Raw genomic sequence first — 144,179 nt, 5'->3', positions numbered from 1 at the left:
CATGATCTGAGGTATCACCTTGCCCCTCTTCAGGAAATTTTATCATTTTAGATTAAGAAATCTATTTTGTAACCTGTTATTAAGCCCCACATTCCCCACATTATGATTACAAAGGATTGTATGTTCCTGTTCTTCTCTCCCCCACGTGGTTCTGCCTTTCATGCAATCTGAACAATAGAACTGCGTTTTTATTTTCTAGAGAATTTAGAACCAGACTTCTACCAGGCAAAATGGCATTCACCCCAGGCTAGAGAGAATCGGAGTGATGAGCAGAGTGCACAAAAGATGTCCTGTTATCATCACCCAAAGGAATGTTTTAATTGGTCGCTCATCCTTTTCAGAAAGCCGAGTCATTCTCCAGTTAGCTGTAAGGTAGGTTCTTGCAATCAGATAGAAATCAAATATCAGACATCCTATTTTCTGTGTCTTTGTATCCCCCACAATGTCTTAGCAGTGGTTTTGGGAGAGATATAAATAAATGAATGGTTGGATAAGCCAATGGAATTAAACTTTTCAAACTGAGGTATGGAGACAGAGGGAAAATAACATGAGAATGGAATGATCTGTAATAAAGGAGAGAGCAGGATTTATCAGCCTCAGCAGTAATGATAATTTGGGGAGGAAAGTTTTTGTTTCTTTTCAGAGGGAGGAGAGTGTGAGCTACACTGTTCTTTGGAGGATGTTTGGTAGCATCCTTGACCTGTCTGCACCAGATGCTGGTAGTGACCACCAGATATGTCTCCAGTCATTGCAAAATGTCCTTCGGTGCCAAAGAAGAGAAGCAAGAGCGGTGTGTGGAGTAAGGCAAAATCACCCCTGGTTGAGAATCACTGAACCAATTTCTTTTTAACCAGAAGATCTGGGAATAATCAGAGTTCTTTTAATAAACACGAGGCAGAATGTACATGTAGAGTCAAGCTGCAAATAGTAATATTACTATTAAATTTTCATTTCAAAAATTTTTTAATGAATTATAGAGTCCAGATTGTATGAAAGTATACCAAGTTCAATATGCTTTTTACAACTATTCTTCTAATTCCAGTCGGGTAAATTAAGATTTTTTTTTTTAAGTTGCTCTGTCACGACTGACTCTTTGTGACCCCAGCCCATGGAATTCTCCAGGCCAGAACACTGGAGTGGGTTGTTGTTCCCTTCTCCAGGGGATCATCCCAACACAAATTTGAAAAAGACCAGCAACAGAGCATTATGTAGGCATTTGTATGGGTATTTAGAATATTCTCACTCTTCCTAGTGGCAGTATGTTTAGAAGAGAATGTGAATTCCGTGAGAGAAGGGAACAGTCCTGTCTTATACATGAGTATAAACCCAACTGATAGAATAGTGCGAGGCATGAGAAAGGCAGTCACTTCAGTTGTGTTCCACTCTTTTGTGACCCCAATGGACTGTAGCCTGCCAGGATCGTCTGTCCATGGGATTCTCCAGGCAAGAATACTGGAGTGGGTTGCCATGCCCTCCTCCAGGGAATCTTCCCTACCCAGGGATCAAACCCATGTCTCCGATGTCTCTTGCATTGGCAGGAGAGTTCTTTACCACTAGCACCACCTGGGAAGCCCAAGAAAGGCAAATAACAAATGTCAACTAAATGAATAAAAGAAGGAAGGAAAGAAAGGAAGTGGCTTCTCTTTTCCAGATTTATTACCAAGGATTCTGTTATGTGTTGACTGAGTCCAGATATTAATATTGAATTGATCTGTTGTTTTGAAGATTATTATAAGCTACAATAAGAATTTTTGTTGGATTATAACTTTCCATCTATGTGTGAAATATATAAGGTTTCCAGTTCCTTCTGCAGGTGATTATTTATGTCATGATTACTCTAAGTAATTTTTTTTATAACTGAAGAAGCAAAACAACTTGGGTAACCCACCCTCCTCCCAGTGGTATTCTATGTCTGCCTGGTCAGTTAACTGGATCCTAAATAATATGAATAAACTTGTTTATTTACTAAAATTTGTAATGCAATTTACAAACAACTCTTCTACAAGAATTTAAATTGAAAGAAATGAAGCAAGTTTAGAAATATACATATACAATGTTATATATGTAACATGGTTCCTGATAAATTACTAGGTTATGATATATGAAATTACTGGTGTTTGTAGATCAAAATGGTTAAACCTAACAGATAAAGAGATCACATACACAGGGAGAGGAAGAAGAAAACAAAACTCCCTTCGAAGGATAGATCAGATAGCACAGCAAATGTCAGCAGAGGAAGGGAGTTAAGGCCAAGTGTTCCTAGAAGACTTTCTGAGCATAACTTAATGAACTTTTCTCCAGAGAAGATCATTACTGCCTCTAAGGATGCCTAGATTTAAAATATATATTGAGGTAAATCCACTCTCCTTTCTTATCCAGGCTTCCCTCCTCCACCCCCCACCAATTTATACACTATTCAGTGTCTATTCACATTGTTCAGGGACTAACAACTAGAAATATTGGAGAGAAAGTTCACTGTATAATTCAGTCATAACTGCTCGTTATTCCTTATACTACACCTAAAATGATGTTTCTGTGACACATTTTGGCTTGGTTTGTTTTTCATCTTTGGACTTTGGTAAAAACATAGGCATTCATCTGTCTTCAAAGAGAATGCCTTACAAACCATGTTTTTGTCTTTTATTTTTTTTTTTTTTTTTTTTATTATTATTATTTTTTTTTCCAGTGGGTTTTGTCATACGTTTTTGTCTTTTAAAAGACCTCCTGTCTTCTAAAAGAATGCTTTTCAGAAGTGCCAGGTACTAGTAAAATTAATTCTTTGGGTACATATTTAATACATAAAATCTGTACATTGAAATCAGTTATTTGCTTTTCTTTCTTTTTTTTTCATTTATTTTTATTATTTGGAGGCTAATCATTTTACAATATTGTAGTAGTTTTTGCCATACATTGACGTGAATCAGCCATGGATTTACATGTGGTCCCCATCCTCTTCCGTCCCACGTCCCTCCCCAGGTTATTTGCTTTCTATATGGGATTTTTTTTATTTTCTAAGTATCAGAGATTTACTCTCTACTTACAGTTTTTGTGCAGACCTAAAAAAAGTCAACTACTAGGTATTTCTCCAGCAAAGATGAGTTTATTTGGAATCAGGGTGCGTGCGTTCTAAGTCACTTCAGTCATGTCTGACTCCTTGTGACCCCATGGACTGTAGCCCAGCAGGCTCCCCTGTCCATGGGGTTCTCCAGGCAAGAATACTGGAGTGGGCTGCCATTTCCCTCTCCATTGGAATCAGCAGAGAAGTGCAATTTCAGGCCTGCAACCACAGCTTCCCATGTGCAAGTTTCCCCCTCAAGAAGGGAAGGAGAACACTTTTATAGCAAGGAAAAGGAAGTTGGGAAGGCTGAAAAGTCCATGGATTCTCATTGGCTGAGTCCTTGCTGGAAAAGAAGAGTCTTTATTCTTCTTGGTGGGCTCTGCTGTCTTCATAGGGCATGAGGGTCCCCCTTCTGCTCTCCTAACTCTATTTAACTGAAGTTTCTATTTATTAATTTTACATATGAGTGGCCTAAACAGTGTTTTATTTATAAGTCAACAAGCAAACAAATCAACAGAAAACAGAACAAAGTAACTACCAAGTAAGAAAGATGGGGATTTCCCTGGTTGCCCAGTGCCTAAGACTCCACGCTCCTAATGCAGGGGGCCTTGGTTCCATCCCTGGTCTGGGAACTAGATCCCACATGCCGCAACTAACAGTTTGCATGCCGCAACTAAGTCCCATGTGCCACAACTCTGGCCTTGTGCAGCCAGCTAAATAGTTTAGTTCAGTTGCTCAGTCATGTCCGACTCTTTGCAATCCCATGGACTGCAGCATGCCAGGATTCCTTGTCCATCACCAACTCCCAGAGTTTATTCAAATTCATATCTATTGAGTTGAATAAATATTTTAAATAGTTTTTTTAGAAAAAATAAAAAGATGATTAACATCACTTTTTTATTAACTTAAAAAAAAAAAAAAAAACCCAAACAATTTGATTTAAAAATTGTGCAGAGGATCTGAATAAATATTTTTCCAAACAAGACATACAGATGGCCAATAGACACATGAAAAGATGCATAACATGATTAATCATCAGGAAAATGCAAATCAAACCTACAATGAAACATCACCTCACAACTGTCAGAATGACTGTTATCAAAAAGACAACAAATAAGTGTTAACAAGAATGTGAAGAAAAGGGAACTCTTGCGTACTATTGGTGGGAATGTATATTGTTGCAGCCACTATGAAAAACAGTATGAGGTTCCTCAAAAAAAATAAAAATAGAACTACCATGAAGTGAAGTGAAGTGAAAGTCACTCAGTCGTGTCCAACTCTTTGCAACCCCATGGACTGTATAGCCCATGGAATTCTCCGGGCCAGAATATTGGAGTGGGTTGCCTTTCCCTTCTCCAGGGGATCTTCCAAACCCAGGGACTGAATCGAGGTCTCTTGCATTGCAGGCAGATTATTTACCAGCTGAGCCACAAGGGAAGTCCAAGAATACTGGAGTGGGTAGCCTGTCCCTTCTCCAGTGGATCTTCCCATCCCAGGAATCCAACTGGGGTCTCCTGCATTGCAGGTGAATTCTTTACCAACTGAGCCATCAGGGAAGCCAAGAACTATCATATGATCCAGCAATTCCACTTCTGGATATTTTTCTGAAGAAAACAAAAATACAAATTCCAAGGGTTAGTGTGCACCCCTATGTTTATTGCAGCATTATTTACAGTTGCTAAGATATGGAAACAATCTAAGTGCCCATCAATGGATGAGTGGATAAAGAAGATGTGCCATCTATCTGGGTTATATTGCAGTAGCTCATCCTGGAACATTTTAATTCTGAAAAATATCCCATTTGCATCTGTGAGTAAATTGCTTCTCGAGATTGATCCAGAAGAACATCTTCTGGAACCATGAAGCTAAACTGCAGCACCTGCCACATGGGTGAGCCATACTTGTTCTTGGAACACTAGCATAAGTCAGAGGGAGGGTAGGAAGAAATTCTGATATCAGCCCTCTAGAAATTGGTGGCATACATTGAGGCTAGATATTGCCAAAAGATAGCAATATATATGCATTGTAGGATTCCAGAGAAATTTCCACAAGAAACTTCAGGTAAAGGAGACCTTGAGTTAGCATGCCATCATCTCTGGACATAATATATCTTTTACAATTGGTGTCTTTCTTGGTAGGGGAAGAAAACCTATGGCAGAAGTGTTTGCACATGCTGTTACCTGCTTTATTTGCCAGAATATAATCCAGGATTGATCTTATATCAAATAGACAGTCAAGCCAACTATGGAAGCCACAAGCTACCAAAATTCCATATCTCCTGTAAGGACAAAGCCAAGGACTAGAGCATGATAAGATATTGGATGGTAGCTAGAACACACCACAGAGATATTAAAATGCTAAAAATGCTCTAGACAGGGGAGTACTGACTAAAGTTTTTGTGTCCTTTTTAAAGTCATCCACAGTCTGAGAACATTTAGTGTTCCAGTGTCTTTGACTGATAATCAAAATGATACTTCTCAAAGTTTGTACATTGAGACCTGCATGAAAATCTACCTATGGCTGCATAGTTCCAAAGTCTAGTGCTTAAAAAGCATTATTAATTTATTATTGTGTTCCATGGTTCTGGAGTTAATAGAGTTCAGCTGTGGTGGTGTTGGTGGGGGGTGTTCCTCATCTATGATCTCTTATGCAGTTAGTTTGATGGTGACTGGGGACGGAGTTATTTGAAGACTCCCCTCACATATGTGGCCTCTGCACTCAGATAGCTGGGACACCTAGAACTGGACAGGCATGTGTCCCATACAGATTCCAGGGTGGCTGATTTGGGCTTCCTTACAGTATGGTGGTCTCACGGTGACTGGATGTCTCAGTGGCAGCTAACTTCTTCGGAGTGAGAATTTCAAGAAAACTAGGTGGAATCCGCCAGCTCAAAACTCCCACATTGTGACTTCTGAAGTACTCTACTGATCAAAGCCACAGGCCAGCCTAATTCAAAGGGGTAGAAGAAAAAACTCCATCTCTTGCTGGAAGAAAGGTATCCTCAGACACGGAGGGAAGGAACTGATGTCAGCCATCTTGGAAGCAAGCTACCACGTATGCTTAAGGTTCATACCTGCATTAGTATTACCTGGGCAGGAACTCTACCTTTTAAACAAGTACCCCTAGAAATTCTTAAGTGCACTATATTTTGAGAATCAGTTTAGTTAATATTTGGTAGTGATTGGAACTCTCATTTAAAATATTTGACCATAAATTTAAAGAAAAGATGAGGAGATTCTATTTATAGGTTTGGATCCAAAAGGCTAGTTCATCAAGTCATGTAGATGAACATTACCAAGGAGAAAGTGTAACCACTATTAAAATGATTGACTTCTGGGGCTATTTACTGTAAATTCACATTGATTAGAGTTCTGAAAGAGGGCTCAAGTCCTCTTTATCAAGGTTTAGAAAGTGTAAGAAAGAAAAGAGCATATTTTCAGGGGATAGCAGCGCCTTACGGGGAGTTTGTTCTCAACTTTAGAGAGATGTTTTCCAGTAGTTATGTACGGATGTGAGAGTTGGAATATAAAGAAAGCTGAGTGCAGAAGAATTGATGCTTTTGAACTGTTGTGTTGGAGAAGACTCTTGAGAGTCCCTTGGACTGCAAGGGGATCCAACCAGTCCTGGGTGTTCATTGGAAGGAGATCAGTCCTGGGTGTTCATTGGAAGGACTGATGTTGAAGCTGAAACTCCAACACTTTGGCCACCTGATGCAAAGAGCTGACTCATTTGGAAAGACCCTGATGCTGGGAAAGATTGAAGGCGAGAGGAGAAGGGGATGACTGAGGATGAGATGGTTGGATGGTATCACCGACTCGATGGACATGAGTTTGGGTAAACTCCAGGAGTTGGTGATGGACAGGGATGCCTAGCATGCTGCGGTTCATGGGGTTGCAAAGAGTCAGACACAACTGAGCAACTGAACTGAACTTAGGAAGAGGATGTGATGTGAGTTGGGGAGTCCATTTATAGCTCCAAGTTTGGGACAGGCTGACCTTGCACCTCCAGTCAGATTGCTTCCAGAAGAGGCGACCACTCTTGCTCATCAACTACAGGTCGGGGTCAAGTCACACATCTCGTCTAGAACTTAACAAACAACAGTCTCTATGGGGCAATCGTAAAAGGGCACAGGAATCTAGAGGCAGCCTTTAAGCCAATAGGAAGCAAAGGAAGCACAGAAGCTCAAAGGAGTGACCAGGCATCTAAGTTCCACAAGTTCATTCCATGCCCATCATTGAATGAGGCTCTGCACTACTCTTCCATAACCCTACAAAGAGTGAGTATTACAGCCATCTCTGCATGATGACAGGGAGGATGGAACACCAGCTAGATTTACCATTGCTCAGTGTCCTGAGCCCCAGGTGCTTGAAGGAGAAATCTGACAATATTACAATTATATAAATTAGCCAATAAAATAAGTTAGCACATAAAAATTAATCTTAGTGTTTCAATACAATAAAGTGACTGTGTTCAACCAGGGCACACAATGGAGCATCAGAGAACAAACCACTCATGAAATGAAATAACAAAAGAACCTGGCTTAGCGCTTCCATTATCTGGCAGGATCTTGATGGCCTGATCTGCACACTCTTGAAGGTAAATAACTTAAAGCCATTTAAATTAGAATGTGAAATGAATTGTAATGACACATCCTCCTCTCCAAATGATTTAATGTCCACAAAATTCAAACATAGGAGATATCTCAGCTACTATAAACACAGAGTCTGTCTATGATGTTAGGAGCTATAATATTTTATGACTTAAGATTATGATAAATTCTGGAAGTTCCTTCTCTAAGAAATACTGCAGAAATAAGTAATGTGAGTATGCAATACATGAAAGCAGCAATATTTTTTTATCCTCCTATTACTGTTAATATGGGCTTCCCAAGTGATGCTAGTGATAAGGAATTCACCTACCAATGCAGGAAACATGAGACGCAGGTTCGTTCCCTGGATTGGAAAGATCCCCTGGAAGACGACATGCAACTCACTCCAGTATTCTTGCCTGGGAAATCCCATGGCCAGAGGAGTCTGGTGGTCTACAGTCCATAGGGTCTTAAAGAGTTGGACAACACTTGGACACAACTGAAGTGACCTAGAACACACACACTGTTAATACAGTGGCTGAAATGTGAATAACTTGAAATCAGGAAAAGATATATCAATCCTGCCTTGCAAGGTGACTTACTATTGCTCCAAATACAATGAACAGTCTGTTTTTTCTTTTTTGCAAGAAAATGCCCTTGAGTATGGACTATGGCTGGGGAGTCAGGTCAGTTCAGTTGCTCAGTCGTGTCCAACTCTTTGGAACCCAAGGACTGCAGCACACCAGGCTTCCCTGTCCATCACCAACTCCCAGAGCTTACTCAAACAAATGTCCATCGAGTCAGTGATGCCATCCAACCACCTCATCCTCTGTCATCCCCTTCTCTTCCCTCCTTCAATCTTTCCCAGCATCAGGGTCTTTTAAAGTGAGTTAGTTCTTCACATAAGGTGGCCAAAGTATTGGAGTTTCAGCTTCAGCATCAGTCCTTCCAACAGATATTCAGGATTGATTTCCCTCAGGATAGACTGGTTGGATTTCCTTGCAGTCCAAGGGACTCTCAAGAGTCTTCTCCAACACCACAGTTCAAAAGCATCAATTCTTTGGCGCTCAGCTTTCCTTATAGTCCAACATGGTGCTCAGCTTTCCTTATAGTCCACATCCACACATGACTACTGAAAAAACTGTAGCTTTGACAAGATGGACTTTGTTGACAGAGTAATGTCTCTGCTTTTTAATATGCTATTTAGGTTGGTCATAGCTTTCCTTCTAAGGAGCAAGCATCTTCCAATTTCATGGCTACAGTCACCATCATCAGTTACTTTGGAGCCCCAGAAAATAAAGTCTGCCACTGTTTACATTGTTTCTCTATCTATTTGCCATGAAGTGATGGGACCGGTTGCCATGATCTTAGTTTTCTGAATGTTGAGCTTTAAGCCAACTTTTTCACTCTCCTCTTTCACTTTCATCAAGAGGCTCTTTTGTTCTTCTTCATTTTCTGCCATAAGGGTAGTGTCATCTGTATATCTGATGTTCCTGCTATTTCTCCAGGCAATCTTGATTCCAGCTTGTGCTTCATCCAGCCAGGCATTTCACATGACGTACTCTGCATATAAAGTTAAATAAGCAGGGTAACAATATACAGCCTTGACATACTCCTTTCCCAATTTGGAACCAGTCTGTTGTTCCATGTTCCAGTCTGTTGTGAGATGAGTGCAATTGTGTGGTAGTTTAAGCATTCTTTGGCATTGCCTTTCTTTGGGATTGCAATGAAAACTGACCTTTTCCAGTCCTGTGGCCACTGCTGAGTTTTCCAAATTTGCTGGCATATTGAGTGAGGCACTATCACAGCATCATCTTTCAGGATTTGAAATAGCTCAACTGGAATTCCATCACCTCCACTAGCTTTGTTTGTAGTGATGCTTCCTAAGGCCCACTTGACTTCACATTCCAGGATGTCTGGCTCTAGGTGAGTGATCACACCATCATGATCATCTGGGTCGTGAGGATCTTTTTTGTACAGCTCTTCTGTGTATTCTTGCCACCTCTTCTTAATATCTTCTGCTTCTGTTAGGTTCATAATATTTCTGTCCTTTATCAAGCCCATCTTTGCATGAAATGTTCCCTTGGTATCTCTAATTTTCTTGAAGAGATCTCTAGTCTTTCCCATTCTATTGTTTTCCTCTATTTCTTTGCATTGATCACTGAGGAAGGCTTCCTTATCTCTCCTTGATATTCTTTGGAACTCTGCATTCAAATAGGCATATCTTTCCTTTTCTCCTTTACTTTTTGCTTCTCTTTTCTCAGCTATTTGTAAGGCCTCCTCAGACAGCCATTTTGCTTTTTTTGCATTTCTTTTTCTTGGGGATGGTCTTGATCCCTGTCTCCTGTACAATGTCACGAAACTCTGTCCATAGTTCATCAGGCACTCTGTCTATCAAATCTAGTTCCTTAAATCTATTTCTGACTTCTACTGTATAATCATAAGGGATTTGAGTTAGGTCATACCTGAATGGTCTAGAGGTTTTCCCTACTTTCTTCAATTTAAATCTGAATTTGGCAATAAGGAGTTCATGATCTAAGCCACAGTCAGCTCCCGGTCTTATTTTTGCTGACTGTATAGAGCTTCTTTATCTTTGGCTGGAAAGAATATAATCAATCTGATTTCAGTGTTGATCATCTGGTGATGTCCGTGTGTAGAGTCTGAGGAGCCCAGGGTTCCTCACCTGTAATTAGGATGGGAACTTGTGTAGGGACCCCAGGCACCTTCAGTCCCAATTGTCTTGAGTGTCTGCCTCTGGGGCCTACACCTTGGAGGGCAGTCTCTTCTCCAGTATGGTCCTTTGCAGACCATAGGATGGCTGGTTTAGATGCCTGAGGGCAATCCCGTTTGAGATGCCCCTTCTTTCCACAGTAATAACAAGTCCATCCATTTTCATCTGTGTCCCTCTGGGCATTTTTCCTCAGGCTGTTTCAGAACAGATCTAATAGTCATTGTTGGGACTTCAGTCTTTCCCTGGTCTTTTTTGTATCTTCTTTTCCTCCTCGTATTCTCTACCATAATATACCATCTGAGCCAGCTGCAACAGTTTTCTAAAGACTGATTTGGTCCAAACACCTGTTTTCACAACTTAATGGCAGATACCTGGAGCCAGCTGAGTGAGAAATCTGTCCGTTAAGGTCATTCTTCCTTCTGGACTTTCAGAATCAACATCAGTAAACTTGCGGAGAGCCTCCCATAATCGATCTAGGAATTTACCAGGAGTTTCCTCCTCTCTGTTCTATGTCAGCCAACTTAGCATAGTCTAAAGTCTTAGCATGCATTTGCTTGAGTCCTTCAAGAATATATCTGGCAAAGTGGTTCTGATCCCACCTTCTTTTAGCCGTGTTATAGTCCCAGTCTGACTCTGTTGTGTGAACTGCTTGGCTCCCTGTAGGGAGGAGGGCTATTTTGTGTTTCCTCTTTCCCTTGTCTCACACTCAAGCCATTCATCTCTGAAAGTAGTAGTTTCCCCCAAAACTCACGTTTTTGAGTCAGGAGTCAGTGTCTGTCCCAAGACATGCATCACATCTCTCCAAGTAAGGTCATAAAGTAAAGTTGGCCCCATAAAGGCTTCTATGTACTTTTTCAATCCTCTTGACCACAACTGAGTGTTAGAATTTCTACCAAGACTGAGGCAACAACCCCTCCTGGAAGGGTTCCCTATTCTCGGCCTGTTCAGTTGTGAGCCCTGAATACAGGGGGAAAGTAAGAGGACAGGAGGGAGCTGAAGATTTCACACCGAAATCTGCACCCATAAGACACAAGTCTGGCATGTCTCACAAAGAGATAAAGGGCAACATACATGGTACTTCTACCCATTTCTCTTGTTTTCTTCAGAATCAATCTCATTGTAAAACAGTATTATAATTGAGACCCTTCAATCAACCAGTGTTCCCCATCTTCCAAAGGATACTGTGGCCATTCAGTATCACAGAAGAAGATCAAGCATTTTTTTTAAACTCAGGGGATCAAACTTGTCCCAGTTTTTAAAATACATTTTAAAGGAGTAGTTCTGGAACTGCTAGCTTCCCTCTGTAAGAGAGAAAAATGCGGCATCCACAGCCATGGCTTCTTTCCATTGGAAGTGTCCTTCTCTGCTCTAGATGGGGGTATAGACAGACTTTCCACTGAAGCTTTCCTTCCCTGGTCAGACTTAGTCTGTCCCTTACCAATGCAGGTGTAATACTTTGTCCCTTCCGGTTCTACCACTGAGGTGGGGTGGAGATGTACTAGGGGTAGACCTGATGGCATCCTGGATTTATTTCTAATTCCATACCACCAAGACCTTTGTTTGATTTCCCCTTGTCCTCTGACACCTCTCAGAGTGGAACAGAGTAGCTTTCCTGGAATGTTTCCCAAGCTAGGACTACTAGGGGAAGCATCTGTCTTACATGTGCCTGTGCACCATGAACTGCAGCCTCCCAGGCTCCTCCGTCCATGGGGTTTTCCAGGCAAGAGTACTGGAGTGGGTTGCCATTTCCTTCTCCAGGGGATCTTCCCGACTCTGGGGTTGAACCCGGATCTCCCTCATTGCAGGCAGACGCCTTACCCTCTTAGCCACCAGGGAAGCCCATAGTAGAAATAGTGAGTCATAAAGGGATGAACAGCAACAAAGATGTCCCTCCTGAGTGTCACCATGCCAGTATATGTGATAGCAAAAGAGGTGGTGGACGGTCGGTCAGTGAGGATAAAGTGATTTTTGCCCTCAAGCTACTAGGACCAATCCTTCTAGTTCATTTCCACAGATTCCACAAAAGGAATATCTAGGGAGTTGAGACAAAGCCATCAGAGAGCTTTCTCTGGTCTGCTAAGAGCTAGCACTACCAAAAGAAGAAGCCCATTGCACTTCCAATCTGACCAGATCCTGCAGTTCCCAATCTGTGTCCTCAAAAACCTCATGGTCACCAGCAGTGCTTCTATCCACATAGATCAGAGGCACAGCCATGACAAAGACTCACTTTCAGGTCACTGGCCCCTGAGGCAGGCAGCCACGAAAGTGACCTCTAGCCTGAGAGACGTTCCTGGAGTTAGAGCTCCACCTCACTCCCAAACATGCTCTTGTAGCTTTCAGCCCCTAGCAAGGCTAGGTGCTTCCATACACAGAGTCTAAGTAAAAGCACACAGTAATGGCATGAATCACAAGTCCCTTGAAAGCCTATGACCCAAAAGATTAGGTTAGTAGTTTTAATTCCCCATGCAATTACGAAACAGTCAAAGAGACCAGGAAAAGGTGACTGAGAAAGGAAAGTTTGATCCACATGCTTTCCCCATCTCTGGCTGCTCCCCTCGCAGGGATGTTGGGTGTCTCTTGGCATTGGCAGGTCGATATAAACCCCCAACAAGGCTCCATTTTGGGGCCTGCCTTCAGTCATTACAAGGCACCCCAAAATCACACAGCAGGACTCATCACTTGCTTCTCGCAGGGCGTGTCATTCATTTAAACAAGCACACTATAGAGCTAGTAAATTAAAGCAGAAAATGTGTATATTGAGAAGGCAGAGAGGTTAGAGCTCTTGAATGTTCTCACCTTGTCCTAAAGATCCCAGATGAGCTCCCAAAATGATAGCTTATGGTGAACAGTGTTGGATTCATGATCTCCAAAAAAGAAGATTTAACTTAGGGACCAGGGACCAGGGACCAGGGTTGATCACTCAAGAGCTTTTGTGTAACAGAGTTTTATTGAAGTATGAAAAAGGGACAGAGAAAGCTTCTAACACTGACATCAGAAGGGGGGTGGAGAGTGCCCTAAAAGGGTCTTTTTTTTTTTTTTAACTTCTACATTTATCCTTCTTATTCTGAACTGTTTATTAATTCAACCTTGCTTAATTTTCAGGAAATCCCTATAAGTCAACATTATTAAACTGAGATACAGAAACATTAAAAGATTTGCCCCAAGTTCTTGCATAGAAAACCAATAATGCCAAGAGGCAGACTTAAAAGAGAGCAGGTTCATCTAATAAACCATTCTCTCTCTGGACTTTGAGTTTTATAAGCCTTTATGTTTTGTAATAGACTATCAAGAGTTTTGAAAGTTGATAATGACATTTTGAAGGTATCCTTGCCTTCTAAAAGAATAAAGTAATGAAAGATTGATGTGACTTCACGTGGAAGCAATTATTTCTTCACAGAAGGGAAGTGAGTACCGTGTTATGGCCTAGGACAAATGCAATGGAATCAGAGACAAGGGTGCACAGAGGCATCTTTCTCCTTCAGTGATGATCTGACATTTTCCAGGGAAGCTTAAACAGCAGAAGAGTGGACTGCAACATGGTCAGAAAGGTGTGCTGCTGTCATCTGAGACTCCGGACACTTGCAGAAGAGGGGAAAGGGAATGCAGGGGAAGTGGTTTCTTAAGGCTCTGTTAGTTTCCTGTGTGTGCATGCTCAGTCGCTGGGTCATGTCTGACTCTTTGCGACCCCATGGACTATAGCCTCCCAGGCTCCTCCATGGGATTTCCCAGGCAAGAATCCTGGAGTGGGTTGCCATTCCCTTCTCCAGGGGATCTTCCCAACCCAGGGATTGAACCTATGTCTCCTGCACTGTAGGCAGAGTCTTTACCACTGAGCCACCTGGGAAGCATGAAAAACATTAGTCTAGATCAGTAAATAGTTAATTTACCTCTAAAAAGTCTACCTTTTAAAAAAAACATGGCTTTTTGAGTCTTATGAAAATGATTATTAGTTGGAAAAAAAAAATCATTATCATTGGGTCTATTTTTGGTATAAAGGGAAGAAAGATGGTTGTGATTATTGGATACAGAAAGGATTTAGGAAGAACTGAATAGATTTGCAATGGTGGTTTTTTCCTTTAATCTTGATGTAGCGATATAACATGACTTATAATGGAAGTGAAAATTGTATTATTCTTCAAGTAAGTAGAGAATTGCTTACTTCATATATATACTCTGCTCCTTGCTTGGAAGTGTCAGGGTTATACTGAAAAGGACTCACATCATTAAAAGTTTTTTGTTGTTGTTGTTGTTTTTTAGGGCCGGAGTGGGGTTTGGTGATAGGAGTGAGAATAGGAACAGGACCCAGATGAAGAAATAATAACATTAATGTCAAGGAAAATCATTACTTGGAATTTCTTTGGCTGATCTCTCGCTGGGAACTTACTCGATTGCTGAAAAAGGATTAGACATGCTTAATTTGCTTCAGGTCAAAGTCTTCATTAAAAATGAGAATTTGCTATTTATTTGCCTTGAGAATTGTGAAATTTTCTATCCAATAAGAAATAGTGATGGTGATGATCTTAAGATACATTGTGATCCATCCTAGAAAGTATAAATACTATTTTCAAAAGAGTAAACAAGCAATTTGGGAAAAGAACAAGATGTAACACAACCAAGAATGGTACTAATGGTGCTGTTCTCACATTCTAACAGAATCTCTCATTCAAGCATCTAACAAATTAGATACAGGAGACAACTTGTTCTCAGGAATCAGCACTATGTCGTGGAGATATTACAAAGCCGCTCTCAGTGTCTAGCAGCTTTGGGCTTAACCTTCAGCCACCTCATTTGTCTTCCTCTTTATTATCATCATGTCATTACCATCTGCATCATCATCATTGTCATCACCTCTGTGTAGAGAAGTCTTCTCTAAACTAACTCTCCTCCTTTGTCACTAGAGTTTATCGTCCCATGATTTTTAACCCTTTAACCCTATCTTAAGTTTTCTCATTATGTATTTAAACATCAGAAATTACATTTTCTGTTTATTCTAGCTACACAGGAAGAGGATGGGTGAAGCTAGATGTCTAAAAAAATATGTTGTAATTCAAATATAGTGAAGACTAGAATCCCATAGTTAGTAGGACACAGGATCAACTAGGTATTATGGGGCCATCTATGCCAATGGATGGAGTCAGCCATCTTTTTTTATCTCTTCCTGGAAGTGGTCTGCTGGTTAGGTTAGGAGCATAGGAACTGGCTTTTCTCTGTGAGACTATATACCTTCTACTATTTGGAACGCTTAAGACAGAATATAGCTATTTCCTATTTCATTGTCTGATCTGTGAGTTTTTTGAGGACAGCAACTATACTACTTCTTGTTTAATATTATATCTATAAAACTTAGGTTCATACCTCACACCAAGTTGTGGAGCTCAGTTTTGTTTGCTTGTTGAATTAATGAATCCCTGGTGGTTCAGGCAGTAAAGAATCTGCAATGCAGGAGACCCGGGTTTGATCCCTCAGTTGGGAAGATCCTCTGGAGAATGGAATGGTAATCCACTCCAGTATTCTTGCTTGGAGAATTCCATGAACAGAGGAGCCTTGTGGGCTACAATCCATGGGTTCAAAAAGAATCAGACACAACTGAATGACTAACCCTTGATACTTGATTATATAGTCACTAAACATGTACATATCATAGTTAAGGTGTGTGCATATGTGTGTGATCTTGAGTTTGGTGTTGGCCTTTGTATCCATGTTACTTCTGATATAAACATGGAACATGGCTCTAATTCATCCAAGTAAATTAATTGTGAGAATTATATTACAGACAATGTTGCTTCCTGAGCAGAGTAGAATCATGCTGTCAAAAGTGATTAGAAGTTTTAAATGATCCCTCCAGCATTTAATTTTACATATATACCATTAAAGTAGTTTGAATGAGGCAATAAATGTGGCTTGCAATATTCTTGCTTATCAGTGATGGTTTAATTTAAAAAGAGCAGATAGTAAATTGAAATACACTTCACTCCCTCCCAAATTTCAGTTAAATTGAATTGCAAAGTTCAAGTTTTATATGAACAAAAAGGCCACTGGAAAGGCCAATATAATTAAAATTCAATTAATATCTTACATATTTTTTTGAGCCTACAATAAATCATCCATTGTATTTTGGCAATGAGTAAATTCCCATTTGTCATAGAATTAGCCATTTACTTTCTTCTCCAATTTCAAAATCGAGTAGCAGTCTGATTATATTCATTTCTTTCTTGGTTGAATTCATATGTGCATTTTTCATTCATAGTTCTTGTGAGAGTCTCTGATTAATATTTATTTACTAAGCTTTTTGAAATATGAACTTTTATAGGTCAACTCCATTAGAGAAATAATTGGGTTTTTTGCCAACATCAGAATGTAGTAAGTGATTGTAAATCAGCATTTTGAACAAGGAGAAAATTAAGATAAAGTGTCATTATGGAAAAGGGAGTTGAGTTTGTTTTGACTCCCCTCTCAGCAAGAAAAAAATTCCAAGACTTTGCTTTCAGTTCCTTTCGAGTCTTAAAAAGACCTTGGGGACTGATTTGGTTTTACATCGACATGTAAAACCATGGTTAGGTTAGCGTGACAACATTTGAATTAATAATTCTTTTTTTGAGTAAATTGAGCAATAAAATGCATTTATAATGAAAATGTATATATTGTTCACTCTATAGTGATTATGTATGCTGTCTCATTTAATACTTATATTTAATCTGTGAGAGGTATATTACTTTTCCAATTTTTCAGGACAAGAAACTAAAGCTCAGAGATGTTAATCTGTCTAAGGTCAGAACATAATTTTGCTGGCAAGCAATAAACATAAAAGTCATGAAGTTACATAGTTTGAGCAAACCCTGGGAGGTAGTGAAGGACAGGGAAGCCTGGCATGCTGCAGTCCATGGGGTTGCAAAGAGTTGAACACAACTTGGTGACTGAACAACAACAAATGAAGTTACATACTTTTTGTCTGCTTATTGAATGCTATTTTCATTCAACAGCCTTGTTCTATGCACAGTTGTTCAAACTGCTCACTCTCAGTTGTCCTGCTCACTCTCAGCATCCTATTTTGCAGAGAAGATAGGAATATTAGATGGTGTGGCAGACAGATCATGGTATAATGGGCCCCAGTGATCACCACCTCCTGCTGTTCACACACCACTGTGACTTGCATCTTGCGGGCAGGCTATGTTGCTTACTTGGCTACCACACTTTAATGAATCAAATTGCCTCTGGTGGCAGAATTTCTAAACTGGCCCCTAAAAGATGTTGAGTTCTAATCCCCAGAACCTATGAATATAATCAGATATCACTCTCATGATTATGTCATGTTACATGGCACACTTGACCATAAGCTATCTGGGTGGGTCTAATCTAATTGGTTTAGCTCAGTCACTCAGTCATGTCCAACTCTTTGTGACCCCATGGACTGCGGCACTCCAGGCTTCCCTATGCATCACCAACTCCTGGAGCTTGCTCAAACTCATGTCCATTGAGTCAGTGATGCCATCCAACCATCTCATCCTCTGTCTCATCCTCTCATCCTAATCTAATCACATCAGTCTAAAAAAAAAAAAAAAATGATCTTCCTCTGGCTGATGGCAAAAGGGGCAGTAAGAGAAACCTGAAGCATGAGAAGGGTTAACCACTTCATTGCTGACTTTGTAGATGGAGGGGACTATGTGACGAGTAATCCAGACAGCTTCTAGGAGCAAAGACCAGTCTCCAAGTGGATAGACCTCAGTCCTAGAGCCGCAAAGAACTGGATTCCTCAAACAACCTGAATAATCTTGGAAGTGAATTTTTCTCTGTCGAGTGGAAGTCAATGGTAGCCTCTGGTCAACAGCTACAAACTGAGCCCTTCCACCCAATAGTCACTGGGGAACTAAACTCTACCAATGACCACATGTACCTGGAAACAGTTTCTTCCAAATCAGATGTGTTTAAGGCACATATAATAGTAAATTTAAGATGAAGAACAAAGCCTGCTTTTAGATGGGGTCTTAGGGAAGGACTGATCTGGTACCAAAATTAGCATGGTACCAGGATGAAAACAGCCAGGATGAAAACAAAGAGATTACCAATGGAGTCAGAATTTGGAGGTGAGAGTTACTTTCTTGCATCTCAAGGAGTGACCTCAAGTCACAACAAAGTCCTTACCAAGTGAGACAGAGATACTAAAGCCTTAAGGCCAACACAGAGAAGTTGTTGAACGTGGAAAGGCCTGGAATCTTCTGCCCTCCTATATGAAAAACAAAGGCCACTGTTGATCTTGATTGGCAGGTCACTTAAGAGAAGGTAATAATCAAATCTGTCTGTACAGTCTTGGGAAGGGGCTCCCATCGCCTGACCTAGAATATAGTTGGAACACCAGGAAGACCCAAACACACACCAAGAACCAGAGGATATTCCAATATTTCACCATTAAGTCATTTACATTGCAGTGGTTTTATTTCAATATATTCAATGAGAGTAAAGAAGACATGGTGGCTCAGTGGTAAAGAATCTGCCTGCAATGCAGGAGCCACAGGAGACATGGGTTTGATCCCTGGGTTGGGAAGATTCCCTGCAGGAGGACATGGCAACCCACTCCACTATTCTTGCCTAGAGAATCCCAAGGACAGAAGAGCCAGGCAGGCTACAGTCCATAGGGTTGCAGAGTCAGACATGACTGAAGTGACTTAGCATGCACATTCAAAGAAGATATGATATATAGGCCAGATTTTGTCATCTAAATACTAATTCATTCTCATTGTTGCTCTTGCATTGTGAGTCTCACCTGCACCAAAACATAACTTCATGAACAAATAAACCACATTTAATTATTTGATGTGATGCTAGATGTACATGATCTTGTACATATGTTATTGTTCAGTCGCTAAGTCATGTCTGACTCTTTGTGACCCCATGAACTGCAGCACACCAGGCTTCTCTGTCCTTCACTATCTCCCTGAGTTTTCTCAGACTTATGTCCATTGGGTCAGTGATGCCATCCAACCATCTCATGCTCCTTCGCCTCCTTCTCCTCTTGCCCTCAATTTTTCACAGCATCAGAATCTTTTCCAATCAGTCAGCTCTTCGCATCAGGTGGCCAAAGTATTGGAGTTTCAGCTTTAGCATCAGTACTTCCAATGAATATTCAGGGTTGATTTCCTTTAGATTTTACTGGTTTGATCTCCTTGCTGTCTGAGGGACTCTCAACAGTCTTCTCCAGCACCACAGTTCAAAAGCGTCAATTCTTACACATTACAGAAAATTATCTCCTTACTCTAATTTTGTCTTTCAAAACCAGAGCTAGAGGAAAAGACTCTACTATTCCATATATGTGTCGAGAATAAACTAAATCTTACAAATCTGGAAGTATCCATTTAAAATCAGATCAACCATGGCTCATATCCCAGCATCAACACTTTTCTAGCTAAGTGATCTTTGAAATGTTATTTAATCCCTCAAATCTGTTTTCTCCACAGGGAAATGAGATAATAATGTCTCCATAAGAGGATGGTTTATACGGCCTGGAAGAGGGAATGTGTACAAATTGCTTCTCAGACAATCATAACCTAACAGAGACTAAACTAGGTCAGTTTTCCTTCCCACTTGTTCTAATAAGGACTTATATGGAGAGGAGAAAATCACTTAGGGGTTGAGAGAATATTATTGGCCAATGAAAATATGTTTTTCATTAAGGGGGATTCACATTTAAGGGGTTTCCCTGGTGGCTCAGATGGTAAAGAATCTGCCTCCAATGGAGGACACTCAGGTTTGATCCCTGGATCGGGATGATCCCCTGGAGAAGGAATGGTACCCATTCCAGTATTCTTGCCCGGAGAATCCCATAGACAGAGGAGCCTGGTGAGTTACAGTCCATAGGGTCAAAAAGAGTCAGACACAACGAAGCAACTAACACTTAACACACATTTAAAGTCAAGTCTTGATATATCTATGGACCAATCTCCCTAAGGGATATTTATCATAATGGGGCCCTAAGAAGTCCTAAAGGAAATCAGTCCTGAATATTCATTGGAAGGACTGATGCTGAAGCTGAAACTCCAATACTTTGGCCACCTGATGTGAAGAACCAACTCATTGGAAAAGACCCTGATGCTGGGAAAGATTGAAGGTGGGAGGAGAAGGGGACAACAGAGGATGAGATGGTTGGATGGCATCACTGATGCAATGGACGTGAGTTTGAGTAAACTCCAGGAGTTGGTGATGGACAGGGAAGCCTGGCATGCTGCAATCCATGGGGTTGCAAAGAGTCAGACATGACTGAGCTACTGAACTGAACTGAAGAAGTCAGAACAATTTTGCTTGGATGAGAATTCTAACTTATAGATATTAAAACATAGCATTATTTTTACTGAAGTGTGTTAAGTATGTGGAAAATAATTGCATGGACCCTATTTTTGAATTCTTGGAACAAAGGAAGAGGGATTCTGTTTGAATGTTAGTATTTGTGGAAATGCCTGTGAGTCCCCCTTATTTTTAGCTCCTAGTAGCTGACAGTTCTAGCTCTGGGGGATGACTGTGCAAGTGTTTTCAGTATTTACCAAATAGGACTAAATAAACAAAATAAGTGTCTTACAGGAAATCATATTCACAGAAGTCAAACCACTGAAGTTGGCTGTGTGAGGAAATGGAAATGAATTAGGGAAGAAGACCATTGAACTCTACCGATCATTCAGTTCCACGTAAACCATGTCCATAAACCGTAAGAGTCCCTTGGACTGCAAGGAGATCAAACCAGTCTAATCCTAAAGGAAATCAACCCTGAATACTCATTGGAAAGACTGTTGCTGAAGCTAAAGCTCCAATACTTTGGCAACCTGATGCAAAAAGCCGACACATTGGAAAAGACCTGATGCTGGAAAAGATTGAGGGCAAAAGGAGAAGGTGGTGACAGAGGATGAGATGGTTAGATAGCATCACCAACTCAATGGATATGTATTTGAGCAAACTCTGGGAGACAGTGAAGGACAGGGAAGCCTGGCATGCTGCAGTCCATGGGGTCACATAGAGTCAGATGTGACTTAGTGCTAAAGAAACAAAAGACCTATACATAGAAAGCTATAAAACACTGATGAAAGAAATCAAAGAGGACACAAACAGATGGAGAAATATACCATGTTCATGGATTGGAAGAATCAATATTGTCAAAATGGCTGTACTACCCAAAGCAATCTGTAGATTCAATGCAATTCCTATCAAGCTACCAACGGTATTTTTCACAGAACTAGACCAAAGAATTTCACAATTTGTATGAAAATACAAAAAACCTTGAATAGCCAAAGTAATCTTCAGAAGGAAGAATGGAACTGGAGGAATCAACCTGCCTGACTTCAGACTCTACTACAAAGCCACAGTCATCAAGACAGTATGGTACTGGCACAAAGACAGTAATATAGATCAATGGAACAGAATAGAAAGCCCAGAGATAAGTCTATGAACCTATGGACACCTTATCTTTGACAAAGGAGGCAAGGATATACAATGGAAAAAAGACAACCTCTTTAACAAGTGGTGCTGGGAAAACTGGTCAAGCACTTGTAAAAGAATGAAACTAGAACACTTTCTAACACCATACACAAAAATAAACTCAAAATGGATGAAAGATCTAAGGGTAAAACCAGAAACTATAAAACTCCTAGAGGAGAACATAGGCAAAACCCTCTCCGACATAAATCACAGCAGGATCCTCTATGATCCACCTCCCAGAATATTGGAAATAAAAGCAAAAATAAACAAATGGGACCTAATGGAACTTAAAAGCTTTTGCACAACAAAGGAAACTATAAGCAAGGTAAAAAGACAGCCCTCAGATTGGGAGAAAATAATAGCAAACGAAGCAACAGACAAAGGACTAATCTCAAAAATATATAAGCAACTCCTGCAGCTCAATTCCAGAAAAATAAATGACCCAATCAAAAAATGGGCCAAAGAACTAAATAGACATTTCTCCAAAGAAGACATACAGATGGCTAACAAACACATGAAAAGATGCTCAACATTACTCATTATCAGAGAAATGCAAATCAAAACCACAATGAGGTACCATTACACGCCAGTCAGGATGGCTGCTATCCAAAAGTCTACAAGCAATAAATGCTGGAGAGGGTGTGGAGAAAAGGGAACCCTCTTACACTGTTGGTGGGAATGCAAACTAGTACAGCCGCTATGGAGAACAGTGTGGAGATTTCTTAAAAAACTGGAAATAGAACTGCCATATGACCCAGCAATCCCACTTCTGGGCATACACACTGAGGAAACCAGATCTGAAAGAGACACGTGCACCCCAATGTTCATTGCAGCACTGTTTATAATAGCCAGGACATGGAAGCAACCTAGATGCCCATCAGCAGATGAATGGATAAGGAAGCTATGGTACATATACACCATGGAATATTACTCAGCCATTAAAAAGAATTCATTTGAATCAGTTCTAATGAGATGGATGAAACTGGAGCCCATTATACAGAGTGAAGTAAGCCAGAAAGATAAAGACCAATACAGTACACTAATGCATATATATGGAATTTAGAAGGATGGTAACGATAACCCTATATGCAAAACAGAAAAAGAGACACTGATGTACAGAACAGACTTTTGGACTCTGTGGGAGAAGGTGAGGTGGGATGTTTCGAGAGAACAGCATCGAAACATGTATATTATCTAGGGTGAAACAGATCACCAGCCCAGGCTGGATGCAAGAGACAAATGCTCAGGCCTGGTGCACTGGGAAGACCCAGAAGAATCAGGTGGAGAGGGAGGTGGGGGGGGGGGGATCGGGATGGGGAATACATGTAAATCCATGGCTGATTCATGTCAATGTATGACAAAAACCACTACAATATTGTAAAGTAATTAGCCTCCAACTAATAAAAATAAATGGAAAAAATTAAAAAAAGATGTAGTACGTGTATACCGTGGAATACTACTCAGCCATAAAACATAAAATAATGACATTTGCAGCAACATGGATGCAACTAAAGATTATCATACTAGGTGAAAGAAGCCTTGATGCCAGAGGGGAACCGAGGAAGGGTCAAAAACAGAGGGTCCCCAAGAAGGAGCACCTTCCACAAGTGCTTTTCCTAATGACCCTTTGGGGATGAAGGGCACCCTACTCATGCAGCTTTTGACCAAGAGTTAGAGGGACATAAGGAGGCAAAAACACATTCTGCATCTGGCCCAAACCTTCCTGTTATCTAAATAAGTTGTTAGATAATGTCTTTCATATACTTGAAAATCTCTGCTTTGCTTTTCTGTTTTTTTTTAACTGAAGTATAGTTGATTTACAATGTTGTGCTAATTTCTGTTGTACAGCAGGTGATTCAGTTATACACACACACACACACATATATATATATTCTTTTATAGTATTCTTTTCCATTATGGTTTATCATAAGATATTGAATATAGTTCCCTGTGCTATACAGTAGGACCTTGTTGTTCACCCATTCTATATACAAATTTGCATCTGCTAACCCTGAAGTTCCAACACATCTCTCCCCCAGGCCTTCTCCTTTGGCAACCACCAATCTGTTCTCTATGTCTGTGAGTCTGTTTCTGTCTCACAGATGGGTTCATTTGTGTCATATTTTAGGTTTCACATATAAGTAGTATCATATGGTATTTGTCTTTCTATTTCTGACTTTTAATACGATAATCTCTAGTTGCATCCATGTTGCTGCAAATGACATTATTTCATTCTTTTTTATGGCTGAATAGCATTTCATTGTGTGTGTGTGTGTGTGTGTATCTTCTTTATCCACAGAATCTCTGCTTTGAATCTCAGTTTTATTAGCCTCAATTTTAACAGGAGCTAGAAGAATTCTAATCCAGTATTTTCTCTGAGATAGTTGGAGGGTGCCATGGTTCTGATATTTTATGCTGACCCATGAGAGTTTTAGGTGAGGTAAATAGCTTGCAAAACATCTCAATGGTTCTTCTTTTTAAAGACCTAAAAGACCCATCTGTTATTAGAATATTTTGCTCCTTTCTTTCTTCTCCCACAGCAGTTTGTATATGTGTATAAGTATTTCTAGAGGCTTCTAAAATTATTTGTTTACAAGTCTCTACTCCATTAGAGTGTTAATTCTCTGAGGGCAAGAACCTGGTATTATTTGTTTACAAGTCTCTACTCCATTAGAGTGTTAATTCTCTGAGGGCAAGAACCTGGTATTATTCATGCTTAAACTCTCAGCACCTAATAAATGACTGATATATGGCAAGTCTTCAATACTTACTTGGAGTGAATAAATAAATTCTGGCATTCCTTTACAACACTTGCAAAGATGGAAAGCCAGGAATGATTGGAAGGGAATTCTACGTAATTTGCATATCCATATAAAATTGAATATACATTGAGTTTGTTTTTGTTCAATAAATTTTTACTGAATATCTACAGATACCAGCCAATGTTTTAGGTAAAGGGGACACACAGATGATTATGATATTACTCCTTCTTGAGAATAGTTCAAAACAAATTATTAATTTAACATTTTTTTCTGGATAAAAGAAGTGGCTTGACATGTCTTTGGAGCTGATTGTGTGTGTCTGATGGCAGTTAATTCATTTGTGCATGTGATGCCATTTGAAAGGGTTTTCTTATTCTAATATAAGAAACCATTATCAGTATTATCAATAAAATATTAGACAAAAGGCAATGCAATTTTTAAAAAGCCATTTATTTCTCTGCACTATATAGTTTGGTGAAATTATATACTTTGTGTCATGACTAATTTCAGTAGAGTATTGCAGTTTAGTAGTTATCTGTTCACATGTTTGACTTTTTGCTTATCCGTTGATTAAATGGAACTTTCAACAGTGCAAGTTGTTCGTCTCAAAAGTCCTCTGGTTATTGAACCATTGCTGCCATCTAGTGGGAGAATTTGGTGTTTTGGAAGGAAGACCATGCCTCCAAAAAATTAGTATTATGATCATAATCAAATTTTTGTTACCATGAACCACCAAAATTTAAATCATTTATAATACTGAATTACAATAAAATTAAGTCCTTTAAAACATTAACCATTCTAACAAATCTTTATTGATATATATATATATATACATATATATATATATATATTATAATTATTTGGCATGTTTTATCCTTGCATTGTTGTGCTTATGGTTATACAAAATATTTCTTTTCTATTCTTTGGCATTTACTACAGTTAGATGATTAAATTGTAATTCTATATGATTAGTTTCACTCTTCCTTGACATTAATCAGATATTTTACAGCAATAAAAGTTATCTTTCACACTTGATTATTCAACCTAACAAATCTTTCAAATTCCTTTATGATGTTTCCTCTCTGAACTGTAAAAGCAGAAGACATCCACCTGCTTGAGCTGATGGTTCCAATGAATCAACTCTTGGGGGGAGCAGTGGTCACCATTGATCCCCACACTCAGGTGTTGAAGCTTAGAGGGAGACCAGGGCACGTGACAGGGCTGCATGCAGATCTTGGAAGTTATATGTTATATAGAATACCGATTCAATGGCAATGGAAGTGTTTAAGACATTTTTTAAAGAGGAGATAAAGATAAGTTATTGAGGGCTCAGTGGTGAACAATCTGCCTGCAATGCAGAAGCTGCAGGAGACACGGGTTCAATCCCTGACTCAGAAAGATTCCCCGGCAACCCCCTCCAGTATTCTTGCCTGGAGAATCCCATGGACAGAGAAGCCTGGTGGGCTACCGTCCATAGGGTCGCAAAGAGTCAGACACTACTGAACTGATTTAGCATGCATGCAAAGATTAGTTTCTTTCAAAGATTTTTAGAAAACAGTCAATCCACTGTATCTTTTTCTGCAGGAGAGTCATGTGGATGAATTCACACACTGGCAAGTAAACTGTCAATCCCTCTGAATGAGATAAAAAGTACTAATGGAAAAATACAGGTATCTAACCAGGAGAGCGAGGACACTACCTTTTCAGCAAACACACAAACAAAAGTCACCAAAAGTCTCTAGGCACAGAACAAGGAGAATTACTCAGAATAGTATCAATTTTGGCAGGCAAGTAAAATCTATATTGAGGATTGATTGATTACCTTTTTATAAGACATTGACACGTGCAGTTCTTATGTTACTTAGGTAAAACGTAATTGTGATCATCAAAAATAATTATTGAGTGCTCACTTTGTGCCAGCAAACACTGAGATGTGAAAAAGCCTGAGATTCGTCTCTATTATCAGAAAAAAAATAGATATAAAGAGTGATGCCAAAGGAGGGTGGCAAAGGCAGAACAGAAAGGACTTTTAATTGACATTCAACTTTGTTGGGCTTTTCTTTCTCTTTGAAATTTGCACTTACAATCAATAAAACTGTACAAATAAAATACAAGGCAGCGGGAAGAAACTGAGTTATAATTTATTCTCTCATATTCCAATAAACATCTAGTTAGTACAGAGAAAAGAATATGTATTAATATTTTAGAATCCTCTTAGGTATAAGAAAAAAAAATCCCACAAAATTGATTCTTGTGTCAATTTCTCAATATTCTACAACTGGAACTCCTTTAAACATCATCAAAAATGTTTTGAAATTTTAAACATGCACACTATCTAGAAATTTTTAGTGGGGAAAATAAGTAATTCAAACATGAGAGAGAAATTTATTCTTTATTGAAACTAACTCATCAAAGCAAAATCAACTCATTTTTAGAAAATACAGTTCAAAGATGGAATGATACACACTGTAATTGCAATGGCAACATGTGTGTAGAAAGGTATCCTTGGGGTTGACAGCGTTTACACTGAGACAGTCTATCAAATGGGGATGCATGACAGAAGGTACTTGGTTTGCAAAGTACTACTGAAACACTATTCAGTTTAACTTGAGTGGATTGACCTTTGTTTACACATGTGAATGAATGTAGTGAGCCAAGATTCATAGGATCCTTGAGGTACATGTCTTAACAGCAGGAGTAACTAGAATAAAAACATCTGTAATCATCCTCTGCGGAAATTGACCAACCACTCACTTAGGAGATAGTCTATTGATGTGCATAGTGTTTATCTCTGTGTCATTTACAGAAAAGAATTGTCAGTCTCTGTGTATGAGTTTTCTTTTCTCAGCTATTTGTAAGGCCTTCTCAGACAACCATTTGCCTTCTTGCGTTTCTTTTTCCTTGGGATGGTTTTGGTCACTGCCTCCTGTATGTTATGAACCTCCATCCACAGTTCTTCAGGGACTCTATCAGATCTAACCCCTTGAATCTGTTTGTTACCCCCACTGTATAATCATAAGGGATTTGATGTAGGTCATACCTGAATGGTCTAGTGGTTTTAAGATGTGTTTAAGATATGTTTAAGATCAATAAGATGTCTTTGTTTTCATATATATATATTATACTTTTTTCATTTTGTATATATATGTATATATAAATATATATATTTTATACATATATATATATTATATATATATATATATATATGTTATAACAATAGCCTCACATGATGATCCCAGAACTGAAGTCAGCATGTTGGTGTCCCAGGTGAGTCAAAAGTGAAGTTCCAGTCAAAGGCCAGTAGGCTCGAGACCAACAAAGATCTGATGTTTAAGTTTAAGTTCGAATGCAGGGGAAAAAAAAACAAGGTGTCTCAGCTGAAAGACAATCAGCAATCTGGCAGGAAGAACTCCTGTTGTCTGGGAGAGAGTCAGCCTTTTTGTTCTGTGTTAAACCTAAAAATTGCAGATAAAAATATGGAAGACATGATAAAGAAAAGATACGAACCAACACATTGATTTAATAAATGTTTCCTGCGCCTCACTAAGTGCCAAGCACTCACTATTCTTGGTGTAAGACAGAAAGCAGTGAACAAAGACAGATCTCTTGGCCTCATGGAGTTTATACCCAGGGACAGAAAGACAGTAAAAAATAAGAGTATATAGACAATATGATTTCAGGGAGAGCTAAGGGCTGGGAGGAAAAGTAAAGCTTACCAGTGACTGAAGGATAACATGTTAATCTCTTAGTCGTGTCCAACTCTGTGGCCTCATGGGCTGTAGCTCACCACTCCTCTGTCCATGGAGTTCTCCAGGCAAGAATACTGGACTGGGTAGCTATTCCCTTCTCCAGGGAATCCTCCTTCACCATCTGAACCCCCGGGGAAGCCCCTGGATAGGTACCCTAAGACAGGGTAGATGAGCAAAGTCTAAAAAATCACACCTATAACTTCAGATTTAAGTTTATAACTTCCTTTTCCTTGCTACTCATTGGATTATATTTGCTGAAGTTAACACTTCAGCTGGTTAGGATTACCTAAATACCCCAAACTTGCATTCATAAAGGATCTAAGTGAATGTGAAAGTGTTAGTTACTCAGTTGTGTCCGACTTTTTTTGACCCCAGGCCCGCCAGGCTTCTACGTTCATGGGATTCTCCAGGCAAAAATTCTGGAGGGGGTTGCCATTTCCTTCTCCAGGGGATCTTCCTGACCCAGGGATGGAACCCAGGTCTCCTGCATTGCAGGCAGATTCTTTACCATCTGAGACACTAGGAAAGGATCTAAGTTCTCAGTAATTTTACCTTAATTGAGTTGCCACTGTCTTCTTTAATTGTCATAGATTTATCGGAGGATATCCCACAGAATCCTCTAGACTTCAGACACACCCCTCCCTTTCTGTCTTTATACAGCAACAAACAAATTGTATCATGCTATTTGGGATCTATAACATTAGCTACCGCAGTGATCTCCTTTCTAAGTCTATGTGTGGTGTTTTTTGTTTGTTTTTATTAATTTTTTTTTTTTTTTTTTTTTTACTTATCTGGCAGTGTGGGATCTTAGTTAAAGCATGCAGGGTCTTTGATCTTCATTGTGGCATGCAGACTTTCAGTTGTGGCATGTGAGATTAGTTTCCTGACCAGGGTTGAACCTTGGCCTGCTGCATTGGAAACAGAGAGTCTTAGACACTGGACCACCGGGAAAGTTCCTCTTTCTTTGTCTGTTCTACAGAATGATAACACACAAATGACTAAGAGGCCGTCCCAGTTTCCAACTGGGAAATAATTGATACATCCTCAGGGGATGTACCAGAGTTCAAAGCTATGAAGGTGGGAAGGAAAAATTTTGTGACTAAGTTATTAGGTATACTAGATAAACCCTTCCTGTTTTCATGCTTGGTCTTAAACTCACATATTCTGACTGTGGGAGGAAACAGAATCAAATGGTTGTTGCTGATTTTATGTACACACCACATCATATTGGACACTGTGGAGAAACTTTGCAGAAAATTAGCTCTATAGCTGAGGTTTCAGTAGGCCAATTCCATCTCTGAGAGCTCAGTTGGTAAAGAATCTGCCTACAATGCAGGAGATCCTGGTTCGATTCCTGGGTCAGGAAGATCTGTGAGAAGGGATAGGCTACCCACTCCAGTATTCTTGGAATTTCCTTGTGGCTCAGCTGGTAAAGAATCCACCTGCAATGTGGAAGACCTACGTTCGATTCCTGGCCTGGGAAGATCCCCTAAAGAAGGGAAAGGCTACCTACTCCAGTATTCTGGCCTGGAGAATTTCATGGACTATATAATCTATGGGGTCACAGAGTCAGACACAACTGCACAACTTTCACTTTCACTTTCGTCTAGAATGGTAAGAGCAATAAAGAATTTGACTGTGGCATCATTGCTTCTCTTCTCTTTCCATAAAATGAGTTTCTTTGTTCTGAAGCAACGCTGAATGGAAAAACAAGAAGGTAAACATGGTACCACACATGAAGATGTTAGGACAAGTATAGTGGGCAAAACCACAAACCTCTATCCAGAATAAGCATCTAGTGAGGGCATGTAATTGTTCCCTGGAAGGTAGGAGGGGTCCATAGTAATCAGTCTTCGGTGACCGTGGTGTTTGTTTCTGCTACTAGCAAGCTGGGCAGTCAATGATGCATTTAGATCAGCTTTAGAGGGGAGGACCCCTGTTGTCCAGCTTCTGTATTTCCTCTGTCTTTGACCCGTACTACTCAGTCACTCAGTCATGTCCGACTCTGTGACCCTATGGACTGTAGTCCACCAGGCTCCTCTGTCCATGGGATTTTTCAGGCAAGAATACTGGAGTGGGTTGCCATTTCCTCCTCCAGGGGATCTTCCTGACTCAGGGATCGAACCAGTCTCTCTTGCATCTGCTGCATTGTAGGCAGATTCTTTACCACTGTACCACTTGGGAAGCCCAGTAACTAATATGAACTGTTTAAGTCAAAACTTGTATTTTTCAGGCCCCATCTTTCAGGCCCTCATCTGAGTGGTGTTACAAGGCTGTGGTATCCACTTCTGGCTGCTACTGGATGCCTCACACATTCATCTATAAACCAGGCATGAGTTGTTTTTATTTTCTTCCTTAGTAGGCAAGATGGTAACTGTGATAAGTCAAGCGAGACATCTAGCACACAAAATTCAAGGAGGTATCTACTCCTAGGATCATGTAAATGCTATCTTTCGTGAAAGGAAAGAAGAAATACTTGTGTGTATTTATGTTAGCAAAAGAAAACAGGAAGAATAAAAAATAATGAGACTTGTTACCTACAGGGGAGGTGTTCATGAGATGGACTTGATGGAGAAGTAATGACTTTTTTGTGTAGTTTAACTTTTGAAGCCATATTAATGTTTTTCAGACTAAAAATAACAAAAGAAAACCCTAAAGATAGAATCAGAAAATCACTAGAGCTAATCAGTGAATTTAGCAAAGTTGCAGGATACAAAATCAATGCACAGAAATCACTTGCTTTTCTATATACTAACAATGAAAAATCAGAAAGAGAAATTAAGGAATCAATCCCATTCACCATTGCAACAAAAAGAATTAAATATCTAGGAATAAACTTACCTAAGGAGACAAATTCAGACTTAAATTGAAGAAAGTGTAGAAAACCACTAGACCATTCAGGTATGACCTAAATCAAATCCCTTATGACTATACAGTGGAAGTGAGAAACAGGTTTAAGGGGCTAGATCTGATAGACAGAGTGCCTGATGAACTATGGATGGAGGTTCATGACATTGTACAGGAGACAGGAATCAAGACCATCCCCAAGAAAAAGAAATGCAAAAAAGCAAAATGGTTGTCTGAGGAGGCCTTACAAATAGCTGTGAAAAGAAGGGAAGTGAAAAGCAAAGGGGAAATGGAAAGATATACCCATTTGAATACAGAGTTCCAAAGAATAGCAAGGAGAGATAAGAAAGCCTTCCTCAGTGATCAGTTGCAAAGAAATAGAGGAAAACAATAGAATGGGAAAGACTAGAGATCTCTTCAAGAAAATTAGAGATACCAAGGGAATATTTCATGCAAAGATGGGCTCAATAAAGGACAGAAATGGTAGAGACCTAACAGAAGCAGAAGATATTAAGAAGAGGTGGCAAGAATACACAGAAGAACTATACAAAAAAGATCCTCACGACCCAGATAATCACGGTGGTGTGATCACTCACCTAGAGCTAGACATCCTGGAATGTGAAGTCAAGTGGGCCTTAGGAAGCATCACTATGAACAAAGCTAGTGGAGGTGGTGGAATTCCAGTTGAGCTATTTCAAATCCTAAAAGATGATGCTGTGAAAGTGCTGCACTCAATATGCCAGCAAATTTGGAAAACTCAGCAGTGGCCACAGGACTGGAAAATATCAGTTTTCATTCCAATCCCAAAGAAAGGCAATGCCAAAGAATGCTCAAACTACCACACAATTGCACTCATCTCACATGCAAGCAAAGTACTGCTTAAAATTCTCCAGGCCAGGCTTCTGCAATATGTGAACCGTGAACTACCAGATGTTCAAGCTGGTTTCAGAAAAAGCAGAGGAATCAGAGGTCAAATTGCCAACATCCTCTGGATCATCGAAATAGCAAGAGAGTTCTAGAAAAACATCTATTTCTACCTTATTGACTATGCCAAAGCCTTTGACTGTGTGGATCACAATAAACTGTGGAAAATTCTTGAAGAGCTGGGACTACCAGACCACCTGACCTGCCTCTTGAGAAACCTGTATGCAGGTCAAGAAGCAACAGTTAGAAATGGACATGGATAAAAAAAAAGAAAAAAAAAAAGAAATGGACATGGAACAACAGACTGGTTCCAAATAGGAAAGGGAGTACATCAAGGCTGTATATTGTCACCCTGCTTGTTTAACTTATATGCAGAGTACATCATGAGAAACACTGGGCTGGAGGAAGCACAAGCTGGAATTAAGATTGCCGGGAGAAATATCAATAACCTCAGATAAGCAGATGACACTACCCTTATGGCAGAAGGTGAAGAAGAACTAAAGAGCCTCTTGATGAAAGTGAAAGAGGAGAGTGAAAAAGTTGGCTTAAAGTTCAACATTCAGAAAACTAAGATCATGGCATCTGGTCCTATCGCTTCATGGGAAATAGATGGGGAAACAGTGTCAGACTTTATTCTTCTGGACTCCAAAATCACTGCGGATGGTGATTGCAGCCATGACATTAAAAGACACTTACTCCTTGGAAGGAAAGTTATGACCAACCGAGACAGCATATTAAAAAGCAGAGACATTACTTTGCCAACAAAGATCCATCTAGTCAAGGCTATGGTTTTTCCAGTGGTCATATATGAATGTTAGAGTTGGACTGTAAAGAAAGCTGAGTGCAGAAGAATTGATGCTTTTGAACTGTGGTGCTGGAGCAGACTCTTGAGAATCCCTTGGACTGCAAGGAGATCCAACCAGTCCATCCTAAAGATCAGTCCTGGGTGTTCATTGGAAGGACTGATGGTGAAGCTGAAACTCCAATACTTTGGCCACCTGATGCAAAAAGCTAACTCATTGGAAAAGACCCTGATGCTGGGAAAGATTGAGGGCAGGAGGAGAAGGGGACAACAGAGGATGAGATGGTTGGATGGCATCACCGACTCGATGGACATGGGTTTGGGTGGACTCTGGGAGTTGGTGATGGACAGGGAGGCCTGGCGTGCTGCGATTCATGGAGTCGCAAAAAGTCAGACATGACTGAGCAACTGAACTGAACTGAAATGGAGACAAAAGATCTATGCACAGAAAATTATAAGACACTGATGAAAGAAACCAAAGATGACATAAACAGATGAAGAGATATCCATGTTCCTGGGTAGAAAGAATCAATATTGTGAAAATGACTATACTACCAAATGCAATCTACAGATTTAATGCAATCCCATCAAATTACCAATGGCATTTTTCACAGAACTAGAACAAAAATTTCACAATTCCTGAATAGCCAAAGCAGTCTTGAGAAAGAAGAATGGAGTTGGAGGAATCAACCTTCCTGACTTCAGATTATACTACAAAGCTACAGTCATCATGACAGTATGGTACTGGCACAAAAACAGAAATACAGGCCAATGGAACAAGATAGAAAGCCCAGAAATAAACCCATGTACCTATGAGTACCTTATTTTTGACAAAGGAGGCAAGAATATACAATGGGGCAAAGACAGACTCTTCAATAAATGGTGCTGGGAAAACTGGACAGCTACATATAAAAGAAATTATGAAATTAGAACACTTCCAACACCATAGACAGAGATAAACTCAAAATGGGTAGACCTAAATGTAAGACCAGAAACTATAAAACTCTTAGAGGAAAACATAGGCAGAACACTCGATGACATAAATCAAAGCAAGATCGTCTATGACCCACCTCCTAGAGTAATGGAAATAAAAACAAAAATAAACTAGTAGGACCTGAATAAACTTAAAAGCTTTTGCCCTGTAAAGGAAACTATAAGAAAGATGAAAAGACAACCCTCAATGGGAGAAAATAATAGCAAATGAAACAACTGACAAAGGATTAATTTCCAAAATATCCAAGCAGCTCATACAACTCAATACCAGAAAAACAAACAACCCAATCAAATATGGGAAAAAGACCTAAACAAACATTTTGCCAAAGAAGACATACAGATGGCTAACAAACACATGAAAAGATGCTCAACATCACTCATTATTAGAGAAATGCAAATCAAAACTACAATGAGATATCACCTCACACTGGTCAGAATGGCCCTCATCAAAATGTCTACAAGCAATAAATGCTAGAGAGGATGTGGAGAAAAGGGAACACTCTTGCACTGTTGGTGAGGAATGTAAATTGATATAGCCACTATGGAAGACTGTATGGAGATTCCTTGAAAAACTAAGAATAAAACCACCATATGACCCAGCAATTCCACTCCTACATATATTTACCCTGAGGAAACCACAATTGAAAGAGAAACATGTATCCCATTGTTCATTGTAGCACTATTTACAATAGCTAGAACATGGAAGCAACCTAGATGTCCATCTACAGATAAATGGATAAAGAAGTTGCAGTATATATACACAATGGAATACTGCTCAGCCATAAAAAGGAAGGCATTGGAGTCAGTTCTAATGAGGTGGATGACCTAGAACCTATTATACAGAGTGAAGTGAGTCAGAAAGTGAAAGATAAATACCGTATTCTAATGCATATATTTGGAATCTAGCAAAATGATATTGAAGAATATATTTACAGAGCAACAGTGGAGAAACAGACTTATGGAGATGGAGAGAGGGGAGGAGAGGGTGAGACGTATGGAAAGAGTAACATGGAAACTTACCTTACCATATGTAAGATAGATAGCCAACGGGAATTTGCTATGTGGCTCAGGAAACTCAAATGGGGGCTCTGTATCAACCTAGAGGGGTGGGACGGGGAGGGAGATGGGAAGGAGGTTCAGAGGAGAGGGGATATATGTATATTTATGGCTGATTCACATTGAGGTTTGACAGAAAACAAAATTCTGTAAAGCAATTATCCTTCAATAAAAAATAAATAAAATTTTAAAAAATACAGAAAGGGAGGCGACTAGAAGGAACTTTGTGGAATTGGCTTGGAATTTAGAGGTATCAGTATAATCTGGTGGTTATGGATAGAGACATAGAAATGTATGTTTATATGAATAATTTATTTCTAACTCTTTCTTGTGAGAATTTCTTGAAGCAATGATTCAAGAGAGATTGAGAGGTTAAGTGGTTCCAGTAGCAATGAGTGCACATAAAGCCCAGATCTTGGCAACTTAAAACCATTTGTCACTATAAAACATTATTAGAAAAGTTGTTGATTAAGGGACTGAAGCAGAGAAGGGACAAGAGGAGCTTGGAATTTCTCACTGAACCTGAAATTAAGGAAGAGCTCAAAGAATGATGTGTATGCACGCTAAGTCGCTTCAGTCACGCCTGACTGTTTGTGACCCCATGAACTGTAGCCCGTGAGGCTCCTTTGTCCATGGGGATTCTCCATGCAAGAATACTGGTGTGGGTTGCTATGCCCTCCTCCAGGTGATCTTCCCAACCCAGGGATCAAATGATGGGCACATGTCAAAAGTGCAGATGCCACCCTAACTGAGAAATCAAATTTAACCTTCCCTGTAATGTCACACATCATGAGCCTCTTGTTAAAATGCACTGAAAACAGTACAGCTCTCTTCTGAACTTTCCTGGCAAATATGTATATCTGAATCAAATGATGAGGAAACATCAGCTAAAGCTCATATGGAGGAGGTATTCTACAAAACTATCAAGTCAAAGAAAGACTGGAACCATTGCAGATCAAAGAATATCACCTAAAGAGACATGGTGACTGTATACAATGTGTGAGCTTTTTATGTGTAGCTTTGTTTGCAGGTTTTGAGGCGCTAAAGAATTCAGCAACTTCTGTATTGTTTTCAAATGAGCAGAAAACATAATAGGGGGTTGATATCTCAGGGAGCTATCTGGGTGCAAAGCTTGTTATACTCTGTCTTTATATACAAAGCAGATCTGCCTTCTGTACAGAGCTTTATGTAAACCAAATTATATTTGTTTTAATCAGATTAATCTCCAGACTATTTGCCTGCCTTATTTTTCATTCATCTCTAGGTTCTGTTACCTAAAAGGATATAGTTTTCTTCCAATTTTATCTTATCTTCATCTTCCACATACATATCCTTCCCACTGTGATGTATAAAAAGAACACAATTTTAGATTTGAAGATATTTTGATTAATAGTATATATGTGAAATCTTAGTTTCTACCTATGTGTGTGTGTGAGCCTGCATACTCAGTCATGTCCGACTCTTTGCAACTCCCTGAAGTACTGTAGCCTGCCAGGCTCCTCTGTCCATGGGATTCTCCAGGCAAGAATACTGGAGTGGGTTGCCATTTCCTTCTCCTGGGGATCTTCCTAACCAGATGATTGAACCCACATCTCTTGCATCTCCTGCAATGGCAGGTGGGTTCTTTACCAGCTGAGCCACTTGGGAAGCCCAGGTAGGGTTAAAAATGTAAACTGACCTTTTTGAAACAGATTTTAAAGATGTGGATTTTAACAGTGTTTCTCACTAAACATAATGAAGATATCCTCTGTATACGTCAATGTATGTCAGTGACACACAAAAATATGTTTAATATTTGAATCATTCCCCAAAAGGGTGGATATTCTAACTAGAATGCTAAAAGCTTTGGCAGGTGATGGAACATAAGTTTGAAGTAGAGCTTGGGACAGATGAATTGTTCTGCATTATAGCTGCCTGAGAATCGTGAGGAGGGAAACACAATGCAAGGTCGGCTGGCATTCACCGGATCAGGAGGTAAGCTGAGATGCAGGATGTATCACGAGCGTAAGAAGTAGGGAATTGGAAAGGGAGTGGTCCAAGAGGAATTTTAGGGCAACAGGCTCTTGAGTGTGATTCATAAATCTCATAAAATGCTTAGTGTACTTGGAGTGGTGGTAGAAACTAATGAAGAGGCATAGTTCTGTGATTGACATGGTGTGGAAATCATAAGGCTTTGTGGATGAGGGCACTGTAGACAACTGAGGTCCATAAGTGCACTTGGGCATCTTGTAATATGCAAAAGAACCCATCTGTGGATATGTTCTTTTATGGGTCTTGGTTTGCAGGGGCAAGGGGGGGTCATGTTTTTCTATAATATAATGACTGATCAACAGTCATCTCCTGCCCTTTTTCTTTACTAAGCCATTTTTACAATAGGACAGTTTGATAAATTTGGTAAATATCTGAGGTTAGTTCACAGGCAAACAAAGTCATAAGTAGATGGGTAACAGTCTGTTCACTGGTTTTCTCTAAATAGATACGATGAGTCACATCTTCCCCTGGGTTTACCATCTGCTGTGATTTAGAAAGAAGCCCTCATTTAAACAAGACTTTTTTTCCCCTCTTTCTTTCATTATTCTTGCATGTGAGAAGGATTGGCCTGGGACTCACACTTTTATTTATTTCTTGTTGTACATGATAAACCCTTATTGTGCTATGTCAACCCTTGTCTTGCCACACTGTACAAATCACTTAAAGGGGGCATCTATAGCAGGAGTACCACTGAACTGTCTCTACAGATACAGCTGTGAGTGTGAGCTCATTTGCTCAGTCGCATCTGACTCTTTGTGACCCCGTGGGCAGTAGCCCGAGAGGCTCCTCTGTCCACAGGATTCTCCAGGCAAAAACACTGGAGTGGGTTGCCATGCCCTCCTCCAGGGGATTTCCTGACTCAGGGATTGAGCCCAGGTCTCTTAGGTCTCATGCACCGGCAATTCCTCTCTCCTAGGGAGTCTGTGATGCTCCCTCACCATCACTATCTGGCAGAACTGATTTTACATGTTGATTGTCATAGCAGACATTTGAGATGAGCTACAGGTCACTTGGGATGATTTTGTAAAGAAATCTGTCATGACTGGGCAGTTGGGCAGAGAGGTTGGGACAATCTGAATATAGGAAAGTCCTTTCCAGAGTTGCCATATAATTTTCTTCCATATAAGCTTACCCTCTATTTTCTATACACTATGATGAGAGAATCAGTTCTTACAATTTGATCATGAGTTTCATTCAAAAGTTTTCTAAAAGGACTTCCCTTGTGGTCCAGTGGCTGGGACTTCACACTTGCCATACAGGGGGGCTAGGTTCAATCTGAGCACTGAAGAATTGAAGTTTTTGAACTGTGGTGTTGGAGAAGACTCCTGAGAGTCCCTTGGACTGCAAGGAGATCCAACCAGTCAATCCTGAAGGAAATCAGCCCTGAATATTCATTGGAAGGACTGATGCTGAAGCTGAAATTCCAATACTTTGGCCACCTGATGCATAGAACTGACTCATTGGAAAAGACCCTGATGCTAGGAAAGATTGAAGGCAGGAGGAGAAGGGGCTGACAGAGGATGAGATGGTTGGATGGCATCACTGACTCGATAGACATGAGTTTGAGCAAACTCCAGGAGTTGGTGATAGGCAGGGAAACCTGGCATGCTGCAGTCCATGGGGTCACAAGAAGTCAGACATGACTGAGTGACTGAACTGACTGACTGGATTCAATCCACCATCTGGGAACTGGATCCCACATGTCACAACTAAGGGGTCATGTGCCACAACTAAAGATTCCCCATGACGCTGCAAAAATCAAAGATCCAGAGTGCCTTGACTAGGAACCGGTGCAGCCAAATAAGTAAATAAATATATATTTTTTTAATTTGATAAAACTTTTGAGCATCTACTGGGTACAGTCATTGAATAAGATAAATTCCTTGCTTTTAAGCAGCTGAGTGAGTAAACCAACAATTGTAATTGCAAAGACAAAGATATACAAAGAGCCTGAGTTCGGTGATGTGTTCTAACCTGGGAATTAAAAAAAGAAGTGTTTTAGAGGAAAGGGTGCCTGAGTTGTGCCTGAATAAGGAGGAAATAGTCAGGAAGTGGGTTGTGTGTCTAGGGGTAAGTGTGGCAGACCAAGGTCCCAAGAGTGGGAGCATTATGAATAAATCCTCAGAGGTTTTAAAGGAAAGAAAGGAAATGCAGTAAGGTGTTCAGGGAGGAACAAGCATTGCAATCATGGCGGGACAAAGCGTGAGGCCAGAAGGAGAGGAGTCAGGGCTGGATGGTTAGCGGAGTGGGTCATGGAAGCATTGCAAGACACAAGGCAAGAGGCTTAGCGTTGATCCTTAGGCAACCGGGAGACATTGGAGGGTATATAATGGAGAAGCTGTCTTTTAAAAGACATGGTTATGTGGAGGAAGGGTTGCAAGTGAACAAAATAAGGAAACGATTGAGAAGGTTGCTGCTGTGGGAGAGAGATAATGAAAGATTGAACAGGGCAGTAATTACAAAGATGGAGAGAAGGGAGTTGGGTTTGAAAATTATCAGGAGCTAAAATTAGTAGAACATGGGGATTGATTACATCATGGAACAAAGTGAAGGAGCCCAGTACTTGCTGTGGTAACTCGTTGGCTGTAATACAGTCTATTTGAAGAGCCCCCTTAGTGGAATACAAATTTAGCTTTGAGTATTTTATCAGAGCTCCCCAAGTGGAGATATCCACTAGCCAGGGGTCCCTAAGCACCAGGCCATGGACCGATCCTGGTTCATGACCTGTTAGGAACCAAGTCCTAGAATAGGAGGTGAGCAGCAGGCCAGAGTGGGGAACTTCATCTGTATTTACAGCCACTTCCTAACATGCTTGAATCATTCTGAAACCATACTCCCTCTCACCACTGGTCTGCGGAAAAACTGTCTTCCATGAAACCAGTCCCTGGTGCCAAAAAGGCTGGAGACTACTGCATTAGGCAATCAGATTTGTGCTGAGTGTCATAGCCAGGTCAGGGATGCTGCTACAGATTAAGAAATCAACAGCAGAGAAATGGGAATTAAAGCCCAGGGAGAACGTGTAGAACACAGAGGTCAATGGTCAGAAGCAGCAAATGGATGGAATGACCAAAGAGCAATAACAACAACAGAGAAAATTCATCAGTATAGTCAAGTAGGAAGGCAGGGATTGGGGGTTGATGGTGGTAAGCTTTAGAAAGAACCAGAGGGAATCTCGGGAATATATCTAGGGAAAACTCTGATTTGAAAAGATACATGCACCCTAGTATTCACTGCAACACTATTTACAACAGCCAGGATATGGAAGTAACCTAAATATTCATATGCAGGCATGCCCAGTCACTTCAGTTGTATTTGACTCTTTGCAATCCCGTGGACTGGAACCTGCCACAGGCTCCTCTGTCCATGGGACTCTCCAGGCAAGAATACTGGAGTGAGTTGCCATGCCCTCCTCCGGAGGATCTTCCCAACCCAGGGATCGAACCAGAGGCTCTTTTCTCCTGTGAATTGGCAGGGAGGGTTCTTTAGCAGTAGTGCCATCTGGGAAGCCCAGATGAATGGATAAAGAAGATGTGGTAAATTTATACAATGCACTATTACTCAACCATAAAAAAGAATGAAATAATGCCATATGCAGCAACATAGATGGACCTAAAGAGTGTCATACTAAGTCAGTCAGGAGAAAGACAAATACAAAATGATATCACTTATACGTGGAACCTAAAAGAAATGACACAAATGAATTATTTACAAAACAGAAATAGATTCACAGACATCTGAAAAAAACTAAGGTTACCAAAGAAGAATGGGGAGAATAAATTAGGAATTTGGGCTTAACATATACACATTACTATATACTGACTAGATAACCAACAAGGGCCTACTGTATAGCACAGGGAACTATACTCAAAAATTTTATAATAACCTACAAAGGAAAAGAATTTGAAAAAGAATATATATCTATATATAACTGAATCAGTGTGCTATATACCTGAAACTAACACAACATTGTAAATCAACTATACTTCAATTAAAAAAAAATATTGCAAAAAAGCTTAATTCTGAGGCAGTCTTTTCTGACTAATTGAACTTAAGATAGTTGTTACTGCTGCTAAGTCGCTTCAGTTGTGTCCAACTTTTTGCAACCCCATGGACTGTAGCTTGCCAGCCTCTTCTGTTCATGGGATTCTCTGGGCAAGAATACTGGAGTGGACTGCCATGAGCAAACTTTAAACCACAAAGTAACATTGGTCAGTTTGAGGTCAGGAGAAAAGTTTTGATCCTTTGACCAACTCACTTGTGCCATCTAGAACTGTATTCTCTAGAAGGGTAGCTACTACCACAAAAATTCAGTTCAGTTCAGTCGCTCAGTCGTGTCCAATTCTGTGACCCCATGAATCACAGCACGCCAGGCCTCCCTCTCCATCATAAACTCCTGGAGTTTACTCAAACACATGTCCATCAAGTCGGTGATGTCATCCAGCCATCTCATCCTCTGTCCTTCCCTTCTCCTCCTGCCCCCAATCCCTCCCAACATCAGGGTCTTTTCCAATGAGTTAACTCTTCGCATGAGGTGGCCACAGTATTGGAGTTTCAGTTTCAACAACAGTCCTTCCATTGAGCACCCAGGACTTATCTCCTTTAGGATGGACTGGTTGGATCTCCTTGCAGTCCAAGGGACTCTCAAGAGTCTTCTCCAACACCACAGTTCAAAAGCACTCAGCTTTCTTCACAGTCCAACTCTCACATCCATATATGACCACTGGAAAAACCATAGCTTTGACTAGTCGGACTTTTGTTGGCCAAGTAATGTCTCTGCTTTTTAATATGCTATCTAGGTTGGTCATAACTTTCCTTCCAAGGAGTAAGCGTCTTTTAATTCCATGGCTGCAGTCACCACCTACAGTGATTTTGGAGCCCCCAAAAATAAAGTCTGACACTGTTTCCCCATCTATTTGCCATGAAGTGACGGGACCAGATGCCATGATCTTAGTTTTCTGAATGTTGAGCTTTAAGCCAACTTTTTCACTCTCCTCTTTCACTTTCATCAAGAGGTTTTTTAGTTCCTCTTCACTTTCTGCCATAACGGTGGTGTCATCTGCATATCTGAGATTATTGATATTTCTCCTGGCAATCTTGATTCCAGCTTGTGCTTCATCTAGCCCAGTGTTTCTCATGATGTACTCTGCATATAAGTTAAATAAGCAGGGTGACAATATACATCCTTGATGTACTCCTTTTCCTATTTGGAACCAGTCTGTTGTTCCATGTCCAGTTCTAACTGTTGCTTCCTGACCTGCATATAGGTTTCTCAAGAGGCAGGTCAGATGGTCTGGTATGCCCATCTCTTCAAAAATTTTCCACAGTTTATTGTGATCCACACAGTCAAAGGCTTTGGCATAGTCAATAAAGCAGAAATATACATTTTTCTGGAACTCTCTTGCTTTTTCGATGATCCAGCGAATGTTGGCAATTTGATCTCTGGTTCCTCTGACTTTTCCACAAAAATTAATTCATAGTAAATCAAATTAAAAATTGAGTCCCTCAGCAGCACCACACACTTATCAAGAGTGCTACCTACTAGTAGTACTAACAGTATCAATGCATTTAAAGTGCTCAATGGCCACGTTTTGGACAGAGTAGGTTCCCAGGTGGCTCAGTTGTAAAGAATCAGCCTGCCAATGAAGGAGACACAGGAGATGTGGGTTCAAGATCTGGATCAGAAAGATCCCCTATAGGAGGAAATGGCAACCCACTCCAGTATTCTTGACTGGAGAATCCCATTGACAAGAGCCTGGTGGGCTACAATCCATGGGGTTGCAAAGAATCAGACATGACTTAGGGACTGAGCATGCAAGGTATAATATTACCACCATGGTAGAAAGCTCCACTGGATGATACTTACTTGGGAATGACTCCTTGGTCTGTTACTGCCCAAGGAAGGAGGCAGGTGCTAATCAAAATGCCATTCACTAGAAGAAAAACTGTAGATGTGGTTACAGTGATGGTGTAGTCCTTTGTTCAATATACAAAGCAATATAGTATTAGGATTAGAAACCCTTGAAGATCAGAATTACATGGAACTAAATACAGTATTTAGCCATACTGAGTAAGTGGAGGTGAATTCTTTTCCCTCATGTGTTCCAATACAATAAAATCTGGATATGCTGCCATCATCTAGGGGATTAAGAAAAATGAACTAAGTCTAAGCATTTGAAATTTTGCATTTACTTTCTCAAAACTTGCCAAATGAAACAGTAGATGCCTATTGTGTATCAAGGCTCCTTTGCTTTTAGAAAAAAAAAAATCTTTCACAATCTCTAATTCAAACAATGATCTAAACTGTTTAAATTGTTCAAAATATAAAATGAGAGGTCAAGAGAGCTCCCAAATACTGTTCCACTTGGGGGGGGGGGAGTAGTTCAAAAATTTTAAATATGTTCTTAAATTTGTGCTTTTTTATAAATTATCCCTCATATTGGAGAGCAGTAATGCTAGCTTCTACTGAGAAGCAAACATTAGTAACAACTAAAGTATTATAAGGAAATTAATATTTATTATGGTAATGAATTAGAAGATAAAGGTAAGAGTTCACTAAATAGCTTATTTGCTATTAGACTGATACTATTTTTAATAATCAAACCATTACCCGGGAGATGCTGGCCAAGTAGAAGATGCTGGCCAGTCTGGATGACCGAATCATGAGGCTGTGTGGTAAACAGTTACTGCCTGATTAACAAACAGGGGACTCTAGAAGTCTAATTGTGTCTTTGTGAGTGTGTGCCTTTGACATTAAATATTGTATCTTACTGCTCAGGAAGGACAGAAGGAAAACAAGATGAAAAGGAAAAGCTTTGTTCTGAAGGCGTCCAGCAGGTGGCATCAGTGCCGCAGCGACAAGCATGCTTTCCATGACCCCAATTGAAAGAGATTGGTTTATGATCAAACTTCATTAACCATTTCTCTTTCTGACACGAAGCAAGAAGCACAATCTAAATATCGATATCTTCAGGATAAATCTACTTTCATCCTGGGAATGACTGATTTTAAACATAACTTACAGAAAGCTTACATAGAGCACGTGCTTCAAAGTCTTGAGCGAATGTGGGGGGCAGGGCTAGAATAAGCACAGTCCAAACAGGAGATAAGAGGATGGACCACTTTCCACTCTAGGAGAAGCCATCTGGGAAGAACAACTCTTTTCTTTTGAAACTCCCCTTTACTGTCAGTTCCATCTTCTGAGCCTGTCTGAAGAGAAATACATTTCCATTCTAAAATACAAAATCCGCCCAACCTTTCTTGACCTTTGCTCCCAACAGCCACCATCCAATTTACTCCTCTCTTTATAATCCCCAAACTTCTTGAAACCATGATCAACACTTTCTCATCTCTCATTCACTCTTCAGTTCCCTTTAACCTGTTTCCCATCATTGTGTCTTCCAAATAAGCCTCCATGGAGCCCAAAGGGAAATTTGCCCAACTTCAAATATCCCTGTGGTTAAAGCTCACTTAGGATAGAGTCCAACTCCTAAGCAGAGAATTAGGGTTGCTTCCCTCCCTGACCTTCTCTCTCACTAGCAATCCCCAACTGCCTCAGTTCACAGCACACACCATGCCTTTTCTCATTTCTGTGCTTTTGTTCCTTTTCTCTTCTCTCCCTGGAATGCCTTAACATTCTCCTTTCCCAGATTTGTCTGAATATTCCTACACATTATTAACACCAAGCTCAAATTCTTGGAGGAAATTTCCCTAATTGGAGGAATTTCCCTAATTCCCCCAGTCCTACATGAATAACTGAACTTAGATCCAAATTTCTTATAATCCCCTCTGTATCTCTTTGGGAATATATTTATTAGTGAATATGTTACTTATCTGTGTCTGTATTATAGTGTTTTGTTTGTATGTCTGTCTTCTCTTTCAGACTGAGAATTGTTTTAAAGAGGAGGTTTGGGAGTTCAATGATTCACTGAAGACTCCAAACAAAAACAATATTAAGTAAAATACTTTGCCTTGTATACATTATTGAAAACTTTTTTAAAACATCTGCTACCTATGTAAATACAGACATTTATGGTTATTTCTAAAAAATTACTGTAATGGAAGAATCATGGAATTACTTAATCTAGGAGCCAATTATTTAGAAAGTAATAGAATATGGTTTTGGGGGAGAAAAAGCAGACAAACTTTGGAAAATCTAATGGTGAAAAGATGGAAAAAAACAAAGAGAACATGACAAATATGTAAATAAGGTCACTACTATGGTTACTGCTATTACAAAATATCATGCCCACTGGTATGCTAAAAAATTTGGAAATACAATAAAGTAAATATTTTCTGGAAAAGTACCTAATTGCTTCAGTATGAAGTATTTAATATTAATGGACTAATAAGGATCAAATTTAAACATTTATCAAATTGCCTACATAAAATACTCTCAGTTTTTACAAGTGAATTATTTAAATATTTCCTAGAAAATTTATGGACCATTAAATTGTTTCAAAACATGTGAAGTGGTAAAATTCACAATTCAGCCTAACAAAGCAAACATAATACTTATGCCAAAACCCAATCCTTAGCCCTCAAACAAAACTGGGAAGATTCATTATCTGGAAAGTCATTAGTATTCAGTATCTCAAACTTGAAGAAAAAATTATACAAAATTTTTAACTTTATCATAATGATATTTAATTAAATTACATGACCATTTGTAAGAAATTTTCTTTTAATAGAATAATGGTCCTTATAATAAAGAGCTTCAAGTGTGGACTTTGATAAATTTATCATTTTTTCATTTTTAATGAAAGACCCAATGGTTTCAACTTTGTATCTTGAAAAGAGAATGTGGTAAAATGTTTTGAAATCCAAGTTGTTTAAAATTATTTGGTTTGCATTTCTCTAATAATGAGTGATGTTGAGCATCTTTTCATGTGTTTGTTAGCCATCTGTATGTCTTCTTTGGAGAAATGTCTGTTTAGTTCTTTGGCCCATTTTTTGATTGGGTCATTTATTTTTCTGGAATTGAGCTGCAGGAGTTGCTTGTATATTTTTGAGATTAGTCCTTTGTCTGTTTCTTCATTTGCTATTATTTTCTCCCAATCTGAGGGCTGTCTTTTCACCTTACTTATAGTTTCCTTTGTAGTGCAAAAGCTTTTAAGTTTCCTTAGGTCCCATTTGTTTAGTTTTGCTTTTATTTCCAATATTCTGGGAGGTGGGTCATAGAGGATCTTGCTTTGATTTATGTCGGAGAGTGTTTTGCCTATGTTCTCCTCTAGGAGTTTTATAGTTTCTGGTCTTACATTTAGATCTTTAATCCATTTTGAGTTTATTTTTGTGTATGGTGTTAGAAAGTGTTCTAGTTTCATTCTTTTACAAGTGGTTGACCAGTTTTCCCAGCACCACTTGTTAAAGAGGTTGTCTTTTTTCCATTGTATATCCTTGCCTCCTTTGTCAAAGATAAGGTGTCCATAGGTTCATGGATTTATCTCTGGGCTTTCTATTCTGTTCCATTGATCTATATTTCTGTCTTTGTGCCAGTACCATACTGTCTTGATGACTGTGGCTTTGTAGTAAAGTCTGAAGTCAGGCAGGTTGGTTCCTCCAGTTCCATTCTTCTTTCTCAAGATTACTTTGGCTATTCGAGGTTTTTTGTATTTCCATACAAATTGTGAAATTCTTTGGTCTAGTTCTGTGAAAAATACCGTTGGTAGCTTGATAGGGATTGCATTGAATCTATAGATTGCTTTGGGTAGAATAGCCATTTTGACAATATTGATTCTTCCAATCCATGAACACGGTATGTCTCTCCATCTGTTTGTGTCCTCTTTGATTTCTTTCATCAGTGTTTTATAGTTTTCTATGTATAGGTCTTTTGTTTCTTTAGGTAGATATACTCCTAAGTATTTTATTCTTTTTGTTGCAATGGTGAATGGTATTGTTTCCTTAATTTCTCTTTCTGTTTTTTCATTGTTAGTATATAGGAATGCAAGGGATTTCTGTGTGTTAATTTTATATCCTGCAACTTTACTATATTCATTGATTAGCTCTAGTAATTTTCTGGTAGAGTCTTTAGGGTTTTCTATGTAGAGGATCATGTCATCTGCAAACAGTGAGAGTTTCACTTCTTCTTTTCCTATCTGGATTCCTTTTACTTCTTTTTCTGCTCTGATTGCTGTGGCCAAAACTTCCAACACTATGTTGAATAGTAGTGGTGAGAGTGGGCACCCTTGTCTTGTTCCTGATTGCAGGGGAAATGCTTTCAATTTTTCACCATTGAGGGTGATGCTTGCTGTGGGTTTGTCATATATAGCTTTTATTATGTTGAGGTATGTTCCTTCTATTCCTGCTTTTTTGGAGAGTTTTAATCATGAATGAGTGTTGAATTTTGTCAAAGGCTTTCTCTGCATCTATTGAGATAATCATATGGTTTTTATCTTTCAATTTGTTAATGTGGTGTATTACATTGATTGATTTGCGGATATTAAAGAATCCTTGCATTCCTGGGATAAAGCCCACTTGGTCGTGGTGTATGATTTTTTTAATATGTTGTTGGATTCTGTTTGCTAGAATTTTCTTAATGATTTTTGCATCTATGTTTATCAGTGATATTGGCCTGTAGTTTTCTTTTTTTGTGGCACAGTCAGGATGGCTGCTATCCAAAAGTCTACAAGCAATAAATGCTGGAGAGGGTGTGGAGAAAAGGGAACCCTCTTACACTGTTGGTGGGAATGCAAACTAGTACAGCCGCTATGGAAAACAGTGTGGAGATTTCTTAAAAAACTGGAAATAGAACTGCCATATGACCCAGCAATCCCACTTCTGGGCATACACACTGAGGAAACCAGATCTGAAAGAGACATGTGCACCCCAATGTTCATCGCAGCACTGTTTATAATAGCCAGGACACGGAAGCAACCTAGATGCCCATCAGCAGATGAATGGATAAGGAAGCTGTGGTACGTATACACCATGGAATATTACTCAGACATTAAAAAGAATTCATTTGAACCAGTCCTAATGAGATGGATGAAACTGGAGCCCATTATACAGAGTGAAGTAAGCCAGAAAGATAAAGAACATTACAGCATACTAACAGATATATATGGAATTTAGAAAGATGGTAACGATAACCCTATATGCAAAACAGAAAAAGAGACACAGAAATACAGAACAGACTTTTGAACTCTGTGGGAGAATGTGAGGGTGGGATATTTCAAAAGAACAGCATGTATACTATCTATGGTGAAACAGATCACCAGCCCAGGTGGGATGCATGAGACAAGTGCTCGGGCCTGGTGCACTGGGAAGACCCAGAGGAATCGGGTGGAGAGGGAGGTGGGAGGGGGGATCGGGATGGGAAATACGTGTAAATCTATGGCTGATTCATATCAATGTATGACAAAACCCACTGAAATGTTGTGAAGTAATTAGCCTCCAACTAATAAAAAATAAAATAAAAAATAAATAAATAAATAAAATTATTTGGTGAACGACCCCACATTACAGCTCACAGGATATTTATGCAGACAATTATTATGCCAGATTGTGGTTCTTCCACAATATGTCTAGATGATTTCAAACTTTGTGATTCTTGCCCTGGAAGCTATGTATATATAATTCTGGAACTAAGCAATATGTCTATAAAGTATCCTTATAAAATTTGGTGAATATTTTCCATACCATAAAAAGAAATTATATGAAATACTGATGGAACAGTTTGTTTAAAAATGATTTAAAGAATTAGAAATATGAATTTTCTCTTTGTCAGGAGTAATTCAATAGTAGTTAGGTAGTTATGTTATCTTTGCAGCATGATGCTGTGAATAAAAATAAACTGCTAAAATATCTTAACAAAATGTGATGGACCACCCCTCAGCCTCTTATTGACCTTTGTTCTTAGGGTTTGAGGGTGGTAAATAAGCATTCCTAGAAGTGAGTCAGCCCCGTTGCCCCAAATTAAAGCTGACTAGGAAATAAAACAAACTAGTGGAGGTGAAAAACATCAGTTTACATATTAATAAAGCGAGATGGGAGATGCAAGACCAGGGGAGGCTGCCAAATAATTTCCTTGCTGAGACTTACTTTCCCTCCGTGGCTATATTGCCCTCCTGCTGTGGGCAGAGCCAACCGTGATAAACTGACCTCAGGAAGAGCTGGAACCGCCTCGCCTGAAAAAGAGACCTGTGCCTGCTGTCTTTTTTCTCTAAGCGCACCAATGAGATCAGCTATTCTCTTTCCAAGTGAGAAACACTAGAGGAAGGGTGCAAGTTCCCAATTTTGTAGAGAACAGTTGCTTCTACCAAGTATATGTTCAGTAAGTTCTTGGAGAAGACACCATTGGTCTTTAAATTATTTCATGTTTTAAGATAACATTTAATTCATAAGGTTAAACAACTATGGCTTAAGCAAGAAGGCAGCCAATGTTCCTTTTATTAAAAAGACATCAGACACCAGTAGCACAATTACTTTAGCAGCTACATAATCATCCAAGGTCCAGCCTTCTTTCTGCTATTTGCTCTGCCAATCCTCTTCTTCATGGCACAAGAAGGATTCTAGAGCTCTGGCCATTGTATAAAATCCACATTGAATAGGGAAGGAAGAAAGAAAGAAGAGATGTGAAGAAGAGTATGTTCTGTCTTATTCAGGAAATTTTCTCAAAATGACACATGATCACATGACGCTTCTGTATTTGATATCTTTGCCAGAACAGTAACATGACTGTCCCTGTTGCTAGGGAGGCAGGAAAGTTATTTATCTGTGCCCAGTTAATACTGGGGCCTTATTACAAAGCACGAAGGGGTGGATGTGTTTGGGAAGCAACCAGCAGAATCTGTCATGTTGATCAAGCAGCATGGAAAGGAATTAGTTCAGTTCAGTTCAGTCGCTCAGTCGTGTCTGACTCTATGCGACCCCATGGACTGCAGCACACCAGGTTTCCTTGTCCATCACCAACTCCCAGAGCTTACTCAAACTCATGTCCATTGAGTCGGTGATGCCATCCAACCATCTCATCCTCTGTCGTCCCCTTCTCCTCCAGCCTTCAATCATTCCCAGCATCAGGGTCTTTTCAAGTGAGTCAGTTCTTTGCATCAGGTGGCCAAAGTATTGGAGTTTCAGCTTCAGCATCAGTACTTCCAATGAATATTCAGGACTGATTTCCTTTAGGATGGACTAGCTGGATCTCCTTGCTGTCCAAGGGACTCTCAAGAGTCTTCTCCAATACCATTGTACAAAAACATCAATTCTTCAGTTCTCAGCTTTCTTCATGTGAAAAAATAATGGCAGTTAATTTCCTCCACCAAAAAATTTTTAATCAAATTCTCTAATTTATTTATTTATCTGCTTATATTTGGCTGTTCTAGATCTTGATTGCCTTGCACAGGCTTTCTCTAGTTGTGGCAAGTGGGAGCTACTCTTTGTTGCAGTGTGTGGACTTCTCACTGGAGTGACTTCTCTTGTTGCAGAGCACAGGCTCTAGGGCACATAGTCTTGGTAGTTGTGATACAGGGGCTTAGTGGCTCCATAGGCACGTGGGATCTTTCTAGACCAAGGGTCGAACTCATGTCCCCTGCATTGACAGGTGGATTCTTAACCACTGGACCAGAGGGGAAGTCCCTCAAATCTTGTTAAATTAAGTTTTCACTCTTCCCTGGTTTCAATAGCATATAGTTACCTGATAGTTTCAACTTGTCAATAAATCTCTTTGTAAAACCAAAATTCCATGAAAGAGAAGCCTGGCGGGCTGCAGTCCGTGGGGTTGCAAAGCGTCGGACGTGACTGAGTGACTGAGCACACACACACAGTCATTTTATTCACATGATATTTGTGCCAGTTTCTCAAGTCCAAGAGGAAGAGAAAGTGAAACAACAATTTATATTTCAGTAATGGAAAAGCAATCAGACCCACATAAGTATGGCAGCTTCTTTCTTTATACTTAGAAACAAGTGTCCATTTTTAGGACCACTATGCGTTTCAACTGTATATTCCAGGTCAAGATCAAACCCTTGAACCTGAGCCAGTCCAGGCTCCTATAGGGTTAAACACAGGTTCTACCCAATCCTAGGAAACCAGGTCTAACTAACTACCCTATGGATTGAAACAGAAAAATCCTAGAGGTTAATATGCTGAAATCCCCAAGTTCTTCCTATCTCCATAGTGACTTAGAGCTTCATATTCTTATTTAGATTGGACACACTCAAGCTCAGCAGACAGCCTGGGACTAAGCTGGTGTGCATTCAAAATCCAGTGAACTCCAGGAATCTCTGAGTCTCTAAAGAGGCAACCAAGGAACACTTTTTCCAGATGTTGCCCCCTTCTGTTCAGTCAAAGTACACATTGCAATTCTCTGCTTGGGTGGCTGAACAATGTCATTCCTGACAAGGGGGTGCCATTTGTTTTATTCATCTGCAAACACAACATTCCTGCTCCCACAGGAATCCCACCTGGGACACCAAATTTCAATATCCTTGACTACAATCTAGTTGTATCTGCCACCTACCACTATGAGCCACCTTTGGTTACTTGCCATTCCAGGTAACTAATTAAATAACAGCTTCCATTGGCAGCAGATGAACTCAGACTTTCCAGTAAGTATCAACTCCCATGAATTCTGGAAAAGGAAAGAGAACACAGGAAGCTTTCATTTCTCTATGTGGTATCTGACTGGTGTGCAAGTCAGTGGCCTTAGTGATTCCTAAGCACTCTAAGGGCTGATCACTCTTGTTTTTCCATGACTCAGTCTTTTGCTCAGTAAACCCAGCAATAAATATGACTGGGATTAAGAAATTTGGATAACAATCCCTGTTCTTCTACAAACTAGTGATGTACTTTGTGCAAGGTTTTTAATTTACTTGTCTGTTTCATTTTCTAAAAAAATCCGAAAGTTGGAATAGCTAGCTTCTAATCTCATTTTCAATTCAAAAATTCTGACTTGAACTTTTTTTGAAATTCGTTCCTTGGATGATGTCTAAGAGAAATGTATTTCAACATTTTCACATTTAAAAGAGGCGATCTGATTGAAAGGAAACAGATGTAGGTGCAACATGGATTTCATTAATCCTATTTGTAAATCTCCATTAAGTAAGAGCTGTAACTTGTTGATTTCCAAAGTAGGAAAGGATTTTTCACAATTCAGGTTGAAATGTTGTGTCCTCAAAAGAAATTTTGGCAAAAGATTTCTTAAGCACATAGCTGATGAAATGTGATCATGTAGCCACTGGCTTTCTTATTTTATAAATCTTAATGCTGTCACTGCTACAGCACTAGACACAGTTGTTAGAGGCAAAAAGGAAAATACATCTGTTGAGAAAGAACAAGCATTTTTTCCAAGGGTAAATAAAATTTGATAAACTTGGAATAAGGTTAGAAAGAAATTGAATTGTGTAACAGCATCACCCCATGAACTCTTTCTTGGATGAGTATGTCTACAGAACCACAAACCAGAGGGCCAGCAGAGAGGTATACAGTAGTTTCTTTCACAGGGAGTAGGGATAAAAATATGAAAGTGAACTTTATGAGAGATATTATAGGTCTAAGTTGATTGAATATTGGCAATTTGATATGGATGGGCCAGATAGTTCTGCTTCTTGCTTGTGGGTATCAAGTGCTAGTTCTACCCAAATGTGGTACATGGACACCAAGGATGCAGAAATATCATCATTCTTGGTGATAAAATATCCTTAGTAACAACACTGAGAAATGTTAGGCTGTACTTCTAGGTTAGGGGAGCAGAACCCTGACCACAGGGGAACCTCCAGGGAAACTAAAGGCCATGATAGTGGGAATGGAGGGGTAAGAAGAGAGATGAAGCTGAGAATGAGTACACAGGGCAGCTTAGGGCACTGCCTGATTTGCATCCACTTGCACCAGAATTAACTGTAGCCCCTGCCAAGCATGATGGGGAGGGGATGAAAGTGTAACTGAAACTCTGCTATGTTTGGGAATAAACACACTTGAACCCTCTACTAGGAGAATGAATATAAACAGAGAGGTTTTTTTTTTTAATTGAACTCTAGTTGATTTATATAAGGTATTAACTTCAGGTATATGGAAAAGTGATTGTTATATATTTGTATCTATATATCTATTTTTCAGATTATTTTCCATTGTAGGTTATTACAAGATAGTGAATATAGTTCTCTGTGCTACCCAGTAGGTCTTTGTTGTTTATCAATTATATAATGGTATACATATCTGTTACAAAATACACATTTTTTTTAAATTAAAAAAAATTTTTAATGTGGACCATTTTAAAACTCTTCACTGAATTTGTTACAATATTGCTTCTGATGTTTGTGTTCTGGTTTTTTGGCCGTGAGGCACTTGGGATCTTACCTCCCTGACTAGGGATTGAACCTGCCCACCCTGCATTGGAAAGCGAAGTCTTAACCACTGGACTGCCTGGGAAGTTCCCATAGATTCTTTATTGAGAGGCAATTAATGATACAGTATTATACTTCCGGCCCTGTGGTTCTTCCCCTAATATCCTCCCCAACCCTTACCAAGTTGCCTTTCTTAGGACTCAGTCTTAGGCTCTCTGCTTTCATTCCTCCTGGCCCACTACCAAGAGAGCTTTTCATTTACATAATTTCATCTGATTCCCTGCTCCCTAGAGAGGGCTCTCATCATGCCTTCTCTTCAGTCCCCTGGGGACAGGTACTTCTTTCCTGGTTAATTTCACCCATGTGCCACTCTATTTAATACCCTGTAAACATTCTATTACGATCTTGAAATGTGTACTTCTTTGTAAATGTTCTCAGTCTTTTTCATTAGGGTGCCTTATGTAGTTCAACAAGACTGTGAACTGTTTGGAAGTAGAGACAGTATTCTTATGAAAGCCTGATATGAGAGCTGGGTTCAGAGAAAAAGTGACCATGTAAGTGAAAGTGCACTTGTTATTGTTGATTTGTAGGATGGTGCCTTGCCTATCGACAACTCAGATGTTTGGAAACCTCAAATTTCTGGGAACACAACTAAGAGACAGAAAACAAGCTGAGAAAAAATACTGAGAGAATTTAAGAAACCCAAATAAGTGTCACAGCATCCAAACATCAGTACTCTTAACTCTTTCACCTGTGGTGTTTAATCCCATTTCTGCTTATTTGCAGGGGAATTGAAGGAGTATGAGTGCCTGGTTTCTACAGTAGAAGCAGCAAAATAGTTAAAATAGGTACAAAACAAGAATAGATTAATAAGGATATATGCAAAGGTACAACATCTAGGGAAAAGGCAGAAAAAAATCAGATTCTTCCATGTCCTGGCTATTGTAAATAGTGCTGCAATGAACACTAGGGTATGTGCATCTTTTGGAATTATGGGTTTCTCTGGGTATGTGTCCAGGAGTGGGATTGCTGGGTCATATGGTAGTTCTATTTTTAGCTTTGTAAGGAACCTCCATACTGTCCTCCATAGTGGCTGTACCAATTTACATTCACACCAACAGCGTAGGAGGGTTCCCTTTTTTCCACACTCTCTCCAGCATTTACTGTTTGTAGATTTTTTTTTTTTTTTTTTGATGATGACCATTCTGACTGGTATGAGGTGATATCTCATTATAGTTTTGATTTGACTTTCTCCAAAGAATTAGTGACATTGAGCATCTTTTCATGTGCTTTTTGGCTATCTGTATGTCTTTGGATAAATATCTGTTAGATCTTCTGCCCATTTTTTAATTGGATGATTTGCTTTTTGATCTTAAGCAGCATGAGCTGTTTGTGTATTTTGGAGATTAATCCCTTGTCAGTTGATTCATTTGCAAATATTTTCTCCCATTCTGAGGGTTGTCTTTTTGTTCGGCTTATAGTTTCCTTTGCTGTGCAAAAGTTTTTAAGTTTAATTAGATCCCATTTGTGTTGGGTTTTTGTTTTTGTTTTGGGGTTTTTTTTTTTTTTTTTTTTTGGTTTTATTTTCATTACTCCAGGAGGTGGCTCAAAAAGGATCCTTCTGTGATTTATGTTAAATGGTGTTCTGCCTATGTTTTCCTCTAAGCATTTTATAGTGTCTGGCCTTATATTTAGGTTATGGAAGAAACCTAAATGTTCATCAACAGAGGAGCGGATAAAAAAGATGTGGTACATATATACAACGGAATATTACTCAGCCCCTAAAAAGAACAAATTAGTGCTATTTGCAGCAACATGGATGCAACTAGAGATTGTCATACTGAATGAAGTAAATCAGAGAAAGATGAATATTATATGGTATTACTTATATGTAGAATCTTTAAAAAAAGGGTACAAATGAATTTATTTATAAAACAGAGGTAGAGTCACAGATGTGGAAAACAAAGTTATGGTTACCAGGGAATAACCAAGGGGGAGGGGTAAATTGGGAGACTGGGGTTGACATATACACTCTGCATATACACTAGATATAAAACAGATAACCAATAAGAACCTGCTGTATAGCCCAGGGAACTCTACTCAATACTCTGTAGTGGCCTAGGGTAGGGGAAAAAAGAGTGGCTATATATGTATATATATATGTATACATTGGCTTCCCAGGTAGTTTAGTGGTAAACAATCCAATCCACCTGCCAATGCAGGAGACACTGGTTGGATCCCTGAGTCAGGAAGATCCCTGGAGAGGGAAAAGGGAACCCAATCCAGTATTCTTGCCTAGAGAATTTCATGGACAGGGGAGCCTGGTGGGCTATACAGTCCATAGGGCTACAAAGAGTCAGATAAGACTAAGTGACTAAACAACAACAACAAATATGTTTATGTGTAACTGATTCACTTAGCTGTCCACCTGAAACTAACACAACATTGTAAATCAACTATATTCCAATAAAGATTGTTTAAAAAATCAGACTCTCATGTGAGATTCCAAAAGAACAATTTGGTGTGATTTTAGTGACTTTGTAATGTAGGGACAAACCATCATATTTTTTTACAGAGTCTATGGTAATGGCAATAACAAAATCAGAACAAGAGTTTTTTTTATACTGATGAACATATTTTCAACAGAAGTTAAAGACTAATAGCTTTTAAAGTAAGTTGCAAAATACAGACTTTAGTTAGGTAAAAATTATATCCAAAGGTTATTTATTGATAAATAACCTCTTTAAATTTTTTTTATTGGAGTATAGCTGATCAACAATGCTGTGACAGTTTCAAGTACACAGCAGAGCAACTCAGCCACACATATATATGTATCCATTCTCCCCCAAACTCCTCTTCCATCTAGGCTGCCACATACATTGAGCAGAGTTCATAAGCTATAGAGCAGGTCCTTGTTGGTTATCCATTTTAAATACAGCAGTGTGTATATGTTCATTCCAAAGTCCCTAACTATCCCTTTCCCCCAGCCTTCCCTTCTGGTAACCCTAAGTTAATTCTCTAAGTCTGTTTGTCTGTTTCTGTTTTGTAAATAAGTTGATTTATATTATTTCTTTGTCAATTCTGCATATAAGAGATATCATAACATCTTACAGAAAAACCCAAATGAATGCTTTGGCCAGCCCAATAATTACATAGTTAAGATGAGTAGGATGGTACAGCCGCTATGGAGAACAGTATGGAGATTTCTTAAAAAACTGGAAATAGAACTGCCATAGGACACAGCAATCCCACTTCTGGGCATACACACCGAGAGAAAACCAGATCTGAAAGAGACACGTGCACCCCAATGTTCATTGCAGCACTGTTTATAATAGCCAGGACATGGAAGCAACCTAGATGCCCATCAGCAGACGAATGGATAAGGAAGCTGTGGTACATATACACCATGGAATATTACTCAGACATTAAAAAGAATTCATTTGAATCAGTTCTAATGAGATGGATGAAACTGGAGCCCATTATACAGAGTGAAGTAAACCAGAAAGATAAAGACCAATATAGTATACTAACGCATATATATGCAATTTAGAAAGATGGTAACGATAACCCTATATGCAAAACAGAAAAAGAGACACAGAAATACAGAACAGACTTTTGGACTCTGTGGGAGAAGGTGAGGTGGGATGTTTCGAGAGAACAGCATCGAAACATGTATGTTATCTAGGGTGAAACAGATCACCAGCCCAGCTTGGATGCATGAGACAAGTGCTCAGGCCTGGTGCACTGGGAAGACCCAGAGGGATCGGGTAGAGAGAGAGGTGGGAGGGGGGATCGGGATGGGGAATACATGTAAATCCATGACTGAGTCATGTCAATGTATGACAAAAACCACTACAATATTGTAAAGTAATTAGCCTCCAACTAATAAAAATAAATGGAAAAACAAAATAAAGTCAGTCTGAAAAAGAGGTGCTACCCCAGCAAAAAAAAAAAAAAAGATGAGTAGGATGGGTCCCTAATTCAATGACTGGTGTCCTTATCAAAAGGGGAAGTTTGGACCTGGAGACAGATGCATGCCAGTAGAACTCCATGTGACAATGGAAGCAGAGATTGGGACAAGGCTTCTATCAGCCAAGGAACACCAAAGACTGCAGGCAAACCACCAGGATCCCTGGCAGAGACCGGAGGCAGATGCTCCGTCACAGCCTCCAGAGGGAACCAACCCTGATGAACACTTCATCTTGGACTTCAAATCTCCAGAACCGTGAGGCAATACATTTCTGCTGTTTAAATCACATGGTTTGTGGCACTTTGTTATGGTAGCCCTAGCAAACTACTGGAACCATTCAGCCAGTTCCTTAGGAAGAATTAAAACTCATTACCAGGCTTCCCTGGTGGTTCAGACAGTAAAAAATCTGCCTGCAATGTGGGAGATCTGGGTTCAATCACTGGGTCGGGAAGATCCCCTGGAAAAGGGAATAGCAACCTACTCCAGTATTTTTGCCTGGAGAATCCTGTGGACAGAGGAGCTGGTGGGCTATAGTCCTTTGGGTCACAAAGAGTTGGACACAACTGAGTGACTAACACTAGAACACTGCTCTATTAAACTTATAACAATTGTATTCCTAGAACAAGATAGATGGAGAGAAGGAAAAAGAGTAGGTAATTAGGCTTTCATTAATTTTAATTGTTTTATTTCTACACACGTATGCCTACCCGTCTACCTAATCTCCTTCCATAATGTAGATAACTGCATAGAAAACTGTTCATCAGTCTTATTCCATGCAGTGGGGTCAGTCACTCTCAACTGCTTCTTGCTATTGCTGTAGTATGTTCTAAGCACTATTAGAGATATTCGTATTCAAGATTCTGTTGGCCAGGGGGTTGGTCAATTAAATGTGTCTCATGGAGAGACACTTTAACTACATTCCCGCTGGGGGTGCCACGAATCAGATCCAGGAAATTAAACAACTGTCTCTTGAGCAACTGTCTCTTGAGCAACTATCTCAGGGCTCACTATGAGGCATTTGGGGACAATACATATATTAATAATTAACTACTAAGCTGAACAGTATCGGGGACACATATATCATATTTGAAGCTTTTCTTTAATAATATGCTGAATGGAAAAAAAGATCCTGAATCATAGAGCCAAGTCATGGGTTGCCTCCTTTGAATTTATGATGGGTTTTATGCCTCCAGGTTTTGGCAGACCCACTATAGCACTTCTGTCCTCCTCCTCCCCATAAAGAGGTCCATTCTCTGGGGTCCCTACTTCCTGCCCAGTGAAGCCTTGTCCCCTGAAAACATAATGATAATAAAGTCAATTTATTATTGTGCAATTAAAACAACTCATTTATGTATACCTCTTCCATTGATGAAAAGCCAGGATATCTTCCCAACCCAGGTATCAAACCCGCATCTCCTGTGTCTCCTGCATTGGCAGGTAGATTCTTTAACCACTGAGCCACCTGGGAACTTACCTCCATATATATTGTGGAAGAATATTCATTCATTTTTTTAGGGATAATTTTATTATGAAATAGTCATTTTCCTACTTGTTTTCTTACATTTTTTCAGTGACTTTTTGAAAGATGTTTTATGAAACACTTTAGATGTCATATCTACTCTCTGGGTTCGAGAGGCACCCGGGTGATAGAAACTTCCCGTATGTGATATTTGATCTTGCCAGATAAAAGGGCTTCTTTTTATGCTCCAAAACAGCCCTATTTCAACAGCATCTTTTAACTACAATTAGAAGGGGCTTCAGGACTTAAATGCTAATGAAACTATGGCAGGAAATAATTTGCTTTATTGATGCAAAGAGATGTTGATTGCAATCATAGAAGCAGAGAGCAAAAATTATTAAGATTTTGATGGAAAGATTATTCAATCTGAATCTGTTTATTAGAATCCACTGTTTTGTTATATAGTGGGTTTGTTATATAAATGGGTTTCCATAGAATGTTTTCAAAGTAATGAGAGCCCCTTATATGAATGTGTCTGGATCAAGCCATGGGGGAAGCCCTTGATATATGTTATTCCTCAGTTATTCAGCATGATGAAATGGCCTCTCTATTCAAGAGATGGAGTGATATATGAAGATGAACGATAACTGAAAATCAAAACAAAATATTTAATTCAGATTTTATAAAGATCCTTAATTATACTGTTTAAAATACAAATTCATATGTTAGTTGCTCAGTCGTGTCCATCTCTATGCGACCCCATGGATTGTAGCCCATCAGGCCCCTCTGTCTATGGGCTTCTCCAGGCAAGACTACTGGAGTGAGTTGCCATTTCCTTCTCAGAGGATCTTTCCAACACAGGGATCAAACCTAGGTCTCCGGCATTGCAGGCATATCTTTTATTCTTTACCATCTGAGCCCCCAGAGAAATCTCAAATATAAACTTATCTCCTGCATTAAGACAGTCATAAATTCTGGGTCCTAAAAATATGTTATTAACTTCTACCCCCCAAACCCTTTTATTCTCATTGCTTTTCAATATAACCTAATTTATGTGACTGAACATCTAGATGAGGTGCCTTCCTAACTAAAAATTGATAGAAATTTTATCTGAGAAAAGCTTAAATGGAGATTTCTGTAAAGAGTTGGACTTGAGATCAAGGTGGACTGAGAGAACATTTTTACTAATGGGCTTCATTTCAGGAACTCAGCTGACAGCTGATTCTCTTGTTACGGGTACCACTCCCAGAGGAAAAGTGTGCAAATGATCTGAACCCAAGAAAGCAGGGGATGCTCTTGGAAAGCTAATGAGTTTTAAAAGCCTCATCTCCATCTAGTGAGAGCCCTGATGGGCAGCATTAAACCTCTGGAAGATGAATAGTGCTCTCTGAGAGCACAGTTTTAATATTATTAACCTTCTTATGGTGAATTGAAGTTTCTTATTCAGAGAAGTGCTGAGGAAAACCTCAACCCTGTTGACCTGGTGAACTATAATAATGTAGATACTTGAGGGTGGTGGGAAGCAGTAGGCAAAGAGCCTCAGTAATTGGAAACTGATGCAGCAGTGAAGGAAATGGCAACCCACTCCAGTATTCTTGCCTGGAGAATCCCATGGACAGAGGATCCTGGCAGGTACAGTCCACGGGATCACAAAAGAGTTGAACACAATTTAGCAACTAAACAACAACAGCAGCAGCAAAATGTAAAGGGTTCTCCTAACAGAGTTCAACATTGATGATAAAGGAGAAGGAGATTGCCCAAGGTCCTCAGAAGTCATTCGACAAATCCCAACTAATGGTGGTCATTGTGAGCCACCATTGGGACATTGTATTGAGGCAAATCGAAACTTTTAAGACACTAGAAGCAGAAGTCCTGTCTTGATATATTCAATCCTGTTCCAGTGCTTTAGGAGAAAGAATATTAACTCTCATAAGAAGCATTCCCAGAAGGATTCTGTAGTCATGTAAGATGAAGACATCCTTATGCAAATGACCTTTGTAGTTTGAACAAGCCAGAGCACTGAGAGTCTCTGGATGCGATGATAGGGTCACAGGTGCAGACGTGGCCTCCAGCTTCCCGCTTGTTTAAACCCATCCCAAGAGAGCATCTTTTGGCTCCTAGAGTGCCTTCTAATCCTGTTGTTGTTTATTAGCTAAGTTGTGTCCAACCTCTTTGTGACCCCATAGGCTGTAGCCTGCCAGACTCCTCTGCCCATGGAACTTTCCCAGCAAGAATACTGGAGTGGGCTGCCATGCTTTCCTCCAGGGGATCTTCCCAACCCAGGGGTTGAACCTGTGTCTCCGGCATCTCCTGCATTGGCAGGTGGATTCTTTACCACTGAGCCATCTGGGAATCCCAAACAACACCTCTAAAAGAATGCAAAAACAACCCACAGAGTGGGGGAAGATATATACCTAGAAAAAAAACTTTATACCAGAACATACAAAGAGCTCTTACCAATCAATAAGAAAAACATAGACATATAAAAAGTATTTATAAAATATTTTAACATATACATCACAAAAAGAGGATATCCAAATAAGCACTAAATATATAATAAGACCCTCAACTGTATTGTTTTTAAGGAATTGCAAATTATTACAATATTCCTGTCAGAAATGAAAAGTGAAGAAAGACAGAAAATATCAAGGGTTGGCAAAGATGTGGATAAAGTGGAATACTTAGACAATGCAGGTGTGAAAATCAACTGGTATAATGCCTTTGGTAGGCCATCTAGTGCTATCTGTTATAAATGAATGATACACATCCTATAGCCCAATTCTTCTCAACAACAACAACTATAATCAACAACAAAAATATGAATATGCATTCCTCAGAGGATATGGCATAGAATTATCATAGTGGCACTAATTTGTAACAGTAAAAAACCTGAAAATTTCAAATGTCACTCAATAGTAGAATGGATCAGTAAATGTTGGTATATTCACACATTGGAATATATTTGTACAGCCATGAGGATGAGTAATTTACAACTACCAAAAAAATTCCAAAATAATTCCCAAATACTGAAAAATCCTCCTAATGAATTAAAAACCAAGGTACATAGTAGTGTTCCATTTATATAAATTACATAAATTAGCAAAGATATGATGCGAGAAGCCAGGATGGTGTTCACCCATGGTGAGAGGTATTCCAACAGTAAAAGGGGACCCAAGTTTGGTTTCCTGAGATTCTGATAATATTGTGTTTTTCCCTTTGGATGCCAGTTTCTCAAGTGTGTTCAAGTCAAGAAAAATGAGATTTCCCTTACCAAGTGTTTTTAAGAGTAGACCAAATAGTATAATGAACCGTCATGTATCCATGTAATCATACTCAGCTACAATGATCAGTTTATGATTCATTTTGTTTCAAAGATACTCCTACTTCCCACTTCCCATATTGCTTTGAAGCCAATTCCAGACATTATATCATTCATTTCATTCGTAAATATTTTAGTTAGTATCTCTAAATCACAATGACTCTTTTAAAAACAGAGCTACGGTAACATTATCATACTGAAAAATTGGCAATAATTCCTTGATATTATAAAAAAATAATCAGCATTCAAGTTTTCAAACAGGGCATATTTATTTTATAGCTAGAGTAGTTCATCCTACTTGAAATTCACTCTTCTTGAATGAAGTCCATTTCAAACGGGATCTGATTCTCACATTGTTTTCCTGTTTTGTTTTGTTTTTTCTCATCTATTAGTTCAACCCTACCGTCATCTATGGGGCTTCCTAGGTGGTGCTGGTGGTAAAGAACTCGTCTGCCAATGCAGGAGGCATAAAAGACACGGGTTTGATCCCTGGGCCAGGAAGATCCCCTGGAGAAGAGCATGTAATCCATTCCAATATTCTTGCCTGGAGAGTCCCATGGACAGAGGAGCCTGGTGGGTTACAGTCCATAGGGTCACAAAGAGTCAGACACGACTGAAGTGACTTAGCATGCATGCACCATCATCTATATATCTAAAAGCAAGCTTAGTTAGTTACTAATGGTTTGTTTGATGAATAAAATGACAACGTATCCTGAACACTAGATACACAAACGCACACACACATAAATACACATATTCAAACTCTATGTTAAAAATATCGCCCTTTCCTATGGGTCTCTAAGATAGAATTTTCTAGTTTTGTTAACTATCTTTTACAGTATTCTGTTTTTCAGAATGATGCATGTGATCAAATAAATTAGAAGAAATTGCTTTTTAAAAATCGATATTTGAACTTACAATTAGAAGAAGGTTCAGAAGATAATCAAGGCAGAAAATGAAAATTTTGCTTTCTGTAGAAAATTATAGGGCCTCCCTGGTGGCTCAGATGGTAAAGAATCTGCCTGCAAGTTAGCTTTGTGGATTCAAGTGACATATAATAATACATAGGGCATGTTTATTGCTGTGGTTTGGACATTTATATAAAGGAATTATGGTAGTTCTTGAGTACAGGATGTTTACACCAAATATACTCTCCTTTATGATGACAAAAGGTATTTATATTACCATGACCAGTATTTACTCCACAGGTCTTGATATTGGGAGCTCTGAGTCATCATTAAGCAAGCTGCTCTAAGCCCTGGAAATATAGTGATGCCTTCCTAGATAATGTTTCCATGAGTAAACTTTTGTGGTGACAAAAGCAGAAGAGTGCTTTGGCAGAGTTGTCAATACTCACTCTTCCCTCATTGTAATTGGCCCCCGGAAAAAATAAGTAGGGCATGGAAGAAACTCCAGCCAGTTGATTTTATTCTTGACAATATGGGTGAGTTCTCTGTCCTGAATAAAAAATGAAGCCAGAATTTGGGAGCTAATCTCTTTTAAAATTTTAATTGGTTTCTTCTTCCAGCACCCAAGAGGCATCTTCTAAATTTGCGTCATTTTTAATACAGGGGGGATGGTAATGATAAAGGCTTCTTGATGTTGTTGTTTTGTTTTTAGAATGAGTTACTAGTGTTCTTCCTGTGTCTTTAGTGAGAAATTGGGAGAGGCTATGTGTTAGGAGATGTGATATTATGATTTATCATATATATGTATATTATATATGTATATTTGGTCTTTGTCCCCTTTTCTGGCACAGAGCTCCTAAAACCATTGGAATTCCCTACATGTTGAGACCCACAGAGGTATCTTTTGTATTGTTAATGTGATTTTTGGGAAGCAGGTAGGCAACTTAAGGATGGGGGATGGTCTTCAGTGGAGGCAACCACATTATTAGAGGGTTAAAACTTTCCATTCCACTCCCTTTGACTCTCAGGGAGAGGAGGGGAGGTCAAGTTCAATCACCAGTAGCCAGTGACTTCATCAATCATACTTATGTGATGGAGTTTCCATTAAAACCCCAAAGGAGAGGGTTTGGAGTACTTCCATACTGGTGTATATGTGAAGATCTGTGGAGAATCTAGAGAGGGCATAGAAGCTTCACACCCTTTCCCCATAACCTTGGCTTTGCCTGTCTTCATCCAGATGTTCCTGACTTATATCCTCTGATAATAAACTGGTCGTCTAGTAAGTAAATTTTTTCTCTGAGTTCTGTGAGCCACTCTAACAAATTAATTGAACCCAAGGAGGAGGTAGTAGGAACCTCTGATTTATAGCCAGATGGAAGGACAGGTAACAACCTGGACTTGTAACTGTCATCAGAAGTCCAACAAGAGGGTCGTTGGGACCTCCAATCTGTAGCCGGTGGGTCAGAAGCACAAGTGACAACCTGGGCTTGCTCCTGGCATCTGAAATGTGGGCGGAGGAATCCTGTGGGATTGAGTGCCTAGCTTGTGGAGTCTGATGCTACCTCCAGTCAATGGTGTCAGGATTGGCTTGTAGGACACCCTGATGGTGTCTGGAGAACTGTTTGTTAGTGTGCAGAAACCTCTTCTGCCAAACACTGGTACTGGATCCAAGAATCTAAAGAGAAGTACTGTTTTTAACTGCAAGGGAAAAGGTTTTTATTGTTATACTAACAAAAAGTACAGAGTAGACCAATTTCAAAGTTGCTTCAGTAGCTCAGTGATCGTGTCATAGACACAGATTCTGTTCATCCTTTGGTACCATTCATATCCCAAGCTAACAAAGGGAGGTAGGCAGAAAGAAAAGGGTCTTTCATATGATCCTTCTTCAAACAAGGAGTAAAGTTATTCTCAGAAGCCCACCACCCCCAGCCAACCTTCTCAGGTCTCAAATTCTAGTTGTTCAAGCCCAAACCAATCACTGGCAAAGTAGAACAGGATTATCTGTTCAGTTCAGTTCAGTTCAGTCACTCAGTCATGTCCAACTCTTTGTGACCCCATGGACTGCAGCACGTCAAGCTTCCCTGTCCATCACCAACTCCCAGAGCTTACTCAAACTCATGTCCATCAAGTCGGTGATGCCATCCGACCATCTTACCCTCTGTTGTCCCCTTCTCCTCCTGCCTTCAATCTTTCCCAGCATCAGGGGCTTTTCTAATGAGTCAGTTCTTCGTATCAGGTGGCCAGAGTATTAGAGTTTCAGCTTCAGCATTAGTCTTTCCAACGAATAGTCATAATTAGAACTATTATGATTCAGTCCCTGGGGCTTATCAAACAAAACTCAGTATTATCACAAAGAAAAAGATAGAATGGAATGTCCTGGGTTGCATCGTGGTTTTCTGCCACACACCATTTTGTACAAAGTACTCACACAAAGTTTCCAACCTTGCATGTGTCAACATATGTTATACACCAGATGTAGAACAACAGAAATCAACATGAAAAGAAAGAAAACCAAAAACAACTTATATATTAAAACTTTTCATGCACAGACACAACAGTATACTTTATTTGTCTATCTATTTTATGGAAGGTTTATGAGCCATGTCACTTTAGTAAATTTGTTCTAGATCAAGCATGAGTTGAGAGGTAGATAATATTTGAGCAGACATTTTCAATCCTGCTGCTGCTGCTGCTAAGTCGCTTCAGTCGTGTCTGACTCTGTGCAACCCCATAGAAGGCAGCCCACCAGGCTCCTCTGTCCCTGGGATTCTCCAGGCAAGAATACTGGAGTGGGTTGCCATTTCCTTCTCCGTTTCAATCCTACAACACTACAAAGAATCGATAGAAAGGAGTACTAACAGATGAATGCAATTTCATCACTACCATAAAAATAATTAAAATATTTACCTCTGATGATATTTCATCTTTAGATACCAAGTCACCAAGAAGTTTCTGGAAATCAAAACAACACTGTAAAAATGTATCAAAGAACTCAAAAGATAGCCTGAAAATCCACTGAAAGAAGGAAAAATCAACAAGTGGAGCTGGAGATTTTATCTTGGTTACTATTCCGGAACAAACACATCTGAGCTTATCTTCTCCCCAGATATGTATTTCATTTGCTAAGATAGATTTTCCGGTGTTTAAATTTTTTTCATGTGTCTAGACACCCTTGTGGCTAGGCAGCAACCCTGTGAAATAGTGATGAGGCAACTTTACAGATAAGCAGGGAACATTTGGTAATATAAACACTTGCTCTATTAATCCTAATGGAAGATTAACATCTGCATAGAAAGAAAAGTAGTAGTTCAAACAGGGAGCATCAGAGTCTGAGGTGTGCGGTGCATCCTTGGTGCCAGATTGGCCAGCATTTTGTGGGACTGTAGTCTATGGGGAGCAGAGTTTTGCTGTTGGAACGGATGGATGGAACTAGATCAGATTATTCCCATGAATGTGACTGCAATCCTCATTAAACAATGCTCTCTCAAGAGGAAAACACACACACACACACACACACACACACACACACACACACACATAAAGCTAGAAATGCAGGGTGCAGGAGAGAAAGTGAAAGGAAGATAGTACTGGGAAGCAATTGGGGGATAAGAAGAGATGAACAAGGGCTGCCATTTGCAGTTCTACTGCCCCCAGTCAGACTCTTATCATCCCCGTCTGTTGTGTGCATGCATACTCAGTAACTTCAGTTGTGTCTGACTTTCTGAAAATCTATGGACTGTAGCCCACCAGGTTCTTTTGTCCTTGGGATTCTCCGGGCAAGAATACTGGATTGGATTGCCATTTCCTTCTTCAAGGGATCCTTAGACCCAGGGATCGAACCGAGGTCGCCTGCACTGCAGGTGGTTTACCGCATTGCAGGTAGATTCTTTACTGCCTGAGCCACCAAGGAAGCCCTCTGCTATATACAGTAGGACCTTGTTGTTCATCTTTGAAGTGATTTATTAGGAAAGAGGGTAATGATGTTCACCTTGACTCTCATTTTGACCTTTATTAGAGATTAACTGGTTATCTCCCTTGGGTCTGTGCTTGGACTCTTCCAAGGAGGATGGTACACAATGTGTCCAATATTACCCCTAACTTGGATTCACTCTGTGCTTTCCAGAGCAAGAACGTAATTTTATTTTGTTTCATTTTCTTAAACCACAACACAGGAAATTTATATCTAGAAGGATCAGCTCTTGGGCAAGCAATTTGTCGGAGAAGTTTTTATTGAGCTGAGTCAAGATGAATCAGACTACGAAATTTCAATGTTTACAGCTGAAAATAACAATTGCATGATTAGAGGGATGAAAGGAGTAGGTGAGGCAACTTGTTGATGCGTGGAGATTATTAAATGTTGGAGTTGGCAGTCAAGGATATCAGGGAATATCTATCCCTGCGTGCCTGCATGCTAAGTTGCTTCAGCTGTGTCTGATTCTTTGCTACCATATGGACTCCTCTCCCGCCAGTCTCCTCTGTCCATGGGCTTCTCCGGACAAGAATACTGGAGTGGGTTGCCATGCCCTCCTCCAGGGGATCTTCCCTACCCAGGGATAGAACCTGTGTCCCTTACATCTCCTCCTTTGAGAGGCAGGTTCTTTACCACTAGTGCCAGCTGGGAAGCCCATCTCTATCCCTAACAGTCCTTAAAAGTCATATATTGAATTGGCCAGAAAGTTTGTTTTTTCTATAACATCTTATGGACTTTGGGAAAGTTGGTCTACCATTCTATGCCTAAGCTTTCTCATTTGTAAAATGGGAAAAAATTAAGGACCTATTTTCATAAGCAGTCATGAGAATTCAATGATATAATAAATCTAAAGTACTGAAATGAGATAATAAGTATGATATCTGGCTCATTGTGATCATTAATAAATGTTAGCCATCCATCTAGTGTATACCATCCAGTAATTGTGGTAAATATCATGCGACTCTGGAATAAAAAGCATAAGATATTGCTTCCCTTTTGTTAGAGTGATTCAATTAAAAAAATTATAGTCATTTCCTCAATGGTTTATCTTATTCCCAAGAACCACAATAAAGCACCTTTGACTTCAGAAGAGTCCAGAGGAGTCCAAGATTAAATGTTTCTCCATCTGAAAGGTTCATAATGGTCTGTCTTGTACTGAATTCCTAATGCTTTCTCCTATTACTAAAAGGATCATCAGCATAATAAATAAGCATTTTTGTAATGCTGTAATAAAACACAGTTTAGGTTGCACAAAATTGTGTAGTTTGAGAGCATTTTCTCATACATTGTCTAATTTGCTTTCAACAGAAGTCTAGTGGGGCTGGCTTTACTTTTGTGCATAAGAAATCAGAGAAATTAATGACCAACCGAGGTTTACGGAATTGCCAGATGGCATGCTGGGACTCAGACTTTGGTTTTCTTACTTCAACTTCCATGTCATTGCATGACCTTTGATCTCCTGGCCTGGAAAAGGCTGGATTAACAGAGCATGTGGGGGATCTTCTATGGGTGGATGGCATTTTGGCCATGGACTTGCTTATTTCTTACTGGGGCCATAGACCAACATTTGCAGTGTTCTGTATATCATCTCAAAGAGTCAGACATGACTTAGTGACTGAACAACAACAACTATATTAGTCTATAGTTGTTTTAATTTTTTTTTCAATTTCTCCTTTATTTATTTATTTATTTATTTTTTCCAGTGGGTTTTGTCATACATTGATATGAATCAGACATAGATTTACACGTATTCCCCATCCCGATCCCCCCTCCCACCTCCCTCTCCACCCGATTCCTCTGGGTCTTCCCAGTGCACCAGGCCCGAGCACTTGTCTCATGCATCCCACCTGGGCTGGTGATCTGTTTCACCATAGATAATATACATGCTCTTCTTTCGAAACATCCCACCCTCACCTTCTCCCACAGAGTTCAAAAGTCTGTTCTGTATTTCTGTGTCTCTTTTTCTGTTTTGCATATAGGGTTATCATTACCATCTTTCTAAATTCCATATATATGTGTTAGTATGCTGTAATGTTCTTTATCTTTCTGGCTTACTTCATTCTGTATAATGGGCTCCGGTTTCATCCATCTCATTAGAACTGATTCAAATGAATTCTTTTTAATGTCTGAGTAATATTCCATGGTGTATACGTACCACAGCTTCCTTATCCATTCATCTGCTGATGGGCATCTAGGTTGCTTCCATGACCTGGCTATTATAAACAGATGGCTAACTAACACATGAAAAGATGCTCAACATCACTCATTATCAGAGAAATGCAAATCAAAACCACAATGAGGTACCATTACACGCCAGTCAGGATGGCTGCTATCCAAAAGTCTACAAGCAATAAATGCTGGAGAGGGTGTGGAGAAAAGGGAACCCTCTTACACTGTTGGTGGGAATGCAAACTAGTACAGCCACTATGGAAAACAGTGTGGAGATTTCTTAAAAAACTGGAAATAGAACTGCCATATGATCCAGCAATCCCTCTTCTGGGCATACACACTGAGGAAACCAGATCTGAAAGAGACACGTGCACCCCAATGTTCATCGCAGCACTGTTTTAATTTTTAAAATGAAATTACTGTATTCATTTCATCCCTGGAAAGTTCTCAGAAAAACAACACCAAAACAACTAAATGTGAAAAAACAGTTACTTCTTTTATTCCCCCTCTGTAATTGTTGTTCAGTTTCTAAGTCATGTCTGACTTTGCAACCCCACTGACTGCAGCATGCCAAGCTTCGCTGTCCTTAACTATCTCCCGCAGTTTGCTCAAATTCATGTCCATCGAGTCAGTGGTGCCATCTAACCATCTCATTCTCTGTCATCCTCTTCTCCTTTTGCCTTCAATCTTTCCCAGCATCAGAGTCTTTTCTAATGAGTGGATGCCTTGCATCAGGTGGCCAAAGTATTGGAGTTTAAGCTTCAGCTTTTCAGTGACCATTCAGGATTGACTGGCTTGATCTCCTTGCAGTCCAAGCGACTCTCAAGAGTCTTCTCCAGCACTGCAATTTGAAAGCATCAATTTTTCGTTGCTCAAACTTCTTTGTGGTCCAACTGTCACATCCATACATGACTACTGGAAAAACCATAGCTTTAACTACACAGACCTTTGTCAGCAAAGTGATGTCTGTGATTTTTAATATGCTCTCAAGGTTTGTCATACCTTTTCTTCCAAGGAGCAAGCGACTTAATTTCATAGCGGCAGTCATCACCTGTAGTGCTTTTGGAGGTCAAGAAAATAAAATTTGTCACTGCCACTTTTCCTCCTTCTATTTGCCATGAAATGATGGGACCAGAAGCAACAATCTTAGTTTTCTGAATGTTGGGTTTTAAGCCAACATTTTTCACCCTCATCAAAAGGCTCTTTAGTTTCTCTTTGCTTTTTGCTATCAAAGTGGTATCATCTGCATATCTGAGGTTGTTGATGTTTCTCCAGGCAATTTTGATTCCAGCTTGTGATTCAACCGGGCCAGGATTTCACACGATGTATTCTGCACATAAGTTAAAGAAACAGGATGACAATATACATACAGCCTTGTCTTACTTCTTTCTCAAACTGGAACCACTGTTGTTCCATGTCTGGTTCTACCTGTTGTTTCTTAACCTGTATACAGGTTTCCTAGGAGACAGGTAAGGTGGTCTGGTAGTCCCATCTCTTTAAGAATGTTCTATAGTTTGTTATGATCCACACAGTCAAAAGCTTTAGCATAGTCAGTGAAGCAGAAGTAGATGTATTTCTGGAATTCCCTTGCTTCTCTATGATCCAACAGATGTGGCAATTTGATCTCTGGTTCCTCTGCCTTTTCTAAATCCAGCCTGAACATCTGGAAGTTCTCAGTTCATGTACTGCTGAAGCCAAGTTTGAAGGATTTTGAGCATAACCTTGCTAACCTGTGAAACAAGTGCAATTGTGTAGTAGTTTGAACATTCTTTGGCATTGTCCTTGTTTGGGATTGGAATGAAAACTGACCTTTTCCAGTCCTGAGATTACTGCTGAGTTTTCCAGATTTGCTGACATATTAAATGCAGCACTTTAACAGCATCATCTTACAATTTTAAGTAGCTCGGTTGGAATTCCATCACTTCTATTAGCTTTGTTCATAGTAATGCTTTCAAAGGCCCACTTGACTTGACACTCCAGGAGTCTGGCTCTAGGTGAGTGACCACACCATTGTGATTATCCTGGTCATTAAGACCTTTTTTTAAAAAATATTTCTTCTGTGTATTCTTGTCATCTCTTCTTAATCTCTGTTAGGTCCTTACTGTTTCTGTTCTTTATTGTGCCCATCCTTGCATGAAATGTTCCCTTGATATCTCCAATTTTCTTGAGGAGATCTCAGCTCCTTAGGACATCTTAATATACTACCTAGTATACAATTTCTGCTCAAAAAATGTTTCTGAGTTAATAATTAACTGACAATGAAAATGCATTAGAACCAGAAAACAGAGGACATATCAGATGAACCATCTCCAATCAAGTTGTCATATTTGATGTACAAAGCTAGTGTAACTTAAAAGATATTACAGTTTTCACAAAGTATCTTGTTAATTACTTTTTTTTTTTTGTTAATTACTTTCTTAAGAAATTTATTTTTCTTAAGATAATGGCAGACTCAAATATATGCTTATGACATGAGGCATTTGTCATATTCTATTTTGGATAATTTTCTCTTGAATAACTCAGTTTTGTCCCCATTTTACTGGTATATAGCACATTTTATACCTGAATGACAATGATGCAAACTTTTATATACTTTTCTTGGTGATCCGTCTTTTATTCAGTAGAAGGATGGTGATTTGTTTACCACAGAAGCTAAATAACTCTCCTGAGGGTACCACTTTTAACTAGTTTGATTTGTGATATTATATTATAAGAGTGAGATAAACTTCAAGCAATAATAAATCAGGTGACTCCTTTTCAGTAGCCAGCAATCAAATTTCAAAGCTCAAAGTATGAAAACTTTGTGTTCACTCATCATTTATATAAGGTAGTCTAATAAAAAGACACAATATTGACTCCTAGAATGAACCACCCTTTGTGTAATTATATACGACTATAAAAGTGGGTGCAACCTATGGACTGTGTGAGAAAAGGAACAACTCTTTACCTGGGTAACATCAGGTACAAGACATCAATTTCCATGAATAAAGGTAAGCATGATTTTTATTCACTATCTTGTAACTTTAAGATTTTAAATGTCCTAACATTTCAGATGTTAGGTGAGTCAAGTTTTCTGATATAAGAAATTAACATAATGATAATACTGATTATATACTTCAAAGGCTAGTTTGTGTTTCAACTCTAAGGAATGTAAGTTCTCATTTTATATTTGATGTTATTTAGTTTCAATCTAGTCTAGTTCCCATCATGATTGGATGAAATAAAACTTTATTTTTACATATAATTTTATTCGAATTGTTTGAGCTATGGTTGTCCAGAATTACTGAGAAGCTTAATTAAGACTTGGAAATCTAAAAAGTTTTTCTCTTTACAGACTGGGAAATTGAATGTATTCTTAAAACAATAAAACAATAATATTTCTATATACTGAAAATACATTGAACTACAGATATTATTTGTGTTAACTGCTTAAGATAAATTCAATAAGATATTTTCATATATTAGTTTAAAATATCCTTGTGCTTACAAAGACAGAAATATAGATCAATGGAACAGAATAGAAAGCCCAGAGATAAATCCACGAACCTATGGACACCTTATCTTTGACAAAGGAGGCAAGGATATACAATGGAAAAAAGACAACCTCTTTAACAAGTGGTGCTGGGAAAACTGGTCAACCACTTGTAAAAGAATGAAACTAGAACACTTTCTAACACCATACACAAAAATAAACTCAAAATGGATTAAAGATCTAAATGTAAGACCAGAAACTATAAAACTCCTAGAGGAGAACATAGGCAAAACACTCTCCGACATAAATCAAAGCAAGATCCTCTATGACCCACCTCCCAGAATATTGGAAATAAAAGCAAAACTAAACAAATGGGACCTAATGAAACTTAAAAGCTTTTGCACTACAAAGGAAACTATAAGTAAGGTGAAAAGACAGCCCTCAGATTGGGAGAAAATAATAGCAAATGAAGAAACAGACAAAGGATTAATCTCAAAAATATACAAGCAACTCCTGCAGCTCAATTCCAGAAAAATAAATGACCCAATCAAAAAATGGGCCAAAGAACTAAACAGACACTTCTCCAAAGAAGACATACAGATGGCTAACAAACACATGAAAAGATGCTCAACATCACTCATTATTAGAGAAATGCAAATCAAAACCACAATGAGGTACCATTACACGCCAGCCAGGATGGCTGCTATCCAAAAGTCTACAAGCAATAAATGCTGGAGAGGGTGTGGAGAAAAGGGAACCCTCTTACACTGTTGGTGGGAATGCAAACTAGTACAGCCGCTATGGAGAACAGTGTGGAGATTTCTTAAAAAACTGGAAATAGAACTGCCATATGACCCAGCAATCCCACTTCTGGGCATACACACTGAGGAAACCAGATCTGAAAGAGACACGTGCACCCCAATGTTCATCGCAGCACTGTTTATAATAGCCAGGACATGGAAGCAACCTAGATGCCCATCAGCAGATGAATGGATAAGGAAGCTGTGGTACATATACACCATGGAATATTACTCAGCCATTAAAAAGAATTCATTTGAACCAGTCCTAATGAGATGGATGAAGCTGGAGCCCATTATACAGAGTGAAGTAAGCCAGAAAGATAAAGAACATTACAGCATACTGACACATGTGTATGGAATTTAGAAAGGTGATAACGATAACCCTATATGCAGAACAGAAAAAGAGACACAGAAATACAGAACAGACTTTTGAACTTTGTGGGAGAATGTGAGGGTGGGATATTTCAAAAGAACAGCATGTATACTATCTATGGTGAAACAGATCACCAGCCCAGGAGGGATGCACGAGACAAGTGCTCCGGCCTGGTGCACTGGGAAGACCCAGAGGAATCGGGTGGAGAGGGAGGTGGGAGGGGGGATCGGGATGGGGAATACATGTAAATCCATGGCTGATTCATATCAATGTATGACAAAACCCACTGGAAAAAAATAATAATAATAATAAAAAAAAAAATTAAAAAAAATAAAAATAAAATATCCTTGTGCTTAAAAGCTTCCATATATAATAAAGATATTAAGGTAAATAGCAGAGGTGCTTTCTATTATATTTTTACTGCCCCAGTCAACAATGACCTTGGTATAAATGAATTAAGTGTATAGCAGGTAAAGTTGTACCACAGAGGCTTTTCGTAATCAGCAGGGAGTTTCAACTGTACTTTCAAATCCTATAGAGTAATACTGCTAATATGAGAAATCTACCATAATCTCCTTCCTGGGCCGATATCATGGAAACGTATTTTAAATTTTGACTGTTGCTTCAGGTTAAATAGTTAGAAATAAAAATTCAGAACATGAAGATTAACCCACCATCTGATTAAGCTTTATAGAATACAGTTTACAGGAATAGAATACAAGTAAAATAAATTTATATAACTTACTTTATTCTAAAATTTGAATTACTATTTGCCATGTCACAATTGACTCTTAGCAAGGTTTTCTTCTGGTCTGGGGGCCAACTTAGTTAGGTTTTTTAAATACTCACCTTCGAAATAACCTTATCAGATTCGCACTTTTATTAATTGCACCAATAATCTCTCTAGACCACAGTTGTCAAGGGCCCTGGAATGGGGCTGGTTTGGATGATCTGTGTCTATCAGTTGGTCTTCTGGGAGGTAGAGAGGGAAGAATCTGCTTCAGGCTTCTCTGAATCAAAGCTTATGGGCAGTCTCTGATTCCTGATAGAAAAGAGTATCTCACAGGCGTCCACAGTAATATGTGTATGGTGTGTGCATGTCTGTGTGTCTGTGTGCTTGGGCATGTATGTGTGGCTCAGACAGTAAACAATCTGCCCACAGTGCCGGAGGCCTGGGTTTGATCCCTGGGGAGGGAAGATCCCCTGGAGAAGGGAATGGCAACCTACTCCAGTATTCTTGCCTGGAGAATGCTATGGACAGATGAGCCTGGCGAGCTATAGTCCACGGGGTCGCAAAGAGTGAGAGATAACTGAGCGACTAACATACACACATATGTGTATAACATCTATATATCTGTGTTAAGCAGAATTTTCTGTTTGGAACTTTGCTATCACCAAACTAATGACATGGCCTAGTGAGAAGTAGAATTTATTAAATATTAGTTTCTCCCCTTCCTCCCAAACCCAATCCTTTTCTAATGTAACTTAATTAATTCAAGATGCACTATACAAAAAACAAAAGAACATTTCCACACAAGTTGGCAGACACAGGATAAAATTTCTTAAATTACAGAGAAAATAAGAGAAAGTGATTGAATTAAGATAGTTGTCTGAGACACATCTACTTTCTTTCCCATCTGAAAATGTGAAATAATAAAATATTTTTTTTAATAAAGATAAAATCCAAATGAAAGCAGGAAAAACAAAACAAAACAATGCATGCAACCAAAGGTTTAGAAATAGGATTCTGGAAAGATGGGAGGTCAAAACTACATCATGAGATTTTATAGAGCTGAGAGAAAACTCAGTGATCATACCAATGGTCATAAACTTGGAAGAGTGGGAGCTTTCAAACAGTAGAGAAATTTCTCTTTCTTGATGAAAAAAGTGATAGAGGAGGAGACAGAAAGAGCTTTGATGACATTCAGTCCCAGATCAGTCTGTCTTACACTAGTGCACTACATTAACACAGGCTTTTTAGTTCTATGAGCCAATCAATTCTACTATTGGTTAAGCTAGTTTTGGTTGTGTTTTTCTGTTATCTGCCATGAAAAGATACCTAACATTGTAGATACAAAAGAAGATAATGAATAACATGGAAGATGATTTCCCAGAGCAGAGCAAAGAAAATCATTAGATTAGAAGCACCACAGAGTTCAGAACAAGGCAAAATAGAAATGCTCGGTGAGTTACATATTGGTGATGTTTTGTAACAGAATAAGATGAAAATCCTAAAACATTCCAGATAGAAAAATAAAACAAATTAACAAGAAATGAATGATAAACAGATTGATATAAGATACTTTATCTGTAAAAATGAATGATGAAAAAGAAAAATAAAGCTTCAAATTTCTCAGAGAAAATGACTTTGAAATAGTTTTATATCTATTAAAACTATCATCCAAGAGGAAGCCAAAATAAGGAAAGTTTTAGACATGTAAGGCCTAGAATTTTGTATCACCAATTTCCCTTCAACAAATTCTTCTTCTCTAGAAGAATCCTTTATATATGGAATCCAGGAAAAATTCATATGACTCTGGGAAAAGGAACTATAAGGATTGTGAGAAACAGTAATATAAAAAATAATGATAAAATTTACAATTATCTAAATACTTTTATAAAGCTTAATTTTTTAAAATCTGAAACTAAAACCCTGGATATATTAATATGGGTTACAGGGATAGTCAACAAGAAAGAAATGTAAGCTGTTGTATTGTAAATGGGAAGATATAGACAAGCATTAACTTTTGAGATTGACAAAAATCTTAAGTGAGGAACAACAATAAAATATTTTGATTATTTCCCATCAGAGACAATGAAGGCCAATGTAATAACATTTAAAGTGCTTTAAAAAATCTGTTGAATAAAAGTTATACATCTAGCAAAATTATCCATTAATAATTTTTTTCAAGCAGAACAGCCTTACAAGAAATTCTAAAGGAAGTTCTTCAGATTGAAAGGAAATGATACCAGACTATTATGCAAATCTACTGGAAGAAATGAAGAGCACTGAATACGGTAAATATTATAACACTTTTATTTTGAAGTATATAATATACATAGATATAGTATGTACCCATAAATGTATTACAAATAACAATAATAGTATAAAGATGGGAGAGGAAATGGAGGTGTATTGGAAAAAAGTTGATATAGCTTACTGGAATTAAATAAGTACTAATCTGAAGTAGACAGTGATAAGTTTTGAACATTGTTATCACTACACAAAGAAAATAACTTACTAAAAAATCTACCAAAGAATAAAAATAGTTTGCTAAAAGAATTGTTGAACACAAAAGAAGTCAGCAAAAGAGGAATAGAGTAGAAGAGAAAGATATGAGACATAGAAAACAAATATCAAAACAGCAGTACCATAGAAACAATTACAGTTAATTTCAAGGGTTAAGCATTGTAGTTAAAAAACAGATTCTGGAGTTAGATGAAAGAGCACGATTTAACTTGACACAATGTATTAGAAATACTTTAAAGATACATAAAGGATACAAAAAGGTCTACCATGTTAAACAATAAATACAGGTGACCTGGAATAGCTATCTCAGACAAAATAGACTTTAACACAAAAAATATTACTAAAGACAAAGAAAGAAATTTCATAATAATAAATGGGGAAATGTAACAGAATAGCAATAATTACAAATATGCATACATTTAAGAACACACCGCTACCCAAAAAGAAGTAAATCCTGAACAAAATGGAAAGAATATATCAACAATTAACAGTTATAACTGGGGGCTACCTAGGTGGTCCAGTGGTAAAGGATCTGCCTGCCAATGCAGGAGATATGGGTTCAATCCCTGGGTTGGGAAGGTCCCCTGGTGGAGAAAATGGGAACCCACTTCAGTATTCTTGCCTGGAAAATTCCATGGACAGAGGAGACTGGTGGGCTACATATAGCCCATAGGGTTGCAGAGTTGAACATCACTGAGCACTCAGGCATACACACAGTTATAACTGGAGATTTTAATACTCTTTTCTCAGCAACTGATAGAAGAACAGACAAAAAATTCACTAAGAATATGGAAGACATGAACAATGCTATAAACCAAACGGACTTTAAAACATGCAAAAACGTTATCAAAAGAAAGAGAATACGCATTCTTTTGAAGTATACATGAAACAGTTTCTAGGAGAGACCACATGACATCCATAAAACAAGTCTCAGTGACTTCACATTTGAATTTAGATGCACTGAAATCATACAAAGTATTTCTCTGACCACAACCAGATTGTCAGAAACAACAGAAAGAAATCTGGGAAAATCCCAAATACTTGGAAATTAAACACACATTTCCAAAAAATAACTTGTGAATTAAAGAAGAAGCCACAAATGTAAACACAACAAATCATGGAATTTATGGGATGCAACTAAAACAATGCTTAGAAAGTATCTTGTAGCTTTAAATGCTTATATTAGAAAGATTTAAAATCAACCGCCTCTAGGTTACATATCGAGGAAGTAAAGAAAGATCAAGTCAAATCCAAAGCTACCAGAAAGAAAAACAAATTGAAGAGAAAAATAATTGAAAACAGTGAAACCAAAAGTAGCAAAACTATAGAGAAAAATCAATACAATCAATAAGTTTCTTCTTTGAAAAGATAAAAAAATATTGATAAACTATTTCTGAGAAGAGACAGATGACACTAATTACCAAAATCAGGAAGGAAAGAGGGGACACTACAAGAATTAAAAGGATTGTAAGGGAATTTTATGAACAACTTTACAGCAAGAAATAGGCAAGTTAGACAAATTTCTGAAGAGAAACAAATCACCAAAGTTTACTCAAGCAAAAATATAAAATTTAAAAAATCTATAAAATAAAAGTGAATTGGTCATTAAATATATTCCCAGAAAGAAAATTAAAAGCCCTCGTGGGCTACAGTCCATGGGGTCGCAAAGAATCGGATACATACAACTGAGCAACTACGTACAGCACAGCAATAAAATTCTTAAGGATACATTTAACAATAATAGTGCATGATCTGTACATGGAAAACTATAAAATACTGCCGACAGAAATCAAGAAAGACCTAAATAAATGGATAAAAATACCACATTTATGGATTAGAAGACAATGTTAAGGTGGCACATCTCACCAAACTGATCTATAGACTCAGTGCAATTCCTATCAAAATCTCAGCAAGCTTTTCCATGAAATTGATGAGCTGATCCTAAATTTATAGTGCAAAGGACTTAGAATAGCCAAAACAATTTAGAGAAAAAGAAAATAAAATTTGGGGGACTTACAACATCTGAGTTCAAGTTTACCATGAAGCTATGAAATCAAAACTGTATGGTATTGACTTAAACACAAATATATCTATCAATGGAAAAGAATAGGAAGTCCAGAAACAAGTCCCTATACTTATGGTCAATTGATTTTTGACAGTAGTCCAAGGTTAAACCGATGAAGAAAATACAGATTTTTTTTTAGCAAATGGTAACAACTGAATATCCACATGAAATAAAAAGAAACATTGGACTCTTGCAGCACACACAAAAATTAACTCAAAGTGAATCTTTGTGAAAGCTAAAATCATAAACCTGCTGGAAGAAAACATTGAAGAGAACCTTATGATTTTAGCAGACAAAAATTTCTACATATGACACACAGTGCACAATCCATAAAATGAACAAATCAAATTTTTATCAAAATATAAAAATTTTGCTTTTTAACAGATAGCATTATGAAAATAAAAAGAAGCCACAAGGTCTAAGAGAATATTTGCAAATCACTTGCTTAATAGAAGTCTTAGATATAAAGGCTTCTTGGATATAAAGACTTCTATTAAGTAAGAAGTCGTTCTTAGAATAAAGAACTTCAGTTCAGTTCAGTTGTTCTGTCACATCTGACGCTTTGTGACCCTATAAATTGCAGCATGCCAGGCTTCCCTGTCCATCACTAAATCCCAGAGCTTACTCAAACTCATGTCCATAGAGTCAGTGTTGCCATTCAACCACCTTATCCTCTCTTGTCCCCTTCTCCTCCTGCCTTCAATTTTTTCCAGCATCAGGGTTTTTCCAGTGAGTCAGGTCTTTCCATCAGGTGGCCAAAGTACTGGAGCTTCAGCTTCAGCAACAGAATCAGTCCTGCCAATGAACACCCAGGACTGATCTCCTTTAGGATGGACTGGTTGGATCTCGTTGCAGTCCAAGGGACTCTCAAGAGTCTTCTCCAACACCACAGTTCAGAAGCATCAATTCTTCGGTGCTCAGCTTTCTTCATAGTCCAACTCTCACATCCATACACGACTACTTGAAAAACCATAGCTTTGACTAGACGGACCTTCGTCAGCAAAGTAATGTCTCTGCTTTTTAATATGCTGTCTAGCTTGGTAATACCTTTTCTTCCAAGGAGCAAGTATCTTTTAATTTCATGGCTGCAGTTACCATCCACAGTGATTTTGAAGCCCCCAAAATAAAGTCTGTCACTGTTTCCATTGTTTCCCCATCTATTTGCCATAAAGTGATGGGCCATTTAGAACTGGACACGGAACAACAGACTGGTTCCAAATAGGGAAAGGAATACATCAAGGCTGTATATTGTCACCCTGCTTATTTAACTTATATGCAGAGTACATCATGCGAAATGCTGGGCTGGTGAAGCACAGCTGGAATCAAGATTGCTGGGAGAAAAATCAATAACCTCAGATATGCAGATGACACCACCTTTATGGCAGAAAGTGAAGAAGAACTAAAGAGCCTCTTGATGAAAGTGAAAGAAGAGAGTGAAAAAGTTGGCTTGAAACTCAACATTCAGAAAACTAAGATCATGGCATCCGGTCCCATCAACTTCATGGCAAATAGATGGGGAAACAATGGAAACAGTGACAGACTTTATTTTTCTGGGCTCCAAAATCACTGCAGATGGTGATTGCAGTCATGAAATTAAAAGACACTTGCTCCTTGGAAGAAAAGTTATGACCAACCTAGACAGCATATTAAAAAGCAGAGACATTACTTTGCCAACAAAGGTCTGTCTAGTCAAAGCTGTGGTTTTTCCAGTGGTCATGTATGGATGTGAGAGTTGGACTATAAAGAAAGCTGAGTGCTGAAGAATTGATGCTTTTGATCTGTGGTATTAGAGAAGACTCTTTTTTTAAAAATAATTAATTTTTTATTGAAGGATAATTGCTTTACATAATTTTGCTGTTTTCTGTCAAACCTCAACATGAATCAGCCATAGGTATACATGGAGAAGACCCTTGAGAGTCCCTTGGACTGCAAGGAGATCCAACCAGTCTATCCTAAAGGAAATCAGTCCCAAATATTCATTGGAAAGACTAATGCTGAAGCTGAAACCCCAAAACTTTGATCACCTGATGCAAAGAACTGATTCATTTGAAAAGACCCTGATGCTGGGCAAGATTGAAGGCAGGAGGAGAAGGGACCGACAGAGGATGAGATGGTTGGATGGCATCACCGACTCAATGGACATGAGTTTGAGTGAACTCCAGGAGTTGGTGATGGACAGAGAGGCCTGGTGTGCTGCAGTCCATGGGGTCCTAAAGAGTCAGACACAACTGCGTGACTGAACTGAATTGAACTGATGGGACCAGATGCCATGATCTTAGTTTTCTGAATGTTGAGTTTTAAGCCAACATTTTCACTCTCCTCTTTCACTTTCATCAAGAGACTCTTTAGTTCTTCTTTGCTTTCTGCCATAAGGGTGGTGTCATCTGCATATCTGAGGTTATTGATATTTCTCCCAGCAATCTTGATTCCAGCTTGTGCTTCATCCAGCCCAGCATTTCACATGATGTACTCTGCATATAAGTTCAATAAGCAGGGTGACAATATACAGCCTTGATGTACTCCTTTCCAAATTTGTAGCCAGTCTGTTGTTCCATGTCCAGTTCTAATTGTTGCTTTTTGACATGCATACAGATTTCTCAGGAGGCAGATAAGGTGGTCTGGATTCCCATCTCTTGAAGAATTTTCCATAGTTTTTTGTGATTCACACAGTCAAGGGCTTTGGCATAGTCAATAAAGCAGAAGTAGATGTTTTTCTGGAACTCTCTTGCTTTTTCTATGATCCAATACATGTTGGCATTTAACCATTAATAAGGAACACTGATGGGAATGAGAGGTCTTGAAAGAACACTGCTTTAAAAGTGCCTGAAATGCTAAGTCCAGCCAAAGATAAAAGGAAAAATTAAATAATATTTCAATCTCTTTGTTTTCATAAGCAGAAAGCGGGGGGCGGGGGGGGGGGGGAGAACGTCAAATCTGTTAACACTAGCCATCTTCAATTTTCAGTGTTAAAAAACTAGAGGACAAATTAAAAGAATATTTAATTCTTTGCTTTGGGGGATAAAAATGGGGCATAGGGACAAGAATGCAAAAGGTATCCTTCAAGACAGATGCTGAGCTGGCAGCTAAAGCCAGTGACTATTACAAAGGGGGAATGTTGGCCTCCTATGACCCTCCTGCCAGCACCCCCAGTGATGCTGGAGTTCCCTGGGTCCAGATTCCTCTCTGAGGCCAACACAACCAACTGATGCTTACCACCACGACATGCTCTCTGCCAGGCTTCCAAAATGACCCCTGAAAACCCCTGAAACACCTTCCTCTTAGTTCTCTTTTTGCCTTAGTGACCCCTTTCAGCTAAGAATTAGTAGAAAAGCAACTGATCAATGTAATTGATAATCACAAATAAAAAGTTTTAATATTCCTATGAGGCATCTGCTTTTAAAATGCCAGGCAGACTGCAATGACTCAAGATTATTCTCTTTTTCCCCTGTTCCTCTAATTCTTTCCTTTACTGGTATCCCAAATACATTCCCTGCTTCAGCTAAGTGATAATAAGGTATGCAGCTGACCCCCGGTTCTGCATTCCCTGGACACTGATGCTGCTGGGAAACTGTCTTTCAAAAGTCCACATCTGTGGGTCAATGACCAGTGATAACTACTTCAATAATATCCTTCCAAGGAATTCCATTCAAAGGGTGGACTTGATGGCAACCTGCCATCACGACTGGAAGATTTTGGGGGAATCTTTCCGTAGAACCTTTCCATAGTTCCACAGTATCATCATGCTACCTTCAGTTCAGTTCAGTTACTCAGCCATTTCTGACTCTTTGCAACCCCATGGACTGCAGCACACCAGGCCTTCCTGTCCTTCACCAACTACTGGAGCTTACTCAAACTCATGTCCATTGAGTCAGTGATGCCATCCAACCATCTCATCCTCTGTTGGCCCCTTCTCCTCCTGCCTTCAATATTTCCCAGCATCAGGGTCTTTTCCAATGAGTCAGTTCTTCACATCAGGTGGCCAAAAAACTTGAGCTTCAGCCTCAGCATCAGTCCCTCCAATGAATATTCAGGACTGATTTCCTTTAGGATTGACTAATTGGATCTCCTTGCAGTCCAAGGGACTCTCAAGAGTCTTCTCCAACACCACAGTTCAAAAGCATCAATTCTTCGGCACTCAGCTTTCTTTATAGTCCAACTCTCACATCCATACATGATTATTGGAAAAACCATAGCTTTGACTAGATGGACCTTTGTTGGCAAAGTAATGTCTCTGCTTTTTAATATGCTGTCTAGGTTGGTCATAGCTTTTCTTCCAAGGAGCAAGCATCTTTTAATTTCATGGCTGCAGTCACCATCTGCAGTGATTTTGGAGCCCCCCAAAATAAAGTCTGTCACTGTTTCCATTGTTTCCCCATCTATTTGCCATGAAGTTGATGGGACCAGATGCCATGATCTTGGTTTTCTGAATGTTGAGTTTCAAGTCAACTTTTTCACTCTCCTCTTTCACTTTCATCAAGAGGCTCTTTAGTTCTTTGCTTTTTGCCATAATGGTGGTGTCATCTGCACATCTGAGGTAAATTGATTTTTCTCCCAGCAATCTTGATTCCAGCTTGTGCTTCATCCAGCCCAGCATTTCGCATGATGTACTCTGCATATAAGTTCATTGAGCTGGGTGACAACATACGGCCTTGATGTACTCCTTTCCCAATTTGGAAGCAGTCTGTTGTTCCATGTCCAATTCTAATTGTTCCTTCATGACCTGCATACAGATTTCTCAGGAGGCAGGTCAGGTGGTCTGGTATTCCCATCTCTTGAAGAATTTTCCACAGTTTGTTGTGATCCACATAGTCAAAGGCTTTGGCATAGTCAATAAAACAGAAGTAGATGTTTTTCTGAAACTCTTGCTTTTTTGATGATCCAACGGATGTTGGCAATTTGATCTCTGGTTCCTTTGCCTTTTCTAAATCCAGCTTGAACATCTGGAAGTTCACGGTTCATGTACTGTTGAAGCCTGGCTTGGAGAATTTTGAGCATTACTTTGCTAGCGTGTGAGATGAGTGCAATTGTGCGGTAGTTTGAGCATTCTTTGGCATTGCCTTACCTACCCTTAAATGCTCCCCAATGTAGCCTGCAGAGCAAGCAGTCCACAAACCTTTATTTAGTACCTGCTCTCTGTCAGGTCTTGGGTCCACAGGGTTCTTAGATTAGTTTCTGAAGATTACAGGTGACTATGATAATCCAGAGTGTTTAAAAGAGCAGGCGTGCTCAGTCATATCTGACTTTTTGGGAACCTGTGCCTGCCAGGCTCCTCTGTCCATGGAATTTTCCAGGCAAGAATACTGGAGCAGGTTGCCATTCCCTATTCCAGGGCATCTTCTGAACCCAGGGATCAAACTTCTCTCTCTTGTGTCTCCTGTATTGGCAGGCAGATTCTTTACCACTGTGCCACCTGAGAAGCTCCCCAACTGCCAAAAGAGTGTCAGTTAAATTCAAGACTGTGCAGAGTACTTTGCTTTGGAAGGAAGTTTTTTCTTTCTAAACTTGTGGCAGAAACATAGTGGCAACATGTGGCAAACGTAGTTTCAGTGGCTATATTATTTGTAGGTAGATGTAAAACTAGCCTCTCTCACAGAGAGTAGACACCTTCCACTCCACAATTACACCAGCTCTGTTGATTAATAAACTCAGCACTGGCCCCTGAAGATAAGCCTGTTCAAACAGTGCTGAGGGTAAACAAGTGGACACTAGTCATCATGATTTCTCCTATAATCTAACAGTCATTTTATAAGCCCTGCTGAAACACCAGTCCCTGAGGGGATTAGTATTGTTATGCACAGGAAATGGGGTCAGAGGTTCAAAGTGACTTCTAATCCCTCAAGCCACTGCTAGAATTTAATCACTCCCCCTTTCTTCCCTAGTAGCTCAGCTGGTAAAGAATCTGCCTGCAATCCAAGAGACAGGGTTCGATCCCTGTGTTGAAAACATCCCCTGGAGAAGGAAATGGTCACCCACTCCAGTACTCTTGCCTGGAGAATTCCATGGACAGAGGAGCCTGTCAGGCTAGTCCATTAGATCACAAAGTACTGGACATGACTGTGCGACCAAATTTTACTTTCTTTTCTTTTAGAAAGATAAGTTTTTCTAAAAACCTCTCCAGCTCAGAGAGACTTCTACAATGACGCAGACACAGGAAGCTGAAGCCTGATGGCTCTTAGCTGGGAAATCAAATAAACCTATTCATTTATTTTTAAAATTTGGTTGTGCTATATGGTGTATGATATCTTAGTACCCCCACCCATGATCAAACACAGGGCGCTTGCATTGGAAGCACAGAGTCTTAACCACTGGACTTCCAGGGAAGTCTCACAATAAACTTTTTTTTCACTGTGTTGAAATAGGATTTATTTGAAATTGTTTTTTTTTAAAAGAACAAAACAAAAAAATGTTAAGTTTGGCTTTCAGCACATATCCAGGTCACTGTAATGGCCTTCAGAAATATTAAAATCTTAAACATCAATGAACACTCCAAGTCTTCCTTAAACATAATATGACGTTCCACAGTCTAGTACTCTTGAAGGCAAAGTTGTGTCAGATCTCACAATCTTGACATTTTGTAGTGTTTACAATTTAAGAGGTCAATGAAACATTCCCCCCAAAACCTGCTGTAAACATCATCATTACTTCAAAACTGTATGTAATACTACGTGCCAGGAAGAGAGAGAATACAGAGGTCTGTCAATTCTGCATTGCATAGAAATAAAACTCTACTAAAATAAAACTCTAAAAAACTAAAAGCCTTTCATTAAAAAATGTAACAACTTTCTGCTTTAGTTTCCAAGAAGCCAGGACTGATCTCAAAATCGGAAGCCTTAGAACACAATCCCTCAAATTCTAGGGTATTCTTTTGATTTACACCCATTTTACATGAGTTGATTGTTCCATTTAAGAATGGTCTGAGTATTGTGATTTTCTTCTTTTTTTTAAATAAATATATAAATAAAAAATATTTAAATAATAAAAAAATAAACATCTTCCCAGTGTAACCAGTCACTCACTCTCTTGTCATTCTCTCCCCTGTGCGTCCCCCTGCTCACCCCTTCCTTTCTCTCTGATTGCAGGACGGGACGGGAGCTCTCAGGGTTTTTATTATGAGTCTAGATTCCGTGGAGACACTCCGACCTGACACCTAGACTCAGGGGTGCGCTGCTGCAGCCGGGACGGGCCAGTCGCGCTTACCGCCCGGGGACACACGTGGCGCGGCCTCCCCCTGGCCGCGCGTGGACACGATGGCGCGTCCCCACCCCTCCATGCGTGCCTCCTGCTTCCTGCCCTACAAGTAGCCTGAGCCGGGCAGCTCCGGCCAGAAGTCCTCCCGGCCTCACGCAGAGCAAACCTCTTTCCTCCGGGGGACCGCCGGGTGCGGAAGAGCTCGGAGCTCCGGCGCGGACCCCAGCGGCGCGCGCGCCTTCAGCGCCAGGCCGCGCCCGGCGCCGGCTCACCCCGCCTGTCTCGCCCTAGGTGCCCGCGCCCGTGGGGAGCCGCCGCCGCAGGTGGCGTCCGGGGTGTGGTCAATGAGGCGAAGCCTGAGGAAGATGCTGCGCCCCGGAGAGAAGAAGGAGCCCCGGGACTTCGTCTGCCTGGGCGTGGAGGACCACAAGGACAACAGCAATGACTTCAAGGTACCCGGGCGGGCGCGCTCGGAAGTCTGGGCGCTGGTCGGCTCTTCCTAACTTTACCCTCCTCGACTGGAAGTCTCCTAGCGGGCAGCCCCGGGATGGGAGGACCCGGCCAGGTGAGAGCTGTCTGCTTCGGGGTGTGCGTGACCTTCTCGGCAAGTGGGAAGCTCCGGGAGCCGCGTTCTTAAAAGGCGCCCGCCGGCTGCTGCCGGCTTTGACCCTTCTGTTCGCTCGCTTGTTCACCCTGCTCTGGCTTGTGGTGGGCAGCTGCCGCGTGGGGAGACCTAGCCCCAAAGTACCGCTGGCATTTGGCTGCAACTGCCTGGTTCCAAAATCGGAACGAGTTTTGGAGCTCGTGCTGTTCTCCTTTTCATAGATTTTATTTAGAACCAAACAGCTAGCTGGCTGAATCTGGCGGTCGGAGAGCTAGCTACTCAAGAAGTGTTTGGGGTTCAGAAGCACGCTTGTCTCGCTGAGGGAAATGCAAGCAGAACCTAACAGTGAGGTGTTGCAGGGATTGGGAGGACGGGTGGGCGGATTCCTCCAGGGGCTGGGGCAGTCAGTCGGAAGGGACTTTGGGGGAGGAGACCCTTCGAAGCGGGGTAGGTGGTCTTCCGGAGGTCCCAAGGGCTAGGACTGGGCTTCTGTTTCTTCTGCGGTTCCCAAAGTCGCTCTGACCAAAAGGCTGCACCAGTTCAGGTTGCTGGCTGATGGCGCTGAGGGCGGAGGCTGTCGGATGCTCAGAACACTCAAGCTGGATGCCTCACGTTGTCAGTAGGAGGAAACATCTCTTTTTAAACGTTAAAAGAATTAAAAGCTCTCTCCAACGCTACCACAAATCTCTTTGCATGGTGAAATCATTTACACTTTGATTTGCTCATGGAATATATTTTAGAATACTTCCAAATCAGCCGCTGGAGATGTATCTCATTTTTCTTAGCATCTTTATAATATTCCCTTGTATGAATGTGTCATGCTTTACCAGACCAGCACGTGTGTGTTTGTTTTGTTTTGCTATTATACACGTGATTGAGTGTCTGTGGGTGTAGATATGGCTTCCTCTGTCTACAGCACCTTAATGAGTATGTTAAAGGCCTAGTAGGATCAAAAGTCACCTATGGGCTTAATTTTGGTAGAAATCGCCAAGTTGCTCTCTAAATAGGTTAGGTGAATAGACAGTGTTTTTAATTCTGCATGTGAGTCAGGCATGCATAGAAAATTAATTAAAACCACAAACCAGGCCTCCCAAGGTGAGTTTATCTGCGCATCCATATTAAATACTTTAAATACTCCTTAATATTAGTATAATAACTATGGTCTTTTAGCTTAATACAAAGAACTGAAATTATAAGTGAATGTCAAACACTAGGATGGTGTCTTTGGAGTTAACATTAAGGGACTGGAAGAAATTTTTAAATTTTTAAAATCACACCAAATGTACTTTCTTTACTTATCAATGTGGTCTTTGTTTTCTGGAGATAATTGGTGAAGGAATTCTGCAATACAGTGTCTCAGTTTCTTTATGTTTTTATTTGTCTTTGTTTAGTTTTCTTGCCTAAGTCCAGCAGAAGCATTTATGTTATCTAAGGCTTTTGAAAACCACAGTCAAGTTTGTAGATTGAGGGATTTATATATTTTATTTTGTTACCTGACTTTAAATCATCCTGTAGAAATCTCAGCAGTGATACTAATTACTAATTACAAATCAATATATGTAGCACTCTGGAGAGTTCTGAACTCTAAGGATTTCCTTATTAAGAAGACATGGTGTACAACATTTTCTCCAGCATGCACACACAATACCTCAGGAATCCTGAAAAAAATCAAAGGATGGCAGAAAACTTACAAGATCAGAAATGTGGAATATGAATCATCTGACTGATGCTTTTGATCTTTTCCAATGACTTTCTTTCAAGGGAGTTAATACTTTAGCATTTGGTCTTAATTTCTCATTGTCATGGGCTTCCCTGGTGGCTTAGATGGTAATGAATCCACCTGCAATGCAGGAGACCTGGGTTCAGTCCTTGAGTCAGGAAGATCCTCTGCAGGAGGGAACGGCTAACCACTCAGTATTCTTGCCTGGAGAATTCCATGGACAGAGGAGCCTGGCAGGCTACAGTTCATGGGGGGTTGCTTAGAGTTGGGCACGACTGAGTGACTAACACTTACCTTACTTACTTCTCATATTTATAATCTCCCATTTGTTAAAATCTCTCATTGTAATAATTTCCTTCCTTTTTGTCCTATATTGCTTATATGTATTTCATTAAAACAACCTAAAACAGGTGTATTTGATACCTCCAGTTTAAAGGACTCAGAATTAGCTTCTTTAAACATGATAGGAGAACTAACCAATCAGTCCTAAAGGAAATCAACTCTGAATATTCATTGGAACATTGAATAATCATTGGTGCTGAAGCTGAAGCTCCAATACTCTGGCCACCTGATGCGAAGAGCCAACTCATTGGAAAAGATCCTGATGCTGAGAAAGATTGAGGGCAGGAGGAGAAGGGGGAGGCAGAGGATAAGATGGTTAAGAGAGTGTCACCTACTCAATGGACATGAATTTGAGCAAACTCTGAGAGACTGTGAAGGACAGGGAAGCCTGTCATGCTGCAGTTCATGTGGGTTGCAAAGATTCAGACACAACTTAGCGACTGAACAATAAAAACAAACGTGATCTAGTCTGTTACATTCTAGTCACAGAGTTCAGAATCTGAAAGAATCTGAAGTGACCCTGTGACAGTAGAAAACTATATTGACTGAATATGTAATAACTTGTCTAGATGACATCCTTGACTTTCAGTACTTTCTTTGAAGAAATCTCTTTGAAGCCTAGGTAACATGCTGTGAACTAAATTCAGACAGCACATCTGATGAGTTTGTATAAAATATTTAGATGCTTTTTTATCATTGTGAACTCAAGCAGTACCTCATGAGCCTCTGAACCCAGTCCTGGCTGTCAAAGAGTATGTAATTTGATTTGTGTTGACAGCACATCACTGAGTAGACCTGTAAATTGCTCTTTTTGATACAGTGGGGTAGATGATAGAATTCCTTTATTATTACTGGAAGAACATATAAATTTCAAGTGCTATAATACTTCCTAATGGAGTCAAGTAAACACTTCCTTTGGATGGGGTGAGACAGTTGAAAAAGAGCCTACTTCTGTGATGAGCTCATTTTAAATTTATTACTGAGTATGTATAAATTTTGAAAATTTCATACCTTGTGAGAATGAATCAAAAGCAGAATATCAACACCTCGAAATTTCACAAGAAAGAGATATACTGTCATCCATGATAAGTCATCTTTAGTGCAGTTATAATAAAGAATATAAAGAGCATGAAGAAAACAAATCTTAGAGAAAATTTAGATATTCTAGAAAGTTCTTACTCCTCCCCTGACATCAGTGGACATTAATGTCTGTTTGGAATCACACTTTTCCAGGCCAGTGACAACTGCCAACTATGCCCAAAACTTATGGAACTTGTCCTGCAAAGTTTATTCTTATGATCTGGAAACTTACTCTATCACACATTTTCTCTATCACAACTTCAGTCTCCACTGTATGTTGGATTTTTGGCATTCGTAAGTCAGACAAAATCTGTATTCCATGTACCTTCCATTCAAATTCTAACTTTGTTCCTTACTGTGTGCCTTTGGGCAAACAATGTAACCTCTCAGTGTCTTGATCTCTGGTTTTAAGTAAGTATACAGGCAGTGGAAACAGTGAGAGACTTTATGTTTTTGGGCTCCACAATCCCTGCAGATGGTGACTGCAGCCATGAAATTAAAAGACACTTGTTCCTTGGAAGAAAAGCCATGACCAACCTTGATAGCATATTAAAAATCAGAGATATTACTTTGCCAACAAAGGTCCGTCTAGTCAAAGCTATGGTTTTTCCAGTAGTCATGTATGGATGTGAGAGTTGGACTATAAAGAAAGCTGACTGCCAAAGAATTGATGCTTTTGAACTGTGGTGTTGGAGAAGATTCCTGAGAGTCCCTTGGACTGCAAGATCAAACCAGTCTATCCTAAAGGAAATCAGTCCTGAATATTCATTGGAAGGACTGATGCTGAGGCTGAAGCTCAAGTTCTTTGGCCACCTGATGCGAAGAACTGACTCATTGGAAAAGACCCTGATGCTGGGAAATATTGAAGGCAGGAGGAGAAGGGGCCGACAGAGGATGAGATGGTTGGATGGCATCACCAACTTGATGGACATGAGTTTGAGCAAGCTCTGGGAGTTGGTGATGGACAGGGAAGCCTGGCATGCTGCTGTCCATGGGGTCGCAAAGAGTTGGACACGATTGAGCAACTGAACTGAACTGAACTGAACTAAATGCTAGCCCTTCCTGCCTGCAGAGAACCATGAGGCACTTGCACCTGACCTGACTTGGCCTGGCTCAGAATCCCAGTGGTCAAAAGAGGAGGGGGGGATTGTCCATTCCCAGAGGAGAGTGGGCAGCTGTTCTAGATAACTGACCAAGAGACTTACATGACCATCCTTCAATATGATTCTAGCTCCATTACCTAGGAACACATTGGACGGGAATTGACTATTAGCAGGAAGGCCAAAGAAAGGACAGTAATGTAGCTTCTACTCTTACTCCTTGCATTCACAAAAATCTTTTCTCATCAAATGAGAATCCCTTATGCTGTGGTTTCAGTACATTTTTCACCTGGCAGAGACAATGCCTCTATGTTTTCACTCTACTTATTTTCTTCTCAACTCGCATCTATTACATTTACTTCCAAACTCTTCTCAAGGCCTTTATTTCTTTAGCATATACAGGTTTGGGATCAGAAAATCAAATTATTTATTTAATGTGCTTATCAATGTGAAAGCATTTGTAGACCTGGGTTCGATCCTTGGCTCAGGAATATCTCCTGGAGAAGGGAATGGTTACCCACTCTAGTGTTCATGCCTGAAATTCCATGGATAGAGGAGGTCAGTGGACTACAGTCCAGGGAGTCTCAAAGAGTCACACGTGACTGAGTGACTAACACTTTCACTTTCTTTCTATATGTCTAAGAATCGGCTAGCCACTTAAGGAGACACAGGTTCAATTCCTAGGTTCAGAAGATCTCCTGGAGTAGGAAATGGCTACCCACTGCAGTATTCTTGCCTGGAAAAACCCATGGACAGAGGAGCCTTGCGGGCTACAGTCCATAGGGTCGCAATGAGTCAAACACAACTGATATGCATGTTCTGGGTCATGCTCTATATGTCTAAGCATTTTATGTTCTTCAGAAAAAAAAATATTTACTTTATCATAAGCACAGGAACTAGTTTGGATGATAACTTTTTTTAATGATGAACTTGTACTAATAAGTTTTCCATATGCTTATTTAAGGTAACAATTTTCTATATACTTCTAGGTGGTGTTCGAGGGAAACAAATGCGGTTTACAAAACTTTGTGAAGAAACAAAAGAGATTAAAAAAATACGATGATGTGAATGCCTCCCCTTTGCACCATGCTGCAGAAGAAGGTCAAGTGGAGCTGATGGAGATGATTGTCAATGAATCCTCCTGTGAAGGTAACAGAACTTTACAACTAGTGCTATGTATTCCATCATCCCATTAAACTCATTTGGAAAGAGTGGACTGAAGTGATTCTGGAGCGTCGATTAGTTCCAGATTATAAAGGGCCTGAATGTCTCACTCAGGAATGTGATCTTCCCTCCAGCCAGTGCCCTTCAATCTTTTCCACTGAAATACTGCAGAGGACGGTGCAGGGATCTGGGACAGCCCACTGCCAGTGCAGATGTTCTTTGCAATTGCATGATAGATCATAAAAATTCACTTATATTTCATATATTCTTATATACTATTTCCACTGAGGTCATCACATACTTAAATTGCTTGCTTGCTGTGTGCATGCTAAGTCACTTCAGTTGTGTCTGTCTCTTTGGGACCCTATGGACTATAGACCACCAGGCTCCTCTGTCCATGGGATTCTCCAGGCAAGAATACTGGAATGGTTAGCCATTTCCTTCTCCAGGGGATTTTCCCAACCCAGGGATCAAACGTGCATCTCTTATGTCTCCTGCATTGGCAGGTGGGTTCTTTACCACTAGTGCCACCCTTATCGTGGGATAAAATTGACACCCCAAGATGTCACATCCTCCCCAGCCTCATGCCCCCATCCTTCTCTGAGAAACTCAGCTGTAGTTGATAAGGAAGAGGGATGCCACAGAGATTTAAGCAGTGAGGTGGTGTAATGAGACCATTATTATTGAAGGTAAGATGAAGGTCAGTTAAAAAGCTATTTTAGTAGTAAAGAGATATTGAGCATCCACTAGGGTTTTGAGATTGGAATAAGGAGAAAGGGAGGGATTCAGGGGCTGTTTCACATGTAGAGTGGGAAGTGCTTGATAAAGATTGAATGTAAGGAGTAAGTTATGAAAAGGTGGACTGCTGTTGACATTCTTAATTTAGGACTTAGGTTAATAGTCTAGCCATCCGGATCAGAAGGCTTATAAGAAAGGAGAAGAAAAGTGAGTGTGAGGAGATAATTTAAGTATGGTCATACTGAGGTTAAAAGGCCCAGGGGACATCCACTTGAAAATTTCTAGTAGACTTGTAGCCTAATAGCTTGTGTCTAGTAGACCAAAAATATAGAAGGAAAGGGCCACACCACAGGGCCAGTATTGCACAGGAAGTAGCTCAAATTGTGTAAATGCATGAAAATCCTTTAGAAGACCATGGAATTGCCAGTGAAAGTGGCTAAGGGTAAAACACCGACGTTCAGGGTCAGAGGGCAGAGGAAAAGCCAGAAAAACGATGGTGAAGACAGTGATGCACAAGAGATTGATGGCACATGAGCCAAGGGAGAGAGTAGTTAGAAGGATCAGGTATCACAAAGAGATCACACAGAAAGAAGACACAATAACCTTGATATTAGAAAGCCTCCCGACCTCTGTAAAAGTGATTTCTGAAAAGCAATGGAGGTAAAAGCCAAATTCAAGTTATTTAATTGATGAATGGGAGTTTGTAAGTTTTGGCCGCAGTTTCATGAGGTTTGGTGCTAAATAAAATGCTGAGTGTGGTGCTTTGTCTTGTTCAGACAGAATGGTCAAGGGATGTGTGTGAGTATGTGAGAGAGAGAGAGAGAGAGAGTATGTGGCGGGGGCGGGGGAGTGTTAAGAATGAGCCACTGGAGTGACTGAGAGACGATAGTGGGGAGATAAATGTTAAAAAGGAGAGAAATGAGAAATATGGCTGCAGCCTGATTCCAGGCTTTGTAGGTGGTCCTTAAGTCATATTTATGAATGAGCTCTTTTCCCTTCTCTTCAGATATAAAAATATACTACCACCAATTAAAATGGTTGATAAAGCAGACAGTTGTGTTTATTTTAGAGCAGATATAAAGTAAATCCCGCAGTGTCAAAGGGCATGCTGATCACAGGGTAAATAATACGACGATATATTATATAAATATGTGGAAACCATGTATGGCATCAAGGTGCACAAGCTCTAATTCCAGTCTTACGTTTGTTAGTGGTGCATCTTTTTTCTCATTAACATTTTTTTGAACCATTGCTAAACGCCAAACACTCCACTAAGATCTTTAAGGACATGATTTGATATCCTTCTCCTAAGAATATTGCAAGGTGTACCTGTTTCGCTCCCTCCTTTTCTTCCTCCCCCTCCCCTTTCCTTCCTTCCACCAAATTTGAATATGAGAAAACTGAGATTCAAAGAGCTAAGTCAGCTTACAGAGCTCCTTACTTAAAAAAAAAAAAAAAAAAGAGCTCCTTACTGGCTGCAAAATGTTGGCAGGATTTTGAACCTCTCTAGTCCTCATCTTTCTGAAAAACGGTCGTGGGCCCTTGTGAGCTATTGGGGGGCTGGATGAAATAATGGTTGCATGGAACTTAGAGTTGCCTGGTGTAAAGTTGTTACTTTTATATAAGCTCAATGCTTTGCAACAAATCCCCAAATTCATGGCACAGATAAAAGCATGTAGCAATAGAAAGACCTATTTCCTATGGATCCTACAGATCGACAGCTAACTCATTTGACAAAGTCAGTGCCGTCACTGACATGCATCCCCAAAGGTGTCTGTTAGATGTTTTTGAGAACTGAAGCTATCTTTTTATTTCTCCTAAAGAAGGTGAAGCCTCTACCATGGCACTTGGCACCGAGCTTTGCAGTAAATAGGCATGCAGTAGGTGCTGAGTACAATCCAAGCAACGTCTCACCTGTATTTTGGTGTCTTTTTCTAGTATTGAATGTGATGGATGATTATGGAAACACCCCGCTGCACTGGGCCGCAGGTAAAAACCAGGTGGAAAGCGTTAAGTTTCTTCTTAGCAAAGGAGCCAACCCAAACCTCCGAAACTGCAGCATGATGGCCCCGCTGCATGTGGCTGTGCAGGGCGCGTACAACGACGTGATGAAGGTGAGCTTGCTGGCGGCTTCCAAGGTACCAAGCATCGTAGCATAGGCCGGGCCTCATGTCCAGCTATGTCTGCCTCGTCCAAAAGGCCAACCTCAGCTGCCAGGGCCAACAACATGTGATGATTTTAAAGTTGGCTTTTCTTCTGACCAAAACCATCTCCATAGTGATCGTGATGATGATGATGTGAAGAATAATAACCACTGTCTCATTTTCTTGATTAGTTCTTATGTATCAGCTACCAGCCTTTTTCTGTGTTTAGGAGCCTTCTGTGTTTTCGGTTTGTAAATCCTCATTTTAAAAAATCTATAAAGTAAGACCATAATTATCCCCGTTTCATAGCTGAGGAAACTGAGGTAGAGAGAGAATTAAATAACTTGTTTGGTTAGTGCCTAAGAGTTAGGAGAAGAAAGCGAGAGTTAGGAAATTTGTCTTCATTTTTATGTTTCTCAAGTCAGGGTTTTACTGCTTTTACCTGGCTGATCTAATGCTTCAAAGAAAGGAGGTGACCAATGCCTCGGTGAAGAGAGGAAATATAATTGGGATTTATTGTTTTTGTGAGAGTCAGTGACAGGCTTTAGTGGATGGCATGTCTTAGCAGAAGACATAATAATACTATGGGGAAATTTCTTAATATTTTTTTAAGAGAGTGAATTGGGTAAAATAGAGGAAGCCTTGAGAAATGCAGTTTACAAATGAATTGTATTCTAGAAATTCATTTCTGAGGTAGGTAATTCGGACCTTGTAGTGAATTTTCCTGTAGAAGAAATGTTGCGAAGGATGACATGGCTGTTGTGTCAGAGTTCCAGCTGCGATCACAGAACACCACAGACCCAGTGGCTTAAACAACAACTGTCTCTCATAGCTGTGGAGGGTGGGTTGTCCGAGATTGAGGCAGTGGCAGATTTGGTGTCTGGTGAGGGCCTGATTCCTGGTTCATAGGTGGCCTTTGTCTCTCTGTGTCTTCATGTTGAGGAAGGAATGAGAGTTTTCTGGGCTTTCATTTATAAGAGTGCTAATCCCACTCGTGAGGGTTCTGCCTTCATGACCTAGTTCAGTTCAGTTGCTTAGTCATGTCCGAGTCTGCAGCACAATGGACTGTGGCACGCCAGGCTTCCCTGTCCTTCACCAACTCCTGGAACTTGCTCAAACTCATATCCATTGAGTCGGAGATGCCATCCAACCATCTTCCTCTGTCGTCCCCTTCTCCTCCTGCCTTCAGTCTTTCCCAGCATCAGGGTCTTTTCAAATGAGTCAGTTCTTCCCATCAGATGGCCAAAGTATTGGAGTTTCAGCTTCAACATCAGTTCTTTCAATGAATATTCAGGACCAGTTTCCTTTAGGATGGACTGGTTGGATCTCGTTGCAGTCCAAAGGACTCTCAAGAATCTTCTCCAACACCACAGTTCAAAAGCATCAATTCTTTGGCACTCAGCTTTCTTTATAGTCCAACTCTCACATCCATACATGACTACTGGAAAAACCATAGCTTTGACTAAACAGATTTTTTGGCAAAGTAATGTCTCTGCTTTTTAATATGCTGTCTAGGTTGGTCATAGCTTTTCTTCCAAGGAGCAAGCATCTTTTAATTTCATGGCTGCAGTTACCATCTGCAGTGATTTTGGAGCCCTCCAAAATAAAGTCTCTCACTGTTTCCCCATATATTTGCCATGAAGTGATGGGACCAGATGCCATGATCTTAGTTTTCTGAATGTTGAGTTTTAAGCCAACTTTTTCACTCTCCTCTTTCATTTTCATCAAGCGGCCCTTTAGTTCTTCTTCACTTTCTGCCATAAAGGTGGTGTATCTGCATATCTGAGGTTATTGATTTTTCTCCCAGCAATCTTGATTCCAACTTGTGTTTCATCTAGCCCAGCATTTTGCATGATGTACTCTGCATATAAGTTCAATAAGGGAGACAATATACAGCCTTGATGTACTCCTTTTCCTATTTGGAACCAGTCTGTTGTTCCATGTCCAGTTATAACTGTTGCTTCCTGACCTGCATACAGATTTCTCAGGAGGCAGGTCAGGTGGTCTGGTATTCCCATCTCTTCAAGAATTTTTCACAGTTTGTTGTGATCCACACAGTCAAAGGCTTTGGCATTGTCAGTAAAACAGAAGTAGATGTTTTTCTGGAACTCTCTTGCTTTTTCAATGATCCAACATGGATGTTGGCAATTTGATCTCTGGTTCCTCTGCCTTTTCTAAATCCAGCTTGAACATCTGGAAGTTCATGGTTCACGTACTGTTGAAGCCTAGCTTGGAGAATTTTGAGCATTACTTTGCTAGTGTGTGAGATGAGCAAAATTGTGCAGTAGTTTGGACATACTTTGGCATTGCCTTTCTTTGGGATTGGAATGAAAACTGACCTTTTCCAGCCATGTGGCCACTGCTGAGTTTCCCAAATTTGCTGGCATACTGAGTGCAGAACTTTCACAGCATCATCTTTTAGAATTTGAAATAGCTCAACTGGAATTCCATCACCTCCACTAGCTTTGTTCATAGTGATGCTTCCTAAGGCCCACTTGACTTCACATTTCAGGATGTCTGGCTCTAGGTGAGTGAACACACCATTGTGATTATCTGGGTCATGAAGATCTTTTTTTGCATGGCTTTTCTGTGTATTCTTGCCACCTCTTCTGCTTCTGTTAGGTCCCTACCATTTCTGTCCTTTATTATGCCCATCTTTGCATGAAATGTTCCCTCGGTATCTCTAATTTTCTTGAAGCGATCTCTAGTCTTTCCCATTCTATTGTTTTCCTCTATTTCTTTGCATTGGCCACTGAGGAAGGCTTTCTTATCTCTCCTTGCTATTCTTTGGAACTCTGCATTCAGATGAGTATAGCTTTCCTTTTCTCCTTTGCCTTTCACTTCTCTTCTTTTCTCAGCTATTTGTAAGGCCTCCTCAGACAACCATTTTTCCTTTTGCATTTCTTTTTCTTGGGGATGGTCTTGATCCCTGTCTCCTGTACAATGTCACAAATCTCCATCCATAGTTCTTCAGGCACTCTTGTCTATCAGATCTAATCCCTTGAATCTATTTGTCACTTCTACTATATAATTGTAAGGGATTTGAGTTAGGTTATACCTGAATGGTCTAGTGGTTTCCCTACTTTCTTCAATTTAAGTCTGAATTTTGCAATAAGGAGTTCATGATCTGAACAACAGTTGGCTTCTGGTCTTGTTTTTGCTGACTGTATAGAGCTTCCCCTTCTTTGGCTGCAAAGAATATAATAAATCTGATTTTGGTATTGACTATCTGGTGATGTCCATATGTAGAGTCTTCTCTCGTGTTTTTACAAGAGGGTGTTTGCTAGGACCAGTACGTTTTCTTGGCAAAACTCTGTTAGCTTTTGCCCTGCTTCATTTTGTGCTCCAAGGCCAAACTTGCCTGTTAGTCCAGGTATCTCCTGACTTCCTACTTTTGCATTCCAGTCCCGTATAATGAAAAGGGCATCATTTTTGGTGCTAGTTCTAGAAGGTCTTATAAGGTTTTCATAGAACCATTCAACTTCAGCTTTTTCAGCATTACTGGTTGGGGCATAGACTTGGATTACTGTGATATTGAATGGTTTGCCTTGGAAAGGAACAGAGATCATTCGTCATTTTTGAGATTGCACCCAAAAACTGCATTTTGGACTCTTTTCTTGACTTATGAGGCTACTCCATTTCTTCTAAGGGATTCTTGCCAACGGTACTAGATATAATGGTCATCTGAATTAAATTCACCCATTCCAGTCCCTTTTAGTTCACTGATTCCTAAAATGTCGATGTTCATTCTTGCCATCTCCTCTTTGACCACTTCCAATTTGCCTTGATTCATGGACCTAACATTCCAGGTTCCTATGCGATATTGCTCTTTATAGCATTGGACTTTATTTCCATCACCAGTCACATCCACAACTGGGTGTTGTTTTTGCTTTGACTCAGTCTCTTCATTCTTTCTGGAGTTATTTCTCCACTCTTCTCCAGTAGCATATTGGGCACCTTTCTACCTGGGGAGTTCATCTTTCAGTGTCATATTTTTCTGCCTTTTCATACTGTTCATGGAGTTCTCAAGGCAAGAATACTGAAGTGCTTTGCCATTCCCTTCTCCAGTGGACCACATCTGTCTTGGGTTGCCCTATGGCATAGCTCATAGTTTCAATGAATTAGACGAGGCTGTGGTCCATGTGATCAGTTGGATTCATTTTCTGTGGTTGTGGTTTTCATTCTGTCTGCCCTCTGAGGGATAAGGATAAGAGGCTTATGGAAGCTTCCTGATGGGAGAGACTGACTGTGGGGGAAACTCAGTCTTGTTCTGATGGGCAGGGCCATGCTCAGTAAATCTTTAATCCAATTTTCTGTTGATGGGCTGGGCTGTGTTCCCTCCCTGTTGTTTGACCTGAGAGCAAACCATGGTGGAGGTAATAAAGAAAATGGTGACCTCCTTCAAAAGGTCCCGTGCATGCACTGCCACACTCAGTGCCCCCATCCCTGCAGCAGGCCACCAACGACCCACACCTCTGCCAGAGACTCCTGGACACTCAGAAGCAAGTCTGGGTCAGTCTCTCGTGAGGTCACTGCTCCTTTCTCCTGGGTCCTGGTGTGCAGAAGGTTTTGTTTGTGCCCTCCAAGAGTCTGTTTCCCCAGTCCTGTGTAAGTTCTGGCGGCTCTATGGCAGGGTTAATGGTGACCTCTTCCAAGAGGACTTATGCCATGCCCAGGTCTGTTGCACCCAGAGCCCCTACTCCGGTGGCAAGACACTGCTGACTCGTACCTCCGCAGGAGATACTCAGACACTAGGAGGCAGGTATGGCTCAGTCTCTGTGGGGTCTCCTGGTGTACACAAGGTTTTGTTTGAGCCATCCAAGCATCTCTGGTAGGGATGGGGTTTGATTCTAAACGGAATTTCACCCCTCCTACCGTCTTGCTGGGGCTTCTCCTTTACCCTTGGACGTGGGGTATCTTTCTTTGGTGGGATCCGACAGTCTCCTGTCGATGGTTGTTCAGCAGTGGGTTGTAATTTTGGAGTTCTCACAGGAAAAGATAAGTGCACATCCTTCTACTCTATCTTGTAGACTTAAGCACTTCCCAAATGCTCCTCCTCTTAATACCACAATGGGGATTAGGATTTCAATATGTGAATTTTGAGGGACAAAAACATTCAGTTTATCACACCACACCCAAACCTACTCAGCCTATAAAACACCAACAATACCTCAGGAGTGTCCATGAACTCCATGCTTCCTTAGTTCAGACCCCTTCCTCTCAGGCCCCTGAGTCCTTGGCTCCTGTAAGCCAGGCAGAGAGGGTGTGAGAGGATCCCCCTCCCCTCTCTCCCCTTGTGCCTTGTCTGTAGCTTTGCCATAATCCTTAGTACAGGGTACAGCAATCAAATGTTCACGCACTCATCTCCCACTCTGGCTGCTTATACTGGAAGGAGGGACTGTGTGTGACTAATGGAAACATCTCCAGTCCTCAGCATTGCTGCTAAATGATGGCTCTTGAATGAATAAATTAGTAACTAGGCGTTCTGGCTGAAGGAGAAAGGGAGAGTTTAGGTATCTGTGCCTAAGAAGACAAGTCAGGACAGCCCCTTGCAGAGGTTATTGGAGAGGCCTTTGGCAATAGGCTGTCAGTTTCTGTCGATGTCTGCATTATTCATGAGCCTGATGCTACTTCCGTATCGTCTGTGCTGAGCCACCAGTGGCTGTGGACCCCTCCCCCGAGAGATGGCACGTTTCCCCAGTGAACTCTTGTGCTTCCTCTGAAGGCTCTTATCAGGAACAAATGCCTATTGACTTAATTAATCTCACCTCTGAAAGTGTGATTTGGGAACTCAAAGGCAGGTAACAGTTGAAAGGTTACTGTTAACTAGAAATCAAATCTTCAGGCTAACAAATACAGGATAGGTATCACACTGAAATAGAAGAAAGTCTAGAAATAAACCCATAACTGATTTACAAACTAGATGGTGGATATAACAGATTTTCCTTTGTGACACCAGAACAAGGCAAAAAAAAAAATAGGGTTGTAAGGGAACTGAAATTAGTTGTCTCTCCTTTGCTTACTCTTACTAACCATCACTTTATCAAAAGATGTTTTCAAGCCCTTCTGCTTCACCAGAGAAGGAGGAGAAGGAATTTAGGAGGGTCTCTCTGTGTGCTTGCATCCTCAGGGCCTGCCTCTCCCATTTATACCACCTACAGTCCCCCAGGTTCCCTCTGTCCATGGAATTCTCCAGACAAGAACACTGGAGTAGGTTGCCATTTCCTTCTCCAGGGGATCTTCCTGACCCAGGGATTGAACCCGGGTCTCCTGCATTGCAGGTGGATTCGTTACCTTGTGAGCCACAGGGAAGCCCTATTTATAACACCAGCTCTTGCCAGTTTCAATCTCCATTATCCAGCCTTCCCCCCAAACCTTCCACAGCTGCCTTGTGGTTGTAAAGTAAAAAACTGTTACCCATGTGTGACCTTGTGTGACCTCAAGTTCTTACACAGATACCACTGGCGTGCATAGTGTTTCCTGGGGCACATTGGACCGGGGTTGGGGGCCGGCCTCGCTTCTCGGTAGCCTGCAGGTCTTAGTTCTTGGCTTAACCCCAAAGGGTACATTTGGACCTCCCATGAGGCTTCCTGGATTCTCATCACAGGGATCTCTGGAGGTCTCACCCGCCCACCTCCAGACTTGTCTGGTCATGGCTGAGCTTGAACTAGACACACAGTTTAGTTGCTCTCTCTGGGCCCCCTGCCACCTACAATTTAACACAGCTTTAGGAAAGACTGTGCTAGTGGCAGTGAGCAGAAACACCCTAAGAGATGCTCCGAATCTATGAGCTGTGATTCTAAGAGGGCAGAGATTTAAAAAAACTTCTCCTTGTAGACTTGTGTAGATTACTTCACATGCAAATCAGTCCAGACTTTGTTAAGAACAGAAGGCGATGCCTCAAGTCCATTGACTGAACTGTGTGTTCTCATTTTCCTTCATCCATAATCTTCCTGTGTGTTCTTATGGCCTAAAATTCCAGTGTAATTTTCCTTTATGAGAAGAGCTGATTAGTAAGCCTGATTCATTTGCTGACACATCCGGACACATTCTATTAACTAGGAGCTCTGCGTGCTTTCTTTTGTAAGTCAGAGTTTTTAGGAAACAGCTTGTTTAATAAATTCTTTCTTAACTTAGTTGTGAGCACATGATATAATTTTATCAGAGTCTTGCTGCAAAAGAAAAGGCCTTTAGAAGGCTAATTCAGAGATTTCTCTTTTGAAGGAGATGTTTATGTAAGAAAAATTTTGTTAGAAGAAAACTAGTTCAAGATCAATAGATTCTTAGCCAATAATCAGCTGTAAGTCAGCCAGATGAAGGGGTAACAGGTCTTCACTTAAATTCCATTAGAAAAATTGCTTAACCATTTTAGCAGGAATTCTCATTTCTTACATCAGAGAAAAAGTTTCTGGTTCCAGACTAAGTTTGAACCGATTGAGTTAAGCTGTATCTCTGTTACATGAGACTCTCTTCTTTCCTGGAAGGAATGGAGTTTTAATGGACATTTCCCAGAATACTTGCAATCTGGGTCAAAGAAAAATGTCCAGATGGGAAAAGGAAACAGTTCCCTCCCATTTGCTTCTCCCTCCCTCCCTCTCTACTCTCTCTCTTTCTTCTTTCTTACATTCCTCCCTTATCACCACCCACACATTCCAAATTTATTTTTTGGCTCCATCAATTTATTTTTGGTAGATATTAGTTAATCTCATATATTAAAATCACATATCTGGAATCTAGAAAAATGGTACAGATGATACTATTTGCAAAGCAGAAATAGAGGTGCAGATGGAGAGAACAAAGGTATGGATACCGAGGGGGGAAGTGAAAAGTGAAAGTGAAGTCGCTCAGTTGTGTCCGACTCTTTGCAAGCCCATGGACTGTAGGCTACCAGGCTCCTCAGTCCATGGCATTTTTCAGGCAAGAATACTGGAGTGGGTTGCCATTTCCTTCTCCAGGAGATCTTCCCGATCTTCTCCCACATTGTAGGCAGACGCTTTACCATCTGAGCCACCAGGTAAGTCCAAGGAGGGGAAGAGGGTAAGATAAATTGGGAAATTGGGATTGACATATATACACTTCTTCTTCTTCTAAGTCACTTCAGTTGTGTCCGACTCTGTGCGACCCCATAGACAGCAGCCCACCAAGCTCCCCTGTCCCTGGGATCCTCCAGGCAAGAACACTGGAGTGGGTTGCCATTTCCTTCTCCAATGCGTGAAAGTGAAAAGTGAAAGTGAAGTTGCTCAGTTGTGTTTGACTCATAGCGACCCCATGGACTGCAGCCTACCAGGCTCTTCCCATCCATGTGATTTTCTAGGCAAGAGTACTGGAGTGGGGTGCCATTGCCTTCTCCGATATATACATTATTTTGTATAAAATAGATAACTAATGAGAACCTGCTGTATAGCACAGGGAACTCTACTTACTGCTCTGTGGTGACCTAAATGGGAAGGAAAGCCAAGGGAGAGGGGATATATGTATATAGCTGATTGACTTTGCTGTACCACAGAAACTAACACAATGTTATAAAGCTACTATACTCCAGTAAAAATTATATATATGTATATGTATTTACTTAAAATTAAAATTTTACTTAAAATTTAAATTTAAATTTACTTTAAAATTTTACTTAAAATTTACTTAATATGTGTGTATATATATATATATATATAGTTTACTTAATACAAGTGAAAAATATTTAGTAAGCAATGTTAACTAGTATTTACAATTTTTAGTCTATTTTCAATTCTACAACTCCATGTTGGCTTAATTAATGAGCTATAGAAATTGCCATTATTTCATCTACATGAGAAATTTTTGTAGTACCCACTAGGTACAAGGTTTCATGCCAGATTCCATGGGAGAGTGATGGAAAAGTTGAATAAGGACGTGGTTCCTGGTACTGAGAGCTTAACATCCAGTGGAAGACAAGTACCCTATTTGAAAGCCTGCAGGTAAACTTTTGACTGACTATTCGCTCTTTTATGTAGGTCTTGATTGAGCACAGCAGTACCGATGTTAATCTGGAAGGAGAAAATGGAAACACAGCTCTGATAATCACATGTTTCACAGATAACAGTGAAGCCATGCAGCTTTTGGTTTGTATTTTATTTATATTTTTTCCTGTTTTCTTTATCCTTTAGTACAATATGAATTTTTGCTCTTTTAAACAGCTTTCAGGGACTTCCCTGGTGGTTCGGTGGTTAAGACTCCATGTTTCCAATGCAGGGGACACAGGATTGATCCCTGGCCAGGAAACAAAGGTCCCATGTGCCATGTGGTGTGGCCAAAAAATAAAAAATAAATAAAACTATTTTCAGTTTCTCTTTTAGCAAAATATAAAATGTAGAAAGTGTGTCAGAAAAAAATAGTTCTATGAGTTTGAGTACATGTTCACACCCCTTAGGGCTTCCCTGGTGGCTCAGCAGGTAAAGAATCTGGCTGCAATGCAGGACACTCGGGTTCAATCCCTGGGTCAGGAAGATACCCTGGAGGAGGGCAACGCAACCCACTCTGGTGTTCTTGCCTGGAGAATCCCATGGACTGAGGAGCCTAGTGGACTGCAGTCCATGGGGTCACAAAGAGTCAGACACAACTAAAGCAACTGACCACACCCCTTAAATCTTAACTGAGTCTGAAATTTCTTCCAGAAGACAAATAGGAAAGCATTACAGAAAACGTGAGATGACTGAAGAGAAAAGAAAATATCAACAAGAAAAATTAATGTGAAACTGGTGGTCAGACCTAGAATGAAAGTAAATGTGAAAGTCATTCAATCATGTCCGACTCTTTGTGATTCCATGGACTACTGGAGTGGGTAGCCTTTCCCTTCTCCAGGGGATCTTCCCAACCCAGGGATCGAACCCAGGTCTCCTGCATTTCGGGTGGATTCTTTACCAGCTGAGCCACCAGGGAAGCCCAAGAATACTGGAGTGAGTATCCTATCCCTTGTCCAGGAGTACTTCCTGACCCAGAAATCGAACCGGGGTCTCCTGCATTGCAGGCAGATTCTCTACCAGCTGAGCTATCAGGGAAGCCCAGAATACAAAAGACAAAGCATAATGGCCTGTATGTGCATAAAGGTGAATCATACTTGGGACTCTGAGCTTCTGAATAGTCAAAGGAAAGATGAAGATTGTTATTTACAAAATTATTGTTGGGCCCTGAAATAAAAGCCAGGAGAAACACAGCCATATCTGTTTCCAAGATGAGAAGAAACCGCTGCCATGGGTTCTCCGAAAGGGACCCTTGCATGATTTAATGACTGAGCTCCTCAGCCACAGCCCGACAAGAAGAGCCAGCCTTCTCTCCAGTGAGATTTCTTGGGATGATCCAGTCCGACTCTTCAGGTGTCTATCACCATGGCTAAGTCCTGCTCCACGGAGTGCCCCTTCTGAGTGTGGTATTAGAATTTCATCAAAGAGCTTTCTTTTAAATATTCCTCAATCACTTGTACATTATTCAGGCCAGATTTTCTATTTTTAGCACTTGATTTTCCCTCTCCACCACCTCCAGGGAGTTAATAAAATGAAGTAAAAGAATTTCAGACTATCTGTGGGATATTTCAAATTACAAATACCTTCTAACATATTTACTAAATATACTTGGATGAAAATATATATTCTTATAAGCTGTCATGATTGGACCAAAAAAAGAATTTAAAAAGATATGACTTTTTTTTATCCAATCATGACAGCTTATACTGGGAAATCCCATGGACAGAGGAGTCTGGTAGGCTAGTCTATGGGGTCACAAGAGTCGGACACAACTTAGCAACTAAACCAACAACCAGCCAACCACAATGGAAGGACCTCAAGCAAAAATCAACAAAATTAGAAATAGCAAAAGGATTTAATTGAATATGAAGGAGAATTTTTAAATGGCAAAGGATCAGTATGCAATCCTATCCTAAAAATTTGAAAATGATTTTTAATGGATAAAGGAGCTGTGCTTAGTCACTCAGTTGTGTCCGACTCTTTTCGACCCCATGGACTATATATAGCCAGCTAGGCTTCCCAGTCCATGGGACTCTCCAGGCAAGAGTACCACTTTCTACTCCAGGGGATCTTCCCAACTCAGGGATTGAATCTAGGTCTCCTGCATTGCAGGCAGTTTCTTTACCATCTGAGCCACTAGGGAAGCCCAATGGATAAATAACGGAAAGTAATTAAAGTGTTAAAATTGACTACAAAATTGAATATCTGTAAGGAACTATTAAAAGTATTTAGGGAAAAAAGCGTTGCTAATACTTCGTTAAAGCTCTGGAACGAGCTAATATTATATGCTTTTATAGATTTTATAGTTTCTTTCAAACTTGCAAAGAAGTTTCTATCAGGTAATCTTCCTGTAGCACAAGGAAAGAGTGACTTTGTGCAGATTAGTTTTATAAAGTAGACATAATAATAGTTCCAAAACTTGAGAGCTCACCCCAAAGAAAAATGTAGATCAATTTCACATAGATGCAGTCTTAAAAATATTAGCAATTAATTCATCAAAATAATGAAAAGTAACATGTAATACCACATTGGCCTTATCCAGGGACTGTATGGAGAGTTCAGTATTAGATTAGATTATAATCCATTGATTGACCTGAGCCAACAAAGCATATGATTATATCAATCTGTTTATCTTTAAATGGATATAAAATTATCTGTATTTTCACGGATTTATAAGAAAAAGACAATGATAAGAGGCACATAAAGTTTATTTAATTTCTCTAGTAATCAAAGAGGAAGATAATAAAACAATTAGTTTTTTCAATCTCTTAAATTGAAAGGACAAAAATTCCTTATTGATTGAAAATGTAATGAGTGTTAGAAAATGTAATGAGTTGGGGAATTTCATTCACTGTTGGCACAAATGTATTTTGACTCACCAATCCCAATTCTTGGAATACATCTCAAGGAGATAAAGATATCACTGATATTAACACCAGTGATATATATAGCAGAGAAAACTGAGAAAAAGTTGAAATTCAGTAACAGGGATTCGTTGTATGAAGTTTTGTGTACCCCCAAATGAAATATGTATTTAATAAAATCATATAATTTAAGAATATTAAGTAAAATACTTTTAAAATGGTGTGATCACATAGTATACACATAAATATTACTGTGCAAAGACAGAAAATACTGTCTTCTAAAATGTAAAACAATGCTGTCCCTAGAAAGACGATACATGTATTTGCTTCTTCACACTTTTTTTGCTTTTTCAAAATCTCTTATTTTGTGATAAGAGGTACTTAAAACTGAAATCCACTGTTCTATAGAAAATGATGATTGAGAATGGTTGACTCAGAGTCCCCACTTCAGAGGTGAAGGTAATATATATACCATTCTGTTCATTTTAACAACTTTTTAATAGAGAGCATTCATTAGTGAAGATGTCTGATTTTCATGATTTAATACAAGTGCTGGTCTAATCATTTATTAATTGCACAAATGACAGGAAAATTATCTGGGAAATATTATCACTTTATTTGTATAAGGAAATGAGAATGGGTATAGGAGCAATCATGATAATGTTTTTAGAAATCGCTTTAGTTTCACCAAAAAATGTGTTGACTTTGGTGGAAGATCAAGTTGAAATTTTTGTGTCCATGTTGTTACTTTGTCATTAGAAAATCTAAAGTGTCTCTAGTTCAGAATCCTAGCCTAGTTCCAAAATTACCTTTTTGTCCAGATCTCATATCATACGAAGCTTTTCTATGTAAATAATTACATAGGCACAGAGTAGTGAAAAGTTATGAGAGAGGCATATAAATTCTTGTCCATCCTTGTGACTGGGGTTTATCTTTTGTCATTTGACTTCTTTTGTTCTTTCTTTTGTTCCAGTTAAAGAAAGGAGCTAAGCCATGTAAATCAAATAAATGGGGGTGCTTCCCTATTCACCAGGCAGCATTTTCGGGTGCCAAAAAATGCATGGAAATAATACTAAAGTTTGGTGAGTAGAAGCTTTCCTCCATTATGTACTATAAAGAAGCCTATTTTGGTGGATGCTATTGAGAAATATTTAACATAATTTATACCTGGGCTTTTATGTAAGTCTAAAAGTCCTTTCTTCTTTTTTTTAAAAAATACCTTTTATTTATTTATAGTATTTATTCTCTTGAATTTTATTTTCTCCTAAAGGTGAGGAACATGGGTATAGCAGACTGTCTCACATTAACTTTGTGAACAGTGGGAAAGCCAGCCCTCTCCACATGGCAGTTCAAAGTGGGGATTTGGACATGATTAAAATGTGCCTGGACAATGGTGCACAGCTGGACCTGCTAGAGGTAACTGTTCAGATTCCTCCTGTAGAATTGTTCATGTTCTGTTTGCCAAAGTGCCCTACAGCTCTTTTACAGTTAATTTAGATAGACGTTACTTCCTGCTATTCATGCAGAAGCAGAACAAGAGATTCTCCCAAATTTTAATCTATCTAAAGAATTTTGAGAGCTACCAAAGACAATTGCAAACACAAATACAGATACAGTGGAGATAAAGACACTGATGACAGAAGCTAAGTACAGTCAGAGCTGTCAAGAACTGTCACCTTGCAAGGAGATAAAGTTCCTAGCTATGACTTTTATATTGAGGCTTCTCAATAGGTGAAACCGATTACTCTTTGCCATCTGAACTTCCACACTCCTTGATTTTGTTGGGCTGGGAAGGAAAAAAAAACAACAACTGAATTTAGGTTTGATCCTTAAATTGGGATGGAATATTGATTGATGCTGATATCAAAACTCTTTACAGAAAGGGAAGTGCACAGCCCTTCATTTTGCTGCCACCCAGGGAGCCACTGAGATTGTTAAGCTGATGGTATCTTCCTATTCTGGCAGCAGTGATATTGTTAACGAGGTGGATGGAAATCACGAGACGCTGCTTCACAGGCAAGTTTCCCTCCTATCATTCTGAATACAGATTTTTCATCTTCATGTGTTTAATTAAGAAGACAAGACAACGTTACCGCTTATGGTAGCAGAGACTCCATAGTTCAAAAGAAAAGAGCAGAGATAACAAAGATCCTATGACTGCAATCTCTGTGTTCCTCTGGAATCAAAAGTAGAAAGTTGAACAGATTTTCATAGGATAAACTCTCCAGTGGAATATTCTGGATAAGTTCTTAGTCCAGTGGCTATAGGCTCAAGATTCATTTCCTATATGCTCAGGAGGTCAACATACATGGCTTTTCAAAACCTTTCTAACCTGTTTCAGGTCCTCACATGTGTGTTATCTTCATTCTCAGTGGGGATAATGGAACAGATACATATGAGTGGTCCACTTTTCCCACCTGATTTCCCTTTCCACTTAGTCCCACAATTACATGTAAAAGTTCTCAAAACATATATGTACTTAGTTTTAAGGAATGATAGCCAAGCTCCAAAGAAGATAAATATTTCTGTTGAATTTAACAGAAATACATATCAGATAAAAGCATCTGAAATTATAGGTTTACTAGCTGCTAAGACAGAAAACAGGCAGTGTAGACTGAGTGTTCAATTCCTTGGGAAGACAAAAACTGGCTGTTCCCTATGTGAGTGAAAGAAATGGCTGAGAAGCGGCTTTGCTGTCTCTCTATCTCTATCTCTCACCATCTCTCTCTGTCTCTGTCTGTCTGTCTGTCTCTCTCTCTCACACATACACAACATGCATGGAGGCAGAGTTAGAAGCTTGGAATGGCAGAAGAAGAGCTGAGATAGTCTCAATAAGTAACTGGACCAAGAAATCTACACTATCCCACAGTGAAAAAGAAACTCTAGCTACCAATATAAGATCTGGTTCTAAACTGGGGAGATGGAGGCATAAGTGTACACATTAGCAAAACCACTAGCCATAATAAGCTATGCATGAACAGAAGGAACTCCAAGGAACTTCCATGCAGGATGAGTTTCCAAACTAAAACTTCATAGCATAAAGGAAAATTTATAAGATTATGACAATGAAATCGACAAAAGGCTAATTTACTTCCAAAGAAATAGAATAACTGGGCAATTTATAAATAATTTCATAATAAAGGTATTTAAAACTTTCAGAAATTTAAAAGAAGGAATGGTCAGTTATGTAAAGTAAATGTATTAAGAGAAGGCATTATGGAAAACAAATTGGCATTTATGAATCAAAGATTAGTGATGTGAAAAAGATGCAGTTGGAAACATTAGACAGGAAAAAAAAAACCAAATATTGAAATAAAACAAAAACTCAGTAGACAAATTAACATCTAGACCAAAAGATTTTTCAAACTACTACACATTAGAATCCTGTGAGGAATTTATAAAATCACAACATTAATTCATACTCAGATTACATCAGAATTGCTGATGACTCTCAGGAATTTTAAAAAACTCTTTGTGATGACAATGTTTAGCCAATTCAGAAACCTAGTGATCTGAGTGTAGTTAAAATGTGTACATTTACACTAGAGCTTTAATATACAAATATGCAAAAGAAGGAGTTATTTTAGGATAACAGACCCATCTACCTGACCAAAAAATATACTTAGCCTGGTGACTAGCTGGACACTTTCAACTTGAGTTGGCTGAAGATTTCTTAGACTAGTTCAGTCCAATTCTGATGAACCTAATGCCGATCTAGGATCAGCATTAATGATCCTGGAATGTCCTTTTAATAGCCAGTGACATTGGAGTTTATCTTGAGCATCAAAGGAAAGTTTGTTCCTTGGTCTACAGTTTCTTTTGCTACTGTAGTGCAAAGATCTCATTGGTGTGCAGGGCACACTTGGAATACCAGAGCTCTAGACTGAGAAGATACACAACAAATCGAATGGGGCCTTAAATTAACATTATTTGACTCTTAAAATTACTCAATACATCTAATAACATTTAGAATGCAACCTCTTGTGAATTTTGAATGAAAATTGGCAAGCTGATACTAAGACTTATACACAGAACGTTAAGAATAGAGGAGATAATCTTGAGTAGGAACAAAGAAATAAGATTTGCATTAGGAAACAGACTTTTAAATCATTGGTATTAACATTTGTTATGGTGATGTTTTAATATAGATTAAAAATCTGTATTTGCTGTATTAATTAACATTATCCTTACAGCTGCTTGTGAGATGATACCAAGTGACTTCAATTATATCCATAGGGTTTTTTTGGCTTCATAAAACTTTAGGAAAGCTAACACTGCCTTGTTAACTTTTGCCAACAAATTTTACCCTGCAGGTAAATTTTAGCTGTACCTTGGATGCAATTGTTGCTATTTCTCATGGGCACAGTGGCAATAGCCAGTTCTTTGGCCTTTTATTTTAAACTCTTAGGACAGATTTTACTTCAGAACATGTTCATGATGGTTTTTTACAAGGAGAAAATAGGTTTGCAGAAAGATGAGGAAGAAAATCTTGTGACATATTTGATCTTTCTCTATTATTCCTACTTGAAAAGTTACCCTAATCAGAATCCATTGTAGATTTTGAAAGGTTATTAACTCCCAAGCCTTTTATCATGTTATTTAATGATCCTTTAAATTCACTTTCTGAATATATTGAATAGTCTCCTTATTTTGTATATTTATATCAATAGTTCCTTAATATGCTTATAATTCTCTTTTTGCAGAGCCTCATTATTTGATCACCATGAACTAGCTGACTACTTAATTTCAGTGGTAACTATTCCTTTGACAGATTTATTTTTTATTACTATTTATGGTTGAAAAATCATATAATTACATACCATGAATCTTCAAACTTCAACCAAATTTTTCAAATTGGGGTATACTTGCTTCATAATCTTGCGTTCGTTTCTGCTGTACAGTTAAGAGAATCAGCTGTGAGTATACAGACATCCCCCTCCTTTTGGATCTCCCTCCCACTCCCCCATCCCATCCATCTAGGTCACCACAGAGCGCCAAGCCGAGCTTCCTATGCTATACAACAACTTCCACTAGCTGTCTGGTTTACACATGGTAGTGTATATATCCATCCCATTCTCCCAGTTCATCCACCCCTTTCCTACCCCCGTGTCCACACATCTGTTCTCTACATCTTCATTCCTGCCCTGCAAATAGGTTCATCTGTACCATTGCTCTAGATTCCACACATATGCATTAATATATAATAGTTGTTTTTTGCTTTGATTTCTTGCCTATCAGCAAAAAAATTTACAAAAAGATGATTGATACATTTGCAAAACATTTTGAAAATTTTTTTCTATGTCTTTACTTTTGTATCTCTGAGATGAGGGATGTACACTAAACTTACTGTGATAATCACTACATGATATCTGTAAGTCCAATTATTATGCCACATACCTTAAACTTATACAGTGCTGTATGTCAGTTATGAAAGTGAAAGTGTTAGTCGCTCAGTCGTGTCTGACTCTTTGTGACCCCATGAGCCCACCAGTCTCCTCTGTCCATGGAATTTTCCAGGCAAGAATACTGGAGTGGGTTGCCATTCTCTTTTCCAGGGGATCTTCCCAAACCAGGGATCAAACCTGGGCCTCCTGCATTGCAGGCAAATTCTTTACTGTCTGAGCCACCTTGGAAGAACTGATGCTAAAGCTGAAGCTCTAATACTTTGGCCACCTGATGTGAAGAGCCAACTATTGGGGGAAAAAACCCTGATGCTGGGAAAAATTGAAGGCAGAACAAGAAGGGGGTGGGGGAGGATGAAATGGTTAGATAGCATCACTGACTCAATGGACATGAATTTGAGCAAACTCCAGGAGATACTGGAGAACAGACTAGCCTGGCATGCTGCAGTCCATGGGGTCACCAAGAGTTGGACATGACTTAGCAACTGAACAACAACATGTCAATTATATCTCAATAAAACTAGAAGAAAAAAAAAAGATACTTGATACATTCACAAATAGGATATATTGTATATGAATGCATAATGGCCAAACCTCATTGCCAGGAAGCTAGAAGTACCAGAGTATACTTTTGATGCCCATATCAATGCATTTTTTGTGGGGAGTTGATAGGTTCATGGCAAGGAATGCTCTCTTGTGACCCAGTCCTGGGAAAGTGTCAGGCTTGTTGACTCATCAACCCGGCTTCAGTACAAGTGGCTTGCAGGTGGAGGCAGGACAGAAAGCATGTGCGCCCTTCACCTTCCATTATAATCTTCTACCCCTGCTGCCTCTGTGCCAGCTTTCAAACAATGAAAATGTGAAGAACTAAAAATACTGTCCAAGGTTTGTTACAAGTGAAAGCACAAGACCTTTTTCACTCTAAGAAATGCAATCAATCAGCTTTTGGGTAAGCCCTTTTACCCAAATTTAGTAAGCCCTTTCTACAGATGAGCCTATGATGTATTTATTTAAGCCCCATCATATCAGTAATGAATGTAGTCTGGCCTGACTTGTTTTATTTAACATGTGCTTGTTGTCAATAGCAACTATTGAAATTGTGGTGTTTACATAGAAGAATCCCTGGAAGACTCATTATAGCCCAGAGTTTTGTTATGCACCGTTTCCTGCAAAATCATTGAGGCACAACCTCACTGATCACTATCAGGCTGTCATGGGGACCTGCTGCCCCAGTTATCTGTATTTAGTGGGTCCCAAAAGAACAGGATCCTATCCCCAGTCAGAGTTCAAGCTATTTTTATTACCCTGTGCAAAAGATAGAATTCTTTCCATGAACTTTTAAGTTTTGTTTCTTGTCATATCAAATATTAATTATAACCATAATATGTAATGGTAAATACCAACTTATTCCCTTAAAATATATACATATGAGATGTGATTTCTTAAATGCAAAAATTTTTTAGCATTTGACTAAAATTTTACTTTAGGATTTGAATTATTTCAATTCAGTTATTTCAGTTCATCTGTTTCAGATGAAGTAGAGTTTTTAAAAAGAGAACAGTTCTTTTTTTCATGAGTTATAATTAACACATACTATTATGTGAATTTCAGGTGTAGAGTATAATGATTCAATATTTGTATACAATGAAAAGTGACCACCACAGCAAGTCCAGCTATCACATGTCACCATGAAAGTTACAAAAAATTTTTTCCTTATGATGAGAGCTCCCAGGATGCACTCTCTTGGTGATAGAAGTGAATGATTTCTTGTGAATGGTTTTAGAATCACAAATGCAACAAACTTAGAATTTTTTTATCACAGATATTTAGCAGTCTTTTCTTACAGTGGGAACTAAACCAGTGATATAGGTCAACATTTTATGATTTCGGCAGGAAGATAGATCTACTGCCAAATGTCAGTCAAAAGATTAACATGTGAGAAGGACTTCAGTTGTTGAAGTCATAGAAGAATGCCTTGGTTTTCTCTATGATTCATACAACGTGAATTACAGGGAAATGTCAAGCAATCGTGTGTGTGAATGCTAGCTATATTTTGGACATTCTGTCCCAATGAATGAACATTATGTTACAGATTGTAGTGTGAGCTGTTTTGTCTGTTCATAGGCTCTTTGTTGAATGACTTGTTTTATTTTAGGGAGCAGATATTGATATCACCGATTCTGAAGGACGGTCTCCACTTCTATTAGCAACTGCTTCTGCATCCTGGAATACTGTAAATTTGCTCCTCTCTAAAGGTACTAAGAGGGACTGAGCCACGCCTTTAGAACGACTGCTCACTTTGGTTAAGCATTCAGGGTCCATCTATTGTGTGCTATGGGCCAGGTGCTATGAACGCAAATGGGATACTTCCCATATCTAGAATAATTTTCAGTCCAGTAGGGCATAATACTTGGAAAGATAACTTCAGAACAATAATTGATAACCTTTATAAGGAAATTATTACATCCCAGGCATTTTACTAAACACTTTATATTCATTCTCTCAGTGAACCAATCCTACCTGATGTGGGTACTGTAACTGTTCCCATTTTAGATACTAACCCAGTCTGATAATGAAGAAAAGAGATACCTTCACCTCTTCTCTTTTGATCTCTAATCTCTCTATAATTCTATCTTTATGTTTTAAAAAATGAGACCTCATATATTAAATAATGTAATAAATCACACATTCTCTACCCTGTTGTACACACACATGCACCCTGTAAGATAAACACATTTTAAACCATGTTTAGCTTTCTTACCTAAATAAAGTTCCCTAACTTAAACACTGGCCAAGTTTTAAGTCAATCTTTTATTTTCTTACATTGAAAACCCACCATAGGCTATGCTTTAAATAAATGAGTAGAGTTATATTTATATTGTGCTTTATAGGTGCCCGTGTGGACATAAAAGATAATCTTGGACGTAATTTTTTGCATTTGACTGTTCAGCAGCCTTATGGATTAAAAAATTTGCGTCCTGAGTTTTTGCAGGTAATACATATGTGTGGATTTCCATAAAGTGAGTTGGGTTCAATAGAGAGTAAAGTGATTTCATTTATTATAACTTTTATTCCTTTGAAGGCTGAGTCTGGAATTTAAATTTTATTTTTAAAGAAAGATGTCATATTTGAATATTTATAATATAGTAGTTATGATTATGATAATGATAATAATAAATTACATCAGGATCATTTTCTAAGTTATGGAGAGTTTCCATGTACCCTTATCTGTAATAGAATGCCTTTCCTTCACTCTTGGACCATTAAGAATTGTGTATCAATTGAGAAGTCAAGTACATGAGTGAATTAGCAGCACTTCCTAATCAATGAAGAAAAACTACTCAACATGCTTGTTGACAAATTGAAAACATTATCTCTATATTTATATTCACCAACTAATACTGACTGAGTGACTATTAGGTACATTTGAAGTGCATCATACTTTTTTAATAAATAGATTTTAATATAGTCTGTATCTTAAAGAGTCAAGTATATTTGAATGTCTAAAATATAAAATGTTTATGGATTGATTTAAGCTGCTCATTTGCCATTTGATTTTTATTTAAAAGATAAAGTGATGTTAATTTCATTTTATTTAATTCATTTTTTTAAAGTGATACTAACAACAATTTTGCTAATTTTGACTAACAGAGCACATTAACATTAAGCTGTTAGTATTACTGGGCCAGGCGTGGAATGAAGGGAGAGATGAGAGGTTGGTTTGTGGTCAAATACATTTGGAAAATGCTGGGTTTAAAAATATTAAATACACTTCCTATTAGGATTTCTCAGTGCCTTTAATACGGTACTGTACATTATAGGGAGACAGAGCACACATCTTCATCCGCATTTATTTTACTCTAGCATCCCTGTGTGTGTTTTTAGTTGTTCAGTTGTGTCAGACTCTCTGTGACCCCATGGACTGTAGCCTGTCAGACTCCTCTGTCCATGGGATTTCCCAGGCAAGAATACTGGAGTGGGTTGCCATTTCCTTCTCCAGGGGATCTTCCCGACCCAGGGATTGAAGTCACATATCTTGCATCTCCTGCATTGGCAGGCAGGTTCTTTCCCCCTAGCATCACCTGGGAAGTCCCTAGTATATAACCCTTAAGGTTATTTATACTTTCCACTCAAGGTGTATATATTGGTCCTTGTTAGAAAATACTATTCTACAAAATAGGTTGAAAAACACTGTTAGCATCATCACAGAATTATATTTAGAATATCCATCTTTCCCATAGATGCAACATATAAAAGAGCTTGTGATGGATGAGGACAATGATGGGTGCACCCCTCTGCACTATGCGTGTCGACAGGGGGTCCCTGTCTCGGTAAACAACCTACTCAACTTTAATGTGTCCATTCATTCCAAAAGCAAAGATAAGAAATCGCCCCTGCATTTTGCAGCCAGGTAAGGGTCACTTTAAGCAACATACGAGTATGTCCTCTTTCTGTTAAATGTTTGCTTTGAAAATATCAAACTTTTTTTTCAAGTTATGGACGAATCAATACCTGTCAGAGGCTCCTGCAAGACATAAGTGACACGAGGCTTTTGAATGAAGGTGACCTACATGGAATGACTCCTCTCCACCTGGCTGCAAAGAATGGGCACGATAAAGTTGTTCAGCTGCTTCTGAAGAAGGGCGCATTATTTCTCAGGTGAGGATAAAAGATTGCAATATTTACATCTTCTTTGTAACTGGCTAGATGTTGTCAGGCTGTTTTTCTATTTTATTTTTGATTATGATATCTCACTTTCAATATCACTAAGTACTTTTACCCATCTTACTTAATCCTCAAAACATAACATGATTTCTCAAATACTGAAAGGAAAGTCAGTATTATTTCCGATTGAAAACACTGAGGTTCATAGAGCTGAAGGCCTTGTTCAAAGTCACAGAATAAGTGACTTTGTGTAGTTTCCAGAATCTTTGAGATATCGCTTCTTACATATTCCTTCATCTTGCTGTCAGCTGTTTTGGCAGATATAAGGCAGTGTGTTTTTACAGACACACACACACATGCTATACAAATCAAAGACTCTGCATCTTATTCAATATGATGACTGATGGACATGAAGAGCTCCCTTGAAGCTGCAACATGAGACATAAAAATTTCCTGAATTTCACTACAAAGGAAATCTAGCACATGAAACAAAACCAATAAAATGTGCTGTGCTTAGTCGCTCAGTCGTGTCTGACTCCTTGTGACCCCATGGGCTGTAGCCCGCCAGGCTCCTCTGTCCATGGGGATTCTCCAGGCAAGAATACTGGAGTGGGTTGCCATGCCCCCCTCCAGGGGATCTTCCCAACCCAGGGATTGAACCCAGTTCTCCTGCATTGCAGGCAGACTCTCTACCGTCTGAGCCACGAGGGAAGCCCAAGTTAAAATAATTAAGTACAATAAAAAATGGCATCATTAAATGACATCTTTGTAAAAATAAAAGGAAAACCCAGAAGCTTTTTGTAGATGTATGATGGGCTAATTTCTAATTGCACCAGTGTGGTAGCAGAGAGTTCATTAGGCTAATGTTAAAAAACATATCTCTTTATCAGAGTACCAATCTGATTGGTACCAAGTAGCAATGATGCAGCCGTGAAATGAATGTTCTGCTTAGTTACTTCCTGCCTCCAAATGAACACCAGGCAACAGACTTGCAAAGGAGACCCCAGGTGAACCCAGAAGACAAGAGCTCTTGCTTAATTATGTCATAACTGAAATAGCGACGTGTCTCTTGCACCTATTATGGTTACTCACTGGCCCTGAAATTAAATTGTGTCAGGATCTCACACTTTTTTTTTCTCTATGTCTAATTTGGAAAAAGGCAAGCGTTCACTGTATTCATATCTTCAATTTCTGACAGAAGAGACAGATATTTCCCAAAAGGATCAAGTAAGAATCTTTGAGAGCATGAGAGGAACAATCTCTTTAGACCTGAACTCAGAAAAAAATAATGGCACTAAGCTAAGCATCTTCTATCCATGTTTTGTACAATGATATTATTATTATAATTATCTTCATTATTATTATTAGCCATGGCTGGTAGCTACAAGGACTAATAACATCATCATGGAAAATTTTTGATACAATACTTGATGAAAGAATAAAGCAATAATAAAAATAGTGTGTATAAGTACACTACTTACACACATTATGCATTACTTATACTTGAAGAAAATATGTATGACACAAACATGCTAACTCTAGTTTCAGTCACCCAAAGTATTTAACAATGTGTTTATAGACTTTATTTATATTTAAAATGGCTATTCTACCCAAAGCAATCTATAGATTCAATGCAATCCCTATCAAGCTACCAACGGTATTTTTCACAGAACTAGACCAAAGAATTTCACAATTTGTATGGAAATACAAAAAACCTCGAATAGCCAAAGTAATCTTGAGAAAGAAGAATGGAACTGGAGGAATCAACCTGCCTGACTTCAGACTCTACTACAAAGCCACAGTCATCAAGACAGTATGGTACTGGCACAAAGACAGAAATATAGATCAATGGAACAGAATAGAAAGCCCAGAGATAAATCCACGAACCTATGGACACCTTATCTTTGACAAAGGAGGCAAGGATATACAATGGAAAAAAGACAACCTCTTTAACAAGTGGCGCTGGGAAAACTGGTCAACCACTTGTAAAAGAATGAAACTAGAACACTTTCTAACACCATACACAAAAATAAACTCAAAATGGATTAAAGATCTAAGGGTAAGACCAGAAACTATAAAACTCCTAGAGGAGAACATAGGCAAAACACTCTCCGACATAAATCACAGCAAGATCCTCTATGACCCACCTCCCAGAATATTGGAAATAAAAGCAAAACTAAACAAATGGGACCTAATGAAACTTAAAAGCTTTTGCACTACAAAGGAAACTATAAGTAAGGTGAAAAGACAGCCCTCAGATTGGGAGAAAATAATAGCAAATGAAGAAACAGACAAAGGACTAATCTCAAAAATATACAAGCAACTCCTGCAGCTCAATTCCAGAAAAATAAATGACCCAATCAAAAAATGGGCCAAAGAACTAAACAGACATTTTTCCAAAGAAGACATACAGGTGGCTAACAAACACATGAAAAGATGCTCAACATCACTCATTATTTTCTTTTACAATTTTATTGAGATTATAATTGACACTGTGTAAGCCTAAGGCTACAACACATGTGTCATGAAAGGGTTGCCACAGTAAGTTCAGTGAACACCCCTAATTTCATACAGATACCAAAAAAAGGAAAAAGAAAAAAATTTTTTCCTTGTGATCAGAACTCTTAGGATTTACTCTGTTAACGATGTTCATTTATAACATACAGCAGTTTTAATTATATTTATTCATGTTATATACCACATCCCTAGTATTTGTCTTATAACTGAGAGTTTGCACCTTTAATCTGTGGACTGTAGCCCACCAGGCTCCACTGTCCATGGAAATCTCCAGGCAAGAATACTGAAATGTGTAACCATTACCTTCTCCAAAGGATCTTTCCCACCCAGGAATTGAACCTGGGTCTCCTGAATTGCAAGCATATTCTTTATTCTCTGAGCCACCAGGGAAGCCCTCCTCCAATTAAGCTTGAAATTAGCTCATGTTTAATTAACCATGTAACACATATTTGGGCTTCCCAGGTGGCTCAGATGCTAAAGAATCCACCTGCCAATGCAGGAGATATGGGTTTGACCCTTGAGTCAGGAAGATCCCCTGGAGAAGGAAATGGCAATCCACTCCAGTATTCTTGCATGAAAAATCCCGTGGACAGAAGAGCCTGGTGGGCTACAGTCCATGGGGTTCCAAAGAGTCTGACACAACTTAGCAACACAACAACAACAACAATACATAATTACTTGCTAGCACTCAAATATCTCAGATATGGTTTGTTTCTCCGATCATCAGACCCACTTTCAATTGGGAGGTGTCCTTCCCCTTTTCTTCCGTAAGGTTAATGCACACATTTTCTCTTACTTCTTTAACAGTGACCACAACGGCTGGACTGCTTTGCATCATGCTTCCTTGGGCGGGTACACTCAGACCATGAAGGTCATTCTTGACACTAACTTGAAATGCACAGATCGGCTAGATGAAGAAGGGGTACGTACTGTGTTTCTCATACCTACCCCAAATCTTGGCATAGAGGAACCTTCCAGCATTGCAAGAAACCTTCTTAGCTACTCTCTTCCCTTCTCACCATATATTGGGTTCTTCTTTTTTTTAAACTTTTTATATTGGAGTACAGCTGATTAGCAATGTTGTGACAGTTTCAGGTGGAGAGCAAAGGGACTCAGCCATACGTATACATGTATTCATTCTCTGCCAAACTCCCCTGCCATCCAGGCTGTCACACACACTGAGCAGACTTCCCTGTGCTCTACCATAGGTCCTTGGTAGTTACCCATTTTAAATATAGCAGTGTGTACATGTCCATCCCAGACTCCCTGACCATCCCCAGACTCCCTAACTATGCAGACTGCTAGTGAGGAAAGAGTCAAAGGGGAGCAGAATAAGGAGACAGCCCCAAGAGGTGGGTGTATGTTGAGGACAGCTGGTGAGTCTCACAGAGGCCTGTTACAGGGCCACGTGAATTGATGATAAAATTTTCACCATTCCCTGGTAGACCAAGGGAAATGAGAAGGGCAGGGGTAAGTTTTCCCTAAAACTAAGCGTATTTGATTTGAAAGACTGTCCTTCAGTCCACTATGATGTCCTTGGTTCGTTTTCGGAGAATGAGTATTGAAATGTACATTCTTTCACGCAATGACAGAGCTAGAGGACTACCATTGCCTTTTAAAATGTCTTCTTGTGGCAAAACTAGAGACTGGCAACCTTTTATCAACTTCTGATTTTTTTTTTATTTTTGGCTGTGCTGGATCTTTGAAAGAGCATGGATTTTCTCCTCTAGCTGCGGCAAGCGGGGGCTAGTCTGCAGTTGTGGTGCAGAGGTTTGTTCTCGTTGCGGTGGTTTCTCTCATGGAGCACAGGCTCCAGGGTGCGTGGTTTCCGCAGTGGTGGCTCCCAGGCTCTAGAGCACAGGCTCAGTAGTTATGATGCGGGAGCTTAGTTGCTTCACGGCACGTGGGATCTTCCCCTATCAGGCATCAAACCCAGGTCTCCTGCATTGGCAGGCGGATTCTTTACCGTTGAGCCACCGGGGGGAGCCCCAAATTTTAACTCTTTGCTATTAAATAGTTTTGTTAATAATATCTTAAGCAATTCAACAGTGAAACAAAGCTGTAAAATAGCCAAAGGATGAGTAGCCTTTGTCACTGGATTGTTTGTGTTCTGTTTTCTCTGAAAGAACACCGCACTTCACTTTGCGGCGAGGGAGGGCCACGCCAAAGCCGTCTGCCTGCTCCTGAGCTACGATGCCGACGTGGTCCTGAACAAGCAGCAGGCCTCCTTCCTGCACGTTGCAATTCACAATAAGAGAAAGGAGGTGGTCCTCACGACCATCAGGAACAAAAGGTACGCTGCCATCCTGCCCACAATTGTCTCGTGGCGTCAGGCGTGTCCTCTGGCATCAGGGATAATCTGAGAGGAAGCAGGAAGAGAAAAAGAACAAAAGTTTCAGCTGTCGATCAACATTTTTATTTATTTTTCCTTTTTTTAATTGAGGTTTAGTTGATGTGCAATATCAACTAATGTGTAAGTTCCAGGCATATAACATAGTGCTTCACAATTTTTAAAGGTTATATTCCATTTATAGTTTTCTAAAATATTGCCTATATTCTGTGTTGTACATTATATCCTTGTAGCTTATTTGTTTGATACATAGTAGTTTATACCTCCAATTCTCTACTCTTATTTTGCCCTTCCCCTCTTCCTTCTCCCTGCTGGTAACCACTAGTTTATTCTCTATATCCATGAGTCTCTTTCTTTTTTTAAATATTCACTATTTTTTTTTAATTTTTAGTCCACATATAAGCGATACCATAAAGCATTTGTCTTTCTGTCTGACTTATTTCTCTTACCATAATACCCTCCCAAGTCCATACATGTTGTTACAAATGGCAAAATTTCATTCTTTCTTACAGCTGAGTAATATTCCATTGTATCTATCTATCTATATATACACACACACACACACACACACATATACACCACATCTTCTTTATCCATTCATCTGTTGATGGACACAGGTTGCTTCCATATCTTGGCAACTGTAAATAATGCTGCTTTGAACACTGTGGTACATGTATCTTTTTGAGTTAGTGTTTTTATTTTTCCCTAGGATTATATATCCTGTATACCTATATATCCAGGAGTGGACTTACTTCATCATATGGTAGTTCTATTTTTAGCTTTCTGAGGAACCCCCATAGTGACTGAACCAATTAACATTCCTACCAACAGTGTATGAGGGTTCCCTCTTCTCCACATCCTCGCCACCATTTGTTATATGTGTTCTTGTTGACAATAGCCATTCTGACAGGTGTGAGGTGATATCTCATTGTTGTTTGAATTTGCACTTCTCTGATGATTAGCAGCATCTTTCCATGTGCCCGTTGGCTATCTATTTGTCTTCTTTGGGAAAATGTCTATAGAAGTCTTCTGTCCATTTTTTAAAATCAGGTTGTTTTTTGATGTTGAATTGTATGAGCTGCGTCATATCATTTGAAAATATTTTCTTCCACTCAGTAGATTGTCTTTTTATCGATGATGTCCTTTGCTGTGCAAACACTTTTAAGTTTCATTAGGTCCCATTTGTTTATTTTTGCTTTTATTTCCTTTGCTTTAGAGACAGATGCAAAAAGTCAACATTTTGAAATGTCAGTCGTTTTCCCTAAAATTTTTAATGAACTCTTTGAGTGACCACAGACACCCAAAGAGTTGCTTAACCTCTCTGGTCTTCAGCTTCCATTTCTAAGTGACAGGAGCGCAGACCCACTTCACAGCACTCTTGTGAGGCTCCCAGGGTTCAGGTGTCTGTAGCCTGTGGCACCATGGTCGTGGTCAGGCTGGCTCTGCCCTGACTCACCTGACCTTGCCTGAAGCTCTCCTGCCCAATGGAAACCCCCAAACTGGATGTTGGTGAAAATATTCTCCAAGGTAAATCGCTGTTGTGACCAGTGCCAGGAAATGGAATTTCCTTTAGCCCATGATCTTGTGTGGCTGTGGGTTTTTTTAAACCATACTCTAAGGAGTTTTAGTGATGAAGTTGGAGGGTAGTTTGTCCCGTGTCTCAAACATAATCTATTCTATATATTAGTTGTCACAGATAGATTCGCACCAAGGCCCAGCGTCACCCAGTAGTGGACTCAGAGATGAGCACTCCCATATTCATAGCAGACGAAGCCTGTGTTTTGGAGCATGGAAAGTCTCCAGGTCCCCCAGCCCATTCTTCCTTAGAAGCACTCATCAGTGCAACCTGGAGTTTTCTATTGATGGTACAGATATCCTAGACGGACTTTACTGATACGGTTAACAGAAAATTTGTCTGGGTAGCTTTTAGAACTAGCCTTCTATTACAAAGATAGGATCTTGGAGATAAATGGGCTCTTTTTTACTTCCTGTTGTAGATTTCTTTCATTCTTGGTGTCATAAACATCTCCTTCTCTTGTCCAACCAGATGGCAGTAAAGAAAGTTGCAAATCTGCAATGTTCTCACAGAGCCCATGGTTATTAATGTACTTGATACATGTTGTTGTTGTTGTTGTTTAGTTGCACAGTCATGTCCTGCTCTTTTGCAACCCCATGAACTGTAGCCCACCAGGCTCCTCTGTCCATGTGATTTCCCAGGCAGCAATACTGGAATGGATTGCCATTCCCTTCTCCAGGGGATCTTCCCGACCCAGGGATCGAACCCATTGTCTCCTGTTTGGCAGGCAGATTCTTTACCACTGAGCCACCTGGGAAGCCCTGATACATGTTACTCTGTAGTTTAATTCAATACATGATGTATACCTGGGTTAAAGGTAAAGGGTCATGTGCCCAGTGCTATGTTGGTGTTGTGTGTTCGTGAATGTGGGTATCTCCGTACAGCATGACAAGCTTTGAAGGTAATACCCCTTCATGACTTCAGCGGGAAATCAAGGTTAAAACCTACCTTCTTGAAAAGGCATTTAGATAAAGAGTCAGAACAGTGATTATAGCAGCCATCCTTGAATTTGCCCACATTTCTAATTTCCATGAATGAACAGGGACTCTACTGGATTGATTTCAGTTCACATATTGATTCCATTGGAACCAATCAGTTTCTCCTAAACTTAATAATCTTGAATTTCAACTAACAAGTTTCTCCTAAAGATAGTAATCTTGAGTTTCAACTGGTTGTTCTGTTGTTGCACACAACAGAAGGTTTAAGAATTGTGTTTATTATTTTTTTACAGATGGGAAGAGTGTTTCAAGGTTTTTAATCATTGTTCTCCTACCAATAGATGTCCAGTGTTAGAACTGGTAGAATACCTCCCCGAATGCATGAAAGTAAGTTCTAAAAACAAAAATCCTTTGGGTATATGCTTGGCATGTAATAATGTGAGGATTTATTGTTGTAATCACAACCTAAACATAGTAATTTCCATCTTTAAAGTTAAGCATCTAGTTTTATATAGGCTACAAGGGAATCTAGCCAACAAATTTGAGAAGGGCATACTTGGATTAAAAAATTCTGTTAGTGATTATGTGCAATGTAGGAAAATATGTTAAACATTTTTTTTTATTCAAACAATCCAAGTCTAGAGCAGAGAGCACTAGTGGAGGTTGCCAGCTGAATAAAGTCTCTAGATGTGGGGGTTTAGGGGCATGCATGTTATTCTTTCAAATTTGCATTTATTAGTTGTGAACATGATTTCGAATTTTCTCACTCAGTAATTCCAGTTGTTGGGATCTGTCCTAATGAATAATCATATGTATAGACAGATTTATGTGCAATGATGCTTCCTGCAGCATTATGAATAATAATAAAAAGTTATAAATATTCACATATGGAAAACATAGAAATTACTCCAAAATGCTAATAAGAATTACAGTTGTGATTATGATTTGGTTTTTCTTTTCTTCTTCATGTTACTATATATTTTCTAGTTCTTTTTCGATAATGACTTGGTATTATTTTAGTGTTATGAATATTTTTTTAACTAGGGGAAGTTAAAAGTCTTTTAGTTTAGCCTCACATCACACATTTGAGTAACATACACAATCCTTCCCCCATGACCTTCCCCTTCCTCTGGTAGCCCAGCCTTTACTTTGCCTGTGCTGGTTATTACAAAGCTTTCAAACTGTGATAGCCAGGCCTGTGTCTGGTTCTTCCTTGCACAGCACAATTGACTGGACTTGTCTTTCTTTTTCATGATGTCTTTTATGACTCCTAGTACTGCTGTTGGGTCATCATCAGAGACCGCCTCAAAATTTTTAAGTTGCCCTGGTGCTTGAGACCAGCCAGGGCAGGCATGCCCTCCCAGTGGGGCCTGAGTCCCTGTGTCTCCCCTTCAGGGTGCTGTCCAGCCCTCTACCCTTGTGTCCTGCAGGTGGGATCGACCAGATGTCCCAGAAACTCCAAGGGACCCACTGATAGAGTCACCTGGGGCCTTGTGTCCATATCTGGTTTCAAGAAGGTAGACTGGGCAGAATTTCTTTCTCAGGATCATGATTTGGGGCTACCAGAAAGGTCCCAACACACAGATTTGGGGTTACTCAAATTGTTTATATAGCAGACAGGATCCCCCACAAAATATCTGTCCCTACACTTCCCAGGGGAGGATCTAATGCTTAACTCTTAAGTAATTTCTCCCTTAACTGAGCATCTCTAGGGCCTCCAACTGTCATTATACTATCCATGGCCTAACATCCTGTCCATACCACTTTGGATGTGAACTTCGTCAGTGCTGCTCAGTAAGACAGGTACAGAAGCAAACACAATATTCCAGGATCATATGATACAGAAGAAGCAACCTAGACTGTGGGAAGAACTCAGGACTCAGCTGAAAAGTCTCGGTTAAGACAATTAAGTTATCACTAGAAGATGCTAAGCAAAGGAATCCTCAATCATCCACATATTTTCTAGAAACCCAGAAAAACATCAAGTTTTAGGCAAAGCAAAAGGAATATTTCTTACCTAAAATTTAGTAAATGCAATTTCATTCTCAGGTGCATATTTTTCTATATCACTTGGTATTGCTGAGGCATGTAGTGGTACTTGTTAACACTTCATGTTTTAGACTTTGTTCCTGAATGACTTAGATCATAGTGTACAAGTCTTTGGGGTACAAGAAGCAAAGGAAGGGGAAGGTAATATCTTGGGTATTATTTTAGAAATGGGGCCAAATTCTGCCTTGGATCTAGTCTCCTGCCCAATAGCTTAGCCACTCTTTCTCTCTCAAAGGTACTTTTAGATTTCTGCGTGACGCCCTCCACAGAAGACAAGTCCTCCCAAGACTACCATGTAAGTTTATTTCATCATAATAACTTGAAATGTATTCTCTTTAAGGAATAGTAAAAATACTGTTACTAGAACTCCACAATCTCAAAAAATGGTAATTGTCTTCATTTCTCATATTATTATATTATCTACTTATGAGATAATTTTTTCCCTTGGATCTGCAGTTTTCTCTCATGATTTTAATTGTTTCTAATAGTTTTGTTTAGCCTTATTATTTATATCTTTATATTTTCTTGGGTAATATTGCCTGAAGAATGAAATCCTAAAAGATCTAAGTGGTCTTTCTAGAAGACATTTTTTTCCCACAACTAGAGAGTTAGAAAAGAATCAAACGCCCTGTTAGGCTTTTATTTTTTGAAATGAATACAAAAGAACTTACTTTACTTTTCTTCAAGTTAAATGGCTCAACTTTATTTGAATCACTTAATTTTCAGCAGAATGATAGGGTTGCATATTTGATGTGTTAAGAATGACTTTGGGGGCCTATGCTAGACTGCAACTTTTAAAAATTGTTATCTTCTACAGATTGAGTATAATTTCACATATCTTCAGTGTCCATTGGAATTCACCAAAAAAGGAGCACCTGTACAGGACATTGTATATGAGCCTCTTTTAACTCTCAATGTAAGTCCACTATTTTCCTTATTGAGGTAGTTTCTACATGAGTTCTGTAATGTTTGGTATGATAGTTCCAGGAAGGAGTCTGGAGAGAATTCCAGATTTATGGTTTGATCTTTGTGTATGCCATACAGCCTAACTCTTTATTTGTTAGTAAATAAAGCAATCATTTTGTATGATTGCTGTAATTTGGTGCCCTTAAAATTCCACACTGTTGATCACCTTAGTCCTAATGGTTATGCTAGATCTGCCCAACCTGGAATTCAATAAACCATGAACAACACAGGCTGACCATCAGCATCTGCTCCTACCTCCATCCACTTCAATGTAGACATACATATATGTTTCCAACAGTGTAAAACCCCAGAAAAATGCAGGGGATGACCGTTTACAATCATCGTTTCAAATTCAGCTAACCACTGGCCTCCAGGGTAAATGCGAACCTCTCAGCAGCTCTTATATCCTTCTGGAAGAGTGAACCCAATCTGAAAGCAGGCCATAATCACACAGTTTGGACCCAAATTTCCCAAGAGACTGGCTCCAAACCAGTTCTTATTCCAAAGAGTGCTTTTACATTTCTATTAAGTGAGGTCATGAAAGCCTTGCAGATAATCTGCTTCAGGGTAAACCAGGAGTTTCAGACTCAACTCCAGAGGAAAACAGGTGTCAAATGAGTGGGTTTCTGGTCTAAAAGGACAGCAGCTACTAGTTTCGACAGATTTTAGCCACGTGGAGCAGCAGACTTGTGGTGTAAATATTGGCAACACAAAAACTTGTGTGCATGTGAAAGAAAACATATTTGGAGGCTGGATGGCAAATGGCGGTGTAGGATCCAGATCTGTTCTCTCTAATATAGTATCTGAACCACATGTGACTGCTTAAATGAAAATTAGTGAAAATTAAAATAAAGTTAAAAATTCATTTCTTCATTTGCAGTAGCCATGTTTCAAGCCCTCAGAAACCTATGTGTCTTGTAGCTCTTTTGCTTAACAGTGCAGATATAGAAATTTTCATCACTGCAGAAAGTTCCATTGGACAGAACTGTTCTAGTTCAATTGAGAACTTTCATTTGCCTTAAATTAATTCATTTCCCTATGTGGAAGCCTTTGATACAGACCATGGTACCAGCCATCACCTAATGTGAAATCTAAAAGGCTGACTGATGGGGATTCCTGGCTGTCCAGTGGTTAAGACTCCCCCTTCCGAGGCAGGGGGGTGCCGGTTCACTGGTTCAATCCCTGGTAGGGGAGCTAAGATCCCACATGCCTCATGGCCAAAAAAAGCAAAACATAAAAAAATAAACAATATTGTAACAAATTCAATAAAGATTTCAAAAACTGTCCATGTTAAAAAAAAAAAAAATCTTTAAAAGACCTACTGAGTACTTGGAGTGTGAAGGAAGAAGAGACATGTGGATCTTATGCGCATAAGACTGGCGATGACAACTGACTCTCACATCTGTTCTATGCAAATCATTTTAGCATCTGTATAAAATGGTTCTCTCTAGATTGTGTGTTTTTTTAAAATATATTCTTGATATAATTTTTTATTTTTCAAGTTTTCTGAAATAAGCAAGTGTTGTTTTGATTAAATTCAAAATAAAGTTATAAAGCCAGCAAACAAAAAGCTGAGTTTATACTCAAGAGTTTAATGTGATTGCATTTTTATTGATCTTTCCTTATTTCTCAGGCAATGGTGCAACATAACCGCATAGAGCTTCTCAACCACCCCGTGTGTAAAGAATACTTACTTATGAAATGGTGGGTATTAAGTACTGTTTCTTTTGAATGATGCTTTCATTAAATTTATTAAAAATCTTTCAAAACAAAAAATAAATTTACCCAGTAATATTTGATTGTAAAAAATCTTCTAAATAATTGTTTAATGGTATTGGAATACTTTATATTTTATTACTTCTAATGTTTTATACTTAGAAAAAGAAATATGTCAAAGGCAAATTTTGGCATTAAAAATGTTGGTATTAATATATCTTTGGCATTAAATGAAATATTTGGGGGGATCATTATATAAAACACAAAGAAGCATTCCTGGACTCTGCAGTTTAGCAGACAATGAAGTAACAAGAGTATTCCTGGGAAGAGCATTAAACTTGGAGTCAGAGCTAAAGTTCCTTCCATTAATTGGTGAGAGATTTTAAGTAAGTCAGTAATTTCCTAGGAAGTTGTGATTCCTTTTCTGGAAATCAAAAAGGTGAATTCCAAAATCTTTGGCTTTCAAGTTCAATGAATTTATCAAATACATTTCCGGAAGAGACTATATATAACTCCTCTTTCTGCAGGTATCTTAACTAAATATTTGTGGTTGAAACTATTCAGTTGTGGTTTGCTTATGTTTTGTAGGTTGGCTTATGGGTTTAGAGCCCATGTTATGAACCTAGGATCTTACTGTCTTGGTCTGTTTCCCATGACCTTTCTTGTTGTCAATATCAGACCAGGTATGGCTTTCAACTCAACTGGAATCATCAATGAAACTAGTGACCATTCAGAAGTTTTAGACACCAAGGTATCTTCAATTGGTTTTTATATTCCAACTTTTTAAAACAAGATTTTCAGAACTGTGGGCTGGGCATTTTTTCTTTAGAAAATACTTTAACCTCATAATAAATCTGAACTATCAAGACTTTGTTTAATACAAAGTGCTTGTAGAATTCATATATGTAGCAACTTCTAAAATCCTTTGTAGAATGAGAGGGAATATAAATAAATAGGTCAATAAATGAGCTCATCAACTAACAAAAGGAATTGACATGTATGAGAGCCAATGCACCCGACATGTATGAGGTACACTGACATGTACCTAGCTTAGATGGGTGCTGAAGTATAAAATTTAAAATAGGATATACAAGGAAGCAGGCTTCCCTGGTAGCTCAGCTGGTAAAGAACTTGCCTGCAATGCAGGAGACCCCAGCTAGACTTCTGGGTTGGGATGATCCCCTGGAGAAGGGATAGGCTACCCACCTCAGTATTAATGGGTTTCCCTAGAGGATCAGATGGTAAAGAATCTACCTTCAATGTGGGAGACCTGTGTTCGATCCCTGGGTTGGGAAGATCCCTTGGAGGAGGGCATGGCAACCCACTCCAGTATTCTGGCCTGGAGAATTCCCATGCACAGAGAAGCCTGGCAGGGTACAGTCCACAGGGTTGCAAAGAGTTGGACATGACTGAACGACTAAGCATATATAAGTAAGCAGATTTCTAGCTGCCAAGGATCCTGGGGAGGGGGAGGTGATGCTTGGCGGGGACTGGATTTCCATTTGGAGGTGATGAAACAGTCATGGCACTAGGTAATAGTTGTATAACATTGTGAATGTACTTCATGCCACAGAATTGTATGTTTCAAAAGGTAACTGTGTATGTAAAATGTAACATTTTTGAAATGTAAATTTTATGTTATGTATATTTTACCACAGTGAAAAAATTATATAGATCTATAGATTCCTATTCCTTTTGAATTCAATTGGCAACCTCTATTAATAAAGACATTATGAAATGACTGTGTTGTTTTTATATTGGCACCACAGCAATTTTCTGTTTAAAGCAAAACTGGACAGTACCTAGAAATAAAAGTGGAGAAAAATAAATGTTTAATAGTGAAAATGATGAAGAAAAGTATTGTTTTCTTTGGTACCCTTTATAACTGTTTGTCTTTTTGTTTCAGAATTCCTATGCTATAAATTTCTGTATGATTTTAGTTTTGCTATCAAGTATATTAGGATACTGCAAAGAAGTGGCCCAAATTTTCCAACAGGTACATGATATGTTTTATATCGTTACAGTTGCAAATATTTTAATATGCAAAATATAGATTAATTACTAAACTATTATATAACTTATGTCAGAATAAAATCACATAGCTGGATGAATGTATAAATCAGAAATAACAAGCATAAACTCTTCAAAATGCAGAAATCACATGATTTCAGATAAGGCTCCTGCATTGGATGGTGCCTATTTGATTTATCTGAAGCAAGAGGTTTCAGTTTTATTAGTACGTATGTGTCTATCAAGTATCTTAGGATACCACAAAGAAGTGACCCAAATTTTCCAACAGATACATGATATGTTTTATATCTTTACAGTTGCAAATACTAGGTTTAAGGGACTAGATCTGATAGAGTGCCTGATGAACTATGGATGGAGGTTCGTGACATTGTACAGGAGATAGGAATCAAGACCATCCCCAAGAAAAACAAATGCAAAAAAGCAAAATGGCTGTCTGAGGAGGCCTTACAAATAGCTGTGAAAAGAAGGGAAGTAAAAAGCAAAGGGGAAAAGGAAAGATATACCCATTTGAATGCAAAGTTCCAAAGAATAGCAAGGAGAGATAAGAAAGCCTTCCTCAGCGATCAATGCAAAGAAATAAAGGAAAACAATAGAATGGAAAAGACTAGAGATTTCTTCAAGAAAATTAGAGTTACCAAGGGAACATTTTATGCAAAGATGGGCTCAGAACATGGGACAGAAATGGTAGGGACCTAACAGAAGCAGAAGATGTTAAGAAGAGGTGGCAAGAATACACAGAAGAACTGTACAAAAAAGATCTTCACGACCCAGATAATCACGATGGTGTGATCACTCACCTAGAGCCAGACATCCTGGAATGTGAAGTCAAGTGGGCCTTAGGAAGCATCACTATGAACAAAGCTAGTGGAGGCGATGGAATTCCAGTTGAGCTATTTCAAATCCTGAAAGATGATGCTGTGAAAGTGCTGCACTCAATATGCTAGCAAATTTGGAAAACTCAGCAGTGGCCACAGGACTGGAAAAGGTCAGTTTTCATTGTAATCCCAAAGAAAGGCAATGCCAAAGAATGCTCAAACTACTGCACAATTGCACTCATCTCACTCACTAGTAAAGTAAAGCTTAAAATTCTCCAAGCCAGCCTTCAGTAATACATGAACTGTGAACTTCCAGATGTTCAAGCTGGTTTCAGAAAAGGCAGAGGAACCAGAGATCAAATTGCCAACATCCGCTGGATCATGAAAAAAGCAAGAGAGTTCCAGAAAAACATCTATTTCTGCTTTATTGACTATGCCAAAGCCTTTGACTGTGTGGATCACAATAAACTGTGGAAAATTCTTAAAGAGATGGGAGTACCAGACCACTTGACTTGCCTCCTGAGAAATCTGTATGCAGATCAGAAAGCAACAGTTAGAACTGGACATGGAACAACAGACTGGTTCCAAATAGGAAAAGGTGTATGTCAAGGCTGTATATTGTCACCCTGCTTATTGAACTTATATGCAGAATACATCATGCAAAATGCTGGGCTAGAGGAAGCACAAGCTGGAATCAAGATTGCCGGGAGAAATATCAATAACCTCAGATATGTGGATGACACCACCCTTATGGCAGAAAGTGAAGAAGAACTAAAGAGCCTCTTGATGAAAGTGAAGGAAGAGAGTGAAAAAGTTGGCTTGAAACTCAACATTCAGAAAACTAAGATCATGGCATCCGGTCCCATCACTTCATGGCAAATAGATGGGGAAACAGTGGAAACAGTGACTGACTTTATTTTTCTGGGCTCCAACGTCACTGCAGATGGTGATTGCAGCCATGAAACTAAAAGACACTTACTAGATTTGATTTAGAAGGAAAGTTATGACCAACCTAGATAGCATATTAAAAAGCAGAGACATTACTTTGCCAACAAAGGTCCATCTAGTCAAGGTTATGGTTTTTCCAGTGGTCATGTATGGATGTGAGAGTTGGACTATTAAGAAAGCTGAGCACAGAAGAATTGATGCTTTTGAACTGTGGTGTTGGAGAAGACTCTTGAGAGTCCCTTGGACTGCAAGGAGATCCAACCAGTCCATCCTAAAGGAGATCAGTCCTGGGTGTTCATTGGAAGGACTGATGTTGAAGCTGAAACGCCAATACTTTGGCCACCTGATGCAAAGAGCTGACTCATTGGGAAATACCGTGATGCTGGGAAAGATTGAGGGCAGGAAGAGAAGGTGATGACAGAGGATGAGATGGCTAGATGGCATCACCGACTCAATGGACATGGGTTTGGGTGGACTCTGGGAGTTGGTGATGGACAGGGAGGCCTGGTGTGCTATGGTTCATGGGGTCGCAAAGAGTTAGACACGACTGAGCGACTGAGCTGAACTGAACTGATGTGTCTACCCAGCTCCAATGAAGTTTTGAAAGACTTCTCTGTGTTTTCTCTGAGATATATTTCATATTTTGCTAACACACAGATTTTTTCAATTTGATAATTTTAAGTGTCACTGTTTACAGAGATAATTTTAGGTGTGACTGTTTATTTGGCTTAAGACTCCATTTCAAATGGATCTTTGAATTCCTTTCCTAATAGGAATGCTTTATTTTATTGGATAAAATTTCAAATTACAATGAAATTAGGGAACTTTTTATTGCATAATTTTTACAGGTGGCTCAGTGGTAAAGAATCCACCTGTCATTCCAGGAGACTCAGGTTCAATCCCTGAGATGGGAAGATCCCCTGGAGAAAGAAATGGCAACCCACTCCAGTATCCTTACCTGGGAAATCCCATGGATAGGGGAGCCTGACCAGCTACAGTCTGTGGGTTCACAAAGTTGGACATGACTTAGCAACTAGACAACAACAACAACAATGTCTTTTTAAATAGGTGAACACACATTCAGATCAGACACAAGGTTTATATAAATTATATGTAGGTCTTTGATGTAGTTGATAAATGGCATCAATCATTTATCTGTCAATGTGGAGGCTTAAAGTCTTTCATTATTCATTTTTTGGTATAATTTTGTGTTTTTTATAAGTCATATAGCTTTTATACAACACCTCATTTTCTGAAAGAATTTACTATGTTACATTTTATAAGCACAAGGATATTTGCATTAAAGAATGTTGGTAGTAATAACAGTGTTTTGCATTTGTCTGATACTATACATCACAAGTACACACACACACACACATTTCCATTAAATTGTCAAAATTCTGAGAGTTAAGACTGTGTTCTTCCACTGTTCCTTAAATAATTTAGGGCATATTATTTAATCTCTCTTGTCATTATTTTTATTTTTTAAAGATGAGAATTACAAATGACAGTTTATATTGAACTGTAAAGTTGTATGATTTCTCTACTAATTTTGGTCTCCACAGTTCCTTATTGATATGTAAATGGTCTACCCTATAGGAAATCTGATGTTCAAAACATGAAATATTTAAGAATAGGAGATGATACCAAATCATTATGGTAATTAAGTCTTAGCACAGGCCCCAAACTTCCTTAGAAGCAGCTTTAGTTCATTATTGAGAAATCCACATGCATGTCCTTATACAGACAGAAAGGAATTACTGAAACAACTTGCAGCCCCCCAGGAGTTTCCTTAAGATGGAGTGAACTTTATGAGTAAAGCCTTGAAACTTATAGAATTGCTTAGGCTCCCAAAATGCCAGGTCAGCAGGAGAGGCTGGGGCACCTCTAATACTGATCTGTACCCAAGACTCTGAGTTAAGTCCAGGATGGCAAGAGCTGGTGGTCCCTTGGTCATAAACTTCTCACCAGCTGTAATGCCAGAAAAATGTTGTTACTGATTACATATATATAACCATCGATAAGTTGCCAGGTCTCAGGTTGTACATGTGGTAATTCTTTATTCTTTTCAACCCCAGAAAAGGAATTACTTTTTGGATAAGGACAACGCAGCTGAATGGATCATCTACACAACCAGCATCATATTTGTGTCACCCTTGTTCATCAGGATACCAGCATATGTGCAGTGGCAGTGTGGAGCAATTGCTATATTCCTCTATTGGATGAACTTCTTATTGTATCTTCAGAGGTAAAACCAGCTTGAATGACTTCTACATCCTTTGTTGTTGTGGTGGTGTAGTCACTAAGTCATGTCCAAGTCTTTGCAACCCCATGAACTGTAGTCTGCCAGGCTTCTCTATCCACGGGAATTCCCGAGCAAGAATACTGAGTGGGTTGCCATTTCCTTCTCCAGGGCATCTTCCTGACTCAGGGATAGACCCCACATCTCTTGCGTCTCCTGCATTAGCAGGCAACTTCTTTACCACTTTGCCACCTGGGAAGCCTGTAAGCAATTGGTAGCATTATCTTTGATACTGGGAAGCTATGAAATAATTTCCAGTGGGCAAGTGGTAAAACAATTCAAGATAAACATTAGGAAGAAGTACAACAAAAGAAACAGCAGTTTGACAGTTTGAAAATTGAAGGCTTGACTCGTCACAAATTCTCATGTCCCTTTTTGAAAGTAGAGGGCCTCAGTGATCTCATCTATGAAACTTAGTACCTGGTGCCTCATAACTATTGAACTAAGTGAAATTTAGTTTCAGCAGAAAAGTGAGTAAGTGTTGTAATTTTCAAAATATCCCTAGATTTGAAAAGTGTGGAATTTTTATCGTGATGTTGGAGGTGATCATGAAAACTCTGTTGAAATCGACAATTGTGTTTGTCTTCCTTCTTGTGGCTTTTGGACTCTGCTTTTACGTGCTCCTGAATGTACAGGTGAGGTATTTGCATGAGTCATTGATTTTGTTGCTGTGAATACTGGGAATACGTATTTATACTTAAATCTTAATGGTGTACAAAATTCACAATAACCTCACAATATTTGAATATTTTTTATCTGATATAAGAGCATTCACATGATATTTATTACAGGGAAAAGTATAGTCTCACTCAATGACTTTGTCCATTGTCAGAGAGTTTATGTCTAGTGCATGAGGATTTGTTAAATGTGCAGAAAAGATCTTTCTGATGACTTTTGTTGTTGCTGTTGTTGTTTAGTCACATCCAGCTCTCTTTTGTGACAATGTGGGCTGTAGCCCGCCAGGCTCCTCTGTCCATGGGATTTCTCAGGCAAGATCACTGGAGTGGGTTGCCATTTCCTCCTCCAGGGGATCTTTCCGACCCAGGGAATGAAGCTATGTCTCCTGTTTGGCAGGCAGATTCTTTACCACTGAGCCACCAAGGAAGCCCTTTGAATGACTTTACCACCAGTTTATTAGTATTAATAGTTCTTATCAGTGTATTTCAGTAGCTATATTCTTAGGACTTTTTTTTTTTTTTAAAGTACTTTAAATGTGATTTCTATCATTTCACTCTCTAGAAAACATTTTGTTCATTATATGCATTTTGAATTTCATTTTCCCCTTACTATCTTTCCCCAGGATGCTTTCAGCTCTCCATTCCTTTCTATAATGCAGACCTTCAGCATGATGCTAGGAGACATCAATTATCACGATGCCTTCCTAGAGCCATATTTGAGGAATGAATTGAAGTATCCACTTCTGTCCTTTGTACACCTTATCATATTCACCATGTTCGTCCCAATTGTCCTCATGAATTTACTTGTAAGTAATTTATCCTCCTGTTTGCTGTCAGTAGATCACTTTGGATATTTAAGAATGAAAATGCTTTTTACCCTCTTTTGTCTCCTTTCACGAAGGTAGAAAAAGAACTGCTATAAAATTCATTTATTCAACATTCATTAGTACCTGGGGCGAGCCAGGCAGTGTGAGGTTGGAGGATGCTAAAATGCATCTATTTGGCAAATATTTACCAAGAACCTACCAAAATGCCAGACACTGATACAGGCCCAACAGTGGTGAATAAAACAGACCAATACCCAGCCCTGACATGATAATAAACTTGTCATGAAGATGAGTAGTAAACAAATAAATATGTAGCCTGACATCACAGGGGTGATAAATGCCATGAAGAAGTACGAAGTATCAACAGAGTAATAAAGTAATGATGAATGGTGGGTGCTGCTTTGCATCTGGGCTAAGGGTCAGAGGTTAGGCAGAGACCTTCATGGAGTGGAGGATTACGACCTCATCTCTGCCCTAAAATTTCTCATTGACCCTCTGGAGATTCAAGCGGGGAAGAGGCGCTCATGTAGAGGGCATTGGCAGCATTCAGCTGCCACCTCTGAGCCAGTCAGAGCCTGGATGCCCTCAGCAGACACAAGTGTTCTCTTCCACAGAGAGTCTGCTCTGGCCACAGGCATCTTGGTTGATGCAGATAGAAATACATCCCAATTCTGGGTCCATGGGGAGCCTTTGCTGGCAAAATTGTTACTGAATGTGTGACTGTCCATAGAAATAAATATTTACAGATAAATAAATTAAATGGACAAGCACACATTCAGTACATTTTGTCTGAATCTGACTATACAGCAGAGACTGTGCTAGGCAGTGTTGATGGAAAGAAAAAAAATAATACAGACTACTTAATGTTTTGATTATGCTGTTGTTGAGTCACTAAGTCGTGTCCGACTCTTGCAATCCCACGGACTGTTCTAAGCACTGGCATACAGTGGTGTCCTGGGCAGACAGAGACCTTCTCTCATGGAGTTCACTTTACTCTGAGCTTCTTGAGAGCACGGACTGGTTTTTTCTCTCTGGCTACCACCTGTAGGAGGCTGATTTGGCATAGACAGGTGTGAAGTTCCTAACAAGTGATGAGAGAGTGAGTGAATGTAGCTGATTTAATTCAGGTTCAGTAGAACTGAGCTGACAACTTACCTCACTTAATTCTACCTAGCCGTGGATTTTAGAGGGAGATTTTATCAGTGCCTCACTCACCTTTAAAGTATACCTTTTCCTCCCAAAATATATGGAAGATATAAATTCCTTCCCTCAGTTTAATGTTTTAGCTTTTCCATGTTGTCAGGTCACTCTTGTTTCCTCAAGTGCTCAACGCCTGGAGTTTGCAACCATATTACATGGTTATACCAATCCCAGGCTTTCCTTGTGGCTCAACTGGTAAAGAACCCGCCTGCAATGTGGGAGACCTGGGTTTCTATCCCTGGGTTGGGAAGATCCCCTGGAGAAGGGAAAGGCTACCCACTACAGTATTCTGGCCTGGAGAATCCCATGGACTATATGTAGTCCATGGGGTCGCAAAGAGTCAGACACGGCTGAATGGCTTTCACTTCATCCCTGTCTTGTCCAAAAGTAACATATTTTCATTTTAAGTTAAGATGAAATGCAGGTTAATCTGTGTGCCCTCACTTTTCATAAGAACACTTATGACTACTGGACCCACTGATGGAACCACCACTGTTACAAAGGTCTACAGGCTTTTCAGGTTTCTGTACAGTGTGTAAGCACAGTGTCTTAAGGCCACTGCTACTAAATTTCATGCCCATTCTGACTGTAGTCAAAGGGACTACACACGCACTTTTAGATGAGTCATTAAACCAATAGTGATTCACTGCCCTGTTGTCCTTCAGATTGGTTTGGCAGTTGGTGACATTGCTGAGGTCCAGAAACATGCACTGTTGAAGAGAATTGCCATGCAGGTAAGTGTTATATTTCATTATGACTTACTGAACTTACTAATGACTCCCCAATTATTCATGTATAAACACTGCTGATTTCTGAGAACACAGTTATTTCATACAGGTATTGTCTTAGCCCTGAGAGGTACCCCACCCTGCTCGCTCTTTGTGTCAGTATAGCATTTCTGCTCTGGTCTGAGAGTCAGTAACCATGAAAAAGATTTCCCCTAACAATCTCAGCAGAGAAATTGGGTAATTGCCTGAGCCTCTTTCTGTGTTAGCATTTGGCCAGCCAGGTAGTTAGAGGCTGGACCAAGAATGTCAGTGATTCTTGTCAATAAATCCCAAACCTACTTTAGGTGGAACTTCACACCAGCTTGGAGAAGAAGCTGCCACTCTGGTTCCTACACAAAGTTGATCAGAAATCCATCATCGTGTATCCGAACAGACCCAGATACAGCAGAGGGATATTAGTAAGTACATGTGACAAATACCATCATCAATCACATGATATTGACATTCATTCATTGTGTCATCCGTAATGGTGCCCGTTTATGGACAAAGTTCCCGTCTTCCGAGTGGCTCATCCATAGCCTCCATGTTAAATATGTATCACATCCCCCCAGTGAGAGTGGAGGGTGGATGGACCAGTGTAGGTATACTTCATTTGTTCTTCCTAGTCACGTGTGACTTACATATGTGTGGAGGTATGTGTGTACATACATAGAATACATGTGTATATATACACAGGTACTTACACACATAGGGAGAGTGTACATTACAGAAAATATACAAAGTGTCAAAGACTGAACAAGGCTATTGCATTATAATGGAAAAGGAACTTATACTAACAGTCAGAAGTACTGGATTCTAATTCTTTCTGAGTTCTTCATAGGTTGAGTTTCCATTATGTAGTTATAAATAATAAGGTCAATCTCAGTATGGGCTTAGGCTTTCTTCTGCAGTACATTGTTTTTCTGTTTGATTTCTCTCATAACTGTGGTTGCCATCACCACTGAAACACAGAAAGCTCAGCAACTGATTCTCTGGCCTGGAGCTTACTGAGTTCCAGGTCTCTGTAGCCAACTGTCTATATGACATCTTCTCTGGTGTGTCTCCAAGGTACCTCAAATACTGCTGTTCAGAACAAATTCATGCAAAGCACACTAATGATCTCTACTCCTCTTGTTTTACCTCCTCTCAACATCCCCTACAGGGAGAGGGTGAAACTATCCCATCTTTTTCCAGACCTTCATGTTTCACAGGATGTCAGCACCATTCATTTGCCCATGGAGCTGTTGTCCATCTCCTTTCCCTTTCTCACCTTCACACCCAATCGATCCCACATTTGGTTCACCTGACTTCCCATGTGGCCTGTGCGAGTGACCATCCTCTCTTGCCTGGATGGCTACAATTACCTCATCCCTGGTCATTTCACACCTGCCCTTGACCCTTTGCAGGGCACTGATGGTTTAAAAGACATTAAAAAGCTAACACAATATTGTAAAGCAATTATCCTCCAATTAAAAATAAATAAATTTTAAAAATATTTAAGAAAAGCAAAAATTCCTATGATAAACTATTATGGAAAAGAATATTAAAAAAGAATGTATATATAGGTATAATCAAATCACTTAGCTGTACAGCAAGAATTAACATTGTAAATCAACTACATTTCAATACAAATAAATAAATAAGAAAAAAGACACTAAATTGAAAAAAAAAACTGTATTTCAGAAATTTCCCCATGTGACATTAAGTTGTGTTGGATAATGGTGCAGAACAGTTTGAGAAAAATAACAACACATCATGTGTGGAATACCACTATTTGTGTTGGACGTTTTTAATGAGAAAATATAATATGGTTCGGTCACACCTTTTCCTAAACAATCCCCTATTCCAGTTTACTCCATCTTCTATATTAACTATACATCTTATACATTCCTCAATTACATGTGTGACTTCATTTTATGGCTGTTTATATTTGTCTATTTCTGTCAAGAGGCTGTGAGCTCCTTGAGGGCCATGATTGTGTCTCTGAATATTTGTGTTGGCATGCCCGCCTTGTAGCTGACTCACAGCACCTGTTCAGGAACTAGTTCCTGAACGGAGTTCTACCTGAATAACTATTAATCTCTTATCCCATAGCGTGGTGTATTTCATTATATCTTTTGCCCCCACGAAACGAGACAAGAAATACCAAATGTTGATACATCTTTAGAAACAGAAATAATGAAACAAAAGTACCGGTATGTATTTTTCCTTTTATCTGTATTTGAAAAATTTAACACTCTAAATAATGATGAACAGTAAAAGTCTCTATTGTCTAATTGTGTTTATTTATATTGTCATGCTTTAATTGATGATGTGGCTAGTATACTGAGAATTTTGAGACTGCTTCTTTTTAGACCCAACAACTGATTTGGTGCTACTGACAAATCATTTTGCCCAACAGTATTCTAAACTGCATTCTTTATCGGCTGTCTCAATTCTTACATCAAAACTCTAGAAGCTTTGAGGATCCCTGGAGAAACTATGCAGTGTACAGTGATGAAGCCTGAGGGCTTCAGGGCTAATTTACCTGCTTTCAAAGACCTACTCAACTGTTTTCTAACTGCATGACCCTAGGCAAGGCGTTTAACATTCCTGTGCAACTAACTGTGTTTTAATCTTTAAAATGGGGATGAAAATTTAATTTGGGAGAACCACTTAAACTTTTAAAATATGTATTCATTAAGAGGATCATGACTACTGAAAGTCAAAGTGATAGTCACTCAGTCAAGTCGGACTCTTTGAGACCTTATGGACTGTAGCCTACTAGGCTTCTCTGTCCATGGGATTTCTGTCCATATTCTTTCCAGGCAAGAATACTGGAGTGGAGTGCATTTTCCTTCTCCAGGGGATCTTCCCAACCCAGGGATTGAACCCGGGTCTCCTGCATTGCAGGCAGATTCTTAACCATCTGAGCCACCAGGGAAGCCCTTGGTACAGTTGATATGATCTAGAACCCAGTATGTAGCCTTCCTGTACTCAAGGACTGAAAGGATAATTGAAAATTAACCCATAAAATGTGTTTCCTTTCAGGCTGAAGGATCTCGGTTCTCTTCTGGAAAAACAGCATGAGCTTATTAAACTAATCATTCAGAAGATGGAAATCATCTCTGAGACAGAGGATGAAGATTACCACAGTTCTTTTCAAGACAGGTTTAAGAAACAGCAGTTAGAACAAAGGAATAGCAAATGGAATTGTGTATTGAGGGCAGTAAAGGCAAAAACACACAGCCCTTGAGTATCAGTTGTCCAACTGCGCACCGGGTTCCTGATGGTCGGGTGGGGGAGGTTATGTGACTTACTGGGTCTACATTCCAATTTGGCAAGAGTGAAGAAAAAAGCAGAAATGTAATTCTGATTTCACTATATGTGAAATCATGGTTCCTGTATTCTATATAAAAGGTAGACTCTCTGTTTCTCTTCATATTTTCTGCCAGTCACTATGTACAGGGATTATCCTTGCTAATAAGTTCAGGTTGGACTTTACCTCGAATTATTTGAGTGGGTAGAAAGCTCATTTACTAGAACACACATTGTAATGATAAGGAGTAATATGTGTAATAACTATTAAGCTAGAATACAAATGTCAGTACTGGATCCCTGCTTAATAATTTACAGTAGGGCCATGCATTAGACAATGAAGTATTGTATGAGATCCCACCACTTGGTGTTAAAACTCTGTGTTGAAAAACTCTGTGCATGGAACTGTGTGCTCTATTCCCACCAAAGAAATTCCCCACCTTCAGGCTGCTCCTAACACACCTGAAGTCACTTTGAGATGAGACCCCAATTAATAGACCTTCTGTTATACATGAATTTCACTATATGTAGCATCTGTGATTTCTGTATATTTTGTTTGCTGCTGATGATAATAAATGTAATATCTATATAGTCACCCCAGGGATTATTGTGTAAGCCTTTCTATTATTAATACATTTGTTTTTGAGATTTGCAAAAACACCTCCATCATATATGTCCTTTTTCTTTTGATGTCCAGTACAAAGTGTGATAAACACCTCATCATTGATCTTTCAAAGTCCCTCTCTTGTTTCATTTTCCTCTTCGCCTCAAGTCTCATGGTACTCCCCCCCAGGAAACACCCTCTTTAATGAACATCTCTGACCGGATATGCATTTTTGTGTTTTGCTGAACAGTGTTAAGTTTGGGGTGTGTTTTTACTTACCTAGGTGATTTGCTATGCTCTCTTTCTTACTTCTTGTCCGTTCTTACTTCTTGTTCTCTTGCTTACGTCTTTCCATTGGACATTATGTCTGCAGGACATAACTGAGTTGCCCCCTGTCCAGTTAGTAAAAACTCCTGACAGCCGCTCACCGTCATGGTGTACACCCCCACAGAGGACTCATCTCTGCTCCAGAGATGGACACAGTGGTGTCCTCCCCCTTCCTCCATCACACACATTCCCAGACACTGTCATACAAACAGGTCAAGTGCTGAGTGACAATATATATTATGAAAAAAAACAACATAGAGAACAGACTTGTGAACACAGCAGGGGAAGGAGAGGTTGAGACGAATTGAGAGAGTAGAATTGAAACATATACATTATCATATGTAAAACAGATAGCTAATGGGAAGAGCATCAAAGAACTGATTCTTTCAAACTGTGGTGCTGGAAAAGACTCTTGAGAGTCCCTTGGACAGCAAGGAGATCAAACTAGTCAATCCTGAAGGAAATCCACCCTGAATATTCATTGGAAGGACTGATACTGAAGCTCCAATACTTTGTCCACCTGATGCAATGAGCCAACTCATTGGAAAAGACCCTGATGATGGGGAAGATTGAGGGCAGGAAGATAAGGGGGCAACAGAGAATAAGATTGTTGGGTGGCATCACCGACACAATGGACATGAGTTTGAGCAAACTCAGGGAGATAGTGAAGGACAGGGAAGCCTGGTGTGCTGCAGTCCATGGGGTCGCAAAGAGTTAGACACGACTGAACAACAATGGGAAGAAGCTGTATAATACAGGGAGCTCAAGCTGGTGCTCTGTGACAACCTAGAGGGGTGGGATGGGGTTGAGGGTGAGAGGGAGGTTCAGGGGGGAGGGGACATATGTATACTTATGACTGATTCACATTGTTGTACAACAGAAACCAACATAACATTGTAAAGCAATTATTCTTCAATTTAAAAATAAATGACAATGTATGGCAAAAACCACTACAATATTGTAAAGTAATTACCCTCCAACGAATAAAAATAAATGGAAAAAATAAAAATAAATAAAAATAAATGGGGAAAAAAAAAAAAACGCTTCATGGTTTCCCATCTCCTACATATTACTGTCTCTCTTCCACCCAGAATGGCCTCTGTCTCCTCTCTCCAACTTTTTTCCACTTCAATTTAAATGGCATCTCCACTTAGAAGTCTCCTAATACCCCGAGATGGTGCTTCCTGCCTCCTTTGAACTAGAGACTGTATTTCTCCTTTGCCACTTCTGTCTGTTGCACTGAC

General features: G+C 39.4%; 1 protein-coding gene across 2 annotated transcripts; it reads left to right on the top strand.

Moving 5' to 3' along the window:
- Nucleotides 1-71,997: 71,997 nt before the first annotated feature.
- TRPA1 (transient receptor potential cation channel subfamily A member 1) lies at nt 71,998-143,715 on the top strand. 2 transcript variants are annotated; one of them, XM_061122835.1, is made up of 29 exons: nt 71,998-72,054; nt 76,625-76,727; nt 86,504-86,664; nt 92,048-92,207; nt 94,899-95,074; nt 104,092-104,199; nt 107,935-108,043; nt 108,232-108,377; nt 108,841-108,977; nt 111,665-111,713; nt 114,519-114,618; nt 115,255-115,355; nt 116,605-116,774; nt 116,858-117,022; nt 120,353-120,467; nt 121,672-121,838; nt 124,703-124,796; nt 126,694-126,753; nt 127,276-127,374; nt 129,058-129,128; nt 129,729-129,891; nt 131,047-131,136; nt 135,013-135,182; nt 135,742-135,871; nt 136,537-136,719; nt 138,606-138,674; nt 139,013-139,126; nt 140,802-140,902; nt 141,738-143,715. In XM_061122835.1, the coding sequence occupies exons 2-29, from the start codon at nt 76,673-76,675 to the stop codon at nt 141,940-141,942; spliced, it is 3,468 nt and encodes a 1,155-aa protein (XP_060978818.1). In that variant the 5' UTR covers nt 71,998-72,054; nt 76,625-76,672; the 3' UTR covers nt 141,943-143,715. The 2 variants fall into 2 exon arrangements, with proteins under 2 accessions (XP_060978818.1, XP_060978819.1); XM_061122836.1 differs by having other exon boundaries at nt 72,033-72,054; nt 76,622-76,727.
- The last annotated feature ends 464 nt before the right edge of the window (nt 143,716-144,179 follow it).

The sequence above is a fragment of the Dama dama genome, chromosome 21, assembly GCF_033118175.1.
Source record: "Dama dama isolate Ldn47 chromosome 21, ASM3311817v1, whole genome shotgun sequence".
In the NCBI taxonomy this organism is placed as follows: domain Eukaryota; kingdom Metazoa; phylum Chordata; class Mammalia; order Artiodactyla; family Cervidae; genus Dama; species Dama dama.
The sequence above is the reverse complement of the archived record's forward strand: the minus strand, read 5'-3'. Positions and strand labels throughout refer to the sequence as shown.

Bases quoted from the DNA above. Each gene is read 5' to 3' on its own strand.
- TRPA1 (XM_061122835.1), top strand. From the start codon at position 76,673: ATGATACCAGACTATTATGCAAATCTACTGGAAGAAATGAAGAGCACT. The intron at 116,775-116,857 runs GTAAGGGTCACT...TTTTTTTTCAAG, and splicing joins CCCCTGCATTTTGCAGCCAG to TTATGGACGAATCAATACCT. The intron at 135,872-136,536 runs GTGAGGTATTTG...ATCTTTCCCCAG, and splicing joins ACGTGCTCCTGAATGTACAG to GATGCTTTCAGCTCTCCATT.